General features: G+C 40.5%; 14 protein-coding genes and 1 non-coding gene across 30 annotated transcripts in view; 5 read left to right on the top strand and 10 right to left on the bottom strand.

The window, feature by feature from the left end:
- Positions 1 to 2,361, top strand: part of spata6 (spermatogenesis associated 6) — a 23,104-nt gene extending 20,743 nt beyond the window's left edge. For both annotated transcript variants that reach the window (XM_089000383.1, XM_089000382.1), the window contains one exon: positions 2,062 to 2,361. In XM_089000383.1, the coding sequence (XP_088856509.1) occupies positions 2,062 to 2,161 (100 nt within the window). In that variant the 3' untranslated portion in view covers positions 2,162 to 2,361. The remainder of the gene's footprint in view (positions 1 to 2,061) is intronic.
- Positions 2,362 to 2,498: 137 nt separating this feature from the next.
- On the bottom strand, positions 2,499 to 13,232 carry dnttip2 (deoxynucleotidyltransferase, terminal, interacting protein 2). The gene is made up of 7 exons (XM_089000373.1): positions 13,112 to 13,232; positions 9,354 to 11,875; positions 6,628 to 6,766; positions 6,091 to 6,186; positions 5,583 to 5,747; positions 5,392 to 5,501; positions 2,499 to 3,111 (listed from the first exon to the last, which is right to left on the bottom strand). Exons 1-7 carry the CDS (start codon positions 13,184 to 13,186, stop codon positions 3,000 to 3,002), a joined length of 3,219 nt encoding a protein of 1,072 aa, XP_088856499.1. The 5' UTR covers positions 13,187 to 13,232; the 3' UTR covers positions 2,499 to 2,999.
- Positions 13,233 to 15,275: 2,043 nt separating this feature from the next.
- Positions 15,276 to 25,616, bottom strand: gclm (glutamate-cysteine ligase, modifier subunit). The gene is made up of 7 exons (XM_089000386.1): positions 25,303 to 25,616; positions 24,222 to 24,284; positions 21,177 to 21,261; positions 20,928 to 20,984; positions 20,642 to 20,844; positions 20,409 to 20,523; positions 15,276 to 17,047 (listed from the first exon to the last, which is right to left on the bottom strand). Exons 1-7 carry the CDS (start codon positions 25,435 to 25,437, stop codon positions 16,878 to 16,880), a joined length of 828 nt encoding a protein of 275 aa, XP_088856512.1. The 5' UTR covers positions 25,438 to 25,616; the 3' UTR covers positions 15,276 to 16,877.
- Positions 25,617 to 26,782: 1,166 nt separating this feature from the next.
- Positions 26,783 to 26,853, bottom strand: trnag-gcc (transfer RNA glycine (anticodon GCC)). Its single transcript has one exon. It is a non-coding gene; the product is annotated as a tRNA-Gly (tRNA).
- A 2,559-nt stretch (positions 26,854 to 29,412) lies between these two features.
- On the bottom strand, positions 29,413 to 33,441 carry LOC148895628 (uncharacterized). Its single transcript, XM_089001059.1, has 2 exons — positions 31,394 to 33,441; positions 29,413 to 29,923 (listed from the first exon to the last, which is right to left on the bottom strand). The coding sequence occupies exon 1, from the start codon at positions 32,416 to 32,418 to the stop codon at positions 31,432 to 31,434; it is 987 nt and encodes a 328-aa protein (XP_088857185.1). The 5' UTR covers positions 32,419 to 33,441; the 3' UTR covers positions 29,413 to 29,923; positions 31,394 to 31,431.
- On the top strand, positions 29,740 to 34,927 carry ccl25b (C-C motif chemokine ligand 25b). 2 transcript variants are annotated; one of them, XM_089001060.1, is made up of 4 exons: positions 29,740 to 29,855; positions 30,020 to 30,141; positions 33,449 to 33,566; positions 33,731 to 34,927. In XM_089001060.1, exons 1-4 carry the CDS (start codon positions 29,845 to 29,847, stop codon positions 33,849 to 33,851), a joined length of 372 nt encoding a protein of 123 aa, XP_088857186.1. In that variant the 5' UTR covers positions 29,740 to 29,844; the 3' UTR covers positions 33,852 to 34,927. The 2 variants fall into 2 exon arrangements, with proteins under 2 accessions (XP_088857186.1, XP_088857187.1); XM_089001061.1 differs by having other exon boundaries at positions 29,801 to 29,855; positions 30,054 to 30,141.
- Positions 34,928 to 40,244: 5,317 nt separating this feature from the next.
- LOC148895626 (serine/threonine-protein kinase NIM1) lies at positions 40,245 to 52,190 on the bottom strand. Of its 6 annotated transcripts, XR_016115572.1 has the most exons (5): positions 49,575 to 50,277; positions 49,117 to 49,388; positions 45,247 to 46,071; positions 44,073 to 44,119; positions 40,245 to 43,607 (listed from the first exon to the last, which is right to left on the bottom strand). XR_016115572.1 is itself a non-coding variant. In XM_089001019.1 (4 exons), exons 1-4 carry the CDS (start codon positions 51,330 to 51,332, stop codon positions 45,319 to 45,321), a joined length of 1,356 nt encoding a protein of 451 aa, XP_088857145.1. In that variant the 5' UTR covers positions 51,333 to 52,190; the 3' UTR covers positions 40,245 to 45,318. The 6 variants fall into 6 exon arrangements, 3 of the variants coding, with proteins under 3 accessions (XP_088857145.1, XP_088857146.1, XP_088857144.1); XR_016115570.1 differs by having other exon boundaries at positions 44,073 to 46,071; XR_016115571.1 differs by having other exon boundaries at positions 40,245 to 44,119.
- pole4 (polymerase (DNA-directed), epsilon 4, accessory subunit) lies at positions 49,106 to 54,270 on the top strand. Of its 2 annotated transcripts, none has more exons than XM_089001023.1 (5): positions 49,106 to 49,236; positions 52,227 to 52,441; positions 53,014 to 53,098; positions 53,344 to 53,385; positions 53,996 to 54,270. In XM_089001023.1, the coding sequence occupies exons 2-5, from the start codon at positions 52,247 to 52,249 to the stop codon at positions 54,007 to 54,009; spliced, it is 336 nt and encodes a 111-aa protein (XP_088857149.1). In that variant the 5' UTR covers positions 49,106 to 49,236; positions 52,227 to 52,246; the 3' UTR covers positions 54,010 to 54,270. The 2 variants fall into 2 exon arrangements, with proteins under 2 accessions (XP_088857149.1, XP_088857148.1); XM_089001022.1 differs by having other exon boundaries at positions 49,108 to 49,236; positions 52,169 to 52,441.
- A 4,849-nt stretch (positions 54,271 to 59,119) lies between these two features.
- On the top strand, positions 59,120 to 64,418 carry ccl44 (chemokine (C-C motif) ligand 44). Its single transcript, XM_089000019.1, has 5 exons — positions 59,120 to 59,270; positions 60,476 to 60,605; positions 61,039 to 61,186; positions 63,173 to 63,248; positions 63,497 to 64,418. Exons 1-4 carry the CDS (start codon positions 59,207 to 59,209, stop codon positions 63,206 to 63,208), a joined length of 378 nt encoding a protein of 125 aa, XP_088856145.1. The 5' UTR covers positions 59,120 to 59,206; the 3' UTR covers positions 63,209 to 63,248; positions 63,497 to 64,418.
- A 145-nt stretch (positions 64,419 to 64,563) lies between these two features.
- slc1a6 (solute carrier family 1 member 6) lies at positions 64,564 to 83,192 on the bottom strand. Of its 3 annotated transcripts, XM_089000016.1 has the most exons (13): positions 82,685 to 83,192; positions 77,790 to 77,988; positions 77,656 to 77,721; positions 73,630 to 73,899; positions 73,288 to 73,425; positions 72,480 to 72,687; positions 71,738 to 71,780; positions 71,389 to 71,514; positions 71,127 to 71,311; positions 70,750 to 70,983; positions 70,218 to 70,412; positions 69,840 to 69,974; positions 64,564 to 69,434 (listed from the first exon to the last, which is right to left on the bottom strand). In XM_089000016.1, the coding sequence occupies exons 4-13, from the start codon at positions 73,853 to 73,855 to the stop codon at positions 69,236 to 69,238; spliced, it is 1,689 nt and encodes a 562-aa protein (XP_088856142.1). In that variant the 5' UTR covers positions 73,856 to 73,899; positions 77,656 to 77,721; positions 77,790 to 77,988; positions 82,685 to 83,192; the 3' UTR covers positions 64,564 to 69,235. The 3 variants fall into 3 exon arrangements, with proteins under 3 accessions (XP_088856142.1, XP_088856141.1, XP_088856143.1); XM_089000015.1 differs by lacking the exons at positions 77,656 to 77,721; positions 77,790 to 77,988; positions 82,685 to 83,192 and adding an exon at positions 76,395 to 76,530; XM_089000017.1 differs by lacking the exons at positions 77,656 to 77,721; positions 77,790 to 77,988; positions 82,685 to 83,192 and adding an exon at positions 75,521 to 75,574.
- Positions 83,193 to 83,326: 134 nt separating this feature from the next.
- tax1bp3 (Tax1 (human T-cell leukemia virus type I) binding protein 3) lies at positions 83,327 to 88,544 on the bottom strand. Its single transcript, XM_089000018.1, has 4 exons — positions 88,370 to 88,544; positions 86,893 to 87,012; positions 84,426 to 84,503; positions 83,327 to 84,300 (listed from the first exon to the last, which is right to left on the bottom strand). Exons 1-4 carry the CDS (start codon positions 88,406 to 88,408, stop codon positions 84,142 to 84,144), a joined length of 396 nt encoding a protein of 131 aa, XP_088856144.1. The 5' UTR covers positions 88,409 to 88,544; the 3' UTR covers positions 83,327 to 84,141.
- Positions 88,545 to 88,765: 221 nt separating this feature from the next.
- On the bottom strand, positions 88,766 to 93,862 carry hsh2d (hematopoietic SH2 domain containing). Of its 3 annotated transcripts, XM_089000820.1 has the most exons (7): positions 93,824 to 93,862; positions 93,399 to 93,529; positions 92,496 to 92,585; positions 92,030 to 92,195; positions 90,069 to 90,197; positions 89,888 to 89,989; positions 88,766 to 89,721 (listed from the first exon to the last, which is right to left on the bottom strand). In XM_089000820.1, the coding sequence occupies exons 2-7, from the start codon at positions 93,515 to 93,517 to the stop codon at positions 89,677 to 89,679; spliced, it is 651 nt and encodes a 216-aa protein (XP_088856946.1). In that variant the 5' UTR covers positions 93,518 to 93,529; positions 93,824 to 93,862; the 3' UTR covers positions 88,766 to 89,676. The 3 variants fall into 3 exon arrangements, with proteins under 3 accessions (XP_088856946.1, XP_088856943.1, XP_088856945.1); XM_089000817.1 differs by having other exon boundaries at positions 88,766 to 89,989; positions 93,824 to 93,861; XM_089000819.1 differs by having other exon boundaries at positions 88,766 to 89,989; positions 93,697 to 93,835.
- Positions 93,863 to 95,252: 1,390 nt separating this feature from the next.
- On the bottom strand, positions 95,253 to 106,702 carry rab8a (RAB8A, member RAS oncogene family). The gene is made up of 8 exons (XM_089000868.1): positions 106,527 to 106,702; positions 106,094 to 106,154; positions 101,548 to 101,608; positions 98,625 to 98,702; positions 98,315 to 98,404; positions 97,234 to 97,299; positions 97,109 to 97,159; positions 95,253 to 97,017 (listed from the first exon to the last, which is right to left on the bottom strand). The coding sequence occupies exons 1-8, from the start codon at positions 106,648 to 106,650 to the stop codon at positions 96,928 to 96,930; spliced, it is 621 nt and encodes a 206-aa protein (XP_088856994.1). The 5' UTR covers positions 106,651 to 106,702; the 3' UTR covers positions 95,253 to 96,927.
- A 679-nt stretch (positions 106,703 to 107,381) lies between these two features.
- Positions 107,382 to 108,883, top strand: LOC148895619 (small ribosomal subunit protein eS27-like). Its single transcript, XM_089001064.1, has 5 exons — positions 107,382 to 107,390; positions 107,454 to 107,565; positions 108,485 to 108,519; positions 108,688 to 108,766; positions 108,855 to 108,883. Exons 1-5 carry the CDS (start codon positions 107,382 to 107,384, stop codon positions 108,881 to 108,883), a joined length of 264 nt encoding a protein of 87 aa, XP_088857190.1.
- Positions 108,884 to 109,165: 282 nt separating this feature from the next.
- Positions 109,166 to 132,800, bottom strand: LOC148895618 (tropomyosin alpha-1 chain). Of its 4 annotated transcripts, none has more exons than XM_088999971.1 (9): positions 132,454 to 132,800; positions 130,724 to 130,849; positions 114,552 to 114,685; positions 113,411 to 113,528; positions 113,265 to 113,335; positions 112,664 to 112,739; positions 112,451 to 112,513; positions 111,895 to 111,964; positions 109,166 to 110,165 (listed from the first exon to the last, which is right to left on the bottom strand). In XM_088999971.1, the coding sequence occupies exons 1-9, from the start codon at positions 132,565 to 132,567 to the stop codon at positions 110,083 to 110,085; spliced, it is 855 nt and encodes a 284-aa protein (XP_088856097.1). In that variant the 5' UTR covers positions 132,568 to 132,800; the 3' UTR covers positions 109,166 to 110,082. The 4 variants fall into 4 exon arrangements, with proteins under 4 accessions (XP_088856097.1, XP_088856099.1, XP_088856096.1 ...); XM_088999970.1 differs by lacking the exon at positions 109,166 to 110,165 and adding an exon at positions 111,001 to 111,184 and having other exon boundaries at positions 132,454 to 132,799; XM_088999973.1 differs by lacking the exons at positions 130,724 to 130,849; positions 132,454 to 132,800 and adding an exon at positions 126,420 to 126,920.
- Positions 132,801 to 140,433: the final 7,633 nt, after the last annotated feature.

Genomic DNA, 140,433 nt, shown 5'->3' with positions numbered 1-140,433 from the left:
CCCCCCCCCCCCCCCTGAGCAGTCTGAATCTGAGTTGTCTTGGTGTTGATTCACGTGGAACTGCAGCGCCCTTTAGCGGCCGAAATTAGAAATGTCAGCTTGATGCGGGCTTCAATAACTTTTCGTCAATTGATGCTACAGCTGCGTGTTTACTTTCAACATTTAGCTTCAGAATCAGAATCAGAATCATCTTTATTGCCAAGTATGTAGAACACACAAGGAATTTGTTTCCGGTAGAACACGCTGCACTAGTATCGTTGTCAAAAAAACTGCTAAGTGGCACTATACAGTTCCATTTTGGCTACTGTTGAAAGAGTTCAAAGAGTTAATGGCTTGGGGGAAGAAGCTGTTTAAATGTCTGCTGGATTTGGTGCGCATGGATCGGTAGCGCCTGCCTGAGGGGAGTAGCTGGAAAAGGTGGTGGGCAGGGTGCGGAGGGTCCAGTAGGATTTTCCGCGCCCTAGTTTGGATTCTTGCAGTGTGCAAGTCCTCGAGAGTGGGTAGGGCGGTGCCAATGATTTTTTCCGCCGTCCTAACTGTCCGTTGAAGTCGGATTTTGTCCATTTTTGTGGCGGCCCCGAACCAAACGGTGATGGAAGAACACGGGATGGATTCGATGACTGCCGTGTAGAAATGTTGCAGCACCTCCTGTGGCAGGCCATGCTTCTTTAGCAAGGAAGTACATTCTCTGTTGGGCCTTTCTCAGGATAGAGTTGGTGTTGACCTCCCACTTCATGTCCTGGGAGACTGTGATTCCCAGGAACTTGAAGGTCTCAACGGTTGACACCAGGCAGTTGGATAGTGTGAGGGGTAGCTGTGGTGATGGATGTTTCCTGAAGTCCACCATCATCTCAACTGTCTTGAGCGTGTTCAGCTCCAGGTTGTGACGGCTGCACCAGAGCTCCAGCTGCTCCACTTGTTGTCGGTACGCAGACTCGTCGCAGTCTTTGATGAGACCGATGACCGTGGTGTCGTCTGCGAACTTTATGAATTTGACAGCTGGGTGCGTTGAGGTGCAGTCGTTCGTGTAGAGAGAGAAGAGCAATGGAGAGAGGACGCATCCCTGCGGGGCTCCAGTGCTCGTGGTTCGTGTTGTGGATGATATATTTCCCAGTCTGACCTGTTGTGTCCGTCCTGTCAGGAAGCTGAGGGTCCACTAGCAGTTCGTGGGGGACACACCAAGCTGGAGAAGTTTGGGGATGAGGAGTTCTGGGATGATGGTATTGAACGCAGAGCTGTAGTCCACAAACAGGATCCTTGCGTAGGTTCCTGTGTTGTCAAGGTGGTCGAGGATGTGATGCAGTCCAATGTTGACTGCATCCTCTACAGACCTGTTTGCCCGGTAGGCAAACTGAAGAGGATCTAGCAGAGGTCCGGTGATGTTCTTTAGGTGGTTCAGCACGAGGCGTTCAAAGGACTTCATGACCACAAACGTCAGAGCAACAGGTCTATAGTCGTTCAATCCCGAGGGTGCTGGTTTCTTTGGAACTGGGACGATAGTAGACTGTTTAGCTTGTAGTAGACGTGCACATTCCACCATGACGTCCCCGATCCACTGTTGAAAAGAATGCTTTGATCCTCTCCTCTTTCATTTGGAACTGCTTCATGTCACAAAGAGGGTACAGAAAGTGCTGAAGAATGAACGACTGTGTCTTTGTGTTGTCATATTATTTGTTATTTAGTTTTTGTTTTCTTTTTGTTTTTACTTTATGTGACTTGCGGGTTGAGTGAACGCTGGTGCGTATGGCTGCCGCTGCTCAGACGCAGAAAAAATATCCTGACTGTAAAGTGTCCTTGAGAGTTTTGAATGGCGCTTATACATGAAATGTATTATTATTATTAAAAAAATAATGTATACAGTACATGGACAGACTATTTTTTTAAACTCCACAGAAATACTTTCAACTATATTCATTTCTTGTATTACAAAATGTCTTCAAATGCGGAAGCTCAGGTAAAATATATAATTTTCACAGTGGGATTTGTCATGCAAGATATTTTATTTTTCAGTTGTCCCAAACGTATCTAACTCAGTTTATTTCCTTTGTTTGGCCGACCCAGGCTGCAGGCCCATGATCCCAATCCATCGTACTGGGAGCAGATCCATACCCGAGTCCAGAGGATTCTTCTGACACACCGAGTCCCGTTTGACATCGACTGACCTTCTGGGTGCAAACGGAATGAACTGACATGCCATCTTGGTAGTGTTGAAAGTACACGCTGGCATGCGTTGGTGCAGTGAGCTATTTCATGTTTGATAGCAATGCATGCTTCAACACCTACTAGGCCTTTTTGACACCCATCCCTTTTATTTGACATACTGTATGTGAAATTGGACCAAAATGATCACGTGACCATCATTGGAACTGATTGGAGACAGCAAGGCATGTCGCCCGACAGCGAGTTTGAGGGGAAGGTGGCCAGGCGCATTTTCCGACAAAACTATTCATTGTGGAAGCGTGGGGAAAATGACAAACAAATGAAATGAACACCATCGGTTAATTTTGAAGGATTTTTATTGATTTTAGCAGATTTAAGTTTACAGTTTTAAAAACTATTTTTTAATGATATTTTTTTAGGAGCTTTAACATTCAATATCATTTCGGGTTAAAAATTAGCATGTATGAGCAGAAATGATGAAGAAAAATCCTGACTTGAGAATGTTTTGCGAGTCACATTTGATGGCATCTACCACATTGTATTGAAAAATCCAACCATGTGTATCGTTTACATAATGAACAAAGACCTTGGTTCATCATTATTTCTGTTCCAGTTCATTCAAAAAATGACATACAATTGTTCAACGTATACATTGAAACATTTAAAGTTTACATAATTTTTTTTATGTATACCCAAACTGAAATATATTTGCAGGTTCATCATAATGTGGCAGTTTACTTGTCACCAAGAATTGTTGCGCAGTTGTACACGTGGAAAATATTTTTTTGAGCATATAATTCACTTTGTGTACAAGTACTTCCTCGTCTCAGAATTCATGCTTACTTTCTGACTTTTGATTTTTTATGAAATTTATTCTTGTGTTTCTTGTGCTTGCCTGACGCTTGAGCGGCTTTCTCGGCCACGATGTCCTGGTACTTCTTCTTGTTGTGACTGGAAAGGGGAAAAACAAAACATCAGGACACAATGTCAGATTTCGAGTTAGAACATTTTAAAAAACAGTTGCAGGTCAAGAATTTTTTTTTGTCATGTGTCAAAAGTGCTTCAATGATGTTTTCACTCCCAAACCGCTTCATACTACGCATATACTACTTTATGGCTTGCATTTATTGTCGTCGATTGTATACCGAATGTTACCGTTACCTGTATACTGCGTTGCTGCCCCTTGAAAAGCATCTATCCTTTTTTTTTTTAATCGAACAAAATGAAAAAGTCCAGCTTGATAGTGGACAAGCACTATCGTCTATTTGCACCAGTTGCGGACCGTCAAGACATGCAAAGCCTTCTCTGCTGGCCTAAAAATATCTGAATCACGGATTGATGTGAATTGTATTTTTTCCATGCATTCTTATTAAAGGACAACTGACGTCTCTGGACAAGTTGTGTCCATAATTTGTAAAATGTCTTCAAATGACTTCTACTGAGCGTATTTTACAAAGATTCCACCGCATATACAGTAAAGTCTCGTTATAACGATATCGGATATATCGATAGTCCCGGTTATATCGATACTATTTCTATGCACGCACGGAGAAAATTACATGCAAACAGGGTCGGATATATCGATAGTCCCGGTTATATCGATATTTTTTCGGACTCCCTTGAATATCGATATAACGAGACTTTACTGTAGCTATATTTTACATTTTAAGACTGGCGCTGAATATTCCGGGAATCTTGTTTTTGAGTTGGTGACGTGTCCGTACGTTACGTCACTGAAGAAACGTCCCTGACCGAAAAAAAGGACACATTGTAGCAGTCCTTCCATCACGTCAATGCATTTTGATGTACTTTGATCTGAAAACGTCATGTAGGACCACAAAGAGGAAGGTAGATGTAAGGAATTAATGCGCCTGTGGAAACAGGCTGATTAATTCCTTACACTGCTTTGTCACCATGTTCTGCCTTTTTCGGGTGCGACATTTCCCACCCCTGATGCCTCAAAATGACACGGAATAAATTCTTTAATCGATTGCAAACGTATGCTTTCCTCTTCAGAACTATTTGAATCATATTCATAACTGGATGAGTAACAAGAAAGCATATTCTCCGAATCTAAAGCCATTGTTTTGATTCTCAAGCAAGGCAAGACGTCTTGCCGTGACACCACGAACATGGGGGCGGGACCTTCTGAAACTGGCCACTTCCGGTTTCAAATTGAAGTACTTTTTAGACATTTAAGTCATTTTTATTGGTGTTTTGCATTTGACTAAAAATATCATACTGCGTGTTTTGGGTATTTTAGATGCGTTTTTCTGATGTCAGTTAGGAAACAAAAAAGTGACGTCAGTTGTCCATTAAATAATTCAAAATTGTCTTTCAGCTTCCTTTCATGACTTTTCCCCTGTTATGCTGCTTCCACATGTGTGTTTTCGTATTTCAGCATTTAACCAATCACATTTCAGCCATCATTTGTTACCAGGGTCAGAAATCTACCGGGACGCCTTCACAATCAGTTCTGCGGGCCCTGGAGCATCAAATGTGTCACTCAAATAGGTCTTTTAACCAATCAGATTTTGAGCTGGCAACCCAAAAGGGGTACCAACGCCTTATTAAAGGCGCTGCTCAAAGTCAGAGTTTTCGCAAACTATGATTGGCTAGTGACTAGCGGCCGCTAGTCATAAGCGCATACTGTCCAGAGCTAGCACACTGTATTGTATAGTGAGCTGCACAAGCAAATACATTGTGTTGATTTAATAGCAGTTTTGTCAACCCAAATTGGCTGAAGGAGGAGAAGAAATGGATTTGGTTGCAGATTTACTGCCAGTTTCAAGACGGACTTTTCAAGAAAAAATGGACATCATTAAGAAAGGTCAATCAGTTATTTCCTGGCCAATGGTACCCTCTAGTGGACGTGTCTTAAATCACACCACACATTTTTCAGCCTGTATTGATTCAGACATCGCACTACTGAAGGCCTAGCGATGAAATCCACGACCCGCCACTGATTTGCACTAAAATAAAAATGGTGGTAATTACACGCAAATAGAAAGCAATCATACCACTCTGTTCAGTATCATTTGTGTAATATATTCTATTTTCCCTTCTTTGCTTTTTTTGTCAAATGAAATGACTGCCATTTGGAGTTGTGTTTGTCCCTTTTGTGATTTTCTTTATATTTACCAATCCATTTCCTCCCTCCTTTCCGTGCAATCTAAGCAGAAAGCATGGCAGAAAGAGAGTAACACGACTACGTTGACAATGTTGTCTAACCTCCTGAACTCTGCATCGGCCAGCAGTTCCTCCACCATTGTTCTCTTTCTCTGCTTCTTAGGAATGCGAGAATGATAGAAGTCGATGGCGTTGTCCTCCACAGTGGCCACCTGCATGTCAGCAGAGAGAAGAAACATTCTTAAAACTCTGCATCATGAACAATCTTGAAAAGGGGGGAGGGGGTCCCTGACCTGGAAGTATTTGGGGAAGCCGTCTCTGTCATTCTTCTTGTAGAACCTCTTAGGATCCAAGGAGGCTCTCATCTTCAACAGTTGCAGGTCTCCCTTCAGCTCCTTTGTGAGCTCAGGAGCTTTCATATTAAACCAAGCGTCTCCTGTGGTCTTCTCACGCTCCAACTGGAAGACGGGGGAAAAAAGACATTTTGACAACTGAGGAAACAAAACAGGCCGTCAGGGTAACATTGTGAGCAAAATGAACCACATTAAAATAAAATAAAAATTTGTGAGTGGAAACTTATGTTCAAGTTGAAAAGCCTGCATATTTTGATGAATGTTTATGCTTTATGAAACATGTATATCTGAATTTTGGGGGTCTTGGAACGGATTATGGTATTTACATGTAAAAAGCGTCTCTACTTACATTTTCTACTGAAGAATTAATTTGGCAAGTAGAAGAACAGCACTAAATTAAGAAAAAACACGCGTTTTCAATGTCAATGGGGTAGATAGCTCAACTTACTCTGCGTTTTTGTTTCAAGGCTTGTTTGGATTCACTATATGGTGGCACGGCGTCCTTCTTCTCAAAGTCTGATCCCATCACGCTCTTCTTCATCACCTGTGCGCAAAATCCACCAATCACAAAGGCAGGCAGGGGTAAGATGAGCAACTTTCACATTCAACGCAAAGGAATGTTTCAAAGCATGATGGAAAAATATCATGATAAAATCTTAACCTTAAGGACAAAGAGCTGCTGCAAATGGTGTTGGTGTTAATTGACCCTCCCCCCCTCTGTCCTCCAAAAGCATCATTTTCCCCTTCAATCTGACCATCTTATTTCAACATCACCAGAAGCGGCAACGGCGCCATCTTGTGGCATCCTGGGGGCCTCATTCACCGCTGGAATTTGACAAAGCGGTGTGGCATGCACGAAGAACTTTCCACACAGCAAGAAGAAACCACCAGACAAAACTTTCACGCCACCATCAGCAGTGCGGAACCTTGATAACGCTCATTATTAATCGTGGCCGGGAAAAACACGTCGGCGGGTGCAATTGACCTCATCCTGGTCCTTCTTCTCCTTGTCGCGCCTCACCGAACTGGAGCCCGGCTTTGATTTGCTGCCGTCGAAAGTGATGTACAACCCGCCGAGCTGTCTCATGTTGATGCCCGGGTCGATGCGAGTGGACATCTCTTTCCTGCAACAAATGGCGAGAGAATGTTACGGCTCATTTCCTTTGCACGCTCCTAATCAAGCTCAATGAAAAATAATCAAGTGTTGCCTTAGGCTTATTGATACTCGCTAGATACTTTTGAGCCGTCTTCTTGACATCTATTAGCTGACTATTTGCTATCGAGTCGAGCTGGCTCGATAGCTGTCTATTAGCTATCTAGATAGCTATCTTTTAGCTACCTAGCTAGCTACCTATTAGCTATCTATTAGCTAAATAGCTAGCTTTCTGTCTATTTGAGTTACTTCCGGGTTGAGTGAACGCTGGCGTGTGTGGCTGCCGTTACTCGCCCACAGAGAAAAATGTATCTGATGACTGTAAAGTGACCATGAGAGTTTTGAAAGGCGCTTATAAATGAAATGTATTATTATTATTATTATTATTGCAAAAGGGGAAAGGGCTAAAACATGCTGAAGGTCATCGTAAGAGCAAGTCGTGTGGGGGTTGTGACAGGCTACTGTTAGTGTGTGTGTGTGTGTGTGTGTGTGTGTGTGTGTGTGTGTGAGAGAGAGAGAGAAATTGTAATGGTGACTTGTGCCCACTTGCAAGGGCATTGCAGTGCCTTAAGTGCTCCATTTTTCTCCCTCGCTAGAGACAAACTGACATTTGAATAATCCTTTTCATTTTTCATGGATCGTTTTTGACAATCAATTACATTTTCCGCCGCTCTTTTCAAAAACGGCATTTAACTCATTCACTGCCATTCCCAAATGTGTTTGAGAATTGAAAATATGTCGTGGAGCACCGTTCCCGAATTTGATCGCATTTTGGTTTTTCTTGCAGGGGGTGGGTGCCGATAAAGCACGGGTCAGACCTCTGGCGATGTTTTTTCCATTCCACAAAGGGGACATCATTTGCCTTTTGTACAGCCACCCACATTTCAAGCTCAGATAACTCCAGACCCTTTTATCTTAGGAATTAACTATTTTTTTCTGATGAAAGAAGTCTAATGCACAGGTGTCAAAGTCAAGGCCCGCGGGCCATATCCGGCCCGCCACATCATTTTTTTCAGCCCGCGAAAGCAAATCAAACTTGTTAAATTCCATGATGATTGCTAAAATCTGAGCCAAAATTTCATATTTTTGGATGTCAACCACAATAAAAGTCATTATTCTTGACTTCAGATTTGAAAACGAGTTATTCATTAATTTGCTGTGTGCTCTATATGTAATATTTGAAGGGATTTAAACATTCTAATGGGTTCCTCAAATTCATAACGGCCCTCGAGAGGAAACCATAACTACAATGTGGCCCGCGGCAAAAAATGACTTTGACACCCCTGCTGTAATAGTTCCTACACTGCATTGAATGTTTATGTAGTCCTAAAAGTCAATATTCTGTGGGTCTTGCAATTTGAGTTAATATACAAAAACAAACAACAAAAACCCTGGCACAGGAGTGGACACATTTTTGCACATTGTCTGGCAGTTAATGAGTTAAAGAATTAAAATAAAATAAAGATTTTGATTCGCCTATGGGGTTGGTCCGAAAAGGGCAAAAGGTCTTGATTGTTGCTTTCCAAAGTAAAATGCTGTTGCAAATGTTTTTCAACAGAAAACACTGGTCAACAAATATCTATTATTATTATTATGATGATGATTATTATTTTTTTTGTTAGTTTTATTATTTTTTTTTTATTATTATTATATCAAAGATTCAATTGAAACAAAATTTTGGGGGACTTATCTGCCAGGTTTTTTTGTAATAGAATCAGGTTTTCACATATGATGATGACTATGACAATTATTATTGTTATAGTATTGTATAGTAACAATAATAATAAATTGTCCTTGTCTTCTTGGTCCCCATTTATAATAATAATAATAATAATAAATTATCCTCATATTCTCATTATATATTATTTGTTATTTAGTTTATTTTGTTCTTTTGACTTCAAGATGTGGCCGCAGCTCGTGTATATTATTTTTCTACTTCCTTCTTTCCTTTCCTCTTCCTTTCATGACTTTGCTGCTATGAAATGTGCATTTCTCCACTGCGAGACGAATAAAGTTACATCGAATCCAATCCAATTAGTATTAACAATAATAATAATAATAATAATAACAACAATAATAATACATTTTGTGATTTTTTTAATACAATTATTATTAACAAATTTATGACGAGCATGTTCATATGAACAGACATTAATTTTTAAATGCATGAATGTTGTTTATTGCCACATTAATTATTGTAAATTATATAGAATTATATTATTAATTATATACTTGCTTGAACCTATTCGATACTCTGTTTTGATTTCATTTTGATTTTTTTAATGAATTTATCTGTGTTCATATGAACACACTCGGCGGAAATGAGTTCACATTAATAATAGTAATAATAATACATTTCATTTATGAGCGCCTTTGAAAACTCTCAAGGACACTTTGCAGTCACAGGACATTATAGCCTAAGTAATATATTTATGAGATGATGGGAAGTTTTTTTTCTAAACTATAACTTGCAACGCATTGTCAAATCTGCATTGCACAAATGTTATAGATCAGTCTAGAAATAACGTGACACTCGCTATATTTTGTGTTTGACTCACAGTAAAGGATTCCTGGTGGACAAGAGCAGCGCCTCTTCCCCGCAGTCGTCATGATCTTCCTGGGTCACCTCGTCCACAAACTGGTCCTCCTCGTCTTGCTCACCTTTCTTGGCGTCCGCCATCTCCTCCTGCGTCAGGCGCTCCATGTAGTAATCTTTGTTGGCTTCCTGCCCGGCTCTCGTGTCCACCATGAACAGGCCATCGACAGACTCCAGCGCCACCGCCTCCTTTTTGGGTCCTTGTCTCTCATCTTTGTCTTCTAGGTCCTCCTCCTCATCATCTTCATCGTCGTCCTCGCTGCTGTCCAACAGGGTGACTTTTTTTGTTGCCTGGGTGGCTTTCATGACCTTAAGTGGGGATTTTGTAAGTATCGTCCGCTCAACGACGGTGGCTGCGGCCTCGGCGGGCTTCCTGGAAAGGCCTTGCGTCCCTCCTATATCCTCCTCTTGTAATTCCTCTTCCTCTCCGTCCTCTATGCTCACAGTCGCTGCAGTTTTGTCAGTGGCTTCCGTGCCTTCAGACGGAAATTTGTCAGGTGTCGCCTGCTCATCAATGGACTTCCTCTCACTTCTATTTTCTTCTTCTACTTCCTTGTTGCTCGTACCATTTTTTTCCTGGCGTGTCACCTGCTCCACTTCCATGTTCTCCTCTTCTTCCTGTGTTTCCGAGTCCAAGCCGTGGTCATCGCGCGACATCTCCGCGCGCACGTTATCGTCCTTCTCATCGTGTACGTCCACATCCTCGCATGCCGCTCCTGAATGTGAAGGCCCCGTTTCCAACTCCATCTTTTCCACAGTTGAGGCTTCCTCTTCAAGCTTTTCAGCAGACCGCTCCCCCCGCTGGTCTGCAGCCGCCACTGCGGCTTCAACGAGAAACCTGTCCCCGTCTTGTCCGACTTGATTCACGGCCTCCTCAGCCGACGTCACGTTGACCTGCTCCATTTCGACCAGCAACGTACTCTCTGCATCCTCTGCGATGACCGTGCTATCCAACGTGGAGTCATGTGGTTCGATTGCTTTCAAGGAGTTCTGAAGGACAACGCGGAGATCCTTAATTGGCGTGGACTGCTGCCGGCTGCTGTAGACGCTATCCGGGGCCGAGTGTCCGTCTGCCAACTCAGAGTCCGACTCGGCAGACTGGGAAGTGGAGGACGGGATTTTCACCTGTCTCTGCGTACCGAGAGCGTATTCAGGGCCCGATTCAAAGCCCTCGGAATCGCAAGACTTCTCGCTGGTCATCTGTCTCGTTGCCCTTCGTCTTGTGGAATAGGACAACCTTTCCGATGTTTGGTTCAGGTTCAAGGGAATGGGACTCAATTTTTTTCGTAATCTCACACTCTTGCGGATGGACGACTTAGAAACCGGAGCTCCTGAGAGGGTAGAAGCGAGGCTCTCAGCTTCGGAAAGGTCTGACTCCTCCGGTTGCGGTCTGGCGGAGGAGGTGGTGCGTTTTCTTTGACTTCGGGTCACTCTTCGGGATTCAGTCGGCGGTGGAGAGCTGGAGTTGGCCTTGTCATTTCCAGCCTGGTCTTGAGCTGCCCTGCTCCTCGTGTTTCTGCCTGTTTGGTTCACACACACTGAAGAACAGCAAGAGTCCACATCGGACACTTCTTCTGCATAATTCAAGGCGACGTTAAGTCTTCTGCTCCTTCTGCTATATGTTGCCGAGGCGTCACTGTCAGACACAACAGAGCTATCGGATTCCACCTCCTTGTTGGGAGCTCTCCTCTTTGAGCTTCGGACATTTTTCGAAGAGTGGGTCTTCACCTTGGATTCTTCTTGACTGACATTGTCCACCGCCCTTCTGCGCGTCAGAGGCAGTTCCACATCGGACAGTTCTTCTTCTGCATAATTCAAGGCGACGTTAAGTCTTCTGCTATATGTTGCCGAGGCATCACTGTCAGACACAGCATAGATATCGGATTCCACCTCCTTGTTGGGAGCTCTCCTCTTTGAGCTTCGGACATTTTTCGAAGAGTCGGTCTTCACCTTGGATTCTTCTTGACTGACATTGTTCACCGCCCTTCTACGCGTCAGTGGTAGTTCCACATCGGACACTTCTTCTGCATAATTCAAGGCGACGTTAAGTCTTCTGCTCCTTCTGCTATATGTTGCCGAGGCGTCACTGTCAGACACAACATAGACATCGGATTCCACCTCCTTGTTGGGAGCTCTCCTCTTTGAGCTTCGGACATTTTTCGAAGAGTCGGTCTTCACCTTGGATTCTTCTTGACTGACATTGTCCACCGCCCGTCTGCGCGTCAGTGGCAGTTCCACATCGGACATGACAGAGCAGCACGATTCCAGATCGGAGACATCTGCTTCGTGGATGGAGCCCACGGGGGTGCAAGGCCGCTCGGGGCTGTGGAGTCTGGAGGCTTGTGAGCATCTTTTCAACGGGGACCCTTCCAAGTTGCTGCCTTCTTCTCCTTGTCGTCTGCCGGTATCCACCAGAGTACGCCGACTTGAGTTCTCCGCCCGTGAAGCCGCACTCCTGGTTCTTCGCCCTGTTGATGGAGTGGCCTGTGAATCAAGAGAGGAAAATATCAATGCTGCAAGTTCACAATTTTGTGTCGCTCTGTTTAGCAGTGACAGCTAGATATTTGACAATATTTCCAAAAATCTGTAATTCCCAACTTGTGTGTAAAATTCTCTCATTACTGGTCACAAAAAGATTACTTTATCATTCCTGACATTCATAAAAACTAGAAAAAGAGAGACGGGGACTCTATGATTAGATCAGACTTTGTTAATCTCACAGTGAAGAAATTTACATTTCACGCCATCTTAATAATAATAGTAATAATAATAACATTTCATTTATAAGCGCCTTTGAAATCTCACTTTACAGTCACAGGATATTTTTTCTGCGGGTGAGCAGCGGCAGACACAGGCGCCAGCGTTCACTCAACCGGGAAGTAACATAAAGTAAAAAAATAGATAAATATACTACTTGATTCTTGACATTTATTTTTTGGCCATTTATTTTTATTTGACAATGCTAATTAATTAATGCTAAGTGTTGTTTATCGTTTTACTTTATGCTAACGTTGTTAGAGATGCAACTGTGGTAAAAGCACTATATGAATCAGAATGTATGTTGTGTTGTATTTTTATTCAACTTCATTCGTCTAGGGCTGCACAGTGTTGACTGGTTCGCACATCAGCTTCACTGTGCAAACGTCCAGGGTCCGATGCCAGACCCCAGCCTCCTGTGTGGAGTCTGCATGTTTACACCATGCTTAGATGGTGTTTCTCCAGGTACTAGTTTCCTCCCAGATTCGTAGAAACATGCAGGATTGGTTGAGTGGACGCGTTTCGTGTGTATGGTTGTCTGTGTGTGCTGGGGACTTTGGAGCTTAGCCCAGGATGGAAACGTGACGAGGTACACTGACTTTAAAGGCTAATTATTTCTTCACAGAAATATTTTTGTAGGGAAGCGTTATTTTCGATCAAATGACTTGGAATTGTCTTCGTGCGGATTGGGCACAAACGAACCAATCGCACAAAAAAATCATACCCTTAGCCTCACTACAAACTGTGAATTTATTATACTATGCATAGTATACAACATTGTCATTTAATATAGCATCAGAAAACAAAAGTAGACTAAAGTTCATAAGCGAACGCGAGCGAACAGCCACGTGAGTTCGAATAGCGACAGGCAATATGATCGAAAACCACACCAAAATCTTACAATCTTTCACTGACGAACAAAATAGGAGTGCGTTTTTCGGAGAAGGTTGTGGACACATTTACCTGGACATTAGATGCCTGCTCAAGCTTAGTTTTAGTTGGAGAAGGCTGTCGCTGTACGCTCCTGGTGGCCACCATCTTGGATGAAGTGGAACTTCCGTTTAGGAAACCAGACAAAAGCAATCGAGTATGGAAGAACGAGATTAGTGGGAGCAAATACTTTTAAAGGACAAACGACGTCTCCGGACAAGTTGTGTCCATAATTGGTAAAATGGCTTCAAATGACTTCTACCGGGCGTATTTTAATAAGATTCCACCGCATATAGCTATATTTTACGTTTTAAGACTCGCTCTGAATATTCAGGAAGTCTTGTTTTTGAGTTGGTGACAAGTCCGTACGTGACGTCATGAAAGGACCGCCCCTGACCGAAAAAAGACACATTGTAGCAGTCCTTCCAACACGTCAATGTATTTTGCTGTACTTGTTTGGTCTGAGAACCGTGTTGCACCCAAAAGCCGACAGAAGAGGGCATCCAAGCTCCATATAAGGAATTTATCAGCCTGTGGAAGCGGAGGTGGCCACTAGAGGTCGCCATTGTGTGCCTCTTTTTTTTTGGGGTGAGAGATTTTCCCCCAATGTTGCCTCAAAATGGCACATGTAATTCTTTAAACGATTGCAAACATGTATGCTTTCCTCTTCAGAACTATTTGAATCATATTCATAACTGGATGTGTAACAAGAAAGCATATTCTCCGAATCTGAAGCCATTGTTTGGATTCTCCAAGAATGTAAGACGTCTTGGCGTGACATCACGAACTGGGGGCGGGACTTTCTGAAATGCCCAATTCGCAGCTCAATTTTTTTGCAGATTTTGGACATTTTACGTCATTTTTATTGGTGTTTTGCATTTGAATAAAAATATCATACTGCGTGTTTTGGGTATTTTAGATGCTATAAAACATTTTTCTGATGTCAGTTAAAAAACAAAAAAGTGACGTCGCTTGCCCTTTACATACGGATAACCCCTGTAGTTTGTTTGAAATCTGTGAATCGACAAAATTCGTCAATCATCAACATCAAGTTACATTCAACCATCCATTTTACAGACTGCTTATCATGAATAGCTGGCTGATGGAACTTGTCCCATCTCTGGGCGAAATGTGGACTTGTGGCGTCACCGGTGCGCACCGTCTCTTTGATGTCTTTTAAGGCTCGACTCCAGACCACTTTTTTTTTAACAGAATGCAAACAAACATAGTAAAAGAAACAAACAAACAACACTGCAAACAAAACATAACAAAAGCAAACAAAACCACTGATTTTGAATAGCTCGTGGAGCTTCTAGAGGTAAATCAGAGTTGCGTCTCAACAAATCTTTCTGCATAGTTAACATTTTGTAAACAGTTGGCAACATACATTAGGTGACATATTCGCATAAGAGACAATACCTGATTGCACAGGAAATAAGAGTTCCTGACAGATAATCATTATACAAAAAGGAAAAAGAGGAGAAAAGTAAAAAATAGAAGAAAGAAGAGAGAGAGAAAGAGCGGGGAGGGGGAGTGCCAGGGCTTTAACATTTCATTGAGTCTGCACAACAAAGTGAAATTGACAAAAAGGAGAGGGGGGAACACCAGATGATTCGGCAAGCACATCATCCTATGCCATATTTCATCAACAAATCATGTGTTTTGATAGCGTTTGGGTCGGCAGATGGTTGAATTGTTTCCTGATATAGTTTCATTTCATTTTGAAATGTATTACAAATAGGGGTTTCCTCCCACAAAATTTGGATTTATGAATATGTTTGGCAAGAAAAAGTAATACATTAATAATAAAATATTTATCGTTGGTCTTGTTGTAATATCCAAAAATCATGTCTTTGTAGTGAAATATGAACGTAGAAGTGATTTTACATTGAACAGATTTGACAAAGTGTGCGTCTCCACGCCACGATCAAGCTCCGGGATACATCTGCGTGTCACTTTCCTGCAAGATCTGACAACGAACCTATTTACGATTAAAGAGAAACATCAAATTCTTTACACTACACGCAAATAATGAAAATTGGGTGTTGCTCTCCCAGTAAGATCTGCAGCACTTGTTTAAAATATTTTAATCACATTTAATATTGACATTTTGGAACACTTAAATTCTATGTAAGAAATACTTCATATTTATATTTAAGTAATAAACACGGATTCAACTGTAAAAAAAACAGCAGAAGCCAGCACCAAATTTTAATAAAGATTGTTTTTGACAAAAGACAGTACAGGTAACATGACCAGTACAGCAGGGATATTTTCAAGTAATTTGCTGGATTAAATAAATTTTAACTCACAAAACTCAAAATACTACAAAATATATTTCCTTATCTCTCAAGATTATTAAAAACAACAATAATAATCAAATACTGTATTTTCCGGTGTATAAGGTGCACCCAAAAGCCTTGATTTTTTTCCGAAAGATGACCCTGCTACGCTGATACGCCGTTGCGCCTTATATGTGAAATACTATAGAGCCACGATAGGTCTCACAAGTACTGTCAGCAGCCATGACTCCATTCCTACCCAGTAGTAGTGCGTAACGTCAGCCACTGTAGCGTCTCATAATGTGACGAGGCGGAACTTATATTTGGAAAACTTTTATATCTGTGTTATATCTGGAAAACATTTTTAATTCATTGAATGTGCACCTTATAGTCCCGTGCGCCTTATATATATGGAAAGTTTGAAAATACACCATTCATTGGGGATGCGCCTTATACTCCGGTGCACCTTATACACGGGAAAATACAGTACCTCTGCCTCAACTTAATCTCAAAATCTTCCTTTCATCTCATGACAAATCACAAGTGAGGGTCATAACCGCCACAACAAATCAGTACAATGTTAGACAAAATGCTAAATAGCTCAACTTCCAAGGGTAATTAATTGCATGAGTTGCTTTTTTTTTTTTAAATGAGGAATGCAAATTACTCGGGTAGGGGGTGAATCAGCACTTGAGTAACCATTTCTCTTTCACAAAATACGAATGATTACACGGGAAAAAAAATAACTTTTTTTTTAACACTCTCTTCTTGATAAAATGAAAATTTGATGATCAGAGCAGCTATGAGGTCCAGATGATCATCTGCAATGAGGCACTTCATATTTGAAGAGGTCTCAGGAAACCACTAAATGACCCACCAGTAAAGCTGAAAGTCACAAGGCAAATAATTAGTTACCCAAATTCCCTTTGACATTGATAGTAGAAAGATTCACTGTTCAGTGTGAAACCAACCAAACCACTTGAAAAGAAGATAGCTGCATCAACCCCAGATGAATAAACGACAAATGCAAATTGCTAGCATACATGTCTTGTGTTCAAGGTATATTTTGTGTCAAATCGTATTGTCATGCGCATGACTGGGGAGAACAAAAAATATTAGTAATGGATACTGCATGGGGATGATTTCCCAATGAACACTATCAACCAGCATTATCGGTGAATTTCTTTAAACTGTGCTAAACTTGTAAATATCCAACAGGTCATTATTTCAGTGTGTTTTGCAAAACTTGTTAAGAAGTTCACTATCAGTACATTTTTGGGAGTCGTGCCTTTCTTTTACCCCCAAAATGATTCAGCTCAAAGGTCCTCTCTCGCACAAAAACCCATAAACAACTCTCTGAGAATATGTGTCAGCAATTATACTGTGTGCAGAGTTCCAGGTAAGTGGCAGCCTCCATGTTTGCAGAGCTGTTACTTTGTATGTGGTGTTGAATGGAAAATACGACAAATGGCTTGATTCACCCTCCACCCCTCCTCCCGCGCTAATCCCGCATCTCGCTATAGTTCCGCCTTCCTGGCGCTGAACAGGTAGCCCATGGCCTTGATGATGCCGCGGCTCTTGACGATGATGGAGTAGCGCAGAAGCCACTCCAGCCTCCAGTCGGCTGCGGCGACATGCTGCGTTCCCTCCTGCATGGCCTCACGGAAGGTAGTCGTTGATATCAACTCTGCATGGAAATTAGAGTGAGAGAGCAATAACATCTAAACATGAACAAGTCAGGAGGGAAAATGGAAAATTAGGCCAACACAATAATTTCACTCGGCGGTGTGCTCACTTTTGTTGACTGTGTGTTATTTTAAAGGACAACCGACACCCCCGGACAAGTTGTGTCCATTATTTGTAAAATCACTTCAAATGACTTCTACTGAGCGTATTTTACCAAGATTCCATCGCATATAGCTATATTTTACGTTTTAAGACTTGCGCTGAATATTCAGGAAGTCTTGTTTTCGAGTTGATGACAATACCTACGTGACGTCACGTTTGGAACGCCCCTGACCGAGAAAGCGACGCACAAGGCATTTTACGGTACTTTGTTTGGTCTGAAAACTTCATGTTGATCCGTGTTGATGGAGAAATTAGAAGGAAAACATAAATAATGTGATGATAAATAGTTGTGTGTTGCACCAAGACTACTATTTGATACGAGTTGACACAAATTCCCAGCAGACAAATCAGCCCATTTCCAGCGGAGCTTGGGCGCCATCTTCTGCATTTTCTGGGTGCTACATTGCTGTCATTGACGGCTCGAATTGATATGGGCGGACTCCTTTAATCGATTGCAAACATTTATGCTTTCCTCTTCAGAACTATTTGAATCATATTCATAACTGAATGTGTAACAAGAAAGCACCTTCTCCGAATCTGAAGCCATTGTTTTGATTCTCGAGCAAGGCAAGACGTCTTGGTGTGACGTCACGAACTAGGGGCGGGACTTTCTGAAAATGGCCAATTTGCAGCTCAATTTTTTTTTGCAGTTTTAGCACACTAAGTCATTTTTATTGGTGTTTTGCATTTGACTACAAATATCAGTTTTGGGTATTTTAGATGCTATAAAACGTTTTTCTGATGTCAGTTAGGAAACAAAAAAATGGTGTCGGTTGTCCTTTAAGGAACTCATATTTGTGTCATTTTTATTGGTGTTTTGCATTTGACAAAAAATATCAGCCTGTGTGTTTTGGGTATTTTAGATGCTATAAAACGTTTTTCTGATGTCAGTTAGGAAACAAAAATATGGTGTCGGTTGTCCTTTAAAGAGTTAGTGTTGAACGTATGCTGTTTTACAAACTGCACACTGCATTGATGACTTGAAAATTGCAACGAAATGTGATTTGTTTGTCCGTAAAATGTGAGACACAATATTTACGAGAAATCCTTTACAGTCCGTTTGCTATGAAACTATTTGGAACATTTCAGTGTGTTGTTTCCTGACTCACGACATTGTCACCGGCAGGTGTGTCAAAAGTGAGCTTGTTTTGCCCCATGGAAGGTAAGTCGTTGCCTTGCAAAAACAAAAGCTATGTTCTGACCAAAACTAACGGTGACCTAATTAGGCAAACTTCACGTTTCAAGATTTGGAACCGAGGAAGCCTTTTGTGATTTTTTTTGCTGCTGTTTTGTGAGATTTTTATTTTTACTGTGGAAATGTGCATTGGGTGGCCCAATGAAGGTTGTGGGAAACACTGGATGAGTGAATGCTGCTATAAACATGTCATGGGGCGCATCCAAAGAGTATTCGTAGCACTTAATTTTGTTTCCATGTTATGGAATCTAACACCCCGTCATCTGTCAAAAGCCTCTGACCATGAAGCTCAACATCAAGCTCAGGTTTCTTCATCCGCAGATGTTTCTATCGCCCAACACACCACATCCACATGTTCTGAATTAAGTTGAGGGAACACGGTTTGACAGGCCACACACACCTTTCTATACAATCCCTGAAAAAGAATGACACACTTCCCTGATTTTTTTTTTTTTTTCAATTTTCTTCTCTACATGCTTAAAAAAACAGTGACTGATGATTTTTTTTTAATATGCGTTTCTTAAAGCTCCAAGCTGTAGCGAGAACAGGGAACAGCTGGCGGAGAAACTAGAGATGTGGAGTTATGCCCTGGAAAGGAGAGGAATGAAGATAAGTCGCAGCAAGACAGGAATATATGTGTGTGAATGAAAGGGATCCAAGTTCAAGAGTGATGGTACAGGGAGAAGAGATAAAGAAGGTGGAGGATTTTAAGTACTTGGGGCCAACTGTCCAGAGCAATGGAGAGTGTGGAAAAGAGGTGAAGAAGCGTGTCCAGGCAGGCTGGAGCGGCTGGAGAACAAATGTCAGGTGTGATGTGTGATAGAAGGGTTTCAGCTAGGATGAAAGGAAAAGTGTATAAAACAGTGGTGAGAACAGCCATGATGTTTGGACTGGAAACAGTGCCACTGAAGAAAAGACAGGAAGCAGAGCTGGAGGGAGCAGAGCTGAAGATGTTGAGGTTTTCTTTGGGAGTGACCAGATTGGATAGAATCAGGAATGAGTACATTAGAGGGACAACTCATATTAGAGGCTTTGGAGAGAAAGTCAAAGAGGCCAGACTGAGATGGTTTGGACATGTCCAGAGGAGAGAGAGAGTGACTATATCGGGAGAAGGATGCTGAGCCTTGAACTGCCAGGCAGGAGACCGAGAGGAAGACCGAAGAGGAGGTTTATGGATGTTGTCAAAGAGGACATGAAGGTAGCTGGTGTGAGAGAAGAGGATGCACAAAACCGGGATAGATGGAGGACATTGATTCGCTGTGGCGACCCCTGAAGGGAAAAGGTGAAAGGAAAAGAAGAGAGAAGATGTGTTTCTTAAAGCAAGAAAGGTGTCAATTTATATGAAACAAATTTTGTGGGACATCTGTATTTTTTCCCATCGAAAAATCTAACGTTTCATTCCTCATCACTTTCAGAAGAGATCTCGTATCATCCCAAAGTTGTCAGAGCGCATCAGGGCACACAAAGCCAAAGCATTTATCTGTAAACTTTGGAGCCAAGTTTCTCTCGAGGCACAGGTTCAACCAAGTGTTCAACTCACATTGTCATAATGTGATGTGAAGAATTTTGAAGGGAGGAAAATGTTACCAATCTTGGCCTTGGGGGTCAAAACGTAAAATGTGGGGGAATTTGAAGTGCACTGAAAATGTCGTATGTATGTATGTGTGTGTGTGTGTGTGTGTGTGTGTGTGTGTGTGTGTGTGTGTGTGTGTGTGTGTGTGTGTGTGTGTGTGTGTGTGTGTGTGTGTGTGTGTGTGTGTGTATGTACGTATGCGTGTATGTATGTATGCGTGTATGCACGTGTGCGCACGTATGCGTGTGTGCACGTATGCGTGTATGCACGTATGTATGTATGTATGTATGTATGTATGTATGTATGTATGTATGTATGTATGTATGCGTGTATGTATGTATGCGTGTATGTACGTATGCGTGTATGTATGTATGTATTAATTTTTAAGTAATGTAATTGAATTTAATTTTAAGAATGGAAAGAGAGGTTCACCCGCAGGATCGTTGTGTGTGAGCAGCTGGATGTCAAACTCTTTGGCAAAGGCGGTTAGCTCAGGGGGCATCACGCAGCAAGAGGCCAGGTTCACTTGGTTGCTGCTGGGCTTGACCTGGAGAACAACAAGGCAAACTAATTATATGCACCAACAATCAACTGCTTTCACGCTTAAAGTGGACATCTTGGGGGAAAATTGTCCTTTTTTTCGTTGAATTCCATTTTCAACAAACCTGAGCCCAGTTGTAAAGTTGTTCCAGTAGATCCTTGTCCAGGTCGGAGGTGCCGATGGCAGCAATCTTCTGGCTGTGGACGAGCGCCTCCAGCTCCTCCCATGCTGGCTGAAGAGGAGCCAACGTTTGGACATTCTCACCCAGGAGGCTTTGCGCTGCGATGATAACAGAGTCCAGCTGGGACACAGCCAGCTTTTGGCAGGCTGGAGAGGAAAGATACAGTCGGTGAGTAGCGCTGTCATTTTCAACAGCTGATCAATCATTGAGAAACCGTGTTCCTTCTTACCCATGTCGACCGCATCTCTGATGGATGTCTGACCCGACTCGAAGAGGAACAGCTTGGCTGCCAAGACAAAATGTTTCAAACATTTCATGTGAGTATATGGAAGCAATTAGGGAAGCTGCAACTCAAGTTAATAGTGGCGTTAAAAAAAAAGAAGCAAAAAGTGGTTTTAAAATTGTCAAAATCTGATTCAGGACATTTTTAGACAATGACGGAAGGCACTATAGTAAATCAGAAAATCAAGGCACAAACCTGACACTTTAAGCTCCTCTCTCTCCTCAGGTATGACAGCGTCTGTGGCCTGGGGGATGTTACAATCCAATGTGTCAGGTAAATCCTTGAGGAAAAAAAGGTAGCTTCAGGCAGTTGAATTTGCTGAGTGACTCTTGCTCAGTACAAAATTTTAAGTCGCCAATACCGATCATCCGCGAGTGTGAACGGATGATGGCAATGATGTGGATTTGGTGTAAAAATGTGAATTTTCCACTTCCGCTCCAGACCAGTCTGAGTCCCTCTCTTTTGGCCTTCTCATACTTTTCATCGATGGTCCACTCCTGTACGACTGAGAGCTTACAGACGTTCTCATACTGAGGTGCCACTGCTCAAATCAAGAACACTGTGGCATATCCATCACTCTGCTTGAGTTACAGCTTCATCGGCTCTCCACTTCCTCCAAGTTTTTACCTCGATCAATTACCCAGGGGCACCTTGGTGATCCCCGGACATCACCTAACTTGCCCTTTGTCACCTTAAACTCTTCCTCCAGTGACTTCAAGGGGGAACTCAAACTCAGCAATCTGGGACGAGCAAAAGTACCTCAAAATTATCGTTTATATTGGATCATTTCTCCCATTGATCAGGACTATGTTCTGTGGCGTATTTAATGCCTGAGAAATTATTTTATACATTTATCCTGACTTTAAACAATGAAATCCCCTTCAAATCCCATCTCAAAACCCCCTTATTTATAACCACATTCTCTGTGTAGTTTTATCCGCTGTTCTTGTTTATAATTGAATCTGTGGTTTTATTTATGTCCCTGTTTTGTGATTGTAAAGTGTCCCTCAGAGGTTTGAAAGGCACTTATAAATAAAATGTATTATTATTATGATTATGATTATTGTTATTATTAAGATGCTCTACAACACAGGTGTCAAAGTCAAGGACGGGGGCCAAATCTGGCCCGCCCCATCATTTTATTCGGGCCACGAAAACAAATCAAACTTGCTAAAGTTTGCACCGAAATTTCAAATTGTCCCATGGAAACCACAATAACAGTCATTATTCGAACTTCAAATGTGAACACTAGATATTGATGTATTTGTTGTGTGGAGGGGATTAAACATTCTAATGGCTTCCCCAAATTCATAACGGCCCCCCTTGTGAAACCGTAACTATAATGTGGCCTGTGGCAAAAAATGAGTTTGACACCCATACTTTACAAGATCTGCTGTGCTGTAAAAGATGATATGCAAAAGATGATCTTGGCAAGTGTGTTAATTTAAGTGTGTTAACTAACATGACTCTTAAAAATGCGAGATGTACATTTTGAACACAGCCACATCCCCTAGTTTTAAAGGGTCTGTATACTTGCAAAAAATATATATCTATTTTTTTTCAATTCAGTTGTGCAGGTGAGTGATCCCATTCATTGTAGAAACGAAACGATTAGAAATATAATTTTTCATTGTTTTTTTCATCCCACAATTGAATATCACATCAACCTGGCATCTGAACACGGGAGCATGTATGTGTACACTTCTGTTTCCATTTGAATTGCCACACCCCCCTTGAGTCCTTTGCTGGTATGTGTCTGCATGTGAGCCGCATTTAACTGTAAACATACCACTCGTACAATCTCACCCCATTGCTATTTGACTCCAGTGGATATCACGATTAGAGCAGATGAGCTGAGCTCACCAAAACGGATGCGTGCACCCCATCAACCAAGTGAGGAATCACTCACTATGCTTCTTTGCTGCATGTCTTAGGGTTCCACTTCAATAAGGTGGCAATGAAATGATCACCATCTCAGGCCCCCTAAGCCATTCATCCCAATAGAGAGACGTTTGGCGCCTCAGACGGCTATGCACGATTGCATGATCGCTTGCCTTGATAGCTTCTTCTCCAAACACCCAAAGGCATCCTTGGAAGTCCATCTGTGCGGTTTTTCTATCGGAATTTTGTCATCTTACCATGTGGAGCTCCACCTCTTAAAGGACAACCGACCCCTTCGGATAAGTTGTGTCCATAATTTGTAAAATCACTTCAAAAGACTTCTACTGAGTGTATTTTAAAAGGATTCCACCGCATATAGCTATATTTTACGTTTTAAGACTCGTGCTGAATATTCAGGAAGTCTTGTTTTTGAGTTGGTGACGATTCCTGACGTCACGTCACAGAGGGAACGCCCCTGACCGAGAAAGCGACACACAAAGCATTTTGCGGTACTTTGTTTGGTCTGAAAACTTCGTGTTGATCGGTGTTGATGGTGAAATTGAATGGAAAACACATAACGCAATGGTGAATTGTTGTGTGTTGCACCAAGATTAGATATTCGCTGACACAAATTCCCAGCAGACAAATCAGCCCATTTCCAACGGAGTTTGAGCTCCATCTTCTGCATTTTCTGGGACGCTACACATCAGTCATGATGCCTCAAAATGACCCGGAAGAATTTCTCTAATCGTTTGCAAACATTTATGCTTTCCTCTTCAGAACTATTTGAATCATATTCATAACTGGATGAGTAACAAGAAAGCATCTTCTCCGAATCTGAAGCCATTGTTTTGATTCTCGAGCAAGGCAAGACGTCTTGGGGTGACGTCACGAACTGGGGGCGGGACTTTCTGAAAATGACCAATTCGCAGCTCAATTTTTTTGCAGTTTTAGCATACTAAGTCGTTTTTATTGGTGTTTTGCATTTGACTAAAAATATCATCCTGCGTGTTTTGGGTATTTTAGATGCTATAAAACGTTTTTCTGATGTCAGTTAGGAAACAAAAAAATGGTGTTGATTGTCATTTACGGGAAACATATAACTTGTCCGCCTGGTCTTAAATGCAGTCAGTCAGAAAGCCTTTAATAGTCCCAAAATGGAGAAATTGCTTCTTCCCTAGACACATCATGAACATATCCTAGAGAAAGCTCTAAAAATAAGCCCAAAAATCCGTATCTGGCATTTTTTCAATCATTGCATAATATTTTTTTCTCATCAATTGAATATTGGTAAATGGTCATTGAAAAAAAGAAGGCTGCCCCCAGTCCTCATGCAATGCTTCTAAATGGTCATCTCACCTCGGTCGGAGCTTCTATTGTAGAGAACCAGCTGTTCAGTGTAGCCTGAATACATTCTTGCAGCTGAAAAAGATCAACATGTGCTAGTTTATTGCATATCCAAATTCCCATCAGCTTGATTCCTAGAATGGGATTTGAAGATTTTTACAGTGGGCACTGCTCCAAACGCAACATCTGGACACACATTTCTCGACTTGATTCTGGACACACGTTCTCTCGACACTTCACATATATTCTTATACTGTTAACCCCAGCAACTGGGTGGACATTACCAATGTTGTGCCATCCACTTCATAATTTGTGTTAAGCGTTTCTCTGTGGCTCAAAAAGTCAGTGGGTAATGACGGCAGCTGCATGAAGAATGCAACATGTGGAAGGAGTGGTCATAAATCAATGGTCACAGTCAATACTGTTGAACAAGCTAAGAGTTATGGTTTGTGTTCAATTTCAAATTTCAGTTGTCAGTCAGTTAGGCTTGATGTTTCAAGGCTGGGTTAGGCCTTCAAATTAGGTTTGCGGATGAAGATGGTATAATCTGTCTCTGATGTAACATATTAGATTATATCATCGAAGACAGAGGGTTGCGCTATGCAGGTTTTCCGGTACAGCAGCAGCTAATGTTTACCCAAATATTAAAATAGTTTCCACGAAGAAATATTAATGAAGTTATGGAATCTAGCAAAATGTTACCCACACGAGTGGCGGGTTTGATCTAAATATAGCTCAACGGTGAGACATTGTAATTTCTTGGGAATGCTGTAAATTAGAAAATGTACTTGCAGATATTTACAGAGCAGATGCGTTATTTCAGAAGTGATGTCATGTCAAATTGGTAGAATTCGCACTCGTCATCAAGTATGGCCAACCGTTAAAATAAACAAATGCGGTTAATGCAGGGAGCGTCAATCAATTATGTTGTGAGCGACACTTTCCACATTCTTTAGGAAACGTTGACATAATTTTCAACGTCTGGTATGTTGCCCCCACGCCCTTAGTTGTTTTCAAGACACCTGCTCCGCTAGCAACATTTGCTCGCTTACTCACTGTCTCGGTCGATCGATCATTAAAAAAGAAATGTTACCTCTTCGCCGGGCGAGCATGGACATTTCTTCTTCAGACGGGCTCTGTTGACTAAATTTCCCGTGTGCAGCCGCAGAGTCTTGGCGTTGCTGAGCAGGCACCTCTTCGCCTCCGCGTTCGTGTTGTGAGTATCCATGTTTGCGTTTTTTGTTGGGAGGAAGAAAATATCGACGCGATGAACCTGGTAACACGAAACGTACGAGTTTACGGTTTTTGTATGACTGCTCCTTCCAAGAAGCAGCCAATCGAATATACGTGTGCGGAATAGAATGGAAATAGAGCGGAGTCAGAATGACTTGCTGCTTCCGTTGACTGTGACACAGTTATGGAGGACAGGGGTAAAAGCCGGCCGGGTTACGCCCACCAGAGTTGTGACCGGAAAACATCAACCCAAGTTGCTTTTAATTTCCAGTGAAATCCTCCAATTTTGATTTTTTTTACTACTAGACACATTTTAAACATTTTCCAAAACGTCAAGATTTATTTTAATTGACAGTATTTGTTCTCACCGGAGATACCGGAAACGGAAGTGGAAAAACGTTTTTTTTTTATACTCTGCTGCAAAAACCCGAGACGCCTTACAAAATCGTAAGACTACAAATATCCAAATAAGGTTTTGCTGTTTCACTGTGCGTTTTATTTTAAATGCTTTTTAAATATAAATTATTTTTAAATAGATGTGTATAATAGTGAACGAACACATGTAAATAGTGACGTATTTGTTTAACGCTAGTATATATTTACAGGTACGTAGATGTATACCGCTCACTGAACGCACTGCAAATGAATCGATGCTGTATATAAATGTTTTTTTTTATATCAATGGGCTGTGTAATTCAGTGAGTGACAGGTATCCAGCCAATCACACGATACGATGTAATGACAAATGCAGCCAATCACGGAATGGACTGTACAGTACGTGACATTGTTCTCTGCTTCAAAAAGTGACAGTTGCAGAAAAGTTTTTTGAATGATGTTGGAATTATACAAAGACTCAAGATAGGAAAATTGGTTCGTCGAAAGCGCAAAGAACAAGGAGAGGGAAATTGGATGTCGCACAAAAAGAAAAAAACGGTGCAAATTAAAGTTCTGATTGCCCACTGAGCATTAAAACGAATGCACCAAAGATTGGATTGGAGTCTGTTTGATTCCGATTCAATGTATGATAAGATTGCATTATTTTTCAATGCTAAAATTACACTAACAGTAACAGTATAGCAATTAATTGATAAAATGTGTTTTTTGTCCACTTTTTTCACATTTTCATATTTCAGCAATTCAAAAACACATCTGAGATAAACACCCTCAGACGTGAAAAAATATAGCTCAACGTGCATTTTGTATTCTTGAGTATACTGTAGTTCTACTAGCGTTTAGATTCTAAATGCTAAATTTTAGAATGTCCCTGACTATGTTCAGACTCAGAAAGAATCAGAAAACCTGTAATAGTCGCACAGTGGGGACATTTGCAAAAGTCTGTGTGCATTGGCCGGGAATCGAACCCGGGCCTCCCGCGTGGCAGGCGAGAATTCTACCACTGAACCACCAATGCTTTGACAGTCGTTGCCTCTTGAATAGGAGGTGAAACGTCTGAAGCCTTCAAAAAGTACAGATGACGGCTGAAGAAACCTTCTCATCGATGACAGGCAGAAACACTTTTTATTGGGTGTAGTTGTCTACCTTTTCTGCAGTGTGCCTCTAAAAACGTCAAGCCGGTAGAAAGCAGTGCAGTAAGTGACCGCCAGATGTCTCGCTAGAGTAGTCGCTAGAGTAGTTGTCTTGACCTGTGTTTTTTCCCAGTCAAACTTTCCCAATGACATAAAAATGCACGAGTACATTATTAACGTAACATTTTCAAAGATCAACAAATCATCTAAACTATCTACACCACATTACGAGTTATGTTAAAACTACTTATGGCGACATAATAAACTAATAAACTAATACTAATAAAGACTAATAAAGGCAAATCCAATCCAATCCAATAATCAGTGACGTGCGGTGAGGTTCATGGCTGGTGAGGCACTGACGCCATCAATGACGTCACCGCTCGTCTCTACTTAGTATTTGAACAGTAAATTCAGCGATTTTGAAAAAAATCCTAAAACGGTGAAGTTAAATGGACAAGAACTTTAAAGTACAAATCATTAAATACATCTAACTGTTTAATTTATTTTTTCATTTGATATTTCCATGACAGCTTTCCATGATGACAGGTGAGGCACTGCCTCACCTGCCTCCACTGACTGCACGTCACTGCCAATAATATTATGTGCAGTCCAGACATTTTGCATAATTGAGACTAATATTCAGGATTTATGTGATTTGCTGGAATTACTGTATTTTATTTGTAAAGAGTAAATTGGTACTGCTTCAGAAAAGATCACTTCCTTAAAATGAGTTTCGGTTTGACTTTGTTTCATTGTGCTTTTTTGAAAACTTTTTTTCCCCATCTTGGTGCATCATTTTTATGTTCAGTTATGATGTTACAACTACTAATAGCACTAATAGCACTGTAACTGCAATTAAGTCAATAATTTTTGTACAATAATCACGTAACAAAAATGTATAAAACCACATCTCAGATTTGACTGGTTAAAATACAAATATTCTTCACAAATTGGGTTTTAAAAGTAGGGTTCGGGTTTAGAGGCTTACATTCCACATGATCGTTTAAATTGTGTTCCAAGTAAGGGTCGTTTTTCTTGAATGGAGTTAAAGAAAATGGAGGTTTGATGCTTTCATTCCAGAAACTTGACATTGATGACTTACACCCAGGAAGTCATTACTAACATTTTGTCTCCTGACATCCAAGAGGACCAGCAGTCAGGAAACACTGCTAACCCCCTGCTCACTTGAGGGCCTAATAAGGGCAAGCACTTAAAAAAAGTGATGACTTGTGAGCAGCCCGAGCCAGTGAGGTGTTTTCTGCTGTCCTAAACACTATCTGATGTGGAACCTAACTAAGATTTGTTCTGCAAAATTATATTTATTTATCGTTTGTCTTGACTGCACTGCTCCCAGTACCTGTATGCGGACATTAGATTTTTTAGGGGGGTGGAGGTCAATCAGATATTAGCCACAATGTGCTACCATATAAATTTAACTTGCCTTCAGTATAAGAAGGGTAGTCGATTATATCCGCATTGGGAATGTTCCTTTAAAGGACAACCGACATCACGTTTTTGTTTCTTAACTCACATCAGAAAAACGTTTTATAGCATCTAAAATGCAGTATGATATTTTTACTCAAATACAAAACACCAATAAAAATTACTTAAAGTGTCATAAATCTACAAAAAAATTGAGCTGTGAATTGGGCATTTTCAGAAAGTCCCGCCCCCAGTTCGTGACATCACGCCAAGACGTCTTGCATTGCTGGAGAATCAAAACAATGGCTTCAGATTCGGAGAATATGCTTTCTTGGTACACATCCAGTTATGAATATGATTCAAATAGTCCTGGTGAGCAAAGCATACATGTTTGCAATCGATTAAAGAATTTATTCCGTGCCATTTTGAGGCAACATTGAGGGGAAATGTCTCACCGAAAAAGAGGCACAAAATGGCGACCTCCTGTGGCCACCTCCGTTTCCACAGGCTGATAAATTCCTTATATGGAGCTTGGACGCCCTCTTTTGGCGGCTTTTGGGTGCAACACAAGGTCCCCATACCAAACAAGTACAGCAAAATACATTGACGTGGAAGGACCGCTACAATGCGTCTTTTTTTCGGTCAGAGGCGTTCCTTTAGTGACGTCACGTACGGACTCGTCACCAACTCAAAAGCAAGACTTCCTGAATATTCAGAGCGAGTCTTAAAACGTAAAATAGAGCTACATGCGGTGGAATCTTATTAAAATACGCCCAGTAGAAGTCATTTGAAGCCATTTTACAAATTATGGACACAACTTGTCCGGAGACGTCGGTTGTCCTTCAAACCAACCAGATTTTCTCTTGACAGGCCCAGAAAACTGGCCTGCAATGAAGTCGATAATTTTTGTGCGATGATCACGTAACAAAAATGTATAAAACCACATCTCAGATTTGACTGGGTAAAACACACATATTCTTCACAAAATATTTCACACGTAACTCCAACCACATCAGCAATTCTTGTGACCATCTGGATTTAATCAATTCCTTACAGGGGATAAGGTGACCACCGGTTCACATTTTTTTCCTTTTTCATCATCATGTCTCTTTTTCGACATCATGCAAGATGCATTCAATCCAACACTTGAAGCTTTACCAGAAGCAGATGACATTGGTTACAATTTGATACTGTTTGCTTATCAAACATGAAAACCTACAAAGCCATTACTATTGCGCAACATGTGAAACCACGCATTTGCAAATGTGTGTGCTGCAGAGAGGAGGAGTGGCAAAGAAGTGTGTTTGTGTGTGTCCACTAGCTCTGGGGTGGGTGAGTGGAGGGGTTGGGGGTGTTACAAATTATATGCGCACAATAAGAGTGCAAAACCCAAACACGGCATCGTAGTTGTCAAGCAAGAGTTGGGAACGTCACCGAGTGTGAAGCAGTGAATGACAATCAGGTATGTTCCTCCAATTGGGAGTTGATCCGTCGACAATTGCATTGGATTTGCATGCAACAGTTGGAAACCTGAAAAGAAACAAACCATTTTCACGAGTAGTTTTGTTCTTTATGATCATGTTTTGTACTCAAAAAGCAGCATTGCTTTTGTCTCTTTTTTGTTAGTTTTGTTCCTGAATCCAACTTTGTCTTTGCACAGCCGAGTGGAACAGTGACAACAGACATGAAATTCCAAGGTCTTTTGTTCTTGCTGCTGCTCATCTGCACCACAGTGTGTGTGGCACAAGGTTAGTCCAAGCACCGGTGACGCTCAAGGCGCGTAAAGACAAAATGATTTATTAACTGCTCGATTTAGCGTGCAGCACGTTATGAGCAGCATTAAACTGTTCAGCATCAATGGGACACTTCTTTAGAAGGACATCGGTTGATGTGTGCGTTTATTCATGAGTATTTTTTTTGTTTTGATTGAAGCGCTTTTCACACTGCATCTGTTTTTTGTAATCGACATTCGTGTAATTTGGGAGATGGTGGGGTATGAGGGGGGTGCCCTCGGGCTGTGATGTGGGATTACTGAGCTCAGTGGGTTTTAAATTTTGAAGGTGAGGAGATATTTATGAAGCATTGTTTTTCAAAACAAGATATAAAAAAAGGGGCAAAAAATATAGATCTTGAAATGGCATTCACTGCATACAGGGTATTAATTGTTTTTGTTCAGACAGAGCCGATGTATTGTTTTATTGTGTGTCACATTTGTTCAGGGCAAGGAAAGGCCTTTTTCTTGAGATTTTAATTTTCAATATACGTCACAGATGTCCGTTTCACTTTCATCATCGCAAGTAATGGCACATTTTCTCGTTTGGTTGCGTAAGAAGCGTGACCAGATTTTTCGACTGGCATTGTGCATGTTGTCCAAAAGCAAAAAAAAGCTCATGACATTATACATTTTATATGATGTTTTTATCCATTTAATACTTTAACGTATTGATGTGAATTTGTATTGTACGTGTGAATGAAAGCGTGAAGGCGACCAGTCCAGGGTGTTACTTGACTCTCGCCCACTCGGCTGCTCACCCAAGATGCAAATGAGGAAAAGTGCTAATGAGATTCAATGGATGGATGGTTTCCCTAGAAAACTGATTTTTTTTTTTTGTTCGTGTAATTTTGGAGGGAATAATGATTGATTTAAGCACACAGCATTTGGGCAATGGTGATATCTAGAGATATACAGCCAAATTACACTTGTTGCATACAACATTAAGACTAAAATTTTGAGTGAAAGTGCATTTTTGAGAGGGTAAATGAGATTTAAAAAAACAATTAGCTGGAAGTTGCAGAGTTAAAATAGCATTTAAATATTTAGATCATTTTTTTCTAAATGTACTGTATATAAATTCAACAGCCCTCATTTTTTTGGGGAAACAAAGCTCCTCTTGGGTACTGATTATGATGGCTTTGATACACAGTTATTTGTTAATAAATGTTCAAGTTAACATGAGCTGTATTTTATATATAAAAAAAAAACATCCTCGTCTCACCCACCATGGGTGGTGTCTGTCCCCCATTTCAGCTTGGGTCCTCTACCAGAGGCCAGGAAGCTTGAGGGTTCTGCGCAGTATCCATGCTGTTCCCAGCACTGCGCTTTTCTGGACCGAGATATCCGATGTTGTTCCCGGGATCTGTTGCAACCACTCGTCCAGTTTGGAGGTCACTGCCCCAAGTGCTGCGACCACCACAGGCACGACTGTCACCTTTACCTTCCAGGTTCTCTCCAGCTCCTCTCTGAGCCCTTGGTATTTCTCGATTTTCTCATGTTCCTTCTTTCTGATTCTTCCATCACTCGGGACCGCTACATCCACGACAACGGCTTTCCTTTCCCCTTTATCTATGACCACGATATCTGGTTGGTTGGCCATTACCATCTTGTCAGTCTGTATCTGGAAGTCCCACAGGATCTTTGCTCTGTCATTCTCCACCACCTTGGGAGGTGTTTCCCATTTTGACCTTGGGGTTTCCAGTCCATACTCTGCACAGATGTTTCGGTAGACTATGCCAGCCACCTGGTTATGGCGCTCCATGTAGGCTTTCCCTGCCAGCATCTTACACCCTGCAGTTATGTGTTGGATTGTCTCAGGTGCCTCTTTGCACAACCTACACATCGGGTCTTGTCTGGTGTGGTATATCCCTGCCTCTATGGCTCTGGTGTTCAGGGCCTGCTCTTGGGCAGCCAGGATGAGTGCCTCTGTGCTGTCCTTTAGGCCAGCCCTCTCTAGCCACTGATAGGACTTCTTGAGATCAGCCACTTCTGCTATGGTTCGGTGGTACATCCCGTGTAGGGGCTTTTCCTCCCATGATTGTCCCTCTTCCAGCACCTCATCCTCTGTTCCCCATTGTCTGAGACATTCTCTGAGTACATCATCCGTTGGAGCCTTCTCTTTGATGTATTCATGGAGCTTGGATGTTTCATCCTGGACAGTGACTCTCACACTCACTAGTCCCCGGCCTCCTTCCTTACGGCTTGCGTACAGTCTCAAGGTACTGGACTTGGGTTGGAACACTCCGTGCATGGTGCAGAGTTTTTGGGTCTTAACATCCGTGGTCTGAATCTCTTCCTTTGGCCACCTTGTTATTCCTGAAGGGTATCTGATCACTGGCAGGGCATAGCTGTTTATTGCTGTTTATCCTTGTTCTTGCCAGTGAGCTGGCATGATGAGAGACAATAAAGCGAATGACATGCCGGCTCAGACGTCGCCCGGCCAAACATGGTCTTCGTTAGGTGCTGGGGAACCAGAGCACATTGATGAAAAATGGGCTACTGGTGTGTATATATATATATGTATATATATATATGTATATATATATATATATATATTCATTTCGACCCTGTTATACATTGTATAGTATAATTGGAATATACTGTATACTATACAGTATATTCATTTTTAACTACTATATTTTTATTGTATCATTTACAATCAAGTAAATAACTAATTGACTGCCATTCCCGAATTTATTTGGGAACTGAAAAGCATTGCATGCAGTACCATTTCCCGAATTTGTTCGGGTTTTGGTTATTACTTGCGGTGGGGGGGGCGGATCAAGCTACAGTCAGACCTCTGGCAATGTTTTTCCCTCCCACAAGGGGGCAGCATTTGCCTTTCATGCAGCCGCACCCACTGCCACAATGCAGATAACTCTAGAACCAAATAAGCTTGACATAAACTTTTTTTCCTGATGAAAGAAGAAAGTCTAAGGTTTCTTACACCACATTGAATGTTTATGTAGTCTTAAAACTCAATATACTGCGGGTCCTGTAATTTGAGAAAAAAAATAACAAAAACCATAACACTGCAGTGCACACATACATGTATTGGCACATCGTCTGGCAGTGAATGACTTTTAAAATAGTGTTTAAAAAAATCAAACTAAAAAAATTGTAACATTGTCTGATGGTCTCCACGCACCTTTCTCCAACCAGAAATCAACAGTTGAAAATGCAACTCACATGACAAACGCTGCATGCCGAAAATCCCTTTGTCCCAAATGAGGCTGATTATCATCCCGTGTGACCATATGACCTTGGCCTTCCCCACGCAGGTTCTTACGGTAACTGCTGCCTGGGCCATGTGCGCGGGATGAGGGAGAAGGCAAAGAAAAACATTGAGAGCTACAGGATGCAGGAAACAGATGGCGATTGCAACATCAGAGCTGTTGTGTGAGTCCGTAAGCTCATTGTTTTTATTTCCGATGTGCAATTGCGACTCATAATGATCTGGCACCAAGAAGAAATGGAAAAACCAAATGGCCTTCTTGATGAGGAACGATTTAAAGGCTGAAAGATGCTGAAACCTGTTTGTGTGTGTGTTTGTGTGTTGGCAGATTTACCATAAAGAAGAGGTCCGGACGTAAGACACAACGCACCGTTTGCGCCGACCCAGACCAAATTTGGGTCCAGGAGTTGAAAGAGGTTGTGAGGTTGAGAATGATGCTTCAGAATTAGGTAGAAGTCCAACCAACTACTGTGGTGCCTTCAGATACAACTTGCATTTGTTCCATGACCACACTTTGTAACTTGAAATGAGTTGTATCTCAAATTATCATTCTCCACTGAAATGAAGGGACATCACATTAATCCATTGCAGATTCCACACAAGAATCTTTGTAACGTGATCATCATGAGAAAAATATCACTGCTTATTGTATGGTAGAAAATACAGAATTGATATAATGTAATGAAATGAAATTTTCTCACCACATTTTTTGCTCCAGATCAGTTGCAATGGAGTTGCTCCATCTGGTCCTCACTAATCCTCAGTATTATTAGACAGTCTTTGCAAAGAATATGTCAGGAAGAATTGTCATATTTTTTGTCAACGGTGTTTCGTCATCATTAGTCTAAAAATATCTGCTGCTTAATGTGTGCTGGGTCAGACCATGAAACCGATGCTATTTGTTAGATCCGTTGAAAGAGTTTCCCATTATTTGTTTGCATTAAGTCAGGGGTGTCAAAGTCATTTTTTGCCGCGGGCCACATTGTAGTTATGGTTTCCTCTCGAGGGCCGTTATGAATTTGAGGAACCCATTAGAATGTTTAAATCCCTTCAAATATTACATATAGAGCACACAGCAAATTAATGAATAACTCGTTTTCAAATCTGAAGTCAAGAATAATGACTTTTATTGTGGTTGACATCCAAAAATATGAAATTTTGGCTCAGATTTTAGCAATCATCATGGAATTTAACAAGTTTGATTTGCTTTCGCGGGCCGAAAAAAAATGATGTGGCGGGCCGGATTTGGCCCGCGGGCCATGACTTTGACACCTGTGCATTAAGTGATCCCACTGCATGGCAAAAACTCACAAATTGTATCACTCATATCTCAAGGCACTACTGTACATGAAACACATTGCAAATGTCTTAAAAATTAAACTAACTAGAAAAACTGCAAGAAGAACGGGACGCATGGGGCTTGGAAGATCTTCATTATAGAGCAGATGGATTGCATTTGGTGCTTGTAAATTTGCCAGCTCATGTCACTGACAAAGAATGTCCCAAGTAAATTGTGCTAACAGCATTTCATGTTTTGTGTTTTCGACACAGGTAGCATATGGTGAAAATAACTTTATACGTATACCGTTTCACGATATTGAGGAGAAAGCACTGCGCTACTGTTCGGCAGCTTCGGATTCTGAATGTATGCTTTCAGACAAAAAGACTCATTTGGAGTTCAAATGAATTTTTAACTGATAAATGAGCTTTTAATTGGAAAAATTGGCAGAACACTGAAAGACAGTTTGTTAGGAAATACAATGTTCATTATTTGTGTCCAAAACAATTCAGACCCTTCTTTTTTAATGAATGTACTGTACATACAATGTTAAGAAACACTTTAAAATGTGAAAAATGACACAATTTAGTGGCAATCTAGCGCAATGTATATTCCTTTTGTCAAGAAAAAAAAACAACATTCATTTTTTTTTAATGTATAAAACAAAAACGTTTTTTATGTAAAAAAATTATATCATGGGGCAAAAATGCTTCACAATTTTATAATCATTAACTCACAATTTGGTCATTTAAGGCTTAACATTTTGTACGGTGCGTGAGTGTGTTTTAGTGTGTATGTAAGACATAGGAATGGACCACTTTGTAGATATGTGCACAGTGTTATGCAAATCATCAGATATTGGTATTTTTGTAATGACACTCCAATTGTACTTGGTGATAAAACATATTAAATGAGGTAAAATATTTTTTTCAAAATGCTCATTTTTTTCATTCAACCACACAACCAGCTGTTCTCCATTATCGTCGAGTTCATTTATGAGAAACTAGGATCCTCTGATCGTAACATTTTTTTTTCTCACCAAAAAGAAAGAACATTTGTCAAAGATGATTCAATTCTTTATAAACACTGCTGGGTCACGTTGAGCTGAGCTTTCTCCCGATTGTTGGCAGGACTTGGGTAAACAGTACAAGTTTCCAAAACGTACGACTTTCAGCATTCATCCAAAGGACCCCCGGCGGTCTATTCAAGCTGCTTTTCATTAGAAGCAAGGACAGCAGAGGATTGACCCGAAGGTTAAAAAAGCGGTCGTGTATGTAATATTTCAGAACTGTGCCACTAATGGGATGTGACAATGTGTCTTTGCAAGAAACCCGGTTTTGTTCTTTCCCATTATCTGTCTTCATGCGGATTGCAAAATAACAATAAAAGCAAGTACCATGCCAGGGATGTTAAGACCTATCAGGGCTAAGGAGAGCGCAGGGACTATTACCCCCCCCCGGTCTTCGCTCTGTGTGCCAAAACAAAGTCAAAACAGACATGTCATGTGAGCCATTGACTGAACCGTACACACGGTCAAGCAAAAACAGGCTTTCCGAGCAGCTTGGGTAACAGTCTGCTTTATAGTTAGACTAGTTAGACATTAATACACGTTTAACTGCCACAACATTAGGCACACCTAAACATTGCAAGAGAGATCCATCACAAGAGCAGATAATGTTAAATTGATTTGATGGAAAAGTAAATAATCTGGGGTGCAGCTAATATTTTGGCAAATATATTCTACCCATTGGGGAAGGCTCAGAATTAGAATCTGTGGTGTACTTATTTTTTGTAAATATAGCAAAACCGCTGGAGACTCTAATGCATGAGAATGTACCTCATACTTTGACCAACATAGCAGGTGCATTGAGCCATATGAATGAGAATCCGAGTTGTACCAAATGATTTGACCAAATCACTGGCGACAAGAATTTGGGGTATATGTAATATTTTGCCAACATGGCCGCCTCATTGAGGAGGCCGAGGGACAAGAAACGGGTGTGTATCTAACGTTTTGACTAATATAGCTGTGACAATTGGACGCCTGAACACAAGAATGTGGGTGTTTATTATTTTGGCTAATATGGTCACCCTTTTGGGGATGCCTACATGTGAGGATCAAGGGTGAACCTAATATTTTGGACAGTACAACCACAGTTTTAGGGATCCCAAGGGACACGTATCCAGGCTATACCAATACTAGAATATTTTGATCAATATGGCTGCCCTATTGGGAACGCCTTGGGAAAAGAATGTGGGTTTTGCAGATTGTTTTGGGCCATTATGGCTGCTCTCCGGGGGCCGTTGGCGATGAGAATTCGGGGTGTACCTAATATTGTAGCGGGGTTGGGGAAGGGTTAGCGTTAGGGGTTTGGTTAAGGTTAGGGTGAGGGGATTAGGGTTAGAATTTGCAGATTTGGTTTAGGGGTTTAGGTTTAATGTTTAGCGTTTTGGGTGAAGTGGTTGTGTTGTGGTGATTGCTGGGAGGTTGGGTTTGATGTTCAAGTTTGGATTTAGGGTGTGAGGCTTCGGGGCATAGGGATTGGGGGGAGTGGGGTCAGGGTTTGGGTTAGCGGGTTTAAGGGTTAGGGGCTTGCAGGTTTAGGATTTGCAAGTAGGGTCAAGGGTTTTTGAACAGAGTTCGGGTTTACAGGTCAGGCTCTAAAGGTTCAAAGTTTTGAAAGTATGTTTAGTGTATCGGATTTGCAAGGTGGGTTATGGCAGTGTCTGAAACTCATGACAAAAAGATAGCGGACACCCAGGCAGACAACTCTGAAAAGTTTCCTGCCCGGCAATAAAGTTGCCTGCCCCATTTTATACAACTTGAAACACAACAAGACTATGAATCACAAAAAAAACATTGTTGCGAAGTATAAAGGATTTTTTTAAATGAAGGAAGTGCCTACGACAAACGCTCCCTTGCTTAATTTATGGTAGATATCCCTTGCTGAAGAGTTTGCTCCAGTTGTCGTTTCTCGTCATGGTGCACAATGCAATGTTTGCGTTGCGTTGTCTGCTCAAAGCCATGTGGCCTCCTCTTTGTAAGCGGTTTTCAAAACTCTCAAGTACACTTTTCATTCAGGGTATAGTCCAAAGCACGAAACAGGCTTCTGATTGGCTGCGGTGCCGAGTATGCAAATTGCCAAGTTCCTTTGGCAATTTGCATACTCAGCACGGCAGCCAATCAGAAGCCTATTTCGTGCTTCGGACTATACGTGACTGTAAAGTGTACTTGAGAGTTTTGAAAGGCGCTTAGAAAGAGGAGTCCACGTGGCTTGTAGCGGTTTGCTTGTAGCTTTTGCTTTATTGAACAAATGTTTGATTTAAAAACAATCTTTTTTTTTTCTTGAAGTTGTCGGCCACTCGGGCTGAGATGTTTTGAAAGTTGTACGCCCAATGTAAAAGTTGTACGCCCCGGGCCACCGGGCAGACGTTATTTCAAACACTGGTTTTGGTAACCCAAGGATACAGTTTAACCAGAGAAAAAGACATTGTTTGGATATGACCAGCACCCAAGACTATCAGAATATCAGTCTGGGAATCTGGGGTGATGCGTTTCTGTGGAATGTTATTGACGATAACCAAACTGCAGTTTCCACAAAATATCGCAGAGGCTCAACACGGTGACGAACATCATCCATCCATACAATCTCTCAATGGATCTTTTTCGATGGAATTGGAGCTGGAACACAACAAGAAGTGACTAATACGTCTGTGCGGGCGCTCAGTCGTACATGAGTGGTCCATTGATAAAAAGGTTTCTTCAGCCGTCATCTGTACTCGTTTGAAGGTGTCGGACATTCCGCTCCTCTTCCAAAGAGCTTCGTCACCGAACTAAACTTTATTCGAACTTTAGTTAGTTCACTGACAAAGCTCTTTGGATGAGGAACAAAACATCCGACACCTTCAAAGAAGTACAGATAACGGCTTAAGAAACCTTTTCATCGAAGAAGTGACGAAGGAATTGAGAATTCAGACCAAAAATGGGTGCTGAGGATGTTTTTCATCCGAGTTATTAGTAGGACACCTAATGGACTGAATGTAATCTTTGATGTACACACGGAATCTGCTACTTCAAGAGCAAAACAATGAACAATAGTTCAGCATGATCAGGAAAGAAGCAAGGCACCATCCTGGGTTTGACTTGTGCAGGAAGTTGTATGTCTACAATGTTATTAATGCAGCAGTCCTGGCTACTTCTGGGTAATTATTGTGATCGGATGGGTTTTTAGATGTTCTCATTCATCCAACTAATTTCATTCTCTTGGCACGGAACTGATTGCGATTGGCCAGCTCTGTTTGTTTCAGATGTTTCACTTCTCGCCCCATCACAAATTGGGGCGGCACACAGCATTATTTATCCTCCAAAATTAGGCCTGGCCCAGAGACCAAATAATTTTAATCCTATGTTAAATGGCACGATGACATTCCGATTCCTTCATTCATGCATTTTACGCTTTATCCTCACAATGGTCGCAGGGGGTGCTGGAGTCTATCCCAGCCGTCATTGGGCAGTAGGCAGGGGGACACCCCGAACCTATTGCCGGCCTATTGAAGGGCACACGGAGACCAACAACTATCTGCGTACTCACTCACACATCGGGACAATTTCTAGAGTTCCATCAGCCTACCATGCATGTTTTGGGAATGTGGGAGGAAAATGGACTACCCAGAAAAAAACACATAGGCCTGAGGAGAACATGGAAACTACACAGCAGGAGACCTGAGTGGTGATTGAACCCATGACCGTTGCATTGTAAGGCCGAGGCACTAACCACGGGCCGCCCTGCCATAATACTGTAATCCATCCATCCATTTTCCGTACCGCTTATTCCTCATTAGGGTCGCGAGGGGTGCTGGAATCTATCCCAGCCATTTTTGGGCACTAGGCAGGGGACACCCTGAATTGGTTGCCAGCCAATCGCAGGGCACACAAAGACATACAAAAGTCACTCTCACACTCACACCTAGGGACAATTTGGAGTTTTCAATCTGCCTGCCATGCATGTTTTTGGAATGTGGGAGGAAACCGGAGGACCGGGAGAAAACCCACGCGAGCCCGGGGAGAACATGCAAATACCACACAGGGAGGCCGGAGCGGGACGCGAACCGGCGCCCTCTGCACTGTGAAGCCCGCGTGCTAACCACTCGATGACCGGGCCGCCAATACTGTAATGAACTACAAAATTAATATGCACAATATATATATATATATATATATATATATATATATATATATATATATATATATATATATATACAGTAAAGTCTCGTTATATCGATATTCAAGGGAGTCCGAAAAATATCGATATAACCGGGACTATCGATATATCCGACCCTGTTTGCATGTAATTTTCTCAGTGCGTGCATAGAAATAGTATCGATATATCCGATATCGATATAACGAGACTTTACTGTGTGTATATATATGTATATATATATATATATATATATATATATATATATATATATATATATATATATATATATATATATATATATATATATATATATATATATATATATATATATATATATATATATATATATTTCATATTTTCCAACAAAGCAGAACCAAAGCTCTAACAAGAAGCTTTTGCGTATCGCAGATTATGTAAAACAGAATAAACAAGCGTGGTCTCAGATGCCCTGCGGCTGCGACTTAGTAAGTGAAAATTTCCATAATAAGATTCTTCTTAAACAGACAGGCTTCGACTGGCGAAACTTGAATGCCTGACAATGTCTTCGGAGCTTGTGTCAAAATCAGTCGGATCTGTTAGATCAGGGGTGTCAAACTCATTTCGCATCGCGGGCCACATACGGCCTAGGGAGATGTCAAGTGGGCCGGACCATTAAAATTATACCATACTCTGCTAAAAATAGAAAAAATATCATGTATTTCCTTTGTTTTGATGTAAAGAAGCACAAGAACATTAGGAAAATATTGACATTTAATGAACTATCCTTTTACAAAACATTTCATGAAACACCTCATATTTCCTTAGAGAAATGTGCAATTTACTTTTATCATTCACAAATATGCATTGCAACTGATCCCACTGATTGTACAAAGGCACAAAACTTTAATTGGTACTGAAAAATATAGTAATGCACTTTAAGATTAAATGAGACTTTTAAAGAAAGGGAATTTTTAAACCACTTACACATACGCATATAAAATCTAAATGTAATCCCTGTAATGAAGAAAGTGTTCACCTGTCCTGTAAATCTGTACACTTCGTACATGAAACATACATACACATACAATACATACTGAAAATTTATGGAGTTGTATGAACAGTAGAATTACATCACAGAACTTTTGTTTTGAAGCTGCTGACTAACATTAAAGTGTGGTATGGCAGGCTGTGGGTAATGTTGCTGTCGCTGAGAAGTTTGTCAAAGTGACGATGGTTCAGACCTCTGGACCGGATGAAATTTACAGTGCGAACAACCACCTCCATGACGTGGTCCATTTTCAGCGACTTGCGACACAATGCCTCCTGGTGCAAAATACAGTGAAATGTCCAGAAACAATCTCCTCCATTAAGGGCTTGTACTTTGTCTTTGAACTTTGTCGCGACACCTGCTTTCTTTCCGAACATGGATCACGCGCCGTCTGTAGCCAGGCTGACAACGCGGGACCGGTCCACTCCAACTCTGTCCAATATAGCAACGACAGAGCCGAAAATGTCCTTGGCTGTTGTGGTGTCCATCATTGGCACCAACTCAAGAAACTCTTCAGTAACAGTCAATGTCTCATCAACTCCTCGAATAAAAATGGCCAGTTGGGCCACGTCTGTGATGTCAGTGCTCTCGTCCATTGCCACGGAAAATGCAATAAATCCTCTCTGCTATAGTATTCCTCGTCAGGCTAATATTGGCAAAAGCTTGTCGCTTCTCGGAACATACAAGTTCAGCCGCCTTCATCATCGTTTAACGCAGTCACCGTCGAAATGTCGAAATACGGCTTCGATGCTAATACTATTTCGCTAGCAATTAGGTAGCTGGCTTTTACCGCTGCTTCATTGACTTCTCGGCTCCGGATGAAAGTTGACTGCTGTTTCCTCAGACCCGCCAGCAATTCGTTAATCTTTTCTCTTCTCAGTTGTCCTTGCAACCCGTCATATCTTTCGCTGTGATGAGTCTCGTAGTGGCGTCGAATATTATATTCCTTCAATACCGAAACTTGTTGCAAGCACACCAAGCACAAAGGTTTTGCGTGCATCTCTGGATATAAATAGGACGTGGTCAATTTTTCTTTGAAAATTCTACATTCCTTATCTACTTTTCTCCGTTTGGATAACGACATTTTGGCTAATGAGGGTGTAGCGGAGAGGCAGAGACAAAAGTATTAACAACGTCGTAACAAGCAGTAGATGGCGCATTGACACCGTCTGCTGTTTTGAGTCTGCCTCAGTGATGCGGCGTGTCTTCTAATCTGATGGAACGAGTGTGCCCCTTAGAGGATAAGCCATGAATTGCAGCGAATTAAAAATATCAATTCCATGTCTTTTATGCATTTTTCCACTTCCAAATTATCCTGCGGGCCTGATTGAACCTCCTTGGGGGCCGGTTCCGGCCCGCGGGCCGTATGTTTGACACCCCTGTGTTAGATCCTGCGGCAATCCATCATATTCTGTTCTTTTAAATATACAGTAAAGTCTCGTTATATCGATATCGGATATATCGATAGTCCCGGTTATATCGATACTATTTCTATGCATGCACGGAGAAAATTACATGCAAACAGGGTCGGATATATCAATAGTCCCGGTTATATCGATATTTTTTCGGACTCCCTTGAATATCGATATAACGAGACTTTACTGTACCTCCTTTGAAAGACACTTGGCCCATGTCACACAAGAAAAATCAGCTTTGAGTGTTTTGTCAACACCCCAATCCAAACACGCTTGCATGTAGTGATTAGGTAAGGATTAGAGAGGTAGCAATGGTGTGTGTGTGCGTGTGTGTGTGTGTGTGTGTGTGTGTGTGTGTACTCGTTTAGGCTGAGAGAATCTGTCTATAAACTCCAATGGCATTTAACACATTCTCAGCGCTTCTTGGGTGGTGAAAGTATTTCTTGGACATCCAGCGATCACAAATATAAAAAGATGGGGGACTTTGGGTTTGAGCGTCTCACGTAATAAGAAAAAAAAATCTTTGCTGTTCCTGGATTTGGTTTACTGTTTAAAAAAAAAAAAGTTAGATTCTTCTCAATGCAAGAGGGGGCATTGAACCATACGCGCTCAACTTTCAAAATTTGGCAAAAAGACATGCAATGGGAAAACGTGTGATGACGCCTATTTTGAAGTTTAAGCCATAGTTCCAAACGTTATGTTTGGAGCAATGATAGTTCTAATTACCAAAAGCACACCAACGGCGGTAGTTGGAGACTTTATAAATGTGTTCATCTGGAATTTAACTTACTCAATGTGGAGGTAATCATTAACAATTCCAATTTGTCCTTCAAGAGCGGGGAAAAGTTGGCCGCACTTTTGACTGATGATATGTGTGCTTATTCAGGAAATCATTTTGAAAAAAATTGCCCCCTTTTGGACTTAACCAAAGTCCTAATTTAAACTTGGAATGACTGTGAAAAAAAATGTATTTGGAACTGCGCAGGCAGAAGCAGGTCATTGCTTATGTTTGTGTTGCATGAAAACCATGTTGTGGGCGAAAAACTGTCATTCCACAAGAGAAAACGAGAAGATGGACTTTCACCAAATGAATATTGCGCAAGATACAAACATAAACAACAAGCCGGGACTTTTGCCCACGCACATGGCTCACACATTCCTCTGGGAGCAAAGTTGAATTAAAAAAAGTGTCGGGGGGGCAAAAATCTTGTCGTCCTTCTCACCGTTACTGCTGAACAGACGTTGGCAGGCCTGGCAAGGCACGGCAAGGTGACCGTAAAAGGCTGTCAAAGAGAGCAGGCATTGAAAGATTAACAGGAAATACATTGGACAAGTTAAGAGTCCAAAGAATTCAAATCTGAAGATTTCGTAATTTGAACTTGAGAGCTTGAGCTTCCCACAAGAAACATTAGTTGAAACACCGCTTTACACAGACAGAAAACGGCGGGAGTTGATTGCGCAGTATATGCCGCACTAGTGCTTTTGTTTTCGCTTTTTTTAGTCTGTATTGCACAATTGGCAGAGTCTTAAGATTGACATGTTGGCATTTGTTGTTTTTATGGCCTGCACACAATCTTGGGAATCTGCTAGTGGCTGAATGCAGACTGAAACAATAAAAAAGCACATTGATAACATTTTCATTGCATACTGAATGAAGAAGGTGAAGCTTGTAAGAGACTGACAGGGACACACATTTTCTTCAAATGAAAAGATGAGCATGTTGCATTCACAAAGGGTAAAATACATACGGATTCAAGTGGAGCTTTCACGACAGCTGCTGTTTTCACAAAATCCCCTGCAGAACATTGAACAGAACATAAACAATAATACAAAAAAAACAAATAGCATCAAACCGTAACAATTATTCTTATGCACGCCTTGTTGGTGAGAGCAGTTACAGATGTGAAAGGAGAGAATTAAAGTGTGCTTTCGCCAGTGGTTCAGGAATGTCATGGACAATTATTTTACCATTCGGGCCTAGATTCTTTGGGTTATTTCTAAGCATTCTGCATATTTCTTTTGTCTTTGAGAGCGGTTATTACAAATTAATGAGTTGGGGTCTGATGTTGCATAATTGTACGATGTACACATTACAACATTGCCATTTGTCACTGAGGTTGCCATGGAGTATTTTCTTGGCACTTAGGTCTTGTACTTTTCTATTGTGCAAACTGGTGCTTAGCATGAAAAATTGGAGAGGTGCAATCTGGGCCACAACATTGATTTTTTTCTGTCCGTTTTTCTGTCTCATTTTTATTCTCTTATTGTCAAAAATGGATGCCTATACAGGATATCAATTTAAAAACATCTCTCAAAATTGAGCATTATTATACTTTACCAAAAGGCAAACTTTGTACAAAAAGTCCCAAAACGGTGGCCTGATGTTGGTCGTCCTTATTTGACCCGATCATTTTTACATCTCACGTGTTTTTCCAGTCTTAGTGTTCATGATTGTTCCAGAAGCTCCCACCCATGCCACCCTTTGAACGGATTACCTATAGCCTCGGATTTGCAGTGCGGATTTATGCCATGACCAAGAAAGATTGCAAAATACAGATAGCAGCGCACTGATTGATGATTGCTTTGCATCACTAAACTAAATACCGAGGAATACTGAGTCACAGCTCCTTCCGTAGAAGAAATGTGTGGGATAAGGAACTCTATGAAGCTTGCCTGTCACTTCCAATTTAGTATTGCACAACTTGAAATTAATGGTGAGGGAAACGTGCCGTTTCTGTGATAAAATGCCAAAGTGAGTACAGTGGTAGGTTGACTTAAATCGGAGTTCAACATTAAACGGAATGGAAATGGCATGAATCTGTTTCAGCTCTCCAAAAAGCACTCCCAAATATTGTGGTTTTACAATGAAGAGAAAAAAAATTGCATTGTGCAATATGGTACATTTTAGAAAAATATGCATACCTGATTAACCAAAGTCTCTTAACTTGAAAAACACAAAGGTTGTGGCACTTGCATCGTCAAGGTTCCATTTGATTAGAGTATAGCACAGACAGCAGAGGGGTTGTGTTTGGCCACAGATGCGATGCACCACCAGGCCTGACTCCTGTACTCGTCGGGGTGAACCGCCGTGTAACCAACGGCCTCCACGGATCTCCTCTTCTGAATACGGTGGAGCAGGATGCGGTAAGTCCCAGTCAGTGGGCTCTCGGAGTCCGAACAGGGGTTGTTTTGCAAGTGAACCGCCATGATACCAAAGTCTGACAGAAGAGTCTTCACCAACTGCTCCTCAACGCATAGATCATTGGAGGCCCGAGCCAAGTGGGCCGGAGCCAAGGGCAGCGGCACATATGGACCAGGGTACTGAATACCCCTTAGCCAAGCGCTGTTCGAAATTTGGGTGAGAGATGAACGGTCCACCGGTACAGGCCGCAACAAGCCCTTGATGACATGCTGGCACTCGTCAGGCACATACGGGGGGATGCTGTAGGCCCCTTGAAGGATGCAACGCTTCAGCCTGCTCAAATTGTCCCCGCAGAAAGGCAACGTGGCGGTCACCATGAAGTACAGAACAATACCTAAAGCCCAGATGTCTGAATAGCAGCCCACGTAGCCCTTTTCGCGAAAGAGTTCGGGTGCAGAGTATGGCGGAGAGCCGCAGAAATTGGTGAGCGGCTCGTTGGGCGCTCTCTCACTGCTGAAGCCAAAGTCACCCACCTTGATGCAGTAGCTGGTGGTGTAGAAGATGTTCTCAGCCTTGAGGTCCCTATGGATGATGTTGTTCTCATGCTAAAACATTGCAGAGAAAGACATGACAGCGTTTTTAATTACTATTTTAACAAAACAATATGTTTTATATGGACAAATGTCCAAAGTGGGTGGAAGTGTGTATAAACAGTATGATACTGTCAGAGATATGACAGTCAGACACTGTGGACAGAGACTCGGGAACCAGAAAGTTTGTCCCTACTGCCTGCAGGAAATGTAGTCATCTATGACATATGTCTGAATTCTGCGTCCCTCTGCCAAGCTATTTATTGAGAATACATGCAAATTAAAGTGATACATTAGTAAAACATGGTTTTCTTGATTACAATACCACACCTCTGGAAGTTGTGAGCACCAACAGCTGTAAGCAATAAAACATTGTGTTTTACATGAACTGATAAGTTTGTAACCTGGCTAATGACCTCTTCCTGTGATAATGAGTTTCCCCAAGTCCTAAATTCTGTCCAAGGCCAGCAATCGTAGATAAAGATGACAATTTAACAAGCTGTGTCTGTTGACCTGATTGACCCCAGGTTGTTGGTGCTTCAATTGTGTTGACTAAGCATAATGTTGACTAAGCATACATGAATACATGACACTTAAATATGATAACTTCTTATTATCTAATCTCTATCAGATACTTGATAGTTAGATGGAAGGTAAGAGTTGAATTCTATAATCACGCACGACACTCAAAATAGCCTCTTCACTGAAAACAAAGGAATGCCATTCATCCATTCGGCCTTCCTATTCCTAAAAATGTGTTCAATGTGTTTTCTCAATCATTACTAGAGCACTCTATAAGACTGTATTTCTATAAGGAAAGTCAAATGCAACAAAAGAAACAAAGCGCAGCTCACAGGATGGTAGTTGTTGAGTAAGGTAGCGCCGAAAATGCTACATCCTCATCACACTACTCTCCATCACTACTTTATGAGAGTAACGCTACTTTAACGCAGTAACACACTTTCCTTGTGCCCGGTTAAACTTGCCTCGGTGCAAATCGAAGCTTCTCCAGTTAGCTGAGAATAGATTGCTGCCTGCATCTCTTACTAACACATTTCTAAGCCAGGATGAGGGCAAAGTAGCATGATTAAGGTGGAAAATGTTTATGGTAAAATAAAGAGCAGGAACGTGTGACAGCTGCAGCTGCATTTTTTTGGGGGGGGGGGGGGGGGGGGGGGGCAAGAGCAGTTAGTCGCCTACAGCACAGCTGTATGAGGCACTTGAGAGTGTGACGCTAGATCCCGGCTTAATGGAAAATACATTTGAAAATGTAAATTTTGACGTGACAATCGTGTTAACTCATTAACAAGACTAATTGCGTTAACCTTAATTGTGACAGTATCTGTAGAGGAAGGCTTATCACTGTGGGACAATTTATGGAGATAAAAATTAAATTGGAGGAGTGGGAGGTGAACGAAGATGGAATAAAAAAAGGAGAAGTGATTTTTCAAAAAGTTAATTCGTGACAGCTCCAGTAATAACAGAATTCCCGGTAGATGTACACAATTTTTTTTCGCAACAACTCCTGACTGGTGTTCAAGACTTGGCCACTGGGCAGCTGTCTAATTCAGTCATACAATCGAGCAGTTAAAATATACTGTACGTATCTTAAATTAAAATATTTTTTTTTCAATATGAATAAATGAAATGAACGAAGTGGTTTTAAAGAGTTTGCAGTGCCGCAGTGCGCACGTGTGACGCCACAGTTTCGCAACTAATGCAAGTGCCTAGTTTGTCTGAACAAACGGTCATTTTTCACTGAGAGTAAAGAATTAGTGAGCATTGTAATATTTGTGTAATTGTGTTGCATCATCATTTCTATCCAAATATGAGTTCCTTAAAGGACAACCGACACCATTTTTTTGTTTCCTAACTGACATCAGAAAAACGTTTTATAGCATCTAAAATACCCAAAACTGATATTTGTAGTCAAATGCAAAACACCAATAAAAATGACTTAGTGTGCTAAAACTGCAAAAAAATTGAGCTGCAAATTGGCCATTTTCAGAAAGTCCCGCCCCCAGTTCGTGACGTCACGCCAAGACGTCTTGCCTTGCTCGAGAATCAAAACAATGGCTTCAGATTCGGAGAAGATGCTTTCTTGTTACTCATCCAGTTATGAATATGATTCAAATAGTTCTGAAGAGGAAAGCATAAATGTTTGCAATCGATTAAAGAAGTTCTTCTGGGTCATTTTGAGGCATCAGGACTGATGTGCAGCGTCCCAGAAAATGCAAAAGCTCCGTTGGAAATGGGCTGATTTGTCTGCTGGGAATTTGTGTCAGCTAGTGTCAAATAGTAGTCTTCGTGGAACACACAACAATTCACCATCGCGTTATTTATGTGTTTTCCTTCTAATTTAGCCATCAGCACGGATCAACACGAAGTTTTCAGACCAAACAAAGTACCGCAAAATGCATTGTGTGTCGCTTTCTCGGTCAGGGGCGTTCCCTCTGTGACGTGACGTCAGGAATCGTCACCAACTCAAAAACAAGCCTTCCTGAATATTCAGCGCGAGTCTTAAAACGTAAAATATAGCTATATGCAGTGGAATCTCTAAAATATACTCAGTAGAAGTCGTTTGAAGTGATTTTACAAATTATGGACACAACTTGTGGCGTCGGTTGTCCTTTAAGGGTTACCTTGCTATGTCGGTAACAAAACAGCTAACTCGCCCTCGAAGGTAAAGTCACAAGGTTGTTTTAAACACTCAATGCGTAATGCTCCTTGTTCTATATTTAGTTTGACAAGCCAATAACTTGATGTGTCATTCAACAGCTTGAATCCACTTCATGAAAGTGAGTGGCAATCAATGGCACTTATTTAGCGCGCTGTGAATTTTTGATGACGAATCAACACATAAAAAGATCATATTGGTCACATTACTTGTTCTACAAGTGAACATAATTTTGCGGTTGGCATTGTATATTTAGCAATTTACTGTTTGAGAATTCTTATCGCCTATTTGTTGACAGAACGAGCAAGGGTTTGTGTTTTGCTTTGTGCAATGCGCGCGCGTGTGTGTGGTGCTACAAATATGCGACTGTGACAAATACTGACCATGTGTTGCACGGCAGAGACGACTTGGGCGAAAATCAGCTTTGCTTCCAGGTCGCCGAGCTTCCCTTTGGTGGTGATGTGAGAGAACAAGTCGCCGCCGCTGCCGTACTCCATCACCAGGTACAGCTTCCTGCTCGTCTCTATCACCTCGTAGAGACGCACCACATTTGGATGGCACAATTTTTCCATGCAGCGAATCTCAGAGGAGCTAAAGAGCTGGGGACCTTTCACCACGTTGCGCTGCTTTTCCATGATCTTGATAGCCACTCTCTCTGGGAAAGGACAGGAGAGCAACTATGTGCGTTTATTGTTCGATAAAGCAGCTTTTCAGAATACCCTTGCAACTTTGCCACTGCTACAAGCATTCAATAGCATTTTCAATACTAGTATGGTTTAAATACAGAAAGACAAAGGCTGATTGAGAGGATAAATAAATAACGGAGATAAAAGTGGCAGACCTTTGGTCAAGGTGTGGATACCCAGTCTGACTGATGAAAAGTTGCCCTGGCCGATCTCTCCGCGCAGCTCGTAGAATCCAACCCTGCGGCCGAGGATGAGGTCGTTGACCATCTTCTCATTGTGGGCCATATCGTAGACAACCCTCTCAAAGGGCGTCAGGCGGATCTTTTCGGCCTCGCTCAGCTGCGGAGGGGTACTTCTTGCGGCAATGGTCGAGGTTGGCGGCTTAGGTATCTTCTCCACCTTTGGGGACTCATCTTTGTTTTTTTTTGTTGCTTTCTGCTTGGGCCACAGGTTAATTTTAATGGCTTTCGGAAAGAAAAGACACAGAAGGAACACGTTTGAAAACCAACATGCACATGCTATGCCTGCTACATGGTAGCTTGCAACCATGAAATGAACAGGTTGAATTTATTTCATCCCATGCAAGTGTACTGCACATTTGATCATTAGCACCTTACAACTAAAGCTGAACAGTTTTTGATCAAGTAATGAATGACTTGCAGTTATTTTTAATATGAATTAAATTTAAATAAATGTCTTTTTTTTTTTGCAATGCTCTGAAATCGGTTCCATGTGGAATACTGCAAAAACAAAAACTTAGACAAAGTATTCTTTAGAACAGGCCTTAGTATGGCACCAAGCATTCAGTATGTCCAGTACGATAGTGAGATATAATTAGTCAGTCGCCGTTTCCGTCAGCCCTCAAAATGGCAAGGATTACCTCTTTTAGATACAGCATTAGTGTGTCTCTTCTAATTGCAGAAGCTTGTTGGGACTGGAAGTCAGGTCACAATTGAAGACTTCCATTACATGGTTCAAGAGACAAAGTCATTTTGCTTAATCTCTATTTTGTCCACTATGTGTACAATATGTGTAACGTGAGGTTGTGCTGTTTAAAAAGGAGACCGAGGGAGCACTGACCTCCAACTCAACAAAGGTAAACGTGGGAAAATCCCATATGCATTGTAATATTTACATTTTAAGTCCAATGCTGTCAATGCATTTCCATTAGCATGACACTCATTCTGAATTATTTGTCTATGGGGGAAAACAATCCCCTTCAGGAGTTAAACCGATGAAAGAAAGTTTTACAATATAAGGCAAATAAAGCAAAACACTGTACAGATTTTTGAACATGATAGGACTAAATTTGGTGATAATTGCTCACTAATGGGGATTTCTTTCAATATATTGTCATATTTTTGACCCTGACAAAATAGAAGTTATGATAATTGAAGCATTGCAATATATCTATTTAAAGTATAAATGTGCCTGTCAGTCATATTCATATAAGGTTTTTTTTTACTCCAATGAGATAGTCATAAATATACATCTCTTTATCTCATACGCTTTACTAATGAGGTTTAACCGTTTCTCCACAATTGTATTTGAGGAGTGCCACCTTGAGGATCGATTTGGTACTGAGTAAAAAATAAAATCAATATCTTCTTTTCCTTTCAAGGGGTCGCAACAGCGAATCAGTGTCCTCCATCTTCAGAGGTTTGATTCGCATGTTTGTAAATCAATCAAGAGATGAAAATATTTTCAGGGGGAAAAAATGGTACGGATAGATTATGCATCACAACATAACACTAATTAATTTGTATTTTTTTAATATTTTGTACCAACTCTCAAGCCTTTCGTAATAAAACAATCTTTAAAGGTTTTAGTGAAAAAACATCAAATAAATAAAGAAAATATGCATTAGCCAAAATGAATATACAGTACGTACCTGCATGCGGCGAGTCCTTCATGCTGTTCCTCAGCTTGTTAACACCTGACTGTGACTGGTTATATTGAATGATGAGTCCACAGTCCCAATCCTATTAAGGCGCCGTATTAGTGGATGGCTCATTGGCTCTAGCACCAGGTGGAGGCATGAAAATGCTGCATACACAATTTTAGAGAGTAACCCAATTAATTTAGTGCAAAGGTCGTTGTTCACAACGGTAACATTTTGCAGCCCATCCGTTTAAAATGATTTGTAATATTGCTTTTCGTAGTCTCTCCCTCCCCCTCATATACTGTTTCATGAAATGTGTTGGATTTTGGCCAACCCTTATTTTTTATATGTTTTTGCTGGATTTATTGCAAAGATATATCCACCACTCCATATACATTTGGCATACAGTACATTTGTTTTATCGGCTATGTTGCTTTTAAGGACAGTCGGGCATGCTTCGATCCCAAGAAATGGGCAACAATATCGTACCGATTTATGTACTGACAAGTATGAGATTATCAATAATAAATTAGGTTGGAATACAATACATGTGTATAAGAAACGATAAAGTTCTGCATTTCACTTTAATTGGAGGTTTGATAAAAATTAATGAATCATCCAAACGGAGACACTTTATTTGATGGGCGTCTAACTCTTGTCAAGTCCCGGTTTGCAATTTAGCCAATCGTCGAACACGACTAAATTGGCGGGAGAGGAAAAGGCGGGACATAAGCAAAGCCTTCTGACCAATCAGATGGGCTCAAAGCTCAGATCAGGCGGAAGCACATGCTATTGAGCTTCTGTTGTCATCTGTGACATGTCGCGGGAAAAGAGAAGTTTTGTCGTTGTTTTCTTTTGAATTTAAAGACAGCGGAAGAAAAGGAACACATGGCAGCCACGCTGACGATACCCGTCGCCCACGCAGACCCCGAGACCGACCGCTGTATGAGCGAGGAGGAGAGCCGTGCGGCCGAGGCTGTGGAGGAAGGTGTTCAGCAGCAGGCGACGGGCCCCGCGGCCACCGTGTGCCACAACCGGCTGTCCAAACTACCGCTGACGCGTATCAAGGCCTTGATGAAGACCGACCCAGACGTGTCCCTCGCCAGCCAAGAGTCTGTCTTCATCATTGCTAAAGCCACGGTACTAAACCCCAGACAAACAAAATGACTCGCGCATCTTTTTCCTTGTGGTTGTTGCGAAGGGGTCTCGCGATATTTAGCTATTTGCGGTGTGAATTTCCGCGATTTAATACGAGCGTTTGTTTGCTCATAGTATCGCCAACACAGCCCACCTATCTTTAAATTTACGACATTTAAGCGGTTAAAAAAGCAACCCTAAATTAAGATACATACAAATAAAATTACACCGAAATACTTTGTGTTGACTATGGAGATTACATTTTAAGTCCAAGCTCCCTCTGCTGGATATGCAAATATGTTGCTCAATGCAATTTTATTTATCAAGTTTATCAGATTGTGCAGCGTACAAACTGGAATTTAATTTGTTAAAATTAATGGATATTGATATCATAAAGATAACTTTTGATGTTCCTTAAACATTTCAGCAAATGCTTCGAAAATCTTAAATTACAGTCTTAGAAATTGGAAAAACCAAGCAAGGCCTGAGGGTTCAAGATGTGTACAGTTCTGTGTAATGTAAATCTATTTTATGGGCGCATAAAATATATGTGACAAACACCGTTTGTCCCTCAGGAGCTGTTTGTTGAGATGATCGCAAAAGATGCTTTGGTGTATGCCCAGCAAGGCAAAAGGAAGACATTGCAAAGAAAAGACCTGGGTAAGTGCACAGGAATGAACCACACTTGTGATGTCATATTCTTTTCCGTCTTAAATATGTACACTAAGAAGATTTAATCAGAGCCAATGTAAGAATTATTCCCTGTTGCTCAATGAAAGCTGAGCTTTATTGTTTGCTCTTTATTTGATTGTGTTCAATTGTTCCAGTGTGAATAATGAATTATCCAGTGAGTTAATGGCCCATCTATGCAGAATTTGATGAGTGACAATTGTTTCTTGTTGTAGACAACGCAATCGAGGCCATAGACGAATTTGCGTTCTTAGAAGGTGAGTGTTTTTAGACGGGTGTGGGGCTTATTTCACATAATTGAGAACAAGAACAAAATAGCCTGGACTAGTGGACTTGCACCGAAAAGCGGACCTTTGGAGGCCACTTTATTTAGTATGCAGATGTCACATGCTAAAGCAGGTGGCGGCAATGCACCAAAGGATTTGCCAACTGCTGCGGCTGTCAAGACTAAGTCATGACAGCCAATGTGCGACTTATTGCTAGTTTAGCATGTGGGTTTCGCCAACAGCATTTACTATTTTTGCACCAAAAGGCACAATGGCCAACCATGATTCTACCTTTTGCCGCAATGCGATACAGGATTCGGTGCCAGGCTAATCTCTTAATTTGAATCTACAATTTGCACCTTAGTACACACTATGGAAAAATGTGATTTGTCACTCAAAAATATAAGGTACACACTTAGAATAACAGCACAACTCCTCTGGACAGCATTATTGTGCTAATATCATAAAAAGGAGTTCATAAAGGTCATCGTTAACCGTACGTTTAAAATGTAGTTTTACCATAGTAGATGGAAAATGTTTAAAATTTATCATCCCAGGTCATGGGTTGTTTTAATTTGCGTCTTTTCTACTTTATTTACAGGCACATTAGATTAAATGGTTCCTCGGGAGATGGAAGCACAAAATTGAAACCATCCAACAAACATGTTTTTTATTTTTATAGACATGATACAACGTGAAAACCACAGCTTTTTTTCCTCTTTTGTGTTCCAGAATTTGAATATTTATGTCTGGTTTTCCACAATATTGAAATGTCATTCTTTACAGTTGAAACCTGTGGCCATTACAAGTGTACATTGATTTGTAAATATTGGTGAAATGTTGGTTTTCCGGGAAATAAATGTAACTTCCAGACTACTTTTTTGAGTAAGTTGTTGCATTTTTCATATAATTGCACTGCATGTTTTCCCTGGGATGCACTGTGACTCATGCAAATTGATTTGGATAATTATGAATTTTACGATACTGGTTTGAACATGACATGACTAGTTAGGACATTCGTTCATTTTCATTCACTTATCCTCCTTGAATTCCAAGGTTAGCTGGAATCTATCCCAGTGTAGTACAACCTGGACTGGTCACCAATCATTCAATGCCAACAACCAAGTAATGCCAACATTACTGTGGGAACATAATTTATTTGCAGAGAGTGAATTGGTGATTATTTTAACTGTATTATCTGAATTAAACACCATTATTAACTCTGTGGACTCAAACAAATACTGTACTTGATCGGTCTATCTTCAAGTTGGGTGGGCATGTTAAAGGCTTGTCGTCACTAAAGTGATCGCTGTCCAAGGTACTGGCAGTGTGATGTATCACTTTAATATGTATGCTTGTCCATCTGGATTTTAAAATAGTCTCTAAACATGGAGGGGTTGGGGTGAAAAAAAAAATAAGATCCTTTATTCTGGGCAGTTGCTGATGGACTTGGAGTCATTTATTGAACTGGGCCAACAGGCAACACACAAATACAAAATAAGAAGTAGCTGCTGTAGGACATGACACACCCTCGGACACTTGCACATGGAATAAGTGGCAAAGTTTGGCCAGCTTGACTATTTGATTTGATATGAATAATGATGATAATTACACTTTCTGAATTTGCATTTACACCATTCTATTTATTTTCCCTACAACTAAATGCGCTACATTGCTGGGGGCCTTTTGCACAATTGCAATGCAATCCATTGGTGAAATAGTGGTTGAATGTTTTTTTTGTGTCATACAAAGACTGTTGTGTGACACCGAGGGGAAAAAATTGTTTCAAGACTGTTAGGAATGTTCTACAATATTCCTGTGTGTTGTTCTTGCTGACCGCATTCGTTAAACACATCCAAAGGGCTCTTGTTCACACAGTAAACATAGCCAAGCCCCCCGGGAGTTGATGCAATACAAATTTTCCAAATAAATGTCTGTGTACTTTCTGGGTTTAGGGTTTCACTCGGTGGTGAAACAGCTGTGAGAACCACAAATGTTTGGTTCCAGCAGCACACCAGTCAACTGCCGACAGGAATGTTTGAAACAAACAAAAAAACAACAACAATCTCATGTTGAAGGACTGGACATTGCTTTATTTCTAGTGGCATTAAAGCCATTCAATTAAGTCAGTCCCAGAACAATGAACTTTTTTTTCTTCAATATATTTGTTTTTCCAAATAAACATCAATACATTTTCTGTGGAATCATTTTCTGTATGTTTAAAGGTACAAATAAACTATATGCAATGCTATTTTTACCAGCGTATACCCTTTCACTGCCATGTAATTTCAAGAAGCTATTTCAATGTATGAACTCAAATTTAATCAAGACGTCATCCGAGATTTGAACCTCACATACCTAAGATAAACGGTTCTTAACCTGGTTTTGATAGAGCCCAATATGTTTGGTGAATCTGTCTCAATATGTCAATTAAAGATGACACACCCACTTGGCCATCATTGGCTGCAGATGATCGCATTATAATGCTTGTCCAATCATTGCTGTGGGAAATTTAGTTTACTCAGTTGTCAACGTGTGACTGCTATGATAGTAAAAAAAAGTTTGTATACAAGCTATATCAAGCAAATAATAATAATAAAGCAGTCAGACAAATATGTACAACATGGAATCACATGCGTCATGGATCGTGATGGGACACAGCATTCTATCTGCATTATTTGTCATGCCAACTTGAGTAACTCAAGTCTCGCACTGCCCAAAATGAAGGAACATTTCTTGAAACTACAGCACAAATCAGTTATCTGAACACTCAAATGCGATCTATGGCACCTCTGGCTGACCACGAACTGCAGAGACCAATATAAAGCAAGAAAACACCCACTTAGAAGAAGAATGCCGCTTCTTGTCTGATCCAAATAATTCCCAGAATGTTGTAATGTGGAATTTATTTGTGTTCAATTTCACATAACTCGTTCTCTGAATCACGCACCTCTTTGTTTGCTTCATAGCAAAGATTAGATCAACTATTTGCCCTTGTGCATTTTATCCCTCCAAAATCCCTTCCAGGTCCAGCAAGATCTCTGAGGCACCATGAAAGCTGTGATTTGAGCCCTACAACCTCTCCAGGGGGTAGCGGGCCCCCTCCTCCCACCACCACAACCCTCTCTAATAGGAACACATTAACGTCTCACTGTGACTTTTATTTTTGATTGCCCACATTTTTGTGAGTCTGCACACCTTGACAGGAGATATTTTAATCGCCACAGAGCTATGCAGAAAATGTCTCTGGCTCACAGGCAGACCTGTGTTCATGCGGAAGGTATGTTTTTGCAGCTGAGATTCCAACCTGATTTCTTGGGTCAAATTCTTGAACCCCGTCCCCGTTGCATGTCCACATACACATCAATGTACAGATACACGTGCACGGACATACTTGTACTCCATCCTCGACTCTTCACTGCTCCGACTGCATAGTTTCACTTCCACGGCTCAAATAAAAACACTCCCGCAGGGGACGTATTGTTGCCTTGTTCTCTGAATAGTTCCTCGGTTTGCCCAGGGTGCAAATTTCATTTGTGAATGGTGGTGGTTCCTTAAGTCTGCCAGTAAACATCTGCAGTTTCGCAATGTGTAATACAAATGAACATCCAATGTCGACTAGATGATTTTTTTTGTTGCCATTTTGGGAATTAGAAATCATCAAATGGAAAACTCTGGTATGTTTCAAGGAATACGTTAACACTCTCACTGTCTTACATATTTTTTTTAAACATGTTTACAACTGCAGAGCGTGTGTTAAAAAGATGGGGGTTCTTTTGTAGATATGCCTCACATCGCTGAGTTTTTAACCTATGACCTTTGTTTGAAGAGCAAATAACAACCGCAAAACAGAAAACTATGAAAAGCTCGATCTTAACTCAGATGGCAAAAGAACATGCTTTGAATGAACGTCCCCTTACTTCACATACCTTTAGATGTGTATTTTTCCTTGTCGGTTTCTGTAAAAAAATAAAATAAAAACACAGAAAAAGGTAAATAATTGCAAGTAAGTCTCTGCGACAACATAAAAAGGACATTTTTTAAAAACGTTCCAATTCTAAATTTTATCTTTAAAGGTTTACTGCCACTATTTTGCCACTTGATAAACATAATTACATCATAAATGTATTTGGTTTATATCTAAATAAATGATAGCCCTATGTTGTCGTGCACAGACTGGTTGTTGATTTCAGCCTGTTATTGTGGTGCGGCGCGAGACAGAGGGTGAGGCCGAAAATACAAACGAGGGCCATGTTTTCCAAACGTGAATCATTCAACTGGCTAAATATATGATAATTACACGGTGACAATAGGATATGAGTCAAACCTTATAAGACAGACATAAAACAAAAGATGTGAATAGCCTTTGTTCGCTGCCAGGATTCAGTTTGTTTTCATTTACTCGTGGCAAAAACTATAACAGCAGAACTAAATCTTGGATATTCTAAAAACTTTCATTTCGTCCACTGTGATGGATAAAATGCACCTTGTACTAATATAGAAAATGGTATACAATACAGAACAAAAACAGCGCCCTGAACCTTGTGCTCCGCAATCTCTTCAGATGTCTGCCAAGGTCAAAAACACTCATTCCAGGATCATTTCGGATTTTTAACATGTTTATGGAAAACAAGATTAACAATCATACTAGTGGAAAGTTTAAATTAACAACAAGACGGTTTAGACAAGAAAAGGCTTGTAAACATTATTAACTTGTTTTTGTTTTTCCACAGAAGGTTGGACTCCACCAAGGTTGCCCTTTGTCACTGATTCTGTTCATAAACTATTGCGGATAGAATTTCGAGGTGCATCTGAGGAATAAAACTTCCTTGCACTGTCTCCTGGTTTTTGCAGACCACGTGGTTCTGTTGGCTTCATCAAGCAGTTCGCAGCCAAATGTGAAGCAGTTGGAATGAGAAAGAGCAGCTCCAGCAGCATATTGCTCTGTTTTGGTGAGGAATGAGCTGAGTTCGCAAAAGTCCATGAAAAAACTTTTCCGTTAAACTGGCAACATGCAGCTAGCTGTACTTCACAAAAAAAACAATCAGATTAAAAAAAATGGTATCCAAGATAATGATTCTCATCATTATCATCATTGGAGAGAAATGGAAAAAAACATTTTTTTTTCAGTTTTAGTTTTGCCCCTGAGAGGCAAACATATTTTTTAATACCATAAAAAAAGGCATGAAGGGCAGAAGCTTGCAACTGTTCCAGTCCCTGAAATTCAAGCCGCTTGCACTCAGCTGTGATATGGTTCAACATTTCTGGTTTGAATAGCATGTTATGCGCATTTATGATCCAAATTCTTGGTGTGAACATGACTCTAAATATAGTCCAAGTGAGCCCACAGCAAACGCAACTTTCCAAAAATCCTGATCCTGAGCGAGTTGGATTGGATACACCTGCTGCTCAGTGACATTTTACAGCCAAAGAAAACAGAGTTCTTATCTTATAAATGTGAGCCTATTTTTAAAATCCAAACATCTGACATATAAAAGTGCCTAAGAGGCAAACTGCATTTCGGGCCAGAGAATGCGAAAGAATGTGGAGTGATTTTTAATCTTCTGATAAGACGCGCGAGAGGAGGCGGGTGAGGAGTGGTGAGTGGAGTGTGACAATATGGCAAGATGAAACTGGACAAACAGACGGAGGGAGGGAAAAGATAGCGAGATTAAAAAAAAAAGAGGTGGTGGAAGTGAGTGAGTGAGAGATGGGCAGGGAGGTATAAAAAGAGGGAGGGAGTCTCAGAAGAGAGGCAGCAGCCATAGAGGGAGAGGTGAATGACGAGATCATCCTCTCTGCCAGCCTCATCATGTTCATACTGCAGATGTTGACTGTTATCATCCTGACTGTTCTCTTCCTGCCATCTGCGCAAGGTAAGACACGGCGAGCCCGTGTGAAAATACTGCATGAATTGCATGCAACCTGCAGGTGGACAGTGGGGCCGAAAGAGCGATGGCGAATGGGGGGGAGGAAGGGAGGGTGAGTAAAAAGCAGCAAGGCAGGAGGTGCAGCGATGAATGTAAACAAGAGGGGCTCGCGTGAGGGGCTCGCGGGAGGAAAACAGAGCGACAATCAATTTGGGGAAGTATGTCACCCTGCGCGATGGTGTCATCTGATATTCCTGTTGGTTCAGCGTGTATGGCTGCAAGCGACGTGACGTCTTCCTCAGCCCCGGATTTCAAATGTGGCATAACCAGGCAGCGATGTCCTATTTTGCGACTCACTGGATTGCATTTCCGTCACGTTTGCTTTGCATGGACAACTACATATCATATACGGGAAATGAATAAAATAAATACATATTAATAATAATTAATTAATTAATCATAATACTGTAAATGTATAATATAATATATAATAAAACAAATAGAAATGATAAAAATATAAAATAAATAATAATATAATAAATAAGCAATAAATAATAAATACAATGAAAATAATAACAATAATAATACATTTAATTTCTAAGCGTCTTTCAAAACTCTCAAGGACACTTTACAGTCACTGGATGTTTTTTTTTGTGCGGGTGAGCAGAGGCAGCCATTACCGCCAGCGTTCACTGTACCTGGAAATAACACAGCAGCCAACTAATGAAAGGAAGAGGAAAGCAAAGAAAATAAACAAAACAAAAAAGAAATCCATCCATCAATTTTCCGTACCGCTTATTCCTCATTAGGGTCGCGGGGGGTGTGCTGGAGCCTATCCCAGCTGTCTTCGGGCACAAGGCGGGGGACACCCTGAATTGGTTGCCAGCCAATCGCAGGGCACCCAAAGACAAACAACTATCGCTCTCACACTCACAGCTAGGGACAATTTGGAGTGTTCAATCTGCCTGCCATGCATGTTCTTGGAATGTGGGGGGAAACCGGAGAACCCGGAGAAAACCCACACGGGCCCGGCAAGAACGTGCAAACTCCGCACATGGAGGACGCGAATTGACGACCTCTGCACTGTGAAGCCGGTGTGCTAACCACTCCACCACCGGGCCGCCCCTAATAAATAAATAATAGATAAAATAATAAAACAAATACATGTCCTTGATGTTTCCATCATGTTTTGTCCCTTTAATGTTTTCCAGGTAAAGGTGTGCAGATGCAGCGGGATGTCCAGTGCTGCATGCTGTATTCCCATGGCAAGGTTCGCACCAAGGACGTGCTGCGGTTTGAGGTGCAGACCGAAGGGCCGGACTGCAGTATACAAGCCATCATGCAAGTATTCCAACTATCCACTCCTGGAGCTTATGAGCGCACGCATGGAAAATGTGCCTTTAGTTACGCAGACTTGGGCCCGAGAGTTGTCGTCATTGTCGCAGGTCATGTTGCTGTGGCAAACCTCAGGGCCTTAATTACCAAGGGAAGTCAAGAGGAAATGTGTAGCAATGACAAGACATCCGTAAATACCTTCACTTGCCACAGTCAGTTGGTCAAGCTGTTGGTCAGAAAACAGCAATGTTGACAAGGCTTTTACGATACATGAAGGAGGGCGTAAGCTTGAATGGAATTGTTCAACTTTGAAGATCCTCCTTATCAGATTCACTATGAATTGCAAAAACATGAGATGATTTTATTCCGTTAACCATCAAGCAGATATTGTGTTGATGTGATATACGGTAAAATAAGTCCCATTTTCCATTTTCGGCAGTCTTTACACCAAAAAAGCAGTGAAGTGTGCCGACCCCAGGGACCGTAAAGTGAAGAGGTTGCTGCGGAAGCTCCTGCAGAGACAGCGGGCCAAGGCCCATCGAACAATGTGGCTTCTTCCTCACGACAACTTGCCTGTCATGACAGAGGTCAGACATAACCTTTACCTTATACAACAGGATACAGCCACCTGTGACTCTTTTCATAGCGTTTGTCCATATTTAGGCAAAAGGCTACTAGTACACAATGCACTGATCGCCAATCAGTCGCACTGCACATACGGAGACAGAAAACCATTGTTTCATTAGTCGAGCCGCTTATATTCACATGAGGGTCGCAGGTGCGCTGTAGTCTCTAGGTGTGGGGTACACCCTGAACCGGTTGCCAAGCTAAACCATTCACACTCAATCAAACTGCATGAGTACGTACTGAACATTCGCTGCTTGCAATAAAGTCAACAAGTGTACTACTATCCAGCCATCAGGGACTATATAAAACCATGAATAAATACCTACACAAAATGTAAATTAATATCAGGTTAAATAGAGTGTAGTTAGCTGAAAGGCACACAGGTTAACTGAATTCAAACATGAACATTGCTTGCATGATTAAAATGAGGTGATTTTCTTGTATAGTACTTTAATAGATTTTAATCATATTCAATAAAAAAATAAGTACTTTTTTTCATTTCAATGTTTTGAAATGCATTTAAAGAGCAGGGCCTAGTTGGTGCAGTGATTCTCAAAATGTGGTTCCACAGCAGAATTTTTGGACTCACTGGAGTAGTACCGTATTTTCTGGTGTATCAAGCGCACCCAAAAGCCTTGATTTTGTTCAAAAGATGGCCCCGTGCCTTATACGCAGGTGTGCCTTATCTGTGAAGTAATATTGAGCCACACAAGTCAACTATTGTCAGCAGCCACCGACTCCATTTCCCCCAATAGAAGGAGTTCCTAACCCCAGTCTCTACATATATTTAAACTTTTATATATTTTTATATTATATTTGCAAAACTTTGGTCATTCATTGAAGGGGCGCCTTTTACTCCGGTGTGTCTTATATAAGGAATTTTTTGAAAATACACCATTCATTGCGAGTGCGCTTTATACTTCGGTGCGCCTTATACACTGGCAAATACGGTACTTGAAAGAATCATTGCACAAATACACTGAGGTTAAATTTAACTTTTTAGTACAACTTTCCAATATTAAGGCAGTGTTTATTTCAAACAATGTAAAAGGCTATACTAACTCGCAATAGGATAATTTCCCCGTTGTCTTAGATCGACTATCGTAGCATCTTTTGTATTGATCCTCGTGGTATTTAGAGTGTTCAGTATTTCCTCAGATAGTGTTTGACTTGTTATTGACAAAAGAGACAGCTCATGACTCAAAAAATTAGGCACACTCAATGTACGATTGTATCGTGTTTAACTAATTTCAAAAATAGTTCACACGATTAAAAAAAACAGACAATAAAAAGCTGTGCGCCAAGAAAATGTACACTGGCTTAATGGGCAAACAACTTATCTTACATAACTTTGGGAACATGTACAAACAACTGACCCAGAAGCCATTTTCAAAGTTTTGAAAAGGCTTTTTAAATGGAGCAGGAAGTAATCATTTTATAATAAAATGTGAAATTTTGCTTTCAAGCCACAGTGGGTTGTAATGGCAGAATTTGGAAGATTTCTTCTTCCTATCTTAGCTGCTAGTGTAACATGTTGCTTTTCTTCTTGTCCTGCAATCTACGTACTCCTTTGACATAGTGCTCCTTGTGTTCATACTGAAAACCTATAATTGAAATTCCACAGAGCATTTTTTCACGATCAAGCACGATGAATATGCAAATACCCAAAAATAAAACATGTTTGCTTAATTTTTTTAGCAAAATTTATACCGACCCTGTATACGAATCTGAACAGTCGTCCAAGCACTAAGGCAACACAAGATCGAGCTAAGGTAAATTGGCTAATCCACAGTACCTGGATTAGTAGTCGTAGTAGTAAGTACTTGATCTGAGTCTGCTGAGGTAACAACAGTCGATGCTATTGTCAATTATGGTTCTGAAGATATAATTTGAAAGTGGGAAGCTGACATGTTTTGCTTAAAGTTTTTCATTTCTTTAACCATCAGAAGAAAGACAACTGGGCTATCCTCAATATGGAGTGATGGGGAAATGTCACATATGGAAGAAAATGAATAGTCATAGGTATGATTCTTTGTATTTTACCTCTTATATACGGACGGTGTTTCTGTAATCAGACTAATGTTAAAGATTCTAAAATAAGAAAAACTTGTTTTTGTCTCACAAATGGAGAAATTCGCAATTTACAACAGCAGAATTTTAAAAGAGTTAGAAAAACATGAGCTGTTTGCATGCACAAAATAAATTTTAAAAATTAACTGTACACTGTACAGAGTGCAATATAAAGTATGAGTCTTTTCTCCTCCCTTTAGGCCAAGTAAACTGCCAGCAGCTCGTCATCCTACAGTAAAACAGCAGTTAGCTGATATTCCAGTCGTCTTGTGTCTCTTGCTCTATATCACAACAATCTGTCTGCAGTGGACCAAACCTGGGCAGCAATATCTATTTAAATGGCTTTACATATTTAAAATATGAACTGTACTTGACAGATTGCGAAAGTGAGGAGGAGGAACAAGAGGAGGAGGAATGACTTGTAAGATATGCGAGATGGATTTATCTAAAATGGCTCTTACTGTTATTTGCCAGAGTCTGCCTCAAAAGTGTCTCGATCTTTCCATCCATAACATCTTTATGGCTGATCTGTGGGGAAAAAAAACATTGTGCTTTTAACTCATATATATCGTATAAATGAGCAGTGATCTCAATATCGTCCTGAAGCGAGATACCTACAGTATATGCTTGTTTGTGCTTTGTAAATGTTCATATTCATGTGTATCAGCTCCAAGTAGTTTGAGTTTTGTGGGTGCAGAAGTTATTGGGGAGCATTTTTTTTACTCAATTGACCTGCACCTTGTTTTGTACAATCCAGGTTTCTCACTCCCTTTCAGACTTTGACCTCCTGTATGTGACTGTTACAACTGAGCTAGAGATGTGAAACCTACAACCAGAGAAAAGCAATCTGTCTGCTCTTTATACCGATTGTTGATAACGTAAACCTAGAGTCAGTGTTTCAAAGTTATCTACATTGGTCGATCTCACTACAACATAGTCCGCCATTAACCTATGCCAAAGTACTCTTCTTCATAATTCCATTCAGCACCTGACAAGGCTGTTCAAACTTTGAGGGCTCATAGTGTGTGACACACACAGTCAATGTATTGTAGATAAACACACTGTATGTGGAAACACATAATGTAAAGTGAACTATTTTATAAAAGAACCGGAAACAACGTCTCTTCTGGTGTTATTTATTTAGCATGTTAAAGTGTCCTTGAGAGTTTTGAGAGGTGCTTATAAATGAAATTTGTTTTATTATTATTATTATTGATAATAATAATAACTGATTGCATTCAATTACGTGAGCAAATGTGGCAAGTTATATAATTTTTTCGTGTCTAAACATTTGGCTTATATATAGTTTCGTCTATCTCTGCAATGTGTGTAAACAAACAGAAATAATACTATTCGAATTTAAGGTAATACCGTTTAAACGTTTCTGCTATTTTTACGATATACAGTAAAGTCTCGTTATATCGATATCGGATATATCGATAGTCCCGGTTATATCGATACTATTTCTATGCACGCACGGAGAAAATTACATGTAAACAGGGTCGGATATATTGATAGTCCCGGTTATATCGATATTTTTTCGGACTCCCTTGAATATCGATATAACGAGACTTTACTGTAATAGTGCTCTGAAAAAAGAGAAGAATAAGTGAGTGTGAAATGTCTTGAGATTTAAGATAGTTTTGTTAGCAAGCTTTTGGTATTAACTCATTCACTGCCATTCACATATTTATTTGGAAATTGAAAATACGACGTTGAGCTCAATTCCTGAATTTGTTCGGGTTTTGTTTTTTTTCATGTTTGGGTGCCGATAAAGCGTTGGCCATGGCCTCTGGCAATGTTTTTTTCTTTTCCACAGGGGGCAGCATTTCCCTTTTTCCCATGTTTGCACTTTGTTCCAGCTTCAGCTGTTGTTAAAGCGCGATATAAACCAATTATGTATGTATTACATTTTAATCTAGACAGCCGCCCTCATTTCAAGCTCATATAACTCCAGACCCATATAATTTACGAATTAACTCTTTTTTTTCTGATGAAAGAACATAATCTAAGGTTTCTAACGTTGTACTGAATGTTTATGTAGTCCTAAAACTCAATATTCTGTGAGTCCTGGAATTCAAGTGACAAAACCCATGGCACTAGAGTGGACACATTTTTGCACATCTGGCAGTGAATTAGTTAAAAATAACCATTTCACGAAGTAGTCAGTGCCAAATAATTCTTCGCAAGGTTTTTTTTAATCGAGCAATGTTCAAAACACTCTTTGTTGGACATATTTTATCAATCCAAAATTAATCGTGGTAATTTAGCAACGTAGTTGCCTCAACGTGCAACCGTTAGTAGAACAAATATCTCAAAAGTGCAAACATACCTTTTTGACGTATCACCTTCAAACGTATGTTATTCTTTATTACAGGTATTTTTAATACAGTACTATCTAATCTTGTATAGGGTGTTCTACTCGTTTGTATTAAATACAATAATGTCAAGGTTTAAACATTGCTATGATAACTAGCTTTGGTACTTGCCCATAGAAATGACTGAGTACCAAAATATCTGTGCGTGTCCACTTCCTGGTTGCATAAAAAAGGATTTAAATGAAACCAGGTGTGGCCATTTTTTTATAACTTTATTTGGTTTTACAGCGATTATCCCAAGACAGCAATCATTGGAAAACTTGTTCAACACAAAAACAAACAATATGAGATTGTATTTTATTTTCAAATTAATAAATTAAGTAAATATCAATCATACTGCAAAATAGATACATGTCATCACAACAAAAATCGCCATTATTTGAAACTACAATAAATATTTTAAAAGTGTCAATAGAAAATGCGTAGGAAAAACACACGTACACAAAAATGGAAAAACACTGTGAGTTGTAGATATTTATTATAAAGAACAGCCATATAACATCTAGGGTGCATTTGTAGTTGGTAAATGTCATTAAATTAACAATTGGAAGCCACAGAAAATATGAGCCATCGCAGCAGGTCTAAGTAATATCACAAAGTAACTGAATAATTTTAAACAAAAAAATTGCCTTTAGGTGGACAAATGTATTTCAATTATATAATCTCGCCATTTGTATTTCAAGAATGGCCCTTTTCAACAACAATTTTAAAGGGTTTTCTCCATTACAAATTGGGAAAATATTGACAGAGCCTTTGGAGAAATGTGAAAGTTGTGATTAAAACCGGGACACCTCTTCGTCACCACTGTTGGAGTTTCAAAGATGCAACACAGTAGGCCAAGATGTGGTTCTTCTGCCATTCAAAATGCATAATTCCTGAGTGTGGCTCATTGAATGACCATTAAAAATTTAAGAAAAAAATCACCATTAATTGACAAATAACATACACTGGCTTCCCGTATTTGTTATTTAACAGTAGAAATACATTATGCTCAATACAACAGTGCACGGTTAGCAAGCTATCAAATAACCATGAGTAAAACAAAGTAACACAAAGTGTAAAGAGACCTGCAAGATGTCAATTAAAAAATAATTAGGATGAAACTACGTATTACATATCAAAAATTTTGACCCAAGACAGGAGAATTTCCTCCACCAGGGGTAGCCACAAACACCATGATGATGACAAACTTAATTCCTGAGCCCTTTATTTCATTACATTGTGCCATCAATTCCTGGGGAAACGCCACTTTTCTTTAAATTACATTAAACTTTTTTTAAAACTAAACCCCGCATTACCTTGTTTTGCAAAGCTTCCACTTTTCTGAATTGTTCTATTCACATGTGAAGCGTTCATCGCAAAAAAAACATGAAACTACTGCACATTTAGTTGTCTACACTGGAGTACCTCTTCACAATGACAAATATGACTACAACTTTTTCCCCATCAAAGTAATACATGAACACAAGATCATAATATAATATTCAAATAGTGTGCTTATGGAAAACCTTTCCAGAAAACCATACCTGCATGTATTTAAACAAGTTCACAGCAGTAGTCTTAAAAAGTAGTCGAGCAAAAATATTCAGATTCACAAGAAGGCATTAAGCGGACACACCTTGGCAAGGTCACTAGAACTTAAAACAATAGGTAGCAAATTCCAGTGTTTAACAGTCAAGCGCGTTCATATTAAAACCATTTACAGCATGTGAGCAAAATTAATATAATAAAATGAGATGCAATATGCACAATCGCTGTGTCACATTGCTGAAGTGTCCAAGTTCTATTAGAGGTAGTCTTGATGATGAATGACAGACAGTGGAACTTTCAAAGTGGAATGAACCGTAATTGGTACATTTTGGAGGTCAATCTTGGTTGAATTCAGAGGGGTTTTTTTCTATTTGCATCATCGCTTACGTGGGCGCATTATTCTGGAATTCGAATGATTTGGGAGTTCATCAGCATCACACAACGGAGGTTGAGCAAAACAGAATGTCTGTAGAAATAATCACGATGAAGTAGAAGAAAATAGAAAATACTCCGGCAGAAAAGGACAGAAGTGTGTTGCTGAAATTGTGAAGAATGCTGGGTTCTTACGAATTCAATTGGAAAACTGATACAATTAGGGGAATAAAGTCTTATTTTGCAAGAGAATGGAATACATCAGAACAAAATCTGATTACAAATGTATAACGGTTAAATTACATTGCAATAATTTATAGGGCTCATAAACGATATTGTTATTTATTTTTTTGCATACATCCACAACAATTTGACTATTTTTATCATTGTCATTCAGTGACGTGCGGTGAGGTTCATGGCTGGTGAGACACTGACGTCATCAGTCAGATTTACAAACATAAGAACTCTACAGCGTAGCTTATTCACCATTTGATTGGCAACAATTAACGTGTTTTGTTTAAAATGTCATTTCAGTATTCTTTATATAAACTGTAGCATAGAAAAAAAATGTTATTATCGTGTTACCTTTACTTATAAATGAAGTCCAAGTGCCGCTCCTTCTGAAGAAAGGCATCTATACCTTCTTTGTAGAAGCCTTCCTTATCTTTCTTCAGTTCTAAAAGTCTCTATTTCTTTCAATTTAGATATGTAATCCTCCATTCTGAAAATAAGGCCAAGCAACACGAAAAAAATAACTGGATGGTTGCACTTAACTTGCTAAGTGTTTACTGTAGCTAGCTGTCACTAATTCTATTATTCTGCAGCCGAGGAGGCGTAAGAAGAATATCTGTAATCACCAGCACCGCCTGTCATGAGGCAGGAGAACTGTGTGCCTCACCTAGGCAATGCGGTCTCACTGCAGAGCAAGCCAGCACAGTTAGCATAGTCATTGCACAATCCATGGTGAGGCTCAGCCGGCTGCTGCCTCACCGCTCGTCTCTACTTGATATTTGAACAGTAAATGTGAAAATTCAGCGATTTTGGAAAAAAATCCAAAAATGGTGAAGTTAAATGGAAAAGAACTTTAAAGTACAAATCGCTAAATAAATATAACTGTTTCATTAATTTTTTTCATTTGATATTTCCATGATGACAGGTGAGGCACGGCCTCACCTGCCTCCCCTGACTGCACGTCACTGTTGTCATTATGTTGTACCTTTTTCCTGTAACCTTTTCGTCATACAACTGATTTTATTGTTCTTGAAAGTGTATGACCTAATTTGACTATTTGTTTTATCTTTTCACTCTAGCCTTCCTCCTAATACATATTTTGTGAGCGCGTATGCTTTTGCATGAGCCTTTGACACTACCGTTTACCCTGTTCTTTCACTTTTCTGTGGGGCAGCGGAGCACTCTGGCCCTAAGACACCAAAACAAAAAGCTTATTTATGCCTAGCGAAAAGCACATTCACAAAAATGTCCCTGGGTGCTGAGCCTTCTAGCTAGGTAGTTAAAGTTCAAATGTGTCATGTGTCACCTATAGATGACTTATTGTTTCTGCCATTTAGCAAATTCTTGCTGTGTAATTAGACCAATATGCAACCTGCACAAGTATTTGTTGTTTTTTTACATTGCCGGGGGAGCTGCAGATCTCAGCGGTCACATTGTGGTCTCGCTGTTGTGGTTGTGCATGATGTCATTGTCCTGGCAAATCAGATGGTAAGGTTTCTCGTTTTCTTCAATGACGGAGTTGCGCACCTCTTCGTCCTGATTCTGCAATTCGTCACGAGAGAGGTGTTCCAAGATGCCCGCCCCGAGGGAGTCACCCAGCACATTGGTGGTGGTACGCAACCGGTCCCTGGGGAAATACACACACACACACACACACACACACACACACACACACACACACACACACGCACACACACGCACACACACACACACACACACATACACGCACACACACACGCACACACACACACACACACGCACGCACACACACACACGCACATGCACACACACGCACACCCACGCACGCACACACACACACACACACAAACACAGACACACACACACACACACATGCACACACGCACACACATGCACACCCACGCACTCAATAAGCAGATTGACAGAAATGTACAATGAAATGTGTCTCTTCCAATAAATGTTTGATGGTGACACCTGTTGCGTACCACAACGACATTTAAGCAGAAAACCCCGACCAATCACCCATCATGTTGACATTTAGCGGGCAACTCACAGGAACCAATCCACTGCGATGATGAGCGTTATGTCCTCTGTGGGCAGTCCCACTGATGTCAATACAATCACCATGGTAACAAGGCCAGCTTGAGGGATGCCTGCTGCTCCGATGCTGGCAGCCGTTGCCGTGATACTGAGTGGGCAGCAGGAGGGGATACAGGAGGAGCGGAGACATGTTTTTTTTCAGGGTTGCTGTCATTCCGTTGAGGTTAATGCGAGAAAATGACATCACATTGGAGACCCATGTGTGGGCTTCTTTTTTTTTTAAACATGAAAAAAAAATATGTATTTTGGAGGGTGAGGGCATTAAATTCGGGAATGGCAGTGAATGAGTTTAACAAGTCTTTGTAAGTTTGGAGGTCTTTGTAAGTTTTACCTGATTGTGAGAATCTGACCAAAGTTCAGGTCCATGTCATTGACTTGGGCGATAAAAATGGCCGCCACGGCTTCGTAGAGGGCGGTGCCGTCCATGTTGATGGTGGCGCCCACGGGAAGAACAAAGCGGGTCACCCGTTTGTCCACACGGTTATTCTCCTCCAGGCAGCGAAAAGTGATAGGCAGAGTAGCAGAGCTGTCAAAATAAAAAAATGGAAGATGGAACCACAAATTGTGTTCCCTTTAACATTTGGCATGTTATGGGATCTGATTTAATTGTGTCCTATGTCAGAAAATAAACATGTGATTATGATGAAATACAGATCGCAAGTACAGCAAACTACAACCACAACGGTATTGAAAGTGCTATTGACTTCACTATACAAATTGCTTGATGTCAAACTCTTCCAGTGTTGTGGGTGTATAACTGCCCATCAAAAATTGTTCGTCTTCACAGAGGCCGATTTTTGCTTTGGATCTGATTGGACCATGCAATTACGCGCAAAATTACAAAACAACTGATTGCGATTCACCTGGAAGAGGTCCCCAGAGCGGTGATGAGTGCCTGCAGTAAGCCACCAATGAAGGCGTAGGGGTTCTTCCTAGTCACCAGGAAGTAGAGTAGCGGCAGGACGAAGAGCCCGTGGATGAGAAGGCCCACGATGACCGACACGGTGTACATCGCTAGCTGACCACCCATCTCTGCCAAATCCCTCATCTCCACAATCTTACCCGCTATCAGGAAAAGGATGCCAACCGGCGCATACCTACCAGCCATATAGGTGTACAAAGTGAATGAGGATGCTCCACTTCCTGTTTGTGTGTGTGTTTTGTGTGTGTGTGTGTGTGTGTGTGTGTGTGTGTGTGTGTGTGTGTGTGTGTGTGTGTGTGTGTGTACACAGACACTGACCAAATAATAATGGCCACCAGCCTCATGATGGCTTCATTGAGGCAGTCAAAAAACTCCCTGAGGGCCTGACCCTTCAGCTTCATGTTGCCGATCACCAAACCGAAGCACATGGAGAAAAAGACCAGACCCAGAGCGTTGACACCATCAGAAGAACCCGACGTGGGTACCATCTCCTCCAATGTCTCCTGTGTATGTGTGTGAGGATATCATGATCAGGGTTACCCGGTCTACACGTTGGGTGGGGATACATGGGCTCACTCACCTGAATGGTGTGGAGCATCCTGCTGATGTTCACGTTGGCATCCGTCATATTGATTGCATTGTCAGTGAGGTTCAGGCTCTCCGTCATGTTCCTCGTTTGCACAATCCTCTTGTACATGGTTTTGTACTGAAATGTGATAACCAAGCAATAGTGACTACAAATCTCCTGTTTCTATTGTTTGCAGGTGGCATTCAATCAAATATACATTTAACATGATTTACTAATCATTGTCTAGTGTTGAACACAATATCCCAATTTCAGTGGTGGGCTTGTATCGAAACGTTTATTCAGGAAAACAAAGAAAATTAAGTTAATCTATTATGAATTCAGAAGTACAGTATTCTCTTACCTGCTTGAAACAAGCTTCGACAAGATTAGGTGGAAACATGTTCCTGTGAAGAAATGTAAGACTTTTTTTTCTTTTTTCCCTTTATTGCGATACATTTCACTGATATAATTTGCAAGGAGAAAACAAATGTTATTCATTATATATATATATATATATATATATATATATATATATATATATATATATATATATATATATATATATATATATATATATAGACAGAAATGATACAATTACATAGAACGGGAATAATAAATAATTTCTGCCCTATTTCTGCTGCAATTCAATGGAAGTTGGGCTGCTCGTTTTAACGTGTGCACTTTGGCCATCTGGCGGCAGTATAACACAGCCATATGGTCAAGTGGAGACATCTCATCACCTCATTAAGGTACAGTAATATTATGTCATTGTTTGCATTGGATAAATAACATATGACAATGAGTATTTTAATATTATTCGCCTTCACGTGTTACTCAACTCTTTGCTTTCAAACATTTCAAACATTGGCCCCGTTCGAAAAATGGACCGCTGATGATAATTGTAGCTCGATGACGTTTCGCACCATTGTCCTTTTGTTTTGTTTAGTGTGTTTTGCAATTTGTCTCACAAGTCAAAGTAAAAAAAAGGCCCTGGAAAATCCCATAAACAAAGTCACTTGTATCTCAGGACACCACTGTACTGTAATATCTACTTAAACTAGATATTTATATTCTATGAACATGAGACAATGATGTTGGATTACCTGATGAGGTCCAAAAATGCATCTGTAGCTTGGATCATTTCCACATTTCTGCTCTTGGATATAGGGCTGTCTCTGCTGCCTTTACCGGGCTTGATGATAATCACAATGACGATGCCGATGAATACAGCGATCAGGGTGGTCACCATATAGTAGACCACAGCACGAACGCCCATTTTACCGGTCGCTTTGCTGTCCAAAGAGGACATTCCTGCCACAGAGTATATTTTTATTGTTCATGTAATTATTCACACATTTCTATTTCTGGTTTGATAATAAGTACATTTATTTTTCCACAAAACACAGGAGGTAAATGAGAGGGGAAATTTAAGTTGCTCAATCCTGTACTAGACCATAGAGTTCATCCATCCATCCATCCATCCATCCATCCATCTTCTGATCTGCTTTATGCTCACAAGGGTCACAGCAGGGGTGCTGGAGCCTATCCCAGCTGTTTTTCGGGCATAATGCAGGGGAGGCTGAACCAGTAGCCAGCCGATTGCAGGGCACACAGACCGAAACATTCATCCGCAATCACACTTATGAACAGTTTAGATTGATCAATCATGTTTTTGCAATGTGGGAGAAAACTGGACAACCAGATGAAAATTCACGCAGGCTTAGAAAGAACATGTAAACTTCACACCGTAAGCCTGGAGCCGGAATCGAACCCATGACCTGTGCACTGTAAAGTCGACATACTGCCTACTGATCCTTGCCACAAAAAAATGTTGTGGAATGCTGGCCGATCGACAGTCAACGAGCATAAAGGCACCCAGGGAATGTTTAAACGTGTGTGTTCAAAATGCACCTGTGATGAGGCTGGAGATGATCAGTGGCAGCACCAACATCTTGAGCATCCTCATCAGCAGCTCCCCAGGAAAGGAAAAGTACTTTATCTCTCTCAGGGACAAGTTATGAGAGCGCAGAGCGAAGCCCAAGATGATGCCTGAAGAGAGCGGCACACCGTCAAAATTACACAAGCATATAAAATAATAAATGTTGGCATGTGCAATGGTTATAAAGAAGACTGATTTTCCCAAAGTTAGAAGTGGAAAGTATGGATCTATTAGCAAACGTGTAAAAAGTTGTCAGGTTAAAAAACATGAAAAAATGACTTAAGTACAATAACTAAAATACAAGACACACTTACCCAGAGCCACAGCAGCAATGGTGAATAAAACAAAGAGATTTCTTTTCAGGAAATCTTTGACGCTCTCCTTGCTGACGGAGCTTATTTTCTCCTTCATGATGCTCGCTCTCCTCTCCATGGCCGCACAAATTTGTCTTTTCAAGTCTGACGGCTCGGGCACGGCAGCTTTGTCCGCGTCCTCGTTCAGAAAAAGACTAATGCCGGTCGGCGGGGGCTTCTCGCTCATAATCAGATCTAGAACCTGGTCCAGGAGGCAGGTCTCGTGTGAAACTGGACAAAGATGACACAGTTGAGTGGGAAATGAAACATCACACATTTGCCACTATGAATGTACCTATTATCCATATAACTCCATTGTCATAATTTTCCGTGGTGAAGTAACTGATAAGGTGATTGTGCAACGCTGCACACCCTTTTATGACTGGGATGGTGTTGGGTACACAATGAACCAATAACATTCTAACTATCAAAACAATGCCAGGAAAAAAACAACATACATGTTTATAAATCAGTGGCAGCCCAGCCCATTTAACATTCCAAATGCATTCACAAAAAAAAGTGGGTGCATACATTTATGCAAATACAGTAAAGTCTCGTTATATCGATATCGGATATATCGATAGTCCCGGTTATATCGATACTATTTCTATGCACGCACGGAGAAAATTACATGCAAACAGGGTCGGATATATCGATAGTCCCGGTTATATCGATATTTTTTCGGACTCCCTTGAATATCGATATAACGAGACTTTACTGTATATTATTCACATTACTTTAATTTCATCAAATGGTGAGTATAGTTTTGCTTTGTTTGAATGCTACTGTGCCGATGACCATTTTGTGTTCGGGAGCCTTTTACTGAGTTGCTTGTTTGGTAGTCACAAGGGGACATAAGCCAGTGTCTTCTTGTGCTGGTCCCAAGCCCGGATAAATACAGAAGGTGTAAGGAAGGAAGGGCATCCGATGTCAAAGCTTGGCCAAAACAAACGTGCGAATCAAACCTCTGAAGATGGAGAACACTGATTCGCTGTGGCGACCCCTTGAAGGGAAAAGCCCAAAGGAAAAGAAGGAGACTAATTGTTCATTTTTATGTCCCATATTTTCTTAATCCAATTGAGTTAGACGTGTAATTGGTGACAGTAGTGGTGATTTTTTTTTATCTCAAAAACATGGCCTTTGAGAGGGGGTATAATTTTGATATCCATTGTTTGCACTCAATCTGCATTTCACAACCAGAAGAGTTTATGAGACCAAGAGCTGTGTCAACAGTTCCTATTTTACTAAAACTCAATTTAACTTTATTTATAGAGTAGTTTAAAAACAAGCATTGCTGGTTACAAAGTACTGTACGGTAAATGGAATAAAATCTGACAAAGAGATTTCAAAACAATAAATCGATAACATAAAAGTAATAAAAAAAACTACATAAAACACCAAAACAATGCCAATCTCATGCGGGTCTAAATTCATATTGACTATTTTATCAGGGATTTATTCCTGTTTGTGAATGTCATTATTGTTTATATTGCACGGCTGAGTTGTTTCGGATATTTTGAGTACTGTACTGAAATGCATAACAGAAAGGACAAGATTAAGAGCTATTTCTAACTGTAATTTATGACCACAATAGTTAATATTGTTAAATTAATACCCCTCAGACAATATCATCATTTTTTGTAGACAAAATTTTGAATGATTGATTCAAAATTTCTTGACCAATACATGAAAATAAATGCATTAAAATCGTATTGAGAGATGATATCATAACAGTTTATTTGTGAACTGTTTTTTTTAATCCGACAAACATTTTGATCAATAGAAATAATTTTGTACAGCATCCCCAAAAAATCAGTGTCAAATAAAGTATGAAATATTTCCATAGCCTTACCGTTTTGAGTTGTGTGGAATAGTTCAAAGCAGCGGTAGGTGCGCACGTGGCGGTTAGTTGCAAGACGTTTTATCTAAGTAGGTTACAACGTTTCCTGTCAATCGGCCCTTACAAACAAACTTATATCGTAAACTAAAAACCAGGCGGAGTCGATATCTAGTTTCCTTGTACCTTTTGCCACAACCTCTTGTTCTATATCTTCATATATGACCCCCAAAGGTATTAGATCTACAGTGTATAAGATTTTAATGTCATTGCGATAAAAAACAAACAAACAAACAAACATTTTTTAGACCCTTTAAAGCCACTATACTTCCCGCTTTTTTTTACAGGTAACTTTTCGCATTTGTGTCATCAATCAGAAAAACTATTGTTTAGGTAACTTGTGCTGATAAAGTGACTGTTACTGTAAATAAATGGCTGTTTAGCTCAAGTTAATTTAGGCATAGATTTTTATGGAAATAATTATTATTTTCTCTCTCTCATCAGGCTGCCATCGCTAAAGTGTAGTTGTAACTTCTGTCTAAATATAAATAGGTATAAATAAAACACCAAAGAAAACATAAATGAAAAAGCAAACATCTACAGCGAATAAACAGTTGAACCACCAAGACATTACTAAAAATCTTCCTCTGAAATTCTAGCCTGCAATATTGCTGCGAAAAGGAGAATGTGCAGCATTTCACACCTTGAAAGAAAATGACTTTGGACCACTCTGTCAAAGCATTTGAGGATGCCAAGCACATTTTTGCCCACAACATATCCAGTGACTGAGCTTATATTCACTTAGCTTGCAATTAGCTGACTTGCTCTCACAGCATTTTCACCAATGAAATACATCTATCTCCTGATAGACTGAAAAGTCAAAACTCACCGCTCATGATTCAGCGCATTGAAGCAGTACCATCGAGGTGTGACCCTGACTCCAGCGCGTGCCTGTGTGTGCTTGTGTTTGTGTGTGTGTGTGTCCAGAGGTGAGGCATCCAATGATGATGAGTGCTGTACTGTTCTGCCCTTATGAGTAGACAGACATAAAAAGCCTCTCACATGTTCTGACCTTTTTATACCTCCATCCCCACACACACACGCACACACACATGCACACACATCAATACACATTGACACACACACACACACACACACACACACACACACACACACACACACACACACACACAATAACCACACACTAATTAGAGTGCGAGTTCAAGCCTACAAAAGGCCAACGATCCCCTTCTATCCTTTATGTGCTTTTGTCAATGTCCTTGACAAGACAGGAAGTTCACCTAACAGTAGAATTACAGAATCAAAATTGCCAACTTTGCTAACCGGGGTTCAAAAGATAATTAGCATCCAACCATTATTTGAGCTGCTTATCCTCACTGATAGATGGATGGATGGATGGATGGATGGATGGATGGATGGATGGATGGATGGATGGATGGATGGATGGATGGATGGATGGATGGATGGATGGTTTGGGATGGATGGATGGTTTGGGATGGATGAATGGATGGATCGATGGTTTGGGATTTATGGATGCATAGATGGGTGGGTGGTTTGGGATGGGTTATGAATGGATGGATGGTGTATGGTTGGTTTGGGATGGATGGATTTGGCGGGTGGTTTAGGACGGATGGATGATGGCTGGATGGGTGGGTTGGTGGGTGGTTTGGGATTGGATTGGATTTGCCTTTATTAGTCTCGCAGTGGAGAAATGTAAATTTCTCAGCAGCAAAGTTATGAAAGAAAGGGATGGATGGTTGTATGGATATTTGGATTGATTGTTGCATGGATGGATGGATGGATTGATGGATGGGTTGGCGGGTGGTTTGGGATGGATGGCTGGATGGGTGGGTGGTTTGGGATGGATGGGTGGTTTGAGATGGATGGGTTGGTGGATGCTTTGGTATGGATGGATGCATGGATTGATGGTTGGATGGGTGGTTTGGGATGGATGGATGGATGGATGGATGGATGGATGGATGGATAGGTTGGCGGGTGGTTTAGGATGGATGGGTTGGTGGATGCTTTGGGATGGATGCATGCATGGATTTGGCGGGTGGTTTGGTATGGATGGTTGGTTTTCAGCCATACAGTATTTGCAGATACAGTGGTTAGCTTGAATAAATTACCCTTCTGGTGCAGGCAGTCATGAGTTTGGCCGTGAAGATCTTCAGCGTGGTCCTTCCTTGAAGAAGCTGCAAAGCAAGGATAAACGCTTTCATTTCGAAAGAAGCTCTCGTATGTCACTCTTGAGAAAACTTACACGCACGAAACGGAGAAGCTCCTCTCTGTCCACGGCGTGGACGCCTTCTCTCTGGATCGAGAAACCGATAATTAAGTGGTGTTGCCCACACACTCTACGTGTGCATACCAACACGTTTTGTGGTGGCCAGTGAAGCCTCCGGCAGGGAGCAGCACCGAGGAACTCAGCGTGAGAGGAAGCGAGGTTAAGGATCCGTCAACTGGGAAGAAGAAAAATAAATAATGAAGACAAACCACCTGCTGCCCGCCCACAGCACTCACATGGGGTGAAACACGCGACACTTCTCTCTGACGAGATTTAATTGATAAAATGTTCACGTTTGCCATTTCCGTCAGGTACCTTGACCAAATTATGCGGAAATGCCCCCGAGTGGGAATACCTGAAGCATTTTTTCGTTCATGAATTGGAAACACTTAGTTGTGGTGCTGTTTTGTTTTCACAGACATTCTCTGCCCGTGAAATCACAGCCCTGTAGTCATTGCTATGACAACGCTTATTTGCTCATGAATTTGTAACCCTATGGCACGTAGCCTAATGCCCTCACGCCCACTCGGCATGCTGGCGCAAATCTTATGCACAGTTAGCTTCCATTCAACGACCGGGGATTGCACTGATTTTCATCAGTTTTTTCATTATTAATAACTGACACACAAATTATTTGAATAGTTACATATAATTATAACAACAACAACAATAATAATAATAATAATAATAATAATAATAATAATAATAATAATAATAATAATAACACATTTAATTTAGAAGCGCCTTTCAAAACTTTCAAGGTCACAACCAACTGAGGCAATTTTTACAATATTTCGAGAAATCAGCATTTTAGAATTTTTTTATACAATTTTTAAAATTGACATTTGAAATGTTTTAAACCGGACCACATCTGCCCATTTATTGGAAATTTGCCTTAACACTATGTATTTTCAATTTAGGGAATTTTTTTACAAACAAATTCATGGTTCTGCTATGGGCTCACCAGTTTCACCCATAGTGGCGAATCTGTACATGGAAGAGATGAAGAAACAGGCCCTCACATCCTCCCCCTTCATAATTAAAAAACAAGAAATTCAATCCTTCACAGATCACCTCAACTCAGTAGACATCAACATTAAATTTACTCATGAGGACATTAAAGAGAACCAACTAGCCTTTTTGGATTGTAAAGTAATTATAAAAGAGGACAGAGCGCTAAAAACAGTCTTTAGGAAGGGTACGCACACTGACCAATTCTTACTCTTCGATTCTAACCACCCTTCACAACACAAACTAGAGGTTATCAGAACCCTCCAGCATAGGGCTACACTAATACCAACAAGCGTTGAAGGAGAAAAGGAGTCAAAACATATCAGGAGAGCACCCACAAACTGTGGTTACCCTCAGTGGTCTTTTAACAAATGTCAAAAGGAAATAATATGGAATGAAACCAACAATTCTGACGATACTAAAAGGAGAGGAGTAGCAGTACCTTACGTTGTAGGAGTTTCTGAAAAACTACAAAGAGTCCTTTGGCAACACAAAATTCCTACTTATTTCAAACCGATAAACACTTTAAGGCAAAAATTAGTGCATCCAAAAGATAGGCTGCCAAATGAAAAACAAAGTAATGTAGTTTATTCAATACATTGTAAAAATGAAAATTGTAAAGAGCAATACGTTGGGGAGACAACAAATTCCCCAAAAAAGACTTCATCAACATCGCAGGGATAATATTAGTGGGCCTCAATCGGCAGTACATATGCACCTAAAAGCTAGCAACCACTCATTTGACGACAATGAGGTTTAAATCTGAGCGAAAGAAAATAGATGGTTTGAAAGGGGAGTAAAATAAGCTATTTTCATAAAACAGCAAAATCCTTCCCTTAACCGTAATGGTGGGGTGAGGTTCCATTTGGATTAACAGCCTACTTGGGCGAAATAGGATTAGGAATAGTGATAAGGTGATACCGGTGGAAGTGGAGCATTCAGGCCAGTCGTTAGTCAGGACAATAGAACCGATCAGTGGAGCCGCAGGGATTAGTCCTCTGCTCCCCACAACCTGAGCACAGTTACCTATCATAGCCGAGTCCAGCACCACCACGTCTGGACAGTAGGGATATATATATATAGGGCCGAAACTACCGGTAAGACTTTAGTTTGCTGACAACGTTTGTTGGATAAGAAGTGAAACATCCGACACCTTCAAAGAAGTACAGATGACGGCTGAAGAAACCTTTTCATCGATGGACCACTCCTGTACGACTGAGAGTTTACACAGAAGTATACTGTATTAACAATTAAATGAAAATTAGCTATTTCTTTATTGTTTGCATTTTACCGGGGCTATTGTAACAATGACTAAATTAAAAGGGATGGACAAAAATGATGCAACCTTCAACATAGTATTTTTGTTGTGTAACACTTTGAGGCGATCACACTTAACGATTCAAGACACGCATAACGAGCAAGGCGGTGACAAATGCAATATCAGAGCGATTCTATTTTGCCATACACCTTGAGGGCTGGTAGTGATACTAGTGGAATCCTGTAGTTTACTACAAAGTTTTGTCAATACCAGGGGAGCAAAATGCATACTAGTAATGCAACACAGATGGTTGGACAAGTCTCCTAAAATCTTTTTCAAGGACATCAAGGATATTGAATACATGCTCAAACAGCTTTCAATACTAACATGTTTCTGAAAACTGTGGTCTCCACGTAAGTTCTATACTGGTGTTCGACCAAAGTGGTATGAAGAAATTGCATTGCCATGGCAACACAATTATCTTGCCACATAACGTGGGAGGAACTCACCATGCATGTGTGATCCTCATTTAGATGGATATAATTATTCACAGCCCTGCAGGAGGCAACGCTTTTCTTTGTGAAGCACATTTGAGTGCATAAATCCCATCAAGCTGTTTACAAACGGTTTACACGAGTCATCGAAATTTTATGTCAATCCACTGATTCACAGTCATCTTTTAGGCCATGGTAACACAATAATGAGTAGCAGCACTCTTTTGACACACACAATGTCGTGTAATGAAGTCACAAGGCAACTTGAAGCAAGTCCATTAGTTACCTGGCAACTCCAAGAGTTGCGCTATTAGTTACAAGAAACTTAGACATTGTGAGTCGGAGCCATGGAGCCGTGTTTGTACAGTTTCTTTATTGTCTCATCACGTCGTGTAATAGTATTAGGAAGCCTAGGCGAGTGGAATGGAGCGTAATTCCCTTCGACCCAGGACGCAGGACACACACACACAAACTTTGCCCATCATTTTTTTTCTCCAAAGATAGGATCAATGCCCCAGCTCAACCCAGTGCCATGACATGACTGCAAGCAGATGTTAATCCAAGTACAGAATGAGGCAGCAAATTCGCTCTCAGGAAGAAAAGGCAAGGAAAAAAGGACTAGAGTATGCAACCTGATTGCAGTTATCAAGCTATTCAGTGGAAATAAGATGAGAAATATTAGAACATTTGAACAGAACAGGACACTTGAAACAAAACAAAGAAAACAAATACTCTACCCCAAATTACACAAATCTATGATAAAGAACTGCTCAAGAAAAAGGCTACCAACTACTGAACCAAATTTCATTTCCTACGTCTAAAATGTAAAACATCTGGATTAGTACAAGCAAATGCCAAACATCTGGTCTGAGTCAAGTTTATCCAAAACCTGAAAGCCAACAATGAGAATTGATATGCCAAAAGGAGTCCAAGATGGCGCCCGCGTAGGCAGCTGTCAGCAAGTGCTCCCATGAGCTTTGCTTTTTTGTTGTTTTTGTCTTGTTTTTGTGTTTTATTTTGTCACTTTGTGTTGTTGTGCATCGTGTGGAACGGATACAGATTGTTTTTCAGCATTTTTGGTCACGACATTCATCAAGGAGGAGACTGTGCTGAGCGGTTGCGCCTTTTCGGCAGTAAGAATATGCCAGTGCTGTTTTTTAATGGGAGGAATGTCGGTGCCATTCGACTGTCATCGCTGGACACCAAAGGGGCCATTGTGGATTGGATTGGATTGGATTTGCCTTTATTAGTCTCGCAGTGGAGAAATTTACATTTCACAGCAGCAAAGTTATGAAAGGAATGAAAGTAGAAAAACAAAATACATGAGCTGCTGGAAAGGCAGTCTTTTTTGCGCCTGTAATGGGCAGCATCTTCACAGCCCTGCTTTATTCAGCGGAAAGGTCGGTGCTGTTGGACAGTCTGCGGCTGGATGCATGGCTTGAGGAGCCCGCGATAAGAAGAAAGGAGCGTCAGCGCAGAGCGCCGATGCGGCTTGGAATTGAAGCGGATTTATGTGGGACAGGAGATGTGAGACAATGTCTTTTCGTCAATGGATGCTACAGCTGCGTGTTTGCTTTCAACATTTAGCTTGTAGTCGACGTGCACATTCCACCATGATGTCCCTGATCCACTGGTAAGAAACGCTTTGATCCTCTCCTCTTTCATCTGGAACTGCTTTGTTTAACAAAGAGGGTACAGAAAGTGCTTAAGAATGCATGATTCGCTGTGTCTTTCTGTTGTCATGTTATTTGTTATGTCGTTTTTGTTTTTGTTCTTTTTGACTTTTCTACTTTCATTCCTTTCATCACTTTGCCGCTGTGAAATGTGAATTTCTCCACTGCAAGACTAATAAAGGCAAATCCAATCCAATGTGTCCAAGGTGTAGGCAATTCAGTTATATTTTAATTAAATAAATAAAAAATAAAGGGACTCCATCCTTCTGTTCATAAATAGGATTAGCAACCAAATTATGATTAGGACACATGCAAGCATTAACACTCCAAATAATGGAAAAATATGGTCCGAAGATGGTTTCAACTCTAAAGTTGAAGCAACATATGAAAAAAAGAGACAAATGATTGTATTAAAAATAATTTGGAATATTTTACCTGCCGTTCTGGAACCTCTCGAAGTTCCCAATGGCCACCACGTCCTTGAACAAGGGTTTCGGGAAAACCTGAGCAACCAAGAAATGGGTTCCTATCTTCAGCCTGCAGCCTGTCAGATTCAATCTGTTGGATGAAAATAATTGCACTAGAGAAAAAGTAAACCCGAAGCTCAAAATTCACAGCTACCCAGTGAGTGAGTTGCATAACCGAGACCTTTTTACATTTTCAAATAATCACTTTTTCCCATCGCCATTGCAATAATTTCCCATCCAATCACAATTTCCCATCGCTATTGCACTAATCTTAGAACAGGCCCACTGGCATCTCACGTGCCAACCCCTAGTTTTGAGTCTTATATACACGGTTTGGAAAACTCCAGACGGATTCAAAAGCACATTTAAATGCATTTCCACTTTTACTTTGACAACTGTTGCGAGCAATCACACATCAAATAATCAAATAATGAACATTTTTTTCTGTCATCTTAATTGTTAGTTCCTCACCACATCCAGATAACTTTTGACTCAATTATCAATGTAAAGTCAGCAGTCACGATGATGAAGCACACAGTCTATTATGAAATCCAACCCAAGAAATGTTATTAAAAAATATTTCTCTCTCACTCATGACTGACACTTTAAGTGCTGTATTCATTTCATTTATTATCATGGTTGTCATTTGCAGTGGTGACTACTTCATTACAGGTACCTACAACCAAAGTAATAAAAGCTATTCATTACTGATGTTTGATATCACATTTTTTTCAGACCTATACCAGTGTGAGTATTCACTAAAGGACTTACCGATACCGCTAGTACAAGACAAATAGTACAATTTATATTAACACAGAGTGTATGTTGTTTTGACATGTGATGAATTCATTAATTTAGTGAAAATCACCTTAGAAATGAACAGACAAAAATGATAGTGACATAGAGTACATTCTAAAATAAAAGTAGATTGAAAAGGTGTCAAAAGAAGTAAAACAGGAGTAGGAAAAAGAAAACAAATACGGTATTTGGCTTTGTGTGTCAAACAGACGCATGTGTAGTCCCACCTCCTAGCAAAGGGGACCAACTCAATGCCAAAAAACAAATGTTGACATTATCAGCAACCTTTATGGGTATCTAATACCTTGAAATAAGGCTGGTATTGATACTAACCTCGTCCCTGGTGTTAATTAGAATAAAAATCACACATGGGTACAAAATAATGCTGATAAGCTAAAGGTTTCATTCAGAGTCGGCTCAGAATGGTGCATTGTGTGTCCCAAAAATGTATCTCTCCTCTTCAATGCTATAAAAAGACATACACTCCCAGTTTTGTTTTGGTTTTAGTTGGAGTGGGTTTTGAATAAAAAGACATCTTCCTCTTGTCCAGTGACTTAATGGAATGAAGTGATTCAAAACGGTGCATCCGTGTGATCACTCGTGCTATTTGACGGTGGCGGGAAGGCCTCAGTGCGGCTTGCGGAGGTGCTGGCCCCCCATTGAATTTTTCACAGCGTCCTCCAATGACTTTCTGGTGACCAGAAGCCGCACCACGTCCTCTTTCTTCTTAGTCAGTCTTTTGCGTGCTTGGTCGTGAGTCACCATCGTCATGTCCCAACCGTTTACCTGCAATCAACGACAAGATAGGTTTGCTTCAAATTGTCTTGTGTTGGAGTTGGTATAACAACAGTGGGGAGCGTCTGTTATGAGCACGCGTTCACATTGCGTCATCTAGTGGAGGATTCAAGCACCTGCATAATTTTATCTCCCATCATCAGGCCGGCCATCTCTGCTGGTCCGTTTGGTGTTATTCTAGTCACATAGATGCCCTTAAAAAAAGTGAAATCATGAAATACATGACAGCAATAAGTACAAAATATTTCGAATGGAATCACAAAGGCTCACTGAAATCTATTCAGTCAACATTACATTTTTTAAAGTAATATTTGACCAGACTAAGTGTTTTCGCTGAAACACTTAAAGGACAACAGACGTCTTCAGACAAGTTGTGTCCATAATTTGTAAAATGGCTTCAAATGACTACTACTGTGCGTATTTTAATAAGATTCCACCGCATATAGCTATAGTTTACGTTTTAAGACTCGTGCTGAATATTCTGGAAGTCTTGTTTTTGAGTTGGTGACGAGTCCGTACGTGACATCACTGAAGGAGCGCCCCTGACCGAAAAAAAGGACACATTGTAGCAGTCCTTCCATCACGTCAATGCTTGTTTGGTCTGAAAACATCATGTTGCGCCAGAAGAGGGCGTCCAAGCTCCATGTGAGGAATTTATCAGCCTGTGGAAACGGGCTGATTCATTCCTCACAACAGCTCGGTGGCCATCTTGTGCATTTTCTGGGACACTACATTGCAGTCCTGACGGCTCGAATTGATACGCAAGTACTTCTTTAATCGATTGCAAACATGTATGCTTTCCTCTTCAGAACTATTTGAATCATAGTCATAACTGGATGAGTAACAAGAAAGCATATTCTCTGAATCTGAAGCCATTGTTTTGATTCTCCAGCAATGCAAGACGTCTTGGCGTGACGTCACGAACTGGGGGCGGGACTTTATGAAAATGCCCAATTCGCAGCTCAATTTTTTGCAGATTTTGGACACTTTAAGTCATTTTTATTGGTGTTTTGCATAAAAATATCATACCTCGTGTTTTGGGTATTTTAGATGCTATAAAACGTTTTGATCTCAGTTAGCAAACAAAAAAGTGACGTCGGTTGTCCTTTAATATGAAGCCATAAAAATAATGAATAGAAGAGTTAAGGTAACTTACTTCTACTTACTTCACATAACTTTGATGTGTGAAGTTCTTCCCGCATTCTGAGATTGCTCAGAAAAGAAAAAGAAAAAAAAGCTTGCCGTAGTTTTTGAGGCTAATAGCTAGCTAAATAGCTAATAGATAACTAATAGACAGATAATGGCTAGCTGGCTAGCATTCTATCTATTTGAGTTATTCCGGGTTGAGTGAATGCTGGCGTGTGTGGCTGCCGCTGCTCACCCGCAGAAAAACTTATCCTGTGACTGTAAAATGACCTTGAGAGTTTTGGAAGGCGCTTATAAATGTAACATAATAATAATAATAATAATAATAATAATAATAATAATAATAATAATAATAATATTATTATTATTATTATTATTATTATTATTATTATTATTATTATTATAGAATCTTGGGGAAAAAAAGAAACAGCAAGCATACTCGTAGACACCCCAAGTTGATATGCGGAGAAAATGAAAACTACATACAGATTCAAAGCCAGAACTTCAAAGCTGCCAGGTAGACACATCGACCTCTCATCCAATGATATGCCTTCAGACATATTAGAAAGTAATAATTATAATAAAAGGAACGGAAAGCATGCAATGTGAACGAATACTGCTGACAGTTTTACATGCAAACTTGTATCAACCTGTAGCCATCTTATGTCATCCTACGAAATCATCATTGCAAGTCATCCGAGGCCTTCCATGATGTGTTCAGGCATGATGTTGACAACATCTCACCAAAATATCTTTGTTTCAAGAGGTGGGAAAATGCAATGTGCAATGTGCATTTACCTAAAATGTTAAATAAACCTCTTGACAAAAATTTGGGGCAGCTCAACCCACCTCTGTTCACGAGATGTAAATTTGCTAGTTCAACTTCATCCCCTCGGTGCATTTCACATAAAACGGTGACAAAGGAAAAGGCAAAAAAACAAATGAATAAATTACCTTTTCCAGGCAGTTAATCAGGGTCTAATGTTTTATTCGATCTTCCTCACTATAAGAACATTAAAACAACACAGTACCGTATTTTGTGAATTATAAGTGGCCTATTTTAAAACTGGTTTCATATATAGGGCCTACCGCAAGATAAGGCGCATAGAATAGAAGCTACAATTGTGGCTGTGATTGTATTATGCATTATGCAGTTGCATCCACTCGATGGAGCTACACAGAAGGGAATACAATGCAACGCAGCTTTATTTATACAGAATCTTCACAACAACTGTAGCTGCAACAAAGAGCTTTATGGTACATTTAATATACGACGCCCAGGACATCAAAATATCGATCCATATATAAGGCGCATTAGATTATAAAGTGCACTACTGTCAGCTTTAGAAAAAACTGAATGCTTTTAGGTGTGCTTTACACAGTAGTGCGGAAAATATGGTACATGTATCATTTAGTGCCTAAAATGAGTGGACTTACTTTATCACTTTTGTCTTCTGAGAAGGGGTTCTGACCGGGATCTTGGTCTATCCCTCCTCCTATGCTGAAACCCAAGATGAGATTGTCTCCCTGTCGCAACTTCTGGATCTCAATCCTTTGCTGTTTGGTAGAAGCACAATACAAAAACATATGCAGTATTTAAAAGGATTCCCGCTTAGGACAGAATCAGTGTCAGTGGTATTGACAATGAAAAGCAGCTGCAGGCAGGATGACTGCGACTCAGGGGTCGCTCATTAACACAAAGACTTCCTGTGTGTCTGTGCCTGTGTGTGTCTGTGCCTGTGTGTGTGTGTGCCTGTGTGTGTGTGTGCCTGTGTGTGTGTGTGTGTGTGTGCCTGTGCCTGTGCCTGTGTGTGCGTGTGCGTGTGTGTGTACGCGTGTACTAAGCAGAAATTCCAGCGTGGTGCAGCTGATACAATTCTATCTAAAGAGGACCGGAGGGCTGCCTGGAAGTCATTCAGCGAATGAGGTTTCGCAAGTCACTTTTAAGAACCTCAACGAGTTATAAAAAACAAGCCAAAGTCAATCATTTCATTGTGATTATTCTATCAAAAAAATGTTGCTTTATAGGCACTCTTTCTCTCTCTTTTTATTACTTTTTATCACTTGTCCTATTCAGCGAGGACACACAAAACAAAAACAAACAACCATTCACATCTATGTGAATGGTTGCAAGAGCATTTATTAAACATAATGTTTTTGATTTTGGAAAGTATTTTATGTTGAATAGCCCACGAAAGCCCCAAATTCAAACCACATACCTCAAATCTTTAGAAGACGTGTTGGTCACTGTCCACAGTACTACCCACAAAATCCTTAATCTTGAATGATTCATTTAAATAGGTAATTTAGCAGGAAATTTTTGACGAATGGGAGGAAAATATATAACTGAATTAAGAAATTACTAGTTATATAGTCAAACAGATACATAAATTTGCCATTTATACCATAATTTATGCCGTTGTTGAAGACGTGATTTAAAGTAAAACTGCACTGTTTTATGACTTGCATCTGGTCGGAATTACATAATTCCAACGGCAAATGAAGGCACCGCACTTCGATGGAAGCTGGAAAACACGTCATCGACGGTAACGCCCATTGAGCTATCATCAACCACTTGGCAAACGTTCATTGCAATTGACACATTTTAAATATTTACTTGGAAATCGAAACGATCAATGGCTGAAATTAAATAACTGTTACAACGCTTTGCGTCGCACCCTCGCCGATGCGTTCAAGTTCTCAACCAACAAAGAGTCCCCATAAGTTACGATAGCTAGCTCGAGAAAATATGTGCGAGAAATGTGTCAAGAAATACAAAATAGGTTAGGTTAATGTGTAATGTAAGCGTTAATTATAAGCATTGGAAGACGTTGTCTTTTATAGAATGTCGCATTAGAATCTGGACAATGGAGTATCATTTAGCGTCCCAATTCCACTCGAAACTTCAACTCACCACAACAGCAGTCAGCGGTTGTCCGGGGACAAAAGCCATTTTGTCGCTGGCGTGGTATGGAAAACAACGACAATAACAAATTGAAAGAAAAGTTATAGAGCGAGAGAAATAAAACCAAAGTGGCGCAACTTCCTTGATGACGACCACTACAATATATTAGTTCCACCAGGGTTGATCCCTTGCTTAAAAACTGGGCGCGGCCTTAACTAGACAGGTGCATTATTGTTAATGAAGTTCTTGAGCCACAAGGTTTCGACCAGCAGTCACAGGACGCACAGGGGACTCAGCCAGCACTCAAAAATAAGTTGCAGTAACATTTCTGGTGGTTTCAAAGTTAATTTCTGTTCAATAAACAAATAACCTACTGTCCAATAAATATGTGAAGTCAAGTCAAGATGAAATCATGACTGGATTTTTATTGTTTTGAGTCTAAATACATAGTTGCCAAGGATCATTCCAGGCCTGTGACGGAAGGAGCCAAAGAAATTTCAAATGTGGAAATTCATGGCAATGATCACAAAGATGAGAACAAATAAATAGCAATATGTCCACTTTACCTACATGAATCTCTTCCACCGTTCACTTGAACATTCCCAGAAATCAAAATTGTTTGGAACAGGGAACGCTATTTCTAATATATGTCATTTGTATTAAACAGAGAAGCAGATATTTTGAAATAGGTCATTGTTGTCGTATTTTATTGTGACAAATAAAATAATATATACAGTAATCCAATACGGTGTTGAATATTACTTAAAGCATGATGACCGTGGGCACGTCATTCTTCCTGACAACAAAGTTCTGAGTTCAAATTTCAGGTTACACGACATCCAAAAAAAATATTTGTGTTTGCATTACTAAATTGTCCATTTGTGTTGTTTGTGTTTATAGGTGATCAGCAGCTTGATCTCAAATCAGGTGCAAGCACAGTACTTTTTACTTTAAAAAAGTGTCACATCATTATAAGACACTGAAAATATTATGCAAACTTTGATCATTAAAAATCCTAGATTCGATTGGAGGGAAGCAAAATAATTATATACATAGTTTACATGTATATCACATAACATTTAAATACATTCCTAAATAAACAATTTAAAACAAAAAGCTCTGAAATAATAAATGTAAACACAGTGAACATAAATTGACTAAACCATTGATTTCATGGACCGCTAGAGGAAGCCAATATGCCACAGACAATGACAAAAACATTTGCTCGTGCGGAAATTGATGCATGGATGGATTGAGCATTTCACATTAATGGGGTTTTGCCGCTCTCATGGGGTGATCTCCAATCCGGTAAACCATCATGTTGGTGTCTTTTGTTCTTCATGCTTCTTTTGTTTGGTAACCTGGTGCAAAAGGCGGAGGTGGTAAGTACTCTTGCGGTAGGTTCTCACCCTCGTCGTCATAAGCGGAGAGCACATCGTCTAACAGCTGCACCCAGGACATCTCCTGCATCTCCACAGTTTTAGTATTCGTCTCATTGTGGTGGTCAACGCTGGGAGCGGGGGTCACCTCCTTGTTGGAGGGTGTGAGCACATTCTCAGAAGGAGTCTCGGGAGGTTTCACGGGCACAGTGATGTCAGTGATGTATCGCTTCCTGGTCTTTGGAACAGGCTTTGCAATAGGAAAAAAGAAAAAAAGAGAAATGTAATGATTTGAAGCATAACCGAATTAATGGTCAAATGATTCTAACCATGGCTGGGTGTGGCGGGATGCAAGACTCATCACGATTGGGATATTCTTGTTGCTCTTTCGATATCACATGACTTTTGCTGGACTGCACAGAATTGTTGTCGCTGTATTTTTTCCATACATTCGCTGCCTAAAATCAATGCAGAAGAATAAATCAACATAAGCTCCAACACTGAATAAAAAGTATTATACCAAACAATTTCTCAGGTTCATCTAAATCTGCCTCATAACATGTCAGATTCAAACTTCAGAATGAAAGTTTTGGTTCAGATATCAATTTTTGGGTCTCTGGGGTGAAATTATGAAATTAAATCACTAGTGACTGTTGTACGTCTTTGTGTGCCCTGCGATTGGTTGGCGTGCCCAAAGACAGCTGAGATAGGCTCCAGCACCACCCGCAACCCTAATGAGGAATAAGCGGTACGAAAAATGGATGGATGGATGAAATCTTTTTTCATCAATCGATTTAAAAAGAATTTCATGTGGGTGAGCTGCCCGACACTTTCCCCTCAATTTTGTGTGTGGATTTAGGGATAATTTATATAATGGCGGCTTAAAGGACAACCGACGTCTCCGGACAAGTTGTGTCCATAATTTGTAAAATGGCTTCAAATGACTTCTACTGAGCGTATTTTAATAAGATTCCACCGCATATAGCTATATTTTACGTTTTAAGACTCGCGCTGAACATTCCAGAAGTCTTGTTTTTGAGTTGGTGACGAGTCCGTACGTGACATCACGAAAGGAACGCCCCACACTGAAAAAAGACACATTGTAGCAGTCCTTCCATCACGTCAATATATTTTGCTGTACATGTTTGGTCTGAGAACCGTGTTGCACCCAAAAGCCGCCAGAAGAGGGCATCCAAACTCCATATAAGGAATTTATCAGCGTGTGGAAGCGGAGGTGGCCACTGCAGGTCGCCATTTTGTGCCTCTTTTTTTTGGGTGAGAGATTTTCCCCCAATGTTGCCTCAAAATGGCACGTATAATTCTTTAATCGATTGCAAACATGTATGCTTTCCTCTTCAGAACTATTTGAATCATATTCATAATTGGATGTGTAACAAGAAAGCATATTCTCCGAATCTGAAGCCATTGTTTGGATTCTCCAGCAATGCATGACGTCTTGGCGTGATGTCACAAACTGGGGACGGGACTTTCTGAAAATGCCCAATTCGCAGCTCAATTTTTTGCAGATTTTGGACACTTTAAGTCATTTTTTTTGCATTTGACTAAAAATATCATACTGCGTGTTTTGGGTATTTTAGATGCTATAAAACGTTTTTCTGATGTCAGTTAGGAAACAAAAAAGTGACGTCGGTTGTCCTTTAAGCGAACCTTGCTAACATTGATTAGTGCACAATTATATTGCTTAAAATCCGCAGGAGAGCCATTTAGAGTGGGTTGGAAGAACCACAAATTGATTTCAGCTGTTCTAATAGGCTATTCTTGTTTTTTTCCTCTATTTTGTTTTTGCCACATGAAAAAAAGACCAAAATTTAATTATTTGAAGCATAACCGAATTAACTGTCAAATGATAGCATTATGTTGCCAGCAGTGTTGTGTTAGCGCACCAAAATAAAATCTCCCAGACATGTGGGGAAATATTTTAAGGGGCAAAGAAATTAATGTTTTCTGGCCTAAATTGCAAGTGGTATGTTTGGCACAAACATAATATTTCTGGTTACCAAAAGAACACAATAGGTACAGTGAAAGACTGACGTGGAAGAATCAAGGGTTGATGCTGTTTTGAACACTTCCAACGTGAGCAAAAAACCTTCACGCTTGAACTCGAAAGCAGAAAATGTCAACAAAAGATGTATCCTGTGACCATGACAGTTTTGAAAGGCGCTTATAAATGAAATGTATTATTATTATTATTATTATTATTATTATTATTATTATTATTATTATTATTATTATTATTATTAAAAGCCCACCAGAACTACAGAATGCTCACCTGTCCACAAGCGAAAGTCAGGATCTCGTTGTAGACAGCGATGGGGACCTTTTGGTGGAAGTCCACCAGATGTTGTAAACTCGGATGCCGCTTTCCCTCACCCAAAATGGCGCAAGAGCCGTCCTCCTTGGCATCAATCATGAAATGTCTGAAGCAACCCTTGGCACTGAAGTGGTCAGGGAAGAGAAAGAGTGTCAGACTTTTTGCGACTGCGTTCCAAATACCGGTTTTGAGTAAATGTGAAATTGGTCATGAAAATTTCAGCTCATGGATAAAGCGATGGCCCAATGAGACACAGACATCAATAATTGGGGTTGCCAATGCGATATTTAGTGACGTTTTAGACACGCTCAGACATTTGCTCACATTCTAGGAACATTATGACCTATCAAAATAATGAAGGATATTCCCCTCAAAGAAAGCGATTTTGGTAAACATGTTTTTTTTTTTTCTCTCAAAAACTCACCGATATGATAGCGTGTAGCCAACTCTGCTCTCGCTGACTCTGATAAGGAAGTAGCCTGGAGGCTTGGACATGAGAAGATCTTCGGCAGCCCTGCACTCAAACACAAAGATGAGCTTCATTAATATAAAAAGTCATCCACTGTGTGTCAGTGGTTCGCAAAATGAGGTTCTTGACCACATGGGGCTAAATATTCACGATCCTGGTCATTGAGTTTTAAGTACTATGCCACAAATAGCGTTCACATCGTAATTAATAACATTCAATTGGTGTTAGGATGATACTATTATGATTAAGAGTGTAGCGCTCCACTGGAAGAGATGAATATTCGGCAAATGGAACTTAGGACAACAACCGTCTACCGGTCAGACAAGAAAGGTTTGATGAATACTGATTGCAATCATCTATCCAGACATGAGTAATGATGGTTTCGTTTTTGACACATCATTGTGGAACAGGATCGGTTTGAATTTTACTGCCAAAGCCTAAAATATGATGAGATTGTGTTTGTGTGTGTTTCTTTAATAAGATCCAAGACAAGAGTTTTGACTTTTTTGTACTATCCACATTCACAAGAACAAAATATTCACATGAATGCTGGTGTTTTCGTGCAGTCGGTTGTGGACACCCTGAACAATCGTAGGGCAGAAACATTCACAATGACACTTGTGTCTAAGAACAATTATAAATATAGAATTTTCAAGGATGTGGAAGGAAACCCAAATACTGTACCCAAAAAAAAATACCCAGGCATGGGAAGAATATCCAAATTTGACACAGGAATCTTGGAGTCCGGAATCTAACCCTGGACCCGTGCACTGTGAGGCACACGTGCTAACCAGTTTCCATTATGCCACCCAGCTTTCAGGTCTGTTTCTGTTTTGGCCAGTATGAGCGGTGACTTACTTCCTGCTAATTCTCCAATAGAACCATTCAGGAACAACTCCATTTTGGATCCAAGTAGGTTGGGAGGCCCCAAACCAGGTATTATTCTGCTGTTGCGACAGCGGACGGGACTCGGTCATATCGGAAAAGGCCTAGTGAATCCGTGGAGAAATCAGAGTGAAACAAACTTCGAAATCCTTTTTCCTTTGCCACAAAGTGAGTGAAAAAAAACTGTTCTCTCAACAAGCGTGTTGTGCAGTGTCATTGCTCACACAAAATATGCAATTCTACAAAAACAATAATATATGGCTATACTTACATACAGCTGGAAAGCAAAATCAACTTTGTCATCCACATTATTCAAATAATTTTACTCCACAAATTACACATTCAATTTAATTGGATATATTTGGAAATCTGTTCAAACCAAATAAAACAACCCTTACCCTCACTGTTAAAGCCTTTGGTCTGGAAAATACAGCACGACTCACACACCTGAACAAACCAGTCCTAGTGGGGAGGCGGGGCACAAATGAATTGTGCGGAACAATGAGGTGATACTCAAGATTGCCATGTCTGGAAAAAAATAATCAAGTCTGTCATCTTTAACAACAAAAGGTAAAAGAAACAACCGTGAGACAAATGCAAATTTACTTGGTCGGATTTTGTATGGTTTCAAAGTTAGTTCATCTAACTGGATGTGACCTGCTAGATCCAAAAAAAAGTGTCAATTTTTGATTTCTTCTTTTTTTTCCAAAGTTGGCAGAAAATCTTAACCGAAATTGCAATTTTACTTGACTGCAACAAGGTTTACAGGTTTTTCTTTTCGCCAAATACTTTGATAACAGTTGCGTAATTTATTTTTCAAGGCAATTAGATTACGGCCTCTGAGTGTTGTGTCAATTCAATCTCCTCAGTAGCACTGACTGATGTAATTTAATTTTATAATTTGCAATGGGATATTTTCTTTACACAACATCAGTACATCCTAATTTAATAATCATAATTTCCATTCAAGAAGTATTTTATTAAAATTATTTAATGTTTTGGCAATGTTATCGGATAAATAATGGTTGCTAAATCTTGGTGTCTATAAATGAGTACTGTGGGGTATGATTAGTATAAATTTTCAAGATTGAGGGAACAATTTCATCAGTTTCATCAATTTCCGTTGTTCATCAAAAGACCTGTAATGAGAGGATAGGAAATTACCATATTTTCCAGACTATAAGGTGCACCTTCAATAAATTAAATATTTAAAACTTTATATACTGTATAAAGCACACTGGATTATAAGGGGAATGGTAAGGTTTTGGGAAAAAACTGAAGGCTTTTAGGTGTGCGGAAAATACAGTAACATACTTCAAACGATAACCGGGAGAGAAAAAAAAACACCCAAATTAAAAATTTTACATATATATTTTTTTTAATGGTGTATCATGTGATGATTTAACACATACACAAACATGCAATATTTTATTTTTCTTTCTTGGTTGGATATCATCTTTAAATTCATCCGCAATGGTTGCTTTGCAGTCGTTTGTATTAATTTGTTTACGTGGATACTGCTGCCGTGACAATTTTCCCTGAAGCGATGACTCCTCTAATTAATTGCATGTTATCTTGCATCTCTGATGAAAAACTGTGCTGTCATTTTTTTCCCCACAGGAACAAGAACACGGTTACGAAATGGTTGCAGTACCTAATTGCCTTTCAATGAATTTGGGCGGAGGCATCTGCTCAGCTGGATGCAACTCATTTCAAAGGCATGCGTCGTCAACCGCAATTCCCTGCCGACTTAGAAAACAAAATGCGAGCGCAATGTGAAGGCGGACGAGAGTTAAAACAATACAACCACAACTGAAACACACGCAATACTTTCAATCCCATCTTTTAATAAATCATGAAAGTACACATACAGTATCTACATGGGTGTAGACAAATCAGATTTATGAAACTACAGTACAATCGTTGCAGGTCTTATGTACAATTTCTGAATGATGTCAGGACTTCCTCACGTAATGATTTTTTTTTGGGAAAGAAAATATTTTATAACTTCCCAAATTGAACTTTAGAACCAGTTTAGAATCAGGCAAATTTGAGATTTAAATCCACAGGTCGAGAATCACCGAGGTCATTGCAAGGAAAGTTCAACAATTTTCTATATTCTTACATACGATATGAATTTGGAATGACAGCAAGACAATAGAAATAGCAAATATACTCTGCGCGTTTCTCAAATAAAGCTCTTTTGAGGTTTATGTGCACCCGGAATGCATAGTTCAGATGGCTGTGCTGAGAAATAACAAGGATATATCCACATTAAACATCCACAATGATGGAAACATTTCCAATTCACTAAAAGGAAAATGCGGACAACACTGGCCATCTTCATTTTCATACAACGCATGTCAGTGCTCGGGTGTTTTTTTTTTTTTTTTTTTTTTTTGTGCATGAACAGGTACAGTCAACAAATGTGAAGACACGACAGATCGGGAAAAGGGTATTTTTGTGTCTGTTGTACACGAAGAACGGAGGGAGGGAAAGTGCATGACTGATTGATACTAACAAAAAAGGGCACTTTGTCATTTTGGTGCTATGTTCTACATTTTTTTTCCTCCACTCCATAAATACTGTTACAGCACAACCCCTGATCCAAGGCCCTCAAAACAGTCGTGTACTGTATATAATCCCCCATTGGAAACGGGTAACTGGAAAAAGTAGAAATGAATTCAAAAAAAAGTTTTAATTGACATTGTGATCCCCCTCCTCTCTTACTTTGTGCTGGTATGACACCATTTCCTCTTGGTGGGTGAATTGATTCTGAGAAAGTGCATACATAGACCTGGCAGCCATTTTGGTGCCATAAGGATCAACTTTGTCAATGACTAAAGCCCGACTGGCCTCAAATAACATCACACTGCATACACAAGTGCTGACAAAAAAACTAGTCTCAGTTTGGTTGGTGGGAGTGGACAGGATGTAAATATAACTGCCTCGTGCTTATATGATGAGGAAGACTGTTTCATAGGGTGAGGGGGACTAATAGTGGTGCCTTGACTCTCAAATACAGTTTCAATTTTTGAAATAGAACGAAGTATCTACTTGGTGCCTTCTCTGAATATGAGGAATGTAGAGTGCAGTTAGTCTCCAAAATAAGAAAACTCAACTTGAGTATACAAAAAAATGTCTGGCTGTTCAAAAAAAGCTTGAAAAAAGTGTGATTTTTTTTTGATGGGGTGGGGGCACGCGAGGGGGGTTCTTAAAAGTGAATAAAATCTATGTAGGTAGCAGTCGTAGAAAAAATAATGGCCTCGGCATGCGTGTAACAGGCCACCGTAGTTCAATTCACACGAGTCACGGGAAGACTGGTTTGTTTTCACGCCCCCCCCGGGTGGAGAAGACAGCTGAGTGAAAAGGAAGACGGGTTAAGACGTTTTAAAGGAGAGATCCGAGTCGGCTCTGTCCAGTTCTGTCCAGTGGAGGGAGGGAGATGGGGAGTCGGGGGGGCAAAATTTAAGGCGATCGACGGTGGATGCCAACCGGCGGCTCACAGGAGCGAGCAGCGGAAGAAGCTGCTCTTCTTGGGCTGCTCTGTGATCTTCACTCCTTGATTGCTGCCTTGGGGGTTGTTACCCTCCTGGAAGGCATCACGAACAGCAAGCACTCAACAACATCGACCTAAAAGCTATTATTCATATATTTTTTAAATCATTATTATGTCCGCTCACCAGCTTCTTGTCCATCTTGGCTTTGATATCTCGGGCGAGGGATAAGAAGGCCTGCACATGAGCGGTTCAACATCAATGAAAGCAGCACTTGGGTCAATGTAAGAAATTGTGACGTTTGAACATACGTTCTCCACGTTGATGTTGGCCTTCGCGCTGGTCTCCATGAACTTGATGCCATACTCCAGGGCCAGCTAAACAGCAACATAGTCAGACAAGAATGGATTTAGCTAATCTTGTGCGACTATCGTGTACATTTTAGATTCATTTTTGAGACATATTTTACATCATTTGAAGAAATTCACTGGGTCACTGCTTTTGTGCCCAGGCCGACGTAAAAGCTTGGCCAAAACAAACATGCCAAACAAACCTCTGAAGATGGAGGACACTGATTGACTGTGGCGACCCCTTGAAGGGAAAAGCCGAAAGGAAAAGAAGAAGACTGCCTTTGTGCCCAGGCCAAACAACAAAAGTATGCCCGTGGCACCATCTAGTGGGAGCTAGGTGCCAAGATACTATGTTGAAGTGTGTTAAGGAGTTTCAGTTGGGCGATTTTGGGAGCATTGAGGTGCTCAGCAGACTATGTGGATGAGGCAAGGAGTTTTATTTAGACAAAAGCAGTGCTTTGTCAATATTACTGAACCTGTAGGCAATTGCTAACCTTCAGGGAATACAGAAAGTACATCATGAAAAAAAAAAATCACAATTGTTTATGTAAATTTGTTGAGGTGCTAACTTGATGCAATGTCTAGTTCAATCTACTATTTTATTATTTATCATTTTACTATGGTTTTATTGTTGTATGCTTTGTTTTTTATTGTAAAGTGTCCTTGGGTGTTTTGAAAGGCGCTTGAAATTAAATGTATTATTATTATTATCTTAGGCTAAATTATGACAAATAAAATCATCCTACAACAGTGGTTCTTAACCTGGGTTATATCGAACCCTAGAGGTTCGGGGAGTCGGTCTCAGGGGTTCGGTGGATCTTCCGCCACAGAGGTCCACCCCTGTGTCTAGACTTCAGTTAGTAGGCACAGTCATCGGAAGAAGGATTCGCTGAATGAAACAGGTGATATGAAACAGGTAGGGTTCGGTGCCTCCAACAAGATTAAGAACCACTGTCCTACAATTTTAACTTCTTCAGTAAAACTTCTCTTTCCCGGCATTTTAATGTATGAATGCCTCTTAGCTCAGAAATGTCACCCGAACCTTTTCTCCTCTTTCTTTAGAGACCTGTCGCTTGTCATTGACGTCGCATTTGTTGCCGAGGACCATTCTCTCCACATCTGCAGAGGCGTGCTGGTGAAGGAGAATCACGTTGTCAATATTTGAAATAGGCAATGCAAAGACTTAGTTCCTCTCCTGATGTGGCGGTGTAATTTAAATGTGGACTTCCATCAAGCATAAAATTAAAATATAAAAAAAAATCAACTGAATCCGTTGATCTGCTGTTTTGTCAGACTGAATAATCTCAGTCCAACATTGAGCTGTTTTTTTTCTGGACTATTGTCACATTTACCTCTTCTATGTTTCGTATCCAGTTCTTGATGTTGTCAAAGGACTTCTCGTTGGTGATGTCGTATACTAGCATGATGCCCTGGAGCGTTCGGATGAGACCAAAAGTGAGTGAGTAAAAGAGACATTCAGTATGTGCCGAGACAGAAAGTAAAAATTCTGCAGTACCTGGGAAAACTGGTGAGGAAAATAATAAATATCCTTTAGTTTCAAACACAGACGAAGAAATAAATACCCTAAATCTAAGGCTCGAGTTTAAAAGTCTTTCGATTTTCTTCGGCTTGTGTGTTTTGTGGTGTTGCCGCCAAAAAAGGGCAGAGAACAGGACAAGGAACTTTATATGTCAAAGCAACAGTGGACCGTCCACAACAAAGTTGTGAAGAGACTTGCCTCCTGGGCCAACATCTTGCATGCCCTTTAATAATAATAATACTTTTCATTTATAAGCACCTATCAATGTTCAATGCACATTTTTTGGTTTGTTTTTAACTTTTATTGCTCAGGAATAAACTTCTTATTACACTTGTAAAATATTTTTAAAAGTTGAAAAAAAAGAAATAAAAAAGATGTTTGAAACCGATTACTAAAATTACAAAAATACGATGTTATTATTGGCCAACAGCCCAATAGCTCACCAGCGGAAACAAGACATTCCTAAGTTTTGTTAGCGTGACCTGGTTGAGTGAAAGGATTTTGTCTCGTGCTGGAAATACCACAGCTGGATTCACTCTGGGTTGATCACGCTCAAGACAGTTGAGATGATCGTGGACTTCAGGAAACATCCATCACCACAGCTACCCCTCACACTATCCAACTGCCGTGTGTCAACCGTTGAGACCTTCAAGTTCCTGGGAATCACAGTCTCCCAGGACATGAAGTGGGAGGTCAACACCAACTCTATTCTGAAAAAGGCCCAACAGAGAATGTACTTCCTGAGGCTGCTAAAGAAGCATGGCCTGCCACAGGAGGTGCTGCAACATTTCTACACGGCTGTCATCGAATCCATCATGTGTTCTTCCATCACCATTTGGTTCGGGGCCGCCACAAAAATGGACAAAATCCGACTTCAACGGACAGTTAGGACGGCGGAAAAAAATCATTGGCACCGCCCTACCCACTCTCGAGGACTTGCACACTGCAAGAATCCGAACAAGGGCGCGGAAAATCCTACTGGACCCTCCGCACCCTGCCCACCACCTTTTCCAGCTACTCCCCTCAGGCAGGCGCTACCGATCCATGCGCACCAAATCCAGCAGACATTTAAACAGCTTCTTCCCCCAAGCCATTAACTCTTTGAACTCTTCAACAGTAGCCAAAATGGAACTGTATAGTGCCACTGAGCAGTTTTTTTTGACGACGATACTAGTGCAGCGTGATCTACCGGAAACAAATTCCTTGTGTGTTCTACATACTTGGCAATAAAGATGATTCTGATTCTGATTCTGATCTGTACTCTTTTCTAAAATGTATGTTCTCTCTGATTTCTGCCCATAGTGGGTGAATTTATATTCTTGCAATTCCTTCTGTGTGTATTATTTTCTAATTATATAGTCGTACTGTAATGTGAAAATCTCAATGTCATGAGCATCTAGCCCAGGGGTGCTCATTACGTCGATCGCGATCTACTGGTCGATCGCGGAGGTAGTACTGGTCGATCGCAGCGTGACAGTAGAAAAAAACATTTGTCAGCCTATCAAACGTCCCGTCACTTGATTGACATACAGGGCAACCATTCAGAACTGAACTTTTACCTTTAGGTCGCCGTGCATGTGTAAACAACGGTGCTATACGGCACAAAATTTACAAGCTCGTCAGCGAATTACCTCAGATTTTAAGCCCTTGCTAAAACATATGGTGATTAAAATGAGTGAGAAAGCGGGTCCAAATACCGTTCCACCATGAATGATGAACATTTGGAAATGTGATTGAGGCTGGCTGTCAGCAGCTACTGTCCGGACTATGCATCCCTGGCTGATTCAATTCAGTGCAAGTCATCAAAGTAAACTCAGGTAATTACAAAAAAATCCATCCATACATTTTCCGTACCGCTTATTCCTCATTAGGGTCGCGGGGGTTGCTGGAGCCTATCTCAGCTGTCTTCGGGCACAAGGCGGGGGACACCCTGAATTGGTTGCCAGCCAATCGCAGGGCACACAAAGACAAACAACAGTCACTCTCACACTCACACCTAGGGACAATTTGGAGTGGTCAATCTGCCTGCCATGCATGTTTTTGGAGTGTGAGAGGAAACCGGAGGACCCGGAGAAAACCCATGCGGGTCCGGGGAGAACATGCAAACTCCACACAGGGAGGCCGGACCGGGACGCGAACCAGTGACCTCTGCACTGTGAAGCCGTTGTGCTAACCACTGAACTACCAGGCCGCCCATTACAAAAAAATGTTAATCGTTATTTATTATGTTATGTATATGTAGTTATTATGTGTGTTGTGCAATATTGGCTTATTCAGTTATGCAAGGTACATCCACATACATTGTACATACAAAGAATCCTTAAAACATTTGAAAATTATGTTTTGCATTTTTGTCGTGGGTAGATCATTTTGACTTGGTAGTTTTTATAAGTAGCTCGTATGCTGAAAAAGTGTGAGCACCCCTGATCTAGCCAATATAAACTTTCATTATATTAGCAATGATGAGGAAATATATATATATATATATACACACACACACACACACACACGCACACAGTAAAGTCTCGTTATATCGATATCGGATATATCGATAGTCCCGGTTATATCAATACTATTTCTATGCACGCACAGGGAAAATTACATGCAAACAGGGTCGGATATATCGATAGTCCCGGTTATATCGATATTTTTTCGGACTCCCTTGAATATCGATATAACGAGACTTTACTGTATATATATAAAATAAAGTCATAGTAGTATGTTGATCATCCTACCATGGCTCCTCTGTAGTAGGCTGTTGTGATGGTCCTGAATCTCTCCTGGCCTGCTGTATCCCTGCACGGGAACAAGGACAAGCGACACCATTTTTTTGTTTCCTAACTGACATCAGAAAAACGTTTTATAGCATCTAAAATACCCAAAACATGCAGATTGATAGTTTTAGTCAAATGAAAAACACCAATAAAAATGACTTAAAGATTCCCAAAACTACTTCAAAATGACCTCACAAAGTTTCAGTTTCAGAAGGTCTTGCCCCCTTGTTCGTGACGTCACGCCAAGACGTCTTGCCTTGCTCGAGAATCAAAACAATGGCTTCAGATTCGGAGAAGATGCGTTCTTGTTACTCATCCAGTTATGAATATGATTCAAATAGTTCTGAAGAGGAAAGCATAAATGTTTGCAATCGATTAAAGAAGTCCTTCCGTGTCATTTTGATGCGTCTGGAATGTAGCGTCCCAGAAAATGCACAAGACGGCGCCCATGCTCCGTTGGAAATGGGCTGATTTGTCTGCTGGGAATTTGTGCCAGCTAGTATCAAATAGTAGTCTTGGTGCAACACACAACGATTCACCATTGCGTTATTTATGCGTTTTCCTTCTAATTTCGGCATCAACACGGATCAACACGAAGTTTTCAGACCAAACAAAGTACCCAAATTGCATCGCTTTCTCGGTCAGTGACGATACCTACCGTGACGTCACGGTAGGTATCGTCACCAACTCAAAAACAAGACTTTAATATTCAGCGCGAGTCTTAAAACATAAAATATAGCTATATGCGGTGGAATCTTTGTAAAATACGCTCAGAAGTCATTTGAAGTGATTTTACAAATTATGGACACAACTTGTCTGTAGGTGTCGGTTGTGCTTTAAGCTTCAGAAAGCAGTCCACGATCAGCATTACCAGCATCATATCTTGAAGATGGAACTCTTTTTTTAAAAAAAAGTGTGGTTTGAAAACTGAGAATGTCATGTCTTTTTTTATGAAGCCATCACTTCATGGTGAAGAAAACAAAACAATGGAGGGAAAGGCCTTTAAAAGAATTTCTTTTCACCGTTTATTTTTAACCCCCACTCTCAAAAAATAAAACAAATTTTAATATGGGGCAGCCCGGTGGTCCACTAGTTAGCGCATCTAAAACTGGTTTGGGATGACATTCCAATAGGACCTAAGCACATGAACTCCCCCGCACCCTCACAAAAAAATAAATACAAAATAATTGTATTTTCTTTTTTACACACAGTACTAATTAAATTCAAATTCAATTTATTTTTATGACCAAATATAGGAATTAAAAAAAAAAAAATCAACCAGGTCTAAGGAATATGTCCAACTGATGAATGTTTCAGTGCATTTTACAAAACTCTCTGCTCATATTAAAAATAAGCCATAATGCCTACTGTAATTTGGGCAACGTGTATAAAAGTGAACTATTCCATTTTCCGGCCACAAGCGATTGTCGATTTAGATTTTTTTTTTCCCGGGGGTATCCAAACAATGGCAATTCATTTATGGCGGCTTGCAGCAAAGACGAAACAACATTTGACACGGCCTGTGTCATTTGCCTTCACTGTACTTTGGTACTTCCCTTCTCCACTGAGTGGCAAAGCAGGAACAACAAAGGAGGTTTGTTCTCATCACACACTGACTTGTTTTCAACCAATTAGTCATCATTATTTCCTTTCCTCTTCCTTTCATAACTTTGCTGCCGTGAAATGTTAATTTATCAACTGCGAGACGAATAAAGGTACATCCAATCCAATCATTATTTGGGGGAACTCCAAAGTCTTGACAAATCCATGCTTTATTACCTCACCATTTACCAGATACCCCAGTTTAAAGGACAACCGACGTCACTTTTTTGTTTTTTAACTGACACCAGAAAAACGTTTTATAGCATCTAAAATACCCAAAACATGCAGTATATGTTTAGGCAAATGCAAAACACCAATAAAAATGAGTGTCCAAAATCTCAAAAAAATTGAGCTGCGAATTGGGCATTTTCAGAAAGTCCCGCCCCCATTTCATGACATCACGCCAAGACGTCTTGCATTGCTTGTGAATCAAAACAATGGCTTCAGATTCGGAGAATATGCTTTCTTGTTACACATCCAGTTATGAATATGTTTCAAATACACTGTAGTTCTGAAGATTAAAGCATACATGTTTACAATCATTAAAGAATTATATGTGCCATTTTGAGGCAACATTGGGGGAACATCTCCCAAAAAAAAGGGAGCTAATGGCCAGCTCCGTCTCTTATATGGCGCTTGGCTGCCCTCTTTTGGCGGCTTTTGTTTAATGCAGTTCGGCGCAGGATCGTATATATCGATAGTCCCGGTTATATCGATATTTTTTCGGACTTCCTTGAATATCGATACAACGAGACTTTACTGTGTATATATATATATATATATATATATATATATATATATATATATATATATATATATATATTTCATATTTTCCAACAAAGCAGAACCAAAGCTCTAACAAGAAGCTTTTGCGTATCGCAGATTATGTAAAACAGAATAAGCGAAGTGAAAATTTCCATAATAAGATTCTTCTTAAACAGACAGGCTTCGACTGGCGACTGCTTTCTTGTTACACATCCAGTTGTGAATATGATTCAAATACTTCTGATGAGCAAAGCATACATGTTTGCAATCGATTAAAGAATTTATTTGAGCCATTTTGAGGCAAACGGGCTTGGGGGAATGTCTCACCCAAAAAGAGGCAGAAAAATGGCGACCAGCTCCAGTGAGGAATGAATCAGCCCGTTTCCACAAGCTGATACATTCCTTCCATGGAGTTTGGCTCCCTCTGCTGGCGGCTTTTGGGTGTAAGACATGTTTTGAAAAAAAAAACAGTACAGCAAAATACATTGACGTGATGGAAAGATGCTACAATGCGTCTTTTTTACGGTGAGGAGGCGGTCCTTTTCTGACATCACGTACGGACTGGTCACCAACTCAAAAACAAGACTTCCTGAATGTTCAGCGCGAGTCTTAAAACGTAAAATATAGCTATATGCGGTGGAATCTTATTAAAATACGCCCAGTAGAAGTCATTTGAAGCCATTTTACAAATTATGGACACAACTTGTCCGGAGACGTCGGTTGTCCTTTAAATTGAACTGCAAACCACTGTTTAAACTTTACTTATGAATCTTTCACAAAAGTATTTTAACCGGTATGGACACCAAATGTGTTAATTAGCATTCATACTACCTACTTTTTTATTACAAGACTGTCGCTTTACTTTTTTGAAAGCTACATAAAACTAAATTGACTCATTCACGCACACGCACACGCGCGCGCACACACACACACACACACACACACACACACACACACACACACACACACACACACACACACACACACACACACACACACACACACACACACACACGCACACACGCACACACGCACACACGCACACACGCATACACACACGCATACACACACGCGCACACACAAGTGTAAACAAGTACGTACACACCAAGCTTCCACAAAGTAAGTCGCTTACTGTGTAGACAGACAAAAGTTGAGCAATTTGGAAATCCGGTTCAGATTAGAAACAGGTAAAATGTGCCTGTTGAGGACACACAGACATTTGTTTGGTACAACAATACTGTGCAGACACAAATATTAGCTTGTTATCTGCATTTGAGTTGACCCAAAGTTTACATGTGACAACAGCATTGATAATAGACCTGTTTCATGGGCTAACTAATTATTTAACCTAATTGTGACATTGAAGTTAAGTGCACCCTCGACTGACACATGGCGTGGGGAGGAGCACCAAGCTAGTCAGACATGGCACTTTTTGAACTAACAGACATCAATCTCCTATAAACGTATTGTGTATGTGTGTTTCATAGAGGTGATTCTTCATTTAGCTTCAAAGTCAAGCCACACTGATGAGTGTCGGGTGGACCCGCGCAACGTGCACACTTCTTCATTGGACTCAGCGAGTTCTCTGGTTCAAGTCGGTAGACAAAGCACCAAAACGGGAAACCGGACATATAAAATGCAAACAACTTTGGGAGAATCAAAATTGTAGTCCCGGTTGCAATTGTTTTAAGACTTGACGCCCTCATTTTGACATATAAACCAACTCATATGTTTGCAAAGACTTCCGTACAGTTCTAAGCTTTTCTATGACTCTTCCAGTCTACTTTGTAACTGGGTTGCGATATGTGGACACTGACACTAAATTGAGTGTGTCCTTCCCCTCTGAGAGCCTTTCAATGAGAAGTTATTCAAAATTACCATTGAATAAACACATAAAGTGTCCTTTGTAAAATTATTTGCCAACGCATTATTACAAAACTCACTTTTAAATTACTTACTTTTCTACTTTAAGGATTTGTTTAGACTACCTGTACATGCAGTGGATATGTATGTACACAAGAAATGAAATCAAGATAACTTAAAGCGCATCATTGATATTGCTCAAGTCAAACCACTCCGGATGCTGAATGGCTGAGCTTGCAGTCCTAGCATGTGATAGGCAGTGTGTGACATATCTTACCATATCTGTAGCTTGATCTTCTTCCCGTCTAATTCTATTGTTCTGATCTTGAAGTCAATACCTAAAAAAGTACAGTTGGATGATATAGTGGTCAGAATTGGCATATGTTGTGGATTTGATAGATGATTTGCGTAGAACTTCCGCTCTGTATGGTTGAGCACTCAGCTGGTTGCGAGAAAAATGATACAGCTAGCCGTTAGCTTAGCCAGTCGGCAGGAAATTGTTTCGTGGAGAATACTTTAATGTCACGTTTGCGAAGAGGAACAATGCGTGACTTTGACATTCCAGGGTCTTCTCTGTGTTGAGTTCACGTTGAGAGACAAAATTAAGTCCCTTCAAGCGAGCTGCTTCCTGGCTTCAAAAACTTAGCAACAAATTAGCATTGAGGGATGGGCAGCTCCTCGGCCACACCAACAGTTTGACACGTACTCACCTATGGTGGAGATGAACGTGGAGTTGAAGGCGTCCTCTGAAAATCGGAACAGGACACACGTTTTCCCCACCCCGGAGTCACCGATTAAAAGTAGTTTGAACAAGTAGTCGTAAGTCTTCGCCATGTTATTAGCTAGAGCTTTACCGCTGCGGATATCCCGCCTCTACTGACGTCACCCGCAATCAGCAGGCTGCCTATTGGCTTGACCAACTGTCTATTATCAGTGCCGTCGTGGCTCCGGAAATCCGGGTTGGGTGTGTTGGTTTTATGGTAAAGCCAATCCACAAACTCGGTGACAGGAAGTTGCGGCGCGGCGCAGTCCAGTACAGTACAGGACAGGACAGGACAGGACAGGGCAGGGCAGTGCAGTCCAGTGTAGTGCAGTACAGTACAGTGGAGTGCAGTTGAGTACAGTACAATACAGCACAATACAAAACAATACAGTACAATACAAAACATGTTTACACATAGTTATGCAGATACATGTACTTTTTATACTTTTTGAAAATAGTACAAATGATTTGTTACGGTGCTTCAGTTTATACATAATACTTGGAGTCAGCAATTTTCAAGATTTTATTTTACTAACAATTTTTTCCCTTTACATCCAATATTTCTATACGGCTGTCATTGAATCCATCCCAACAATTAACTCTCTAAACAGTAACCCAAATAAAACTGTATAGTGCCTCTTTTGCAATTTTTTAATGATACTAGTGCAGCGTGTTCTACCGGAGACAAATTCTTTGTGTGTTCTATATTGAAAGAAGCAAGCAGAATTACTGCTTCAAATGCTCACTGAAATGTAACTCACAAGATTTTAAGAAAGCCTAGTGTGACTTTTTTTTGCGACACATGAGGAGAGTTTACAGAGAGTAAGAAAAGAAGATCAATAATTCCCATTCATGTATTGAATGTGTGTTTCAGAGAGTAAGAGTTGAGGACCTGATATACCCTTCCTTGGCTGAAGAGAAGAGGCATAAGAAGAAGCGTTTGGTGCAGACACCGAATGGCTACTTCATGGATGTCAAATGCATGGGTAAGGGTGGACCATTTAAAGGACAACCGACGTCTCCGGACAAGGTGTGTCCATACTTTGTAAAATGGCTTCAAATGACTTCTACTGAGCGTATTTTACAAATATTCCACCGCATATAGCTATATTTTACGTTTTAAGACTCACACTGAATATTCAGGAAGTCTTGTTTTTGAGTTGGTGACAAGTCTGTACGTGACGTTACTGAAGGAACGCCCCTGACCGAAAAAAAGACACATTGTAGCAGTCCATCCATCACGTCAAAGTATTTTGCTGTATACTTGTTTGGTCTGAAAACCTCATGTTGCACCAAAAAGCCGCCAGAAGAGGGCGACCAAGCTCCATGGAAGGAATTAATCAGCCTGTGAAAACGGGCTGATTAATTCCTTACAGGAGCTTGGATGCCATTTTCTGCCTCTTTTTGGGTGATACATTTCCCCCGAATATTGCCTCAAAATGGCACGGAATAAATTCTTTAATCGATTGCAAACATGTATGCTTTCCTCTTCAGAAGTATTTGAATCATATTCAAAATTGGATGTGTAACAAGAAAGCATCTCCAGCAATGCAAGACGTCTTGGCGTGATGTCACAAACTGGGGGCGGGAGTTTCTGAAAATGCCCAATTCGCAGCTCAATTTTTTGGCAGATTTTGGACACTTTAAGTCATTTTTATTGGCGTTTTGCATTTGATTAAAAATATCATACTGCGTGTTTTGGGTATTTCAGATGCTATAAAACGTTTTTCTGATGTCAGGTAGGAAACAAAAAAGTGATGTCGGTTGTCCTTTAAGACAGGTTGAGACTTAAAAACCCCATTACGTATTTCATTTCACATTTGACAGGTGGGAAGGGACTCCAGAAATCACTTTTTATATGAACAATCAAAAAGTGAAATTTTCCACATCTCCTTTCATTTCCAGGCTGCTACAAGATCACGACCATCTACACTACAGCCATGCTCAGACAGGTCAAAGGGGAAAAGGAACTGCAGTCACACAAAGTCTCACCTGCGGCACAGCGGCACAGGAATGCGAACCAGCGAAAACGATGTCGCCGGGCGCTGTTGCACACGAACATGCAAGCATGAATGATGGAGAAGACACAAGTGACTTCGTAGGAAAACGAAGATTTTAATTTGCGCTGCGCTGGCTGCTCAATAATCCTCTGCAGGCCCCGTGGAGGCAAATGCAAACTAACTACGGGTGAGATCTATTCAAAATCTGGTCAGTTTCTTCTTCCAAACAGTTTGCATGGGATGAAGTTTTTAGAGAATGTCTCTTGGCCATCCAGGATGCGCCTTCAGGAGGAAATATCACTGAGCAGGAAATGTGGCAGCACACACCCTGACTGGCAGGATCACGGATGAACTCGAGCGTGTCAACGGCAATGGATGTGCTGGTCTGACAACTTCAGCCTACAATACCTGCTTATTAAATCATGTAGTTATTTAATATATGTGCTTAAAAAAAAGAAACACCAGAATTGTCATCTACTGATTCAGTTTCCTAAAAATACATACCCACACTCATATGAATGACAAAATACCTCAAATAACCATCGCACATCATTGGAATGCCCTCCCCGAAAAAAAGTCAAATCAGTCAACATTTTGTAAAACATTTATTATAGCGACATGGATTGAATTTGATTAACGAAGTACTTCAAATATGTATATAATCACAATTGGAGGCATATTGTAAATGACACTGGCAGGAGATGGCATTAAAAAAATGGTGTTGACAGGTTATTGTGCATGGTGAGAGTTTTCTTTGGTTTTGAAAGTTCCCCCCAAGGGCATTTAGAAGTGATCAAAATAACAAAATAAGAGGCTGGACTGCACCCAACATTATATCTGATCTGATTTCACAAAGCTTCCAGTGGTTTGGGGGTTACGCTTGCATATAAAATCTAAATATTGGCTACATTCTTGCAATTTTATACATGTAGAAAAAATATATGACAGAAAATTAAATCATAGGCAGTATACGCAATACGTTTAAATTAACTGTATTGTACCTGACCTTAAAAAAATGCCCATTCTGTAATACAATTGGGTGTCGTGTTGGACTAGACTGACAAAAGGTTGCTGCTTGTGTTCATTAGCTTTAATTCACCACTGGGTGTCGCTTCATATTCATTCTACCATTGGGAGCAGGAAAAAAACAGCTCAACTTCCATTTCTGCTTCTTCCTCAACTGGAAGGTGTGGCTGGATGAGTGGGATTTGTAAAACTGAAACGTTTCTATTTAAAGTGGTCAAAATACATTGCAGGGAGGCAATGTGTGTAGTTTAACAGGAACTGTGTGTTTTACTTCCAAATTTGCATCTTATATCAAAATAGTATTTATCATAATAATGACGATGATAGGAACAACAAGTTAATCCCTCTTACTCAAGGAATGCTGTGGAATAGAGTTGAATATTTATGGAATGTTACATCTCATCCGTGTGTGTCTGTGTGTGTGTGTGTGTGTGTGTGTGTGTGTGTGTGTGTGTGCGTGTGTGTGTGTGTGAGCATTTATAAACTGTTTAGTTCCTGCAGGGTCTGGTCCAGGACTTGATGCATGTCCAGATTTTCCTCTTTGGCATGTGACAATTTTTCTGGAAAGACAAGGACAAAAAATACACAGTAAACCCTCCACTATTGTGAAATGCAACCAATCATTTAAGTGTGATTATTAATTCCGCAATGGGGCTTTTTTCACAACAAAGTCTTGCCCCCAAGATACCATTTTGGAGTAAGTAGTGCAACATGCAAACAATCCCAACCACAATGATGTGCTTATCATGCAACCAACAGCAGATGCCTTTACTAGGAGGGAATGGCAAAATATGCACAAATAATCATTCAACCAACCAACCACAACATTTGGTTTCCCCGAAATAGTCAATAGGATAGAATAGAAAGAGCTGTATGAAATATGTGGCTGACATGAAAAACCTCTGCCAATTCCAAAATCAATAGAGTCTATCTATCTATCTATCTATCTATCTATCTATCTATCTATCTATCTATCTATCTATCTATCTATCTATCTATCTATCTATCTATCTATCTATCTATCTATCTATCTATCTATCTATCTATCTATCTATCTATCTATCTATCCATCTTTGCAGTATCAGCACAGATACAGTGATTAAAGAGGAAAACTATTTTGTGTGTATGATCATGTGTTTTTTATTACAACCACATCTATTTTTTATTTTTTATTTTAAGGAATCTCTTGATTTGAACGTTGTGAGCGCATGCAGGTGTAATGTTGTGACCGGTCAGTGTTAATAAAAAAAAATCAGGTCAAAGGGGAAAAGGAACTGCAGTCACACGAAGTCTCACCTGAGGCACAGCGGCACAAGAATGCGAAACAGCGAAAACGATGTCGCCGGGCGCTGTTGCACACGAACATGCAAGCATGAATGATGGAGAAGACACAAGTGACTTCGTAGGAAAACGAAGATTTTAATTTGGAGATGGCGAAATGGACAGAAGGCACGTTCGAAAAGATGAATTTGGGCAAGAGAAAGAGCCAAACGCTTCTACAGAGACGTCATGTCATTGAGGGCATGGTCCAGCTCCTCACTAATGGCTTTGTACTTCAGCTTCTGAGCGTAGAGCTCATCTGGATGGGCAGCAAGTACAGGCGGGTGTCGAGGAGAGCAGAGCCGGAAAAAAAAGCAGAACGAGATGCAGGCAGGCAGGAGGAGGAAGGAGAAGACAGAGGGAGGGGGGGGGAAAGAGGTCAGCATGAGAAAAACATGACGGATGGAATGACTGAACGCTTGTCCCTTTTCTCAGCAAAAATAGTTGAATTTACATTTGGAAAAGGTTGACACAATAAACACATCATCAAACTCTACCAATATAAATGAGGATAATGCGATCTGCTATTTATCATATCGATCCACACCCACTAAGGAGAAAACGAGTGGTTGTGACAGCTTTCTATTGGGTGAGACGGCAAAAAACGAAAAGTAGGTGTGACCTGCATTGGAGGTGCGCCGTGAATTTTGCCTCGCAACACGGCTGAAAGCGCGTACCATTTTCCACGCTCACTAATGTGTTGAAAGTGTTATTATTGGCACAATGACTATTAAAAGACAACATTTCAACATGTTTCGTTTCTTCCCTCCTCGTGACGGGAATTTTCCCCATTGGCAATATTTTCATGGAGGTTGTGATATTTTAGCTTTCGGATGGTATGATCGTGAAATGGGAGACCATCTTTGCGATTTCCAGTATGTCACGTAAAGTTGACACAATACAACAAATCGAATTTCCATTTGCGTTGTCTGCATTTTTGGACACAGTGCGGCAAAATTAAACTCGTACCTTCCAGGTCATCAATAGATTTTTCCAGTTTGGCCACTGTCCTCTCTGCAAACTCTGCACGGGTTTCAGCCTGGTGAAGACAAGAAGTGAATGGCACCCTTTTGGTCCCCAATTTTAGATTTGTAAAATGTCATTTTCGGGTTTTCCGTCTTAGAAATTAAAGTGAAAAGCAACGGTCACAGAAGAGCAAAATGTAAATCACAGGACGTCCTCAAATGATTTATGACACTGCAGATGTAAAGAATTATCAAACGGCAACGCCTTCGAAATGGAAGACTGAGATACCGGATACACATACAAAGACAAATAAAATTTACTGTAAGATGATGGATGGAAAACTTGGAAAACAGACCCTCAAAGTGCTTGGAAATGCCGATTTAACCCTTTCAGTGACAGCAGCTATGACAGTGGACAGCCTATTATATTATATTATCATGATGCATGATAGGGTTAAAGACTGATTTTTTTAAATTAGATTATCAATCACAAAATCTGTCACTTATTTCACGGTCTATGAAAAGATTTTTTATGGGAATGAATAGAACATCAAACACACCTCCTTCAGTTTGTCAGTGAGAATTTTGATCTCTTCTTCGTACTTGTCCTCCTTTTCTGAGTACTATAAACAAACACAACACATGGACACGATATTGTCACCCAACACGGTAGTGAGTCATCTTTCCGCTGTGACTTTTGGTGATGATTATATTTTGTCTTGCAGACAGAACAAAAAAAGGAACAGATTTGACCACTCATCTGACGTTCTCACCTTCTCTGATTGGGCTTCTAAGGACTTGAGGTTGTTGGTCACATTTTTCAGTTCTTCTTCTAGGTCGCTGGCTTTACTGTGGAAAGATTCACATCGACTTGAGTGCCATGGACGACAAAAGATTTTCGCGGGGCGGGGGGGGTATCAAGCACTGGTCAGCCCCCTGGAAATGTCTTTCCCTCCCAAGAGTGGGCAGAATTTGCCTTTTGTACAGCCACCCCCATGTCAAGCTCGGATGACTCCAGATCCATATAACTTAGGAATTAACTCATTTCTTCTGATGTCAGAGGAGAGTTTAAAATTTCTTACGGTGCAATCAATGTTTATGTAGTCCTAGAACTCAACATCTGTGGGTCCTGCAATTTGAGTGAAAATGACAAAAACCCTGGCACTGGAGTGGACACATCGTCTGGAGGTGAACGAGTTAAATACTTTTTAGTTCTGATAGTTGTACGTTACAAAATGAAAATAATTCCTAAATTGCACAAAATTTCACTTCAATTTTGATTGTCACATTCCAGCTTTATCTTGGCAGTGTACATACAAATTGAAAACATTGTCCTAAACTGTACCTCATCATTTTTATTATTATTTTTTTTACCATTCTGAAAGCTCGGCCCTCTCCTCGGCTCTCTCCAGATCTAATTCCAGGATCACCAGCTTGCGCGCCACCTGAAGGAAGAATAACAGGGATATTCAGCCTCTTTAAATCCCGTTCTTTAAATTCTTAAGAGACAATGTAGTGACCTCTTCATATTTGCGGTCAGCCTCCTCGGCGATGTGCTTTGCCTCCTTCAGCTGCATCTCCTGAATCTCCATCTTCTCCTCGTCCTTCATGGCTCGGGTTTCAATCACCTTCATTCCTCTAAGGCGGCATAGGGAAAGGTTAGTAAAACATGAAGCTGGTTTAAAAACAGAAGAGGTTTTCAACAGATTCTTCATGAGGTACTAGATAAAACTGAAATAATGGTGTTTGTTTCACAATTGTGTGTAGTACATCTACAAGATTCAATTAATTCCACAACCTTTGTGCTATCTAAGCAAAACGACATATAAGTAGACAAAAATAGCAAACTACATTTGAGTGTCGCGTAGTTTCATTTTGGTTAACATAGTTAATAGCAAGCCTCTTTATGTTGTTAGCTAACATGTGTGAGAAAACTGAAGTCTGGCTTATTCAGTTATCCCAGACAATTCATTTGATTACCAAAGATAAGGGAAGTCAAATATTTCCAAATAATTCACTTCTGATGAAAATATTGAAATTATGGCAATTATTTTAATGTCCACATTGTAAACAAAATAGATGTGGCGAACGCTGCTCACCCGCAGAAAAATGTTTTTTTTTTTCTGTGACTGTAGTGTCCTTAATGGGTTTGAAAGACGCTTATAAATTAAATGTTTTATTATCATTAGTAGTAGTAGTAGTAGTAGTACTAGTAGTATTATAACCTAACTGCTCGCAGAAATTGGTTGACCTGCTTTGAGGTTTAGCCTTCTATTGATGGTTTTTGTATCCATATTTGTATATGTACTATTTCTGTGCATATGTGGTTCAAGTTTATTCAACAAAATTGTCCATTGTCTATCCAAACTGCACCCTGAAAGCGTTTAAAAAATGAATCTGCATATACATTTTAATATCTTATAGAACCAAACATGCACAACTACCAATCGTTCACTGGGCACACATACTCCATGCTTGCAATTTTGTGCAAATGAACTACCGATTGCAATACTAGCAATGGTAATACTGTATTTGCATTGCAAGAGGAAGTATCACGTCATAGTACCAATGTACTTGCGCATGGAGTAATAGGAAACATGAAGGGAACATCAACGCCACCACATCCAAACAGCATATGCCATTAGAGAGAACGCAGCGAACCTCTCGCTCTCATCTGCAGCCTTCTCAGCCTCCTCCAGTTTCTGCAGCGCTGTGGCCAGCCTCTCCTGGGCCCGGTCCAACTCCTCCTCCACCAGCTGGATGCGACGGTTCAGCGCCGCAACATCACCCTCCGCCTGAAAGAGGACAGGAAAGGGGGAAGATACATTGAGTCATTCATTCATTCATTCAACTTTAACTCATCCAAGATGGGTGCATCCCCCGGCCGCCTTTCAATTCAACAGGAAGAGGCGGAAATGGCACAAACAGGAAAGGGTGAGAAAACTCCAATGTTTGATGAAGACCAGCAAAAAGAGAAAAATGACCTGCATCTTTATTTTTCTTATCAAGACAGAGCAGGGATTTCAAAAAATAAAAGTTTATTACATCCATATCGTCTCTGTTAATTGCTGAAAACATTTCTTCACTTGAAACTGTTGTAAGTAAAGACGAGTTTGCCAAGTAAATGCCCTAATCCGTTCCAAGTCATGGAAAAATACAAACGTAAATATGTAACAAATACATGTTACATGTTGATTATTACACAATACATGGGAGTGGTGAATAAAGTTAAAACTTTTAACTGTGTCATTAACTGTTTTTTTTTTTTTTGTTACCCTTTTTAGTTCATGTTCCCGATCAAACGTTTTGTTTTGTTTATTGCCTGGAGTTTTGGAAACAACTGATGCAAGTATATTTCTTTTTATTGGGATTTTAAATGCTTTGAAAATGTGCAAAGCAAGCATTAGCCAAGTGAGCAATCTAATAAACACTAACAAAATCACATTTATGTAAAACTATTAAAACGCCTCATAACCTGAGGGGCAAATGGGGATGCTGCATCAACACTTATCTACTACTTGTCTACACACTCATGGGATGCCAGGAAAGTGCTTGGTTATAGCCAACGGATTGACTATTACAATTCACTTCTCTTTTGGTGACCCTCCACAAACTTCAACTCATCCAGAATTCTTCATCACCAGAAGCTCATCCTTTCACCACATCACCCCCATCCTCCAAGAGCTCCACTGGCTCCCGGTCAAATATTGAATCCACTTTAAAATTCTTCTGTATACATTTAAAGCTATCCATAACTTTGCCTACCTAAACTTATCTGACCTTCTTCAAATTTCGATTCCCTCTCGTTCTCTCAGATCCTCTTCCTCCCTCCGCCTCTGTGTGTGTGTTATTATTATTAATTATTATTATTATTATTTTCATCTTGAGGCATTTTATAAGTTGAACATTTCATATGAAGAGAAATTCGCAAGTAAATGTACCACAGTAACTTATCAAGTGCAAAATGAAAAATATTTTTTTCTCTATTACTCTGCATCCTCCGAATAGTCCATCATCTTTGGTAATTTGCCTTTATTCCCAAACATTCATCATTGTGTGTAAATGCCAAAAGCTGAGTTCAATTACTTCAAGCGTATGTCAACAGTGCTAATGTGCATATTTGTTTTCCCACGTGTGAAATTGTGAATTGTCACGGCAGTTTGTGCTTGTATGTTACTTAGATTGGAATGCTTGTTAATCGCATAAATGAATGTCTTTGTTTGTGGTCAATAATCACACCATTGCCAACATCATGTGGCATTTATATGGCAGGGCTGGGTCAGTTTCCCCTGAAATTAGAAAGACCTCCCCTATGGGACAAAGTCAAAACATTCTGCTCAATGTGACACCCTTAAAGAAAATTCAAGCACTAAAAATGAACTTTAGACTCTGGAAAGAGAGCAGCTGGCAGTTTCTTAGACAAACATGATTCTGTGTTCAGTTACAGGACAGAAGTTACTAGGTCAGTGACTCATTAAGCTCATCGTGCTGTCCAGAAGTCAGATCGAGAGCGAGCCAGGGTGCTTTATGGTTGGATCAGTGGAGGGCCAAGTCATTGCTTTAGACATGTCGCAAAATTGAAAGCAGGGAAGAAAATAAGAAAATTGAAAGACGCCTTCAAAACTAGTTGTGGACCCCCGCGGTGTATCCACCAGATGTCTGGGTTTCTTCATTTCTGGGGTTTATGTCGTACTTTTGACTGTTCTGAATTTCTAACTACAGTGGGGCCTTGGCTTACGAACTTAATTGGTTCCCAGACAGAGTGTGTAAGGCGAAAAGTGTGTATCCCAAAAATTAATTTACCATAGGAAACCATTAAAATGAGAATAATCCGTTCCCAGGTCTCCATAAAATATAATTTTCAACTAAATAAGCCTTAAAACTACACACAATATACCTTATTCTATGTATAATAAATGTGCTATTGTATTGTAATGAAGGAAATACACTGCACTGTATAATAAAGTCACTTTATTTACATTTGTGATGGTCATTGATGGCTCTTAATTGACACCTGTTGCTTTCTGACTTGTAAGGTCTTACAAAACTGAGGCATCATTATCATTCATCATGTTGATGATTCTCATAGTCACAGTCTTTTCTGGATTGAACTGTTCAATAAAAGCTTGCACATCATTCCACTTAGCAGCCATCTCCTCCTCCTCGCCCTCAGATGACAACTTCTGAATGGCTTGCTTCTGCTTGTCCTATTGAAGGCAAATCAAATCCTCTGTGGTGAGGACCTCATTATGGTCAGCAACAACCTCCTAAATCTCATCTGCATCCACTTCGAGTCCCGTAGGTGCTGGCAGAGATTTTATTTCAACAAAAGACGCCAGTCCGATGATTCCACGAACCCGGAATAACGTGACAAAAGAAGGCGGGCGGGGCGATCCGTCCAGCCTATCAAGCTAGGCAAAATAAAATGGCACACGGGGGTGCAAAAGCCCGGAAAGCAACAAACTTCCACGATCGCGGCGAACAATCACCTCGGGCGAAGCAAACTCTTGGGCTGGCAAGTCCAAGACACTAGCCAGGCGCGATGCGTCGTAATCATGTCACTGGTGAGGTGACAGCGACTCGTTTAAATGTCCCAGTATCTGTGATTAGGGGATTCACAGCAGGCGGAGTTCGGGAGCGGCGGCCCCGCCTCAGGTGTCAACTCGCACGTGACAAGTTCGGTGTCATTAGTCACGTGAAAGCATCGAGTAAATAAATTATTTGTGTAAAGCTTTGTTGTGAAGGATGGTAGCAATGGTGTACTTAGCATATCAGTACCGGGCTCTTTATTTGTAGAATGGTAGTGGAAAGTTACTCTCAGAGCTTGATCGTGGCGTGGAGTCGAGCAAGTCGTACTGCGAAACTCCGTCCGATGCTGAGCAGGTGTCTGGGAGTTGCGTGTGTGTCTGAGTCCGAGATTATTCTGATCTTTTGTCCTGCGACGGCTGCGCCTTTATACCATTTCCAAGCGTGGGAAATGTGTAGGGCTGAGATTCACATGAAGGCCGTGGTGCGCACCTGTGACGCCACCTCGTTCGTGTTACTCAATGATCTCCTTCTTCTCCTCAACTGTAATTTAGTTTTGGGTCTTCTTCGGCTGAACACGAGTCTGTGGTGGAGTCTTTTTCTGTCCCATAACAGCAAAAGTATCGTTGAAGACGATCGACGTGTGCACTCATAGAAAGGGGGTGTGGAAAGGTAGGCCGGCTGGGGTGCTGTTCAGTCGTGTGCTTTGGTGTTCTTCCGCCGAAGATTACTCCACCAGCCGTGGCGGTGCGGCGCCCCGTGTGTATCCCGAAAAGTAGTGCTTAATCCAAGGTTTAATTTTCATAAATTTCACGTTCGTAAACCGAACATCTCGTGAGGCAAGGTGTTCGTAAACCGAGGCCCCACTGTACATCAAAATATGTCAGTCTTTCATTTGCTTACAGTATTCCAGTGCAGTAGAAGAGTCAATATTTGATTAAATATTTGTTTGAAAAAAATTATACGCCATAAATATAGCACAAAACAGTACATAAGTTGGTATCATTTTAATATACGGATCCATTCGGAAAGTGGATGAAACGATGACCAAGAGCGTCATTGCATTAATTGAGCAGTGGCTCTTCAGGGCCATTTATGCAGCAGACCTTCATGTAGCTGGTACGGGATCAATTCCCACTAAACTTTCTCGGCCATTGACAATGAAAAGGTTTGGTGGGTGTGAAATGGTTGAACCCTTCGAGGACTGCATAGTGTTGACTGGTGAGCATATCAAGGGCCTCATAGAGGTACTTGGTTCAAATCCAGGTCTGCCTCCCTGTGTGAAGTTTGCATGCGCTCAACGGGCCTGTGTGGGGTTTCTCAGTGTCTTCCGGTTTCCTACCAGATTTCAAAACCATGCATGGCAGGCTGATTGAACGCTCCAAATTGTCCCCAGGTGTGAGTGTGAATAATTGCTCGTCAATTCGTGCCCAGCGATTGGCTGGCAGCAGGTTCAGCGTGTCCCCTGCCAACTGATCAAAGATGGGCTGGGCTCCAGCACACCCCCGCAACCCTTGTGAGGATATAGCGAATTCGAAAAATGGATGGATAGATGGATGAACACTGTCTTGAAAAAAGCTGAAATTTTAAAGTGTTTGATTTTCAGCCAATGTTGGGATCTCGGATATTGCTTATAATCATTGAGCCAACCCTGATAAAAATGCTGACCTCTATTCTGCACACACAGAAGCAGCTGGAATATAAATACGGACTCCAGGAAAAAAAGTATCTTAATTGTTATGTCCAGTAACTTAAGGAAGGATATGACGAAAACCACCAGTTTCTACTTTGGTAGAAACTCCTGAAAATGAAACACGAAGTCTAGGGCCACGGGGAATTTGGGAGTAATGTTAAGTGTGGTATCAACCCGTCACTGGGTCAGTTGGATATTTCAGGAAATGAAGGCATGGTTTCCTTTGAAAAGCAACGCTAAGGAATCCATCTTGCCCGTGTGCTGTTTTATTCGTCTGGAAAGTCTTTCCACTTCACAACTTCTCTCTCTGTCTTTCTATTTCCCAGGGTCCAAATTCGCTGTGCCACTGCTGTCAGCGGCGGCTACTGACATCAGGCAGGAAATGTCTGGTGAATCAAAGCTGACGTTTGTTAAAACAGTTCCCAGCTGATAAGAGACGAAAACTGAACCCACCATGGTGTGAATGAAAAGCACTGAATCGACTCCACACTGTCAAATCTACTTTAAGTGGGCTGACATCTGTCGACAGCACATCTGGGTCGAGAGAACAAAATGTTGGGTGGAAACCTGAAATAACACAAATGACCTCCTACTTCCGGAATTGTGCACACCGACAGTACAAATGGAGTACAAACAAACAGGCTTTTCATGAGCTTCAGGTCAACTTGACTAGACGCGTGAGCGCACTTCCTGACAGACACATTACAAACACTCATTCAAATAAGCGCCACCTCCTCTAAAATGCAGACATAATTGCAAGGGTGCAACTTGTCAGAATGGCGTCTGTTGTCACGCTAACACAGACCATGGTTTTGGTGCTAACTGATGAGTGTGATCAGGTTTACCCAAAATTGACAAGTGTTTCAATATTTATTCAGGGTGAGTTTATACTGCTAATTCCTGTCCAAACTGCATTCACTGTATGCACAGAAATGTGAAGCTGTTAATTGTTCGCAACAAAAACACAGCTGAATATATTTAATATTTAAAAAAGTTCTGGTCAATTCTTCTATTGTTTTAAAAATGCGCTCAATGATGAAATGAGTCAGCTGCCCAGCAGTCGTAAATTTCCTTTACGAACAGGTCTTGTTTTTTTTCCTCCACAGCACCTACTTTGTACTTTCGAATATAGGGATTCGAATAGGGAAGTACCGTTCCTTAAAGACAAAATCATTGTGAAACTAGAACTGCGGTGAACTAACATGGAGACAAGAATGGACTCGAGCTTCTTCAAATGACTGCTGTCGAGAACACAAATCTGTCATTTGGAAAAGGTCCAGAGCCTGCAGGATTGACCTTAAAAAATACCGTGTCCAGATACACAATCTTGAATGGACTTTTACAAAGAACAAATCAAGGACGAGGAAGGCATGCATCTAATTTCGAGCCGATTCGAGGGCAGTGGGTTAATGAGCGATGTGGTTCAGTGGTTATTCCTGAAACAACTACTCCCTACCCAATATGTGAATAAGGGTGAGTGCAGTAGAACTTGGAAAACCAAGTGCATTGGGGAGTTGCTTTCATACAATCCAGTTTTGTGCTCAATGTCAGCATTTAACAGAAAACTTTGTTCAGGGGGGTGTTTGGCTGAGACCCCTGTTCATGTGTTGCTCATCTTAAAATTAAAAGACTTTTAGACTAGCAACTTTAAAATTCACGTTTACAGTTAATACAGATTTAGGTTGGTAAAAGTTTGATGCCAGGAATTGTTTTGTTTGTTTGTTTGTTTTTCATCCCAATATAATCAAAAATCTATACGTATGCAATGCCCCCCCCCCCCCCAAATGTACACAAAACTTGTAGAGGAGTGGTGTTTCCTACAATTGATCTATGAGCTGATTTTACTGTTGAATCCAGACCCAAAACAGGAAACCAGCTTTATATTGTCTGGGCTATCCAGAAATAGAGGTCAAACCGTTGAATGGTCCCCTGGTAAAGTAAACAAATCAGTCATAAAACCTTTTAAATGTCTCTTTTGGGCACAGGCTAAATACTACTGCCTGTTTTGAGGGGTGGTTTGAATTCAAGTTCTGTAAACCATGTAGACAAGTGAAGTCTGGGGATAATTGCAAGAAGTAAGCGATGGGATTTGTATAATACATTGATTTTAAATTTGCTGACAAGGCAATGTTGTTGTTGATTGGTCATTACTTTTTTCTTATACATCCATGACATTTGCCGTGGTCACTTAACCAATCCGGTCAGCTAAAACATCTTCTAGCTTCAGACTAATTCCGTCTTTTCTGGCACAGACAATTTTAACTTAATCACACAGTCTTGCTCGGCATAATCACATAATTATCTCGCTGCCACAAAGCCACTGACGTGGGTGTGTTCTCCTGAAGGCCTGCCGCTGACGATACGCAAACGATATGCGTTATATTTGGAAAGTTGAGCTAGTCCATGGAGAAATTCCAAAGAAAATACAGCATCCAGGAAGTCATTCTTTCCACAGAATTTCGAGTGTGAGGAGCATAAGTCAGCCATCGCAGACGTGATGACAACGTTAATTCATACATACCAAGTAGTCACAAAAGTTACGCTTACGATGGAAAGGACCGGCATTCTTCAACCCACTTCTGCATATTCTTGGGCGTTAATGATTGATCGTGACAAGAATAACTGGAATTGTTATAAAAGTGAGCAGGAGGGCTATGGAGCCATTGTACTCAGCGCTATACACTCCCAAAACTCTTCAAAATGGGTCATACATTGGAAATCTGAACTTTTAAAGTCTGTAAACTTGACAACCCGGTAAAATTTTCACTGGAATAACTGCATCACAATATCTTTGGGTTTTCTTCATTGATGACAGAACATAATTGTTGCTTCTGTTTAAGATGTTGGTTTTATTTTGGCTGCTATTCCACTTCCTGTTTTCTTTAACCCCCCTTCCTGTCAAAGCTACCGTGATTGCAGTTGTGCATTTGCCTTTTAACTGCAGTCTCCAGTTCTACATTAGCAGTTACTGCTAGCCACAAGCCACCAAGCTTGCACGTTTGTCAGTAGAATTGAAACATTGAAACAGATTGGGGAAAAATATCAAAACCTGAACAGACTAAAAGTCGACTACTATCACAAAGTGGACTGTGTTCAACTTTGGAGTCAATGTAACATTATTAGCATTGCGTCATGACAGGGAAGAGACAAATGGCAGCCTGACAATAACACAGATAGCTAGCAGACAGAACAGCAAATTCACCCTTTTAGGGACAGCAGTGACTACAGTGGAAACCAAAAAGTCAAGGCCCCGGGGCCAGATCTGTCCCTATGTCATTTTATGTGGTACACTGGAGCATATCAGGTGGGTCTACTATCATGATTCTTGCTGAATTCTGTCGATAAATGTCAATATTATTTATTGCGACTTCAAATGGCGTCGCGAACGTGGATGCCTTTACAGTAGCTGTCGATGAAAAAGTTTCTTCAGCCGTCATCTGTACTCATCACCCGAAGAGCTTCGTTGGCGAACTAAATTCGTGCTAGTAACTCTGGCCCAATATATATTCCTAATGGACAGAGGTGGCTGTGCCAGACTTCTGCTCTGACAGGTCCCTACTCTAAGGTTGGGGAAAGCAGTGGACTTCTCCCTGAAGCTAATCTGATTACTCATTTTGTTCTGTTTGATTACCTCTAATGTTCTATGCCTGGCTCTGATAATCTCATCAGCATAACCACCAGCAATGTCCATTAGGGATATATATAGAGCCAGAGTTACCAGCACAACTTTTGTTCCCTGACGTAGCTCTTCGGATGAGGAGCAAAACGTCCGACACCTTCAAAGAAGTACAGATGACAGCTGAAGACACCTTTTCATTGATGGACCACTCCTGTACAACTGAGACCTTAAACAGACATTTTACAGTAGCTGCTATATTTTGCTTTTCTAGTTATTCTTTTTCATTTCCTCTTCATAACTTTGAATTTACACAATTTGAGATGAATAAAAATTAATCTAATCTAATCTAAATGTCAAGACGTAACTCTTAAATGGCCCATGACAAAATATCAGTTTGATACTCCTGGGTTAGGTTACAGGTTATCATTATAACCAATTCATATAATCAATTATAATCAATTGCTGCTGTGGACTGCAAATTTCCCCATTGCAGGACGAATAAAGGTATTCTGATTCTGATTCTGATAAGTGCGTGAAATGTTTCAAATGCACCATTGCCAAACATTGAGTAATCAGTTGAATTTATAAATGCAGGGGTGGTGTGGTGGGGGGACATTACAGTACAGATTGAAATACGGCAAATTGCGCAAAATATAATTAGCTGCCCTGAATGACATCACCCTGCTTAAACGGAACCATCCGGCGACTTGAAGAAGCCACCAGTCGCTTCATTATGACAGCTGCGTTCATCACCACCAAATCTCAAGCCTGACGGCTGGCAGTCAAAATGCATTATGGGAAGAATAGCTGCCAAGGGTTGAAATGGGAAGATAAATGTGTGGAATAAAACTGAATCTTTCCAGTTGCAGCATTTTTTTTCTTGAATGGAACATTGGAGACAGAAAGCAAGAGTTGAGCTTGAAATGAACAGCAATTTTTTGGGGATATTAAACCTACGCCGCATTGCACATACAGTGAGACCTCAACTTACGAACTTAATTGGTTCCCAGACAGAGTGTGTAAGGCGAAAAGTGTGTATCTCAAAAACTATTTCCCATAGGAAACCATTAAAATGGGAATAATCCGTTCCCGGGTTTCCATAAAATATACTTTTCAACTAAATAAGCCTAAACAAACTACACACAACATACCTTATTCTATGTATAATAAATGTGCTATTGTATTGTAATGAAAGAAATACACTGCATTGTATCATGAAGTCACTTTATTTACATTTGTGATGGTCATTTATGGCTTGATGGAAGGGCGTTAGAGGTCGAAGGTCAAAGGGAATTGCTGTTTGGAAAGAGAGGCGCATTACATGAGGTCTGTAATTAAAGAAATAAACTGCTGTAAAATAAAGTTTTATTTACCTTTTTGATGGTCATTGATGGCTTATGGAAGGAGAGTCACCTTCCATATGGACTGTTGGTAACTTAACCTCTGGTGCTGTTCGGTCGTGTGCTTCCGCCGAAGATCACTCCGCCAGCCGTGGTGGGTGTGTATTATGAAAATAGTGCTTATTATAAGGTTTAATTTTCATAAATTTGACGTTTGTAAGACGAAAAGTTTGTAAGATAAGGTGTTGGTAAGTTGAGGTCTCACTGTACTTTGTCTTCCTGTGAGACTGGGCCCATAGTGACACAGGAAGTGCAGGCCAGATTTGGCAGGCGACATCCTGGGCAGGGCAGCCATGGTTACTCAAGCATGCGTACGTGATGGTAAACAAAATGCAGCTTCAAGTTACAAAACCAACTGCTTATGTAGAACTTCAAGCAGATCTTCAAGCAATTTTAACAGTGAGAGAAACACAACCAGGTCGAATTTCAGACATCACTGCAATAGTGGACATTAACACTTCTAAAAAGCCTGAAAGTCTAAATTACAAAGAGCCAGGATATTTCATTTTTAGCCAGAAATACCGCCTTTGTCTCTTTTGTCCCCGTTGTGAAATAATTATTCATGACATGAACACACTCAGCAATGCTTCTCTTTTGATCTCCCTGTGCACCACCGAAAGCGCTTTTGTGCCAGATAATAACTCCTGGTTGTCCTAATTCTTCACATATGGTATCGGAGCACTCCTGCTACACAACAGGATGATCTATTCAACTATATGGGCAGAAAGGAGGACAATATCTTTGACCTGAAAATACTATTTCAAATTGCATTTCAAGTTTAACTATCTTGTGATGATTAATTAATCACATCAAGTAATGAGAGAAATTGGAACCCATTATGTACTTGGCTGTAAGGAAGGCTAAGCAGGACCTTTCATTAAATCATTCCTCGTAATGTTATAGTCCCAACATCCCCTCTCACTGCGTCATATTTAATGAAGAAAAAAAGGATTTGTTTAGCTTTCCACTAGAGAATAAATAGAATCCAAACTGCCATTGAATGGCATTGCTTTTTGTCCAGTGCTATGTCTTAAATTAACATATTATACCGTAAGTGTTGGTATCGGTTGTTTAATCGATCAAGCCATAAAAAACTGTTCTTATATATTCGGCCTGCATTTTCACTCTTGTAAAAATACAGGGATACTATGTTACCAGTACCACTTCACCAGCCTCACATACAAGTATTGTATAGCTTCTATGTAAGAGCCCTGTCAGTCTAAGGTTTCTTACCTGCAATTTGAATGAAAATGACAAAAACCATGGCATTGGAGTGGATACATTTTGCACATTGTCTGGCAGTGAATGAGTTAAGGTTAACAACATTATGCAATTATCCTCTGCAAAATGAATAATAAGCTTACTTAGATGACAAATGAGTTCCGGCAGAGGACCGTCAAGACAGTTTCTTGACGGCCCTTGGCAGAAGATGCTAGGCAGGTGCGATTGCAGCATGGTAGGTTTGCCGGTCCCACGGGCCCAAAGGTCGAACCGGTTTACCCTACCAGAATCATATCTATATAAAATTAAGTCATGAATGTCCAAGCACACACAGACTTTTACGACAAAACCGCAAAAGGCTCATTCAAATCCCATGACCACTCAGCCATTTATTTGATGGATAACCATGGCCATTCTGCAGCTCCTGTTTAAGACGATTGATAAGAAATAAACTTGCTCCACACTTTTTTAATGAGGACAGAAGCAAGCAGCAGTGCTCGCATATCATTTCAGAAGTGCAGACAGTTATATTTTAAAACAAAAATACAGGCAACATTTGAGTAAAATGTGTGGAGATCTTTAGTAAGTGAAGGTTTGTGGATGTTTGGAACGGAGCTCAGGATTCGTACAGGGCTCCAATAGGTTTCAGATGTGCCACCTTCTTATTCCTTCCCACTTGGCTCTATTTGCTGTAACTTTGCATGTATGCAATTCACTGAATTGAATATGTAGGCTTTCAGCCTTCTTTCAACATTTTAATTGATAAAAGGAGAGATGGAGATGAGGTTTGAGTGTACTGAGCAGGAGGCTGCATTGCGCATGCGTATAGATATGCAAGAATCAAAAGTTTTTTTCCACCCACTTGAAAGGGACCAACGCCTTGCATTGTGCCACAATCACACCCGGCAACCGATCATTGGCACGATTTTATTATTGGCCTTTACTTTCCCGAATAACTGAACCATAATCGTACGGTACGCTGTAACGTGTTGTAAACCAAGAGCTAAAAATAACCAACCTGAAGGCAACATAAACGCGGGGAAACGGGACAAAAAACTTGATTTTCTCACTTTCTCCCGAAGCTCTCGTTCGCTGTCCAGCTCCCTTTGCAAGACCTGTGCCCGGTCCTCGGCGTCGTCCGCCTGCTGCTGCAAACACTGGATCTTTCGCTTGACAGCATCCAGAGAGTTCAAACCTGCCATTGTCGACCAATTTTAGCAACTAACTTTACACTACACGTGGACGGAAAATGAAAGGATGTCCAAAAAGGTGACCAAAAACTGTCCTTTCTTGTTGTTTTTTTTCTTAAAAATGACCACTTCACAAGTAAAAACAATTGACTTGAAATTTTGAATGAGCATACAAAAAGAGGTCCAACTAAAGTCTCGACACCGGAGACGTTCAACAAAAACGATACGTGATAAAGCCCAGGAAGTAGGAATGTTTCATTGGGTGGGATGGATTCAATCGAGGCCGAAAAGCGTCGAGACCTGGTTGGGGGAGAAAGGTAAGCAGTCTTCAGGAATGTAGCCGTTTAAGGGGGTTTTGGTCCGGACACTTGGAGGAATAAATGAAAGCAGAGTGAGTGGAGGAGATCACATCGGAGGCCACCGGAGGAGAGCTGTGATTGGATGGGGAGGTCACAGGAGGCGGGGCCTAATTGATGCTTATGGGGATGTGTAAAAAGTTAATTTTTGTGGCTCATGGGATCAATTTAATCTGCCTTCGAAAGGAAATAACTAGATATACAATACAATAGAGTACAGTCAGCAAGGTCCTCTTTGCTGCACTGAAATCTGTCAAATTATATTCTAATATTTGTTTCACGAAAGTGTATTACTGTCATTTACTTACAACGGTATATTCATTTTACTTGACTGCACTGCTTCTGGTGCATGAATGCTGATGCTAGTAATGAGACAGATTCCGTATTAATAATAATAATAATAATAATAATAATAATAATAATAATAATAATAATAATAATAATAATAATAATAATGATAATAATAATAATAATAATAATAATAATAATATAAAATTATAATAATATAATAATAATATAAAAATAATATATTAAGCAACTTATAAAATGTAAGGTGGCTATTTTTGTTTGACAGCCCGCTAGATTATTATAGCTCTGATATTTTATTGCTCCCCTTTCATCTATAACTGCTTCAAATAACAAAATGTATTCAGGAAAAGTGGTTCGGGCACGACTGAACAAAAACAACTTCTTCCCCCAAGCCATTAACTCTTTAAACGGTAACCCGAATAGAACTGTAGTGACTCTTTACAATTTTTTGATGATGATACTAGTGCAGCGTGTTCTACCGGAAACACATTCCTTGTGTGTTCTACATACTTGGCAAAAAAGATGATTCTGATTCTGACTGTCTGTGTCATATGTGTTGTGTTGTATTATTTTGTTATTTGACTTTAAGATGACGCCACATGAGTGGCTGCCTTTGTTGTCGTTCCAATATTTTGTTCTACTTCTTCTTTTCATAACTTTACTGCTGTGAATTGGGAATTTCTTTATTGTGAGACGAAAAAAGGTTTTGTTATCTTATTTAAAGTTGACATCTTGTGCCATAGACTGCATAGCAGTTTGGACTTTGATATATTTGTTCATACTTCCCAGGTGTCTTCAGAAAATGTTATTTAGCTTGCATAATGAGGAAGAAGAGAACATGGAAGTGGAGCAGGTGACATGTAAGTAATTACTCTGTGTTGCTTGAGTTACTTTGTAACTATATTTAGCGACTTTTCCAACCCCTCCAGCCACCCCCCTCCATAAAAAACAACAACTTTCAACAAATCTAGAGACTTTTGTGGTTTTATGGAGACTTTTGCAGAATCGTAGACACAGCAGCAGATGTTCACCAGATTGCGAATGAATGGGGCAAATTATATTGACTTCACTGGTGAATTTAACCATGAAAAATGTTTTGTCCCATAAAAAATGTTTCCTTGACAAATCATTTGAAAACATGCATTTTCATTTAATAAATCAAAAGCACATAATATGACACATTAATAGTACAGCCATTACTCAACTGATATAAAATGACTCCATATACAAACTCATGACGAGACACCAGTTCAGTCAACACGTCAATGATTAATGCTCTAATCATGCCATTTTTTTCTCACTCTTGTGGCATTTTCCTTTTATGCGTGTGATACTTGGCAAATGATATTCAAGTCTGTACATCAAAAGAATGCTTCAAGAGACAAACAAGTTGGCCAGTAGCACAAGAGAAGCTGTCGTCTGATTTGCAACGGAAATGCTGGAAGGGTAGATTTCATTGGAGACAGGAGTGCTGGCTTTTCTATTTGCCTTTGCTACATTCCTGACATTCCGAAGTACCCCCCCCCCCCAGTCTTCTCCCATCACAGTGCCCTGAAGAAGTATTTGTTTTCACTACTGTTATCATTAGCTTCATTGTGTCTATTTGGTGCCGCTGTGTCTTTTCTCAAACTTTTCTGAGATGCACGGCTGCTTGACTTGCCAGGAGGTGTGTACCTGTCCAATGGAATTCTGTCTTTACAAAGATAATTAATAAGTGCACATTTGCACCAATGATGAACCAATATGCAAAATGAAGGTATCTAAAGGCACAATATAGAAGTATTAGATTTCTTCTATTTAACCTAACAGGCTGCCCTCTGAGTGGGTCAGCTTAATAGAGTATGACATGACGAAATAAGTGACCGAAAGATTCAGTGACAGAATATTTGACACCATACACATGGCTTTGGATCGCTCTTGAAATACAATTGGAATTAAGAGCTCTTCAAACTATTCTGAGTTTATTGAAACAGAGCAGGCGCTTAATCCGGCGTGACTCACTGACACACTTCCCTTTCCTTTGTGTGTTCTACTACACTGCATTTCCCTGGGATATCCTCCAACAGTGTCTACTATGCTTCTTTCTCAAGAATGTTTACTCAGTAGTCTTATGTGAATGACGCCTACCTATGATATGAGTCTGAGAAGGGTCTTGATGTGTATGATGGTACCCAAATAAAGACTTTAGGCTTGCTTGGATTTGTCATCTCTGTCACAAACTCTGTAAAACTGCCAATGAAGTGAGTTATTACCCACTAAAAAATCATAATGCTAACAAACAAAATGCAATTCAGTATTTTCCTGGTCATAAATAAATCCATGAACCGCCTTCATCTGAAATCATACAAGACTTTTCAACTGGCATGAAAATAAATTCCAAGTCTTCACTGCTTGGAATGTGAGTCCAATTACTTCATTGTAAGGAACTCGGTGGATGTCCTTCCTTGTCTCTTACCATCAATGTTTTTGAGAAAAGGCATTAAAAGATTTCTTTGAAGAAAAAAAGCACATCCTAACTGAAATGGATCTAGTCAGGAATGAAGCAGACCACACACATTACTGAAGTTTCAAACTCTGAAAACTTAACTTACTGGAATGATTTTCCTTCTGAGACTCAAGGGAGGTTCACACTTCTAAGGATACTTAATCCCTTCCGCCACATGAAAATACTGATGTGTTCAAGGCATGTCAAAGGGGATATTTGCTTGAGTGGCAGACCTGGGACATGCTGGCCTGTAAAGGACCTGAGTTCTCCTGGGAAAGTTGGAGGCTGTTGTCAGAGACAGCAAAGTCTTTCCTGCCCCGACCCAAAAGAGCAGTGGAAAATGGATCGATTGTATAAATATGCCGGCTTCAACTTCCATTGACTTTGGTAGAGTACGTAGAGAACATATAGGAGAGTATGAATAACTGAAATGGGAACTGTTGACGTGGTGTGTGCGTGTGCGTGTGTGTGTGTGTGTGTGTGTGTGTGTGTGCGTGCGTGCGTGCGTGCGTGTGTGTGTGTGTGTGTGTGTGTGTGTGTGTGTGTGTGTGTGTGTGTGTGTGTGTGTGTGTGTGTGTGTGCGTGCGTGTGTCTTGGTTAAAGCGAACACTCATCTTTCAGGAGTGGCTACACAGGAATGCGCCGAGTGTCTAAAGATCTCCAAAGTGGTCACGGCGGATCAAAGCGAAGCCATAGCTGGCTCTCCGTTCCAGAGTCCGGCTGTGGAATGGCAGACTCTACACTGCTCAATAGAGGCTTTGCCGTGAGTCAAGTGTGGAGTCAGCAAGTTATTAACATGAAGGGGAAAGTGAGTCGACTTGAGTGATGTGAAAGTTGTTTGACCCTTTCTTTGGAAATGTGTGTGTGTGTGTGTGTGTGTGTGTGTGTGTGTGTGTGTGTGTGTGTGTGTGTGTGTGTGTGTGTGTGTGTGTGTGTGTGTGTGTGTGTGTGTGTGTGTGTGTGTGTGTGTGTGTGTGTGTGTGTGTGTGTGTGTGTGTGTGTGTGTGTGTGTGTGTGTGTGTGTGTTGACTCACATCTGCAGCTTTCTTCTCAGACAGTTCCAGTTTTTCCTGAGCATCCTTTAGACCTTCAGAGAATTTATCCAGTTCATCTTCTGTCTGCTTCATCTTCTTTTGGAGGTCAAGTAGCTCTTCTTCCAGCTGTAGATGAAAACATGAAATTCAGTCGGATATGTTGATATCGGCTCCAGAGAAGTGACTCAATTTTCAATCTTGCTTATCTTCCTCAGTGGAGCCTATTCCAGCTGATTTTGCACAAGGGGCCGAATACATCATCAACTGGTTGCCAACCAATCACATGCTACATGTAGACAAACAACCATTCCACTCACATTCATCACAATTGAAAGGCTTGCAAAGCCCAGAGATGAAAAAGTGGCGAACATACTGCATGTCACTTCTGACACACAATCGCTGCCCATTGAAAATGATACGAATAATATAAGCACATCAGTTATCTAAGACACATTTTCTTTAATTTTCTTTAATTCCAATGTACTGTATGCAACTTACCTGTGTATTGATTGGCTTGCAGGCATTGTTTGGCTCTACTGACTCATAGGAACATAAGTCAAATCCATTCCACAATGTCTTTGCCACTGTCTCCTCAGCACAACTGTCATTATTTGGAATAAAATGCACATACAAAACCTTGATACTCTGTGTACAGTTAAATAGTTCACCTTTAAATCCTTCGCCCTTCACATGCTCATGCTCTGATAAGAGTTCCCCCTATAGCGCACAATCATTGTCTCGTCCACTTCTGTTTCCAAAATTAGTGCCGTTATCAGTGAGCAGACACTGTTTCCAGTCAGCACTGAGTGTGTGTGTGGCCCTGTAAGGCTTGCATACTAATTAGTTGTGTTCTGTGTTGGCTCCACATGTCAGATAAGCTCCATAGGATGCTCTCTGACAGTCCTCATTTGTCTTGCGTTCCGGTTGGATATTTTATATGAAGCAAAAATATAATCGAAAACAAATAACTTGTAGGTGTTAGCTTTGTTGTTCCTGGCCGGTGTAAGAGGTTGCTCCTTGCAAATAAATTAAAACCAAGCCATTCAATACAGTAAACAAACACTGGGGAATGTACATCAATGAGAAACGTGCTTTCAGAAGATCTGCTCTCATTTGTGTGCTTTTGCATCAGCAGCCAGATAAGAATATTTTGTGACTGAATGTCAATATGTTTTTACAAAGTAGGCTCCTCATTTGTAACTCAAAGTACTTTTGAAATCATAGAAGTGACATTGTTTATTCTTCTCCCTTTCCCCGGTTGACAATTGCAACAAGTGGCAAGGAAAACGGCCTGTTCATCTTGCTGTGTTATGATCATAAGAGAATTATTTTAAACATTAATTGTATCTAATTGATTCCTTATTTAGTCTTAACACATTATTGTATATTAATACTGTCTTTAACCCTCATATTGTGTTGAAAAAAATCATGACGATTATGTTGTGGGTGATTTTACCCCTATGTAAAAATCCACACAAAACATTCAAATAATAGCTGACATCATCAACAACTGATAACATCTGAGATGTTATAAAATACTTCAAAAGAGAGACAACATATTTTCTACCCCATTGGGATATTTTAGAACTGTTTTGAAGAAACAAAAAGGAAAGGACATCCACTACTACTTGAATCAACACAAACATGGAAACGAGTAAAATGGACCCCTTAACATAATATCAGGGTTAAGTGACATCACTTGCATCAATGTGTCCTCTTCACAAACCCACCTGTTTACATTTATCCTCAGCCGCCTTCTTGTCCGTCTCTGCCTGTTCTGCCCTGTCGATGGCATTCTCCTTGTCCAGTTTCAGCATCTGCATCTTCTTCTTGATGGCCTCCATGGCGACTGCTTGCTCGGCTGTGGTTTGGTCAGACGAATGGTTTCTTCCACGGTGGCTGCGTGGTGTGAGAGGCTAGGAATGCTCTTGTCAGTGGGTTGAAGGAAGTTGGAGGTAGAGTAGAAGGGGATGTTACGCTCTATATTGGGGAGTGATGTATAGTGCCACGAAACCTGCCCACAGGTCCTCCAATCCTGCCCCTCTCATCCATCTCCCCCGACTATCACTCTCCTACACTTCACCCTATCAATGCACTCATCCAAAAACGGAATGGTCTGTTTAGCTCCCTCGGTCTTCACCCATGCACCGTGTCCATATTTGGGGTAGTGTATTTTCATGAAGTGCTGTGCAGGAGAGAGCACAACAAACCCAACAAACAAGATAATATAAACAGGAGAAAGAGAGCGGAAGGAGGAGGGAGAACTTACTGTAACAACATGTTGTGGCATCCCCATTATAAATAAGACAGAGTCCTCGTACTGGAATGACAAAAAAGCAAGTACTAATATTATACAAAAGTCTTGTCGACCAGCTCTAGCTGCACCACTTTAATAAATTTGTAGTCTTTGGAACAGTTGTGCAATGTTGCATAAAATCACACTACAATGGATCTTATGGAGGGAGCCCAGCCCAACTGTGCGCGAGATGTTTTGAATTTGGTACTACGATGGACAATGTCACGGTTTGCAAGGTTGTGATGGCGGGTGTGGATCCCAAAAAGCAGGCTGGAGGGAGCAGGAGGTTGTTTTTTACCAATTGTATTAAAATAAAGTCAGCAGGAACAAGAAAGTCTGCCAAGGTTAAACAAACACATGCACAGCGTACAATGCATACAATTGCATACAAAGCTAACAACAGCATTCAACAAACAACAACAATGACCCGACAGCGAATGGTCGTGCTGGGAGTCCTTTTGAGTGTCACTGATTGTAACGACCAGCACCTGCGAGGCAGCAGGCAGGGCTGACAGCGCTACCCATTGGTCGCCAATCCGAACGTGGCAGTCCGCCAAGGCTCGAGACGACCAGCACCTGTGCAGGTGCAGGCGGGGCCGACAGCGCCACCCGTTGGTCGCCAACCAGATCATGACAGACAAACTCAGTTAGAAAAGGCTGGTTGTGCCCTTGTGAGAAGGAAAACAGTCCAATTACTTCCAGTTCAATGGGAAATGCTTTTCTCGTTCACTTTAAAATTCACTTTATAACAGCATTGTTAACTCATTCACTGCCATTCACGAGTTTATTCGAAAATTGAATATATGACATAGAGGGCCATTCCCGAATTTGTTTGAGTTTGTTTTTTGTTTTTTTGTTTGGGTGCCAATAAAGTGCTGGTCGTTGCCGCTGGCAATATTTTTTCCCTTCCACAAGGGGCAGCATTTTATTTCTATGTTAGCGCTTTGTTCCAGCTGGTTGTTAAAGCGCTATATAAACCAATATATGTGTTTTGTATTGTATTTTGGACAGACACCCTCATTTCTAGCTCATATAACTCCAGTCCCATATAATTTAGGAATTAACTCTTTTTTCTGATGAAAGAAGAGAGTCTAAGGTTAATACTGTATTGAATGTTTATGTAGTCCTAAAACTCAATATTCCTGGAATTCGTGTGACAATGACAAAAACCCGGGCACTGGAGTGGACACATTTTTGCCCGTCTGCAGTGAATGAGTTAACACGTCTAATGGTGGAAAAGCATTTTCCACAAACCTGGAACATTTCAAACTACAGAAAACTTGAGTTATATTATACACTTTTGTGCCACTTTATCATTAACATATTCTCATATCTCACAGTGTGGCTGATGAGTGTCATACTGTAAATGTGTGGCACATTCCTTCCAGTTCCACCCAAAAAATACCACTTGGATGTTATTTGCTGCAATGGAATCCGAACATTGACCAAGCATCATTTTGGTCAAAGTGTCACTGTAAAACGTGCATTTTACGAGGAGAAAATCTGTTAAATGCAGATCCCAGAAAGTCCACTGAGAGCCTGTTGCAAGTGGCTGATACATAGAGCAGCTGTCAGAAATCCTGATGTGGAGGAGCAACCACAACCTCGGTGTCACTCAGCATGTGGAGCAGAGGAGATGAAGCAGACGGAGGGAAAAAGAAAAATTGCTGCAGCTGCAAAGCTTTTAAACAGTGAGTGAGGGGGTTTGCGGTTGGCAAGAATCAGTCATTGATTTCAGATGATGTTTACTTATTGAACTTGGGTTACCGATTGAAACAGAAAATATTGAATATATTTTTCAAAACTGAATGTTTCAAAAAGCAAACATTTTATCTATCTGGATGAAACACTGATAACATTCATTGTCTTTTCGATATAAACCATAATACAAAATAATCCATGCAGGGAAAAAAAGATTAAATTGGAAGATAGAGGGCAAAAGCATCAAACACTACAACATATGAAATGCTAAAAGCCTCAAAACAGAACACTGAAATGATCGAGAACAAAGGCAAGATGGAAAGACAGACCGACAGATGGATAGACTGATATCAAATGAATTTTATTCCCATGAGGGAAATTAAAAGTCAGGTGATCCCAGCATGCACAGTGTACAGGAAATGGTCTCTCCGCCACATTTAATTCAAAGCCTCAGGACGGCTTTTCACTTTCCATGCTGTGTTCCAGTAAAAATAAATGCAAGGCGAATTTATTCGATGTGTGAAAATCACAACAGGAATCTGTGGCTGGAATATGACGTTTCCGTCTGGTTGGCTACAGTTCGCCATTCTTCACCAATTATCTGCTACGATCACACTCACTCAATGCGACTCTTCCCCTGGATCTCATGAGATTTTGTAGCCGTACTAGTTAGTGTATACATCCCAGTGGAAATTGCCACTGCCCTGAGGCCGGAAACAAATCTCATGATTCACCTGGACAAGACAGCACCTGGATTCTGTTAATGCATTACACAGGCTCTACAAACTATGCTGTGTGCAAGCAACTTCCTGCGATGATGTCATGATGACTATGTTTACTCCCAGCGCACTCACCGATTGGATCTCTCACACACAACTTGGCCTCGATACACTCGATCTTTCAGTCATCATGAACCAATCCCGAGTGAGGTCACGCATCAGAGGCCAAATGGGGCATGTCATTGTTGATGGTGAGCTGTCCCACTACCCCCACCCCCACCCAGTCATACAGACACACACACATCCAACACCTGCATATGATTCAAGGCCAGAAGCTTCAGAGTTGTCTGCAGCAGTTTGTCAACATTAAAACCTATTGAAGTGATCTCTGCAGAGGACACATTGTACATGGAGTCAAAATAACATATCCACTGTGTTTAAAATCTGTGATGGCCACCCAAATATTGAAGGAAGTTTTCTCATCTTGTCATCAGAAACAATGAGCCATAATTTAACAAGAGCATGCAGTTTATGTAAGGATTGAAAAAAGATTTGCACAAAAACAAAATTTGTAATTCTCATTGATGTTACGTTTGACAGTTAATTCCATACAAGGACAGAGAACTCATGTCTTTTTGCTTGTCAACACCTCATCCCCTCAAAGAAAATCATTCGAGCAAACACTCTTGTTGTAATTCCTCAAACGTTCATAGCTCACAGCCCTTTCTCATCTTCCACGTCCTTGTTTCTTGAGAGTCCTTTGCAGACCGCCTTTTGTTACCTTGTGCATGACCGCACGTTCACCTCCTGTTGTGTGGCGGAGGGGGGTGGGGTCAGTGTAGATTGCACACACAGACAAACACTCGTACTATCTGCATGTGGCTGTAGCTAGAGTTCACAACGTGAAAAGCAAGTTTGTGTGTGTGTGTGCCTGTGTGTGTGTGTGTGTGTGTGTGTGTGTGTGTGTGTGTGTGTGTGTGTGTGTGTGTGTGTGTGTGTGTGTGTGTGTGTGTGTGTGTGTGTGTGATGAGAGAGAGAGAGAGAGAGAGAGAGAGAGAGAGAGAGAGAGAGAGAGAGAGAGAGAGAGAGAGAGAGAGAGAGACTCCTACCACAGGAAACTACTACTTCACTCTGCATCACTTCTTAAGGTTAAAGAAAAAAAATGCCCCAAACCGTCTCTAGTGGAGGCAACGGCACAAAGATATACTGTTGTCACATTTCAATCTGTGGGGATAACATGAGAACAGTAAATCATACGAATGAAGAAAGCCTGACGAGTGTAGTGGCTTTTCCGCGTGGGGTTTTGGGTTGTTTTCAGGAGACTAGCCTATCAAAAAAGTTTATGGCTGCCATGACGAGACAGTGATCCACTATATCTGCTGACTCATTAAGAAGGTCGTGGGAAGTAGACCCCATGCATTTCCTTTATTTTTTGTTGTTGTTTTGACTTAAAGATGGTGCCACGAGAGTGGCTGCCTTTACAACAGCTCCAAGATGTAGTTTTTCCGACTTATTCTTTTTCCTATTCTCTTCCTTTCGTAACTTTGCTCATGTGAAACAAGATTTTCTCCAATGTGAGACAAATAAATGTTTCTCATGAGCAGTATAAACAAGAGACAAACAACCAGTGACGTGTTGCTCGCGAATGAACCTGCTGTTAGAGTCGGCTCTTTGAAGTGAACGACTGAAGTGAACTCTTAATAGGGAGCCTCTTGAGGAGCCGACTTCTCCCCCCCCTCTTCAAATTTGCTTGAAGCTGCACGTGATTGGTCAAAATCCATGGTAAAAGACGACACACACAAACACATGCACACAAATACACACACACACTTCGTCCTATTTTGGGGAGCACCCTGAAAATTCGTCAAACAAGCATTGAGTTGAGGGGGTTGTTGTGACAGACTACAGCCCATCAAAAACCCAAATGGGGTCTACTACTGCAGAAAATGGGAAATTACATATTGTTAAATGTATTTTCTCTTTCATTTTATATGATCAATTGCATGGACTGTATTGAGTCAAAGATCTTTATCACTTTTTTAATGTGGCTAACGCTATCAAGCTATCTGACGTATGGGCATTTGTATACTTCATACATTATGGCAACAGTAGGAAAGTCACTTTTGCTCCCAAATGCTTAAAATAATCAAGGCATGCAAGAATGAGTTTGCTTTCGAATTTTTGGGGGACACACAATTTGCAATGAACTACTTTTAGGTGGTCCAAGCATGTCCATATACTACTGGATTTATATGCTGCTCTCGATGTTCACGACCATTAACATATTTATACCAGTGAGAGTTTAGTGAACAATGTGGGTGCCTGTGTGGGTGTGTGCACTCACAAACGTGACTTTGTGAGGCCATAAGAGCGTGCTAACTCATAATTTCCCCTTTAAATCACATTCACCATCAGCAAATACTTTTAAGTGTGTACTCACTTTAAGAGTAGAGCCCCCCCCCCCCCCCCTTCTTGCGCTTCTCACAGAGTGCATCCAGGTTCCACCTGGAAACAGCTGCTGGCTTCTCGAAGGGACCTGTGTTGCAAGTGAAGCATGACTGTAAAACTGCACATCAATTTCGCCCAACAGCCGATAAAATTGGTTCAAAATGCAAGCGTCGGATAGTGGTTTTAGGTGAGGGTTAAGTTAGTGCATGTATTTCTACATGTATGTAAAAAAACCTACACTATTGTTTAATGTTGTGCTATTAAAAAGGAGCCCAAGACACATTATGTTAAACTTTTATCTCACTATTTGTGACTCATAACTTCTACAATTTCCATCACAAAGAAAAAATGATAGGGGAAACAAAAAAATAAGATACTGAGAAAATATGGTTGCATAAGTATGCACACCCTATCATTGAGGATTTCAACTCATGTAGTATATGAGTCAGCGCTGACCTTTCACCATTTAAAAAGCCTGTGATTAACCCAAAATAATGTTCAGGTGGTTTTGTGGGCTTTTCCTGTCATTTTTTTTCTTTATATCAGTCGCCTTATATGTTCTGTGCTATTGTTTGGCCCCGGTGGAGGTCTGAGCTTTAGTTATAGTTAACGGTACTGCCATTGAACTACATGTCATCTCTATTTTTACAAACGAGAAAGTGCTACTTGAGCAAAGTCATTCTGCAGAGGTTATCTCAATGCTGCATTTAAAAGAGCTCACGCAAGAAGAATGTGTGATGTTATCTGCTCTGCTGATAGACTGCCAGCATGGTGAACCATGAAAAGGTACCATTGCCGACAACATTATCATAGTCACTCAACCAACCAAAAGCAGCAGCTACTTTGAGTCAGGACAAAATCTGTTTCCTAAACTACAAGTCAGTTGAGGACCCTGTCGGCCTTCCTCCTAACAAAAGTCTGGCCTCACTCTTTTTGCTCTGCGGAACCACAGTTTCCCTTTGTTTCCTTTGCCTTGCCCACATTCTATTCAACATATGGCTACATTTACACCCTCGTGGTTGGGGTCATTTCTCATAAGCAGTATAAACAAGAGGCAAACTAGTGGTAGGCCATTGTTTTCAACGATCCAGTGTGTGGTTATGTGCTTATATGCCTTTTGCTTTTTCTATCCCTCGTTTGCAGTCACACCCGTTTTTTTCTGCCTGATTTCCTCCCAAAAAGTTAGCTTTTGTGGCGAGTCAGCTTCACGCCATTCATTAAGAAACATGCTAATGGCGCTCTCTTGTGGATAAAATGTTAAAATAATAATATTAATAATACTAATAATAATAATCTTTTTCTTTCGGCTTTTCCCTTCAAGGGGTTGTCACAGCAAATCAGTGTCCTCCCTCTTTAGAGGTTTGATCCGCATGTTTGTTTTGGCCAAGCTTTTACGTCGGATGCCCTTCCTGACACAACACTCTGTATTTATCCGGGCTTGGGACAGACACAAGAAGACTTATGTCCCTTTGTGGCTACAGAACAAGCAACTCGCTCAGTAAAAGGCTCCCAAACACAAAATGGTCATCGGCACAGCAACATTCAAAATAGCAAAAACTATACTCACCATTTGATGGCAATGCTCTGATCTTACCGTGAAATGGGAATCTCTTTCCATAATAATAAGAATAATAATAATAATAATAATAATAATAATAATAATAATAATAATAATAATAATAATAATAATAATAATAATAATAATAATAATACATTTAATTTCTAAGCCCCTTTCAAAACTCTCAAGGCCACTTTACAGTCACGGGATAAGAAATGTAACACGTTTAAATGATAAACGTAAGGCGAGTAATAAACCTCTCGTCCTAAACCATTGGATGCATTAGATCTTATCATTCTAGTACAATAATGAAAAACAAACCAAATCGGTTTGTTTTGTTATTAAAATTTTGACTGAATGGCACGGCAACATTCCATCAAGAGTTTGACATGGTACCGAGGATCTTGTCGTGTCAAGGTTGCTTTCAATTGATATCAAATGAAGATTGTGCTGTTTTCACAGGAAGAGGCTGTTCCTACGTGGACTGATAGCATGTCATTGAACAACGCTTGTGACCTTATCCCAATGGTTGTTTGGGGGGGTAGATGTTAAGATCACGACCTTGAACCTAAGATGCTTTGGGTAGCTCATATTTCTTTAGTTTTTTTTTTTTTTATATATTCAGACAGGTATAAAGGTTCTGCTTCTGCGATATGGACTGTGTGCCAGTCAATCTGCGAGCACATACAGTACCGACAAATCACTATTTAAAAGTCACATCTTGTATGCTACTGTTCATATTTTATCCGACAGGGGGAGCCGTCGTACTATGTTACTTGAGAATCCACGACTTAAAACTCCTTTCATGAAATGTACTCCACAATGACCACCGATTCATGATTTGGGGGAGGGGAAGCCCCATTCATGACAAATAAAATAAAAACAACCAAGCAATCATAAGATAACGTTTAATATTTCTAGCTAACCCCAATAATTCGCAGGTTAAACAAACATGCAGTTTTGGTGTTAAAATGGATTGTGGTGCCAA

Source organism: Hippocampus bargibanti, linkage group LG07 (assembly GCF_051943395.1).
Source record: "Hippocampus bargibanti isolate YZ-2025 linkage group LG07, ASM5194339v1, whole genome shotgun sequence".
NCBI lineage: Eukaryota > Metazoa > Chordata > Actinopteri > Syngnathiformes > Syngnathidae > Hippocampus > Hippocampus bargibanti.
The sequence above is the reverse complement of the archived record's forward strand: the minus strand, read 5'-3'. Positions and strand labels throughout refer to the sequence as shown.

Bases quoted from the DNA above. Each gene is read 5' to 3' on its own strand.
- LOC148895628 (XM_089001059.1), bottom strand. From the start codon at position 32,418: ATGCACGGAGTGTTCCAACCCAAGTCCAGTACCTTGAGACTGTACGCA.
- dnttip2 (XM_089000373.1), bottom strand. From the start codon at position 13,186: ATGGTGGCCACCAGGAGCGTACAGCGACAGCCTTCTCCAACTAAAACT. The intron at 11,876-13,111 runs GTAAATGTGTCC...CTTGATTCACAG, and splicing joins AGCAGGCATCTAATGTCCAG to GCCACTCCATCAACAGGGCG. The intron at 6,767-9,353 runs GTGAGTCAAACA...CATTTGTTGCAG, and splicing joins TCCACCAGGAATCCTTTACT to GAAAGAGATGTCCACTCGCA.
- gclm (XM_089000386.1), bottom strand. From the start codon at position 25,437: ATGGATACTCACAACACGAACGCGGAGGCGAAGAGGTGCCTGCTCAGC. The intron at 20,985-21,176 runs GTTTGTGCCTTG...TTGTCTTGGCAG, and splicing joins AGAGGAGCTTAAAGTGTCAG to CCAAGCTGTTCCTCTTCGAG. The intron at 20,845-20,927 runs GTAAGAAGGAAC...TTTCCTCTCCAG, and splicing joins CAGAGATGCGGTCGACATGG to CCTGCCAAAAGCTGGCTGTG.
- LOC148895618 (XM_088999971.1), bottom strand. From the start codon at position 132,567: ATGGAGGCCATCAAGAAGAAGATGCAGATGCTGAAACTGGACAAGGAG. The intron at 112,514-112,663 runs GTGAGAACGTCA...GTTTGTTTATAG, and splicing joins TAGAAGCCCAATCAGAGAAG to TACTCAGAAAAGGAGGACAA. The intron at 110,166-111,894 runs GTACGAGTTTAA...TTGTCTTTCCAG, and splicing joins ATCTATTGATGACCTGGAAG to AAAAATTGTCACATGCCAAA.
- tax1bp3 (XM_089000018.1), bottom strand. From the start codon at position 88,408: ATGGCTTTTGTCCCCGGACAACCGCTGACTGCTGTTGTG. The intron at 87,013-88,369 runs GTGAGTTGAAGT...TCTACCAAACAG, and splicing joins AACCGCTGACTGCTGTTGTG to CAAAGGATTGAGATCCAGAA. The intron at 84,301-84,425 runs GTGCTTGAATCC...CGTTGATTGCAG, and splicing joins TGGGAGATAAAATTATGCAG to GTAAACGGTTGGGACATGAC.
- ccl44 (XM_089000019.1), top strand. From the start codon at position 59,207: ATGTTCATACTGCAGATGTTGACTGTTATCATCCTGACTGTTCTCTTC. The intron at 59,271-60,475 runs GTAAGACACGGC...AATGTTTTCCAG, and splicing joins CTTCCTGCCATCTGCGCAAG to GTAAAGGTGTGCAGATGCAG. The intron at 61,187-63,172 runs GTCAGACATAAC...TTTAACCATCAG, and splicing joins ACTTGCCTGTCATGACAGAG to AAGAAAGACAACTGGGCTAT.
- hsh2d (XM_089000817.1), bottom strand. From the start codon at position 93,517: ATGACCGAGTCCCGTCCGCTGTCGCAACAGCAGAATAATACCTGGTTT. The intron at 90,198-92,029 runs GTGAGCATTCTG...CATTGATTTTAG, and splicing joins TGACTTTCGCTTGTGGACAG to GCAGCGAATGTATGGAAAAA. The intron at 89,990-90,068 runs GTTAGAATCATT...CCTATTGCAAAG, and splicing joins TCCCGCCACACCCAGCCATG to CCTGTTCCAAAGACCAGGAA.
- ccl25b (XM_089001060.1), top strand. The intron at 30,142-33,448 runs GTTAGTCCAAGC...TTCCCCACGCAG, and splicing joins CACAGTGTGTGTGGCACAAG to GTTCTTACGGTAACTGCTGC. The intron at 33,567-33,730 runs GTGAGTCCGTAA...GTGTGTTGGCAG, and splicing joins TGCAACATCAGAGCTGTTGT to ATTTACCATAAAGAAGAGGT.
- pole4 (XM_089001022.1), top strand. From the start codon at position 52,190: ATGGCAGCCACGCTGACGATACCCGTCGCCCACGCAGACCCCGAGACC. The intron at 52,442-53,013 runs GTACTAAACCCC...TTTGTCCCTCAG, and splicing joins TCATCATTGCTAAAGCCACG to GAGCTGTTTGTTGAGATGAT. The intron at 53,099-53,343 runs GTAAGTGCACAG...TTCTTGTTGTAG, and splicing joins ATTGCAAAGAAAAGACCTGG to ACAACGCAATCGAGGCCATA.
- LOC148895626 (XM_089001018.1), bottom strand. From the start codon at position 49,968: ATGGTTGCAAGCTACCATGTAGCAGGCATAGCATGTGCATGTTGGTTT. The intron at 49,389-49,574 runs GTCTGCCACTTT...GTCCTTTCCCAG, and splicing joins TATCCACACCTTGACCAAAG to AGAGAGTGGCTATCAAGATC. The intron at 46,072-49,116 runs GTCAGTATTTGT...GCAATGTTTTAG, and splicing joins TCTCTGCCGTGCAACACATG to CATGAGAACAACATCATCCA.
- LOC148895619 (XM_089001064.1), top strand. The intron at 107,566-108,484 runs GTAAGGGTGGAC...TTTCATTTCCAG, and splicing joins CATGGATGTCAAATGCATGG to GCTGCTACAAGATCACGACC. The intron at 108,767-108,854 runs GTGAGATCTATT...TTGGCCATCCAG, and splicing joins CAAATGCAAACTAACTACGG to GATGCGCCTTCAGGAGGAAA.
- rab8a (XM_089000868.1), bottom strand. From the start codon at position 106,650: ATGGCGAAGACTTACGACTACTTGTTCAAACTACTTTTAATCGGTGAC. The intron at 98,703-101,547 runs GTAGGATGATCA...CGAACGCTCCAG, and splicing joins CCTACTACAGAGGAGCCATG to GGCATCATGCTAGTATACGA. The intron at 97,300-98,314 runs GTTCGGGTGACA...GTTGCTGTTTAG, and splicing joins CTAAAGAAAGAGGAGAAAAG to CTGGCCCTGGAGTATGGCAT.
- slc1a6 (XM_089000015.1), bottom strand. The intron at 71,781-72,479 runs GTAATCCAACAT...ATTTCTTCACAG, and splicing joins GCATTTTTGGACCTCATCAG to GAACATGTTTCCACCTAATC. The intron at 70,413-70,749 runs GTGAATCGCAAT...TTATTTTGACAG, and splicing joins GCTCTGGGGACCTCTTCCAG to CTCTGCTACTCTGCCTATCA.